The sequence below is a fragment of the Notamacropus eugenii genome, chromosome 1 (genome assembly GCF_028372415.1).
Source record: "Notamacropus eugenii isolate mMacEug1 chromosome 1, mMacEug1.pri_v2, whole genome shotgun sequence".
Lineage (NCBI taxonomy): Eukaryota > Metazoa > Chordata > Mammalia > Diprotodontia > Macropodidae > Notamacropus > Notamacropus eugenii.
In genome coordinates, this window is record NC_092872.1 from 719,330,460 (window position 1) to 719,474,638 (window position 144,179).

A 144,179-nucleotide genomic window follows, 5' to 3' on the forward strand; every position below is an offset into this window, starting at 1 on the left:
CATAGTTTCCTACAGCTTCAGAAAAAGAGATATTCCTTTTTTCTATGATAAATCTTCCACCTATACTTGTGTTCCTGTCCTTTTTTGCTCTTTCCCATAATCTTTTCTCGCATGCTGAGTCTCTTCTTCAAAGTTTCTTTTTTCTCACAAACAATATTTGTTAAAAGAACGAAACATTTGTTTTTCCTGTTGTCTTTTCTCTGTATCACAGTTCATTTTCTTTCATTGCCATTCATCTCTTCACATCACAAACAAGATTTTTTTTATCCTTTCTCTGTAATCTGGCCCCTTTTCTTTCTTCAAATGCTATATAATTGTCTTCTATTCCTGTTGTTCAATGGAAAATAATTAAGATTCTCCATCCCCTGCCATCATAAGATCTACAGCTTATTTACAGATGCTTTTCAAACAGGGAGGTGGGTGGTAAATATATTAATATTTCCACTTTACAGATGAGGAGACTGAGTGAGAATCTGTGATATTTTGACTTGCCAATGGTCACTTGATTATTGGTAACAGCCACCAAATCTTAATCTTTCATGTCTCAAATCCATTCCTTTTCCCCTTTAAATTATCTGTGAGACACCTCAGGATCTGTTGATCCTGTTAAAATTTTCCTATTTGCAAGAAAAACCACTGAGGCTGAGCTCTGAGCCAAGGGTCCATGACCCCCTCTAATGAAGTAGATCTCAGATCTTTCTCACAATCTGAGAAGCCCCTTCCTCTAAAGCCTTAGTTTTATAGCTCTTGATACCCAGACAATACAGGTGGAACAGACCAAAAATACAACCTTATTGGTGGATAGACTTTGCCCTTGTCCCTCTAGAAGGGTCTACACAAAATACAGAATTTCATTGGTTGACAAATGGACTAATGAGCAGACTTCAATAGACCTGTGTTGACCTTTCTGGAGGTCTGGAGGTCAACATAGGTTGATGGGCAGAAGGCAGGCCACAGGCCAGCAACCAGAGTGACTCATTGACCAAGTGCTCATGGTCATCTCTCCTTGTTGAACAATAGAGGGATAGCAGGGGATGGCAACAAAAATAGCTGGGGGGTTTTTCATGTAATTGAGTCACTTCTGTCACATTGGGCTTGGTCACCATTAACAAGGAAAAATAAGGGTGTAGGTCCTCTAGTTAGCTTCCTATGAAGTAAGCAAACTTACAGTCTTCAGTTCACAGCTCTGAGGTCTATTTTCAGAACTTATAATCACTCCTCCTATGGAATCATATCAAAAATGATTAATACTGATTAGAATAAAATAGGGGTCTAATTAATCATTTATCATAAATCAAATCTTGACTCCAGCGTACATTTGGGCTACAGTTTTTCTAATTATGCATTTATTAAAAATGTTAAAAGATACAAGAACAACAATGTAACAATAATGGTGATAATAGCATTTAGATAGTGTTTTCAGGTTTGCAAAGTGCTTTGCAAATATTATTTTTATCTTCACAAATACTCTAGGATGTAGGTACTATTTTTACCTATTTTATAGATGACTCAAAACTTTTTTAAATACTGTTTTTCCAGTGACTACAGACTCACTGGACTATTGTGCAATCCAATGTATATTTCTTCAGAAAGATATCTTGTAAGACTTTGTCAAATAGATTGCTAAATATAGTTGCCCATTTGTTATATCCATCACGTACCTCTTTATACATCTCAAAGGAAAGGAGTTTCATTGTGTATTATCTGCACTTTTTAAACTGATGTTACTTTTCTAAAAGTAATTTTTCCCCCAGAGATTCTCTTTACTCTAAGATATCTATTTGTTAGAACTAACCTCTTTCCAAATTCTTATAAGCCATTCACAAAGTCCTTTGTAATTAGATGTTCTTTTAGTACCTTCTTACCTACCTGGGCTTCATTTACTTTCTAGGAATATTCTTCTATCTTAACCAAGTAATCATCATTCTTCCTCAGGAATGTGACAGCATCTAGAACTTAGTATGAATTAATTGAATTTTATCTTTGAACATTGAATAATAACACCTTTTACTTTCTCTTTCCCCCTTCTTCCCACAGATTTTCTTCCTGAACATAATACATTTGGACTGAAATGCAGTCTGGGATCAATCCTCACATCTGTTGCGTACAACAGAAAATTCCTGAAAAAAAAAATGTGTCCATGAATATGATAACCTTGGAAAGAGCTTCAATCTGTTTTCAGACCTAAGTGACCATAATGGAATCTGCTTAGGAGAAAAACTTTCTCAGCATAAGAAATGCAAGAAGCCCTTCATTCAATATCCAAAACACATGTGTTCCCATAGGACATATCTTCAAGAAAAACTCTCTAAACATGATGAAGTTGGCAAAGACTTCAAGGTCAATTCACAGTTTCCTGAACCCCAAAGTGCTTATAGTGGAAAAGAGAAAAATTTTGAATATAATAAAAGTGGAAAAGCTGACCACAGTAAATAATATCTAACTGCATATCAAACAACCCATAAATTCAAAGAATGTGCAAAATCTTTAGCTCCTGGATAAACCTTTTTCTACATAAGAAAAGTCATAGTGGAGAGAAATTCTTCTTATGTATTGAATGTGGCAAAGCCTTTAAGCAGAAGCAACACCTTAAAATCCATAAGATAATTCATGCTTGACTGAAGCCTAATGAATGTAATATATGTTGAAAGTCCTCAGTAATAAATACTACTTAGACCAACATAAAAAAAATTCATACTAGTGATATACCCTCTAAATGTAATCATTGTGGGAAAAGCATTCTGCCAGGAATTACACTTTATTGAACATAAGCTAATTCATACTAAAGACCATTTGGATGTAATGAACTTGGGAGAGCTTTCAGAAGTAAATACTACCTAATTCAACATAAAAAAATTCATACTGGAGTGAAACCTTTCCAATGTAATGAATGTGGGCAAGGCTTTTTGAGTAATAGTTATCTAATTCAGCATCAGAGGATCCATACAGGTGAAAAACCCTATAAATGTAATGAATGTTACTTTTAATGTAATGTAAGTTAATGTAACTTTCATTAGTAATATTCAACTATTGCAACATAAAAGAATCCATACTGAAGAGAAGCCTCATAGATGTAATGAATGTGGAAAAGCTTTCAGGCAGATGGCACATCTTGAAACACATAGAAAAGATTCATACAGGTGAGAAACCTCATGAATGTAATGAATGTGGGAAAACCTTCATCAATAATCAACAGCTATCCCAACATCAAAGAATTCATAATGGAGGGAAGACCTATAAATGTAATAACTGTGGAGAAGCTTTTAGTAGTAATAACTATTTAACTCTACATCCAAGAATTCATCCTAGAGGGATACCTTATAAATAAGTAAGATATATATATATATATATATATATATATATATATATATATATATATATATATATATATAATTATATATTATATAAATAAATAAGTAATTGATTCGGGATCAAAAAAATCCATCCTGGAGAAAACCCTTATAAATGTAATGAGTGTGGGAAAGCATTCAGTAGTAATACCTACTTAACTGTACATCAAAGAATTCATACTGGAGAGAAATCATATAAATGTAAGAAATGTGGCAAAGTCTTCAGGCAAAGTTCACCAATTCTGCAACATCAGAAAAATTCATACTGGAGAGAAACCTTATAAATGTAATAAATGTGGGAAAGCCTTTAGCAGTAATCAATGGCTGTCAGGATATCAATGACTCCATACTGGAGAAGAAATATAAATGCAATGAATGTGGGAAAACCTTTTGCATCAATTCTAGATTTGAAACACATAAGGCAATTCATTCTGGAGAAAGACCTGTTTAAATATATCAAATGCAGAGAGCCCTTAGGTTTGAGTCAAGGCTCATACCGTATGTTTGTGAAGCCATACTGGGAAGAAATCATAAGAAATAAAATTAATGTGTGAAAGTCTTCTGCAGAAAGGGAAACTGAAATACACACAAGAAAATTCAAGTCTCAAGAGAAAACTTTTAAGTGTAATAAGTGTAGAAAACTATTAAAATTTTAAAGAATATGACTCATTGCTTCCAAGTGTGCTTTGAACTCATGAAATCATGTAAAGTATACATCAGATTTTCATACTGAAAATAAGTTTTTGGGTAATAAATGTGGGCAAACTTTTAAATGAAATGTCCATAAGACTCTTTCACTCTAAAAAGAGTTAAATATAATGAATGTTAGAAAGTATGTAAACTGAATCAGACTTGTGTACATAAAATTATCATAGAAAATTTAAAAATCTTTTCCCAGAAGGCTTCAGCTAGAGAAAATAATTTATGAACTCTGATAGTATTAATGAGATTCTTTATGGATAAAATTCATAGTTCCCAAGAGAATTCATACTAAAGATTAACTGTGCATTTTATTATATTGGAATAATGGTTTGAAAAAGTTACATAAAATCAGAAAGTTTCTGAGTTAGAGAGAAGCTTAGAGAACATCTAATCCAAATTTTGTCTGAACAAGATTGCCATATACACCATATAAATCATCATCCATCCTTTGTTCTTTAATTAGAAGGGACCTGCTGAGTTCCTGAGGGAGTCAGCTCCACTTTTGGATAGTGCCTGCTATTAGGAAGTATTTCCTTACATGAAGTCTAAATTTGCCTCTTTGAAATTCCATCCCTTTTTCTTACTTATACTCTCTGTGACTCAAGAGAAGAAGAGAAATTCTTCTTGCCTGTGAGAAACCATCATATACTTGAAGTCAGTTATGCTAGATAACCTGTTTTCAATTTTTCAGAGAAAATACCCTCAGTTTATCCTCATATAACATGACCTAACACACCATTCATAATTTAAGTTGCTTTTCCCCAGATTCCTTAAGTATATCACTATCTTTCCTAAAATATGGTATGCAGATATGACGACAAACATTCTAAATCTACTCTAGCTGAGATGCACATTCACAATATTGTCACTCCTGGTCTCACTCCTCTCCTAAGGTAGCCTAAGACTGAATTTGCTAATTTGGTTGTCCTTTTACTCTTGACTCCTTAATGAGCCAGTTATCCACTAAAATTCCAGTTCTTTGTCTTATGATCTACTTCTAGCCATCTCTCTGCCTTGTGTGAGAAACATGCTCACTTCTAGAAAGAATTATAATACTTGTTATGAAGTCAGGGAAGTTCTTGTTTTTCATTCTGAGTGAATGGGTCTCTCCCAAATGGAGAGTACACTTGCTCAGAAAAAATGCCAGCCTTTTTAATGCTGTCCCCAATGTGAAATTCCCCCTTGCTCTCCATTGGCTAGATGCAACCTCCTGAACCTTCATCTTCATGTTCTCCTCCCTGATAGATTCCCCCTCAACCAGCTCATATAAGCTTCTGACCTTTTACCTGATCAGAAGCCTTGTTCTGCTAGGTCACAGTTCTGATCAGTATTCAAAGTTAGGAGGTGTTTTAACCCTGTGGAAATAGAATTCCTTCTTTTGTTTCCCACAAATTCTTCCTCTTTTCATCCTCATATACTTTATTCTTTATAAAAGGAAATAACAAGCCAAAAAACAGTTTTAGTCTCCTCCCTGTTTGTCTGCATTACATAGCATGAGAAAAGTTTTCCCTCAATGGCTAAGAGATTTGACAAATTCAGTGTGTTTGAGTGAGTTTGAAGATTTAAACCCATAATAGAATGATAAAAGTTACATTATCTAAGACCCCATCTGAGTTAATGGACCTTATCCTTTGTGAATGAGACCTAGCCTGGCAGTTCTTTTGATATACAGGAAAAGGCCCTCTTAGAACAAAGACAAGTAGTAGATATACTGATTTTCAGACTGTCAACATTCCCTACTGCCCCCTACAAGCAGTTCTCTTATATTAGCCACCATTTTGGCTTCAAATCATGTTTCAAGTAATATGTTTTCATGTAATTTCTGTGGAAACAAAATTCAATCATCTCTTGCACTTGCACTTGTGCATTTGATATTTTGAACTCAACTGTAAAATTTTCCATGTTTTATTTCATCCTATTCAGCTTGGCCCAATGTTGTTGGAAGTCAAGATCTTTTGGAATCTTGGCTATGATTAGTTGTCCCTGTCATGTCTGTATCAGCTGCAGACTTGATAATCATAGCACATACACCTATAGCTAAGTCATTAATTAAAATATTAAACAGATAAGGGTCTAGTACAGATCCCAGGAACATTGCACCAAAAATCTCCTTCCAAGATGACATAATAATAATAATAGCTAGCATTTATATAGTGCCTACTATGTTCCAGGTGCTCTGCTAAGCACTTTATTACAAAGAGTATCTCATTTGATCCTCATAACTCCCCTGGGAGGTACATGCTATTGTTATCCTTATTTTACAATTGAGGAAACTGATGCCAAGGGGTTTACAGACTTGCCAAAAACCACACAATAAATGTCTGAGATTTAAGCATAGGTCTTCTTGACTTCATGACCAGTTTTATATCTGCTGGGTTACTTATACCACTGCCCTCAACTTATACCCCCTGGCATAAAGTAAAATAATAATTTATTCAACATGGGAGACAAGGTGTCAGATTTTGTCACCAGTTACAATAATGTTAGTTGCCTTGAGAGAGAAGAATGGCTAAGTTTTCCTTATATCATCTTTCTATTAGTACTCAGATTAGAGTATTCTAGGTCCTAGAGGAGATTAAATAAAACATGGCTTGTGGCTGTATGTAGCTCACAGGTTCCAGAGAAAAGACAGGAGAGGTGACGTGCAGCAACTATAATACAAAATATTGCATGAGATGTATGTTACCTGTGAAGGGAATTCAAAGGCGTTATTTCCTGAACTCCAAATTCCTGTAAAAAGGAGAGGAGAATTGACTTCCTTAGAGAGAATAATCTCCCAATCATTAAGGGAGATTTCTAAGATGGTGCCCACTTTGGGAGTTGCCATATCATCAACTCCCAAGGTTCAGATTTCCTGAGTTTGAGAGTTTCAGGCACTGGGCCTTCTAGAGAAGTTGTGTCAAATTCAAGTAGAAATGGGGCCACTCAGTAAACAAGGATCCATCCAGGCTGCATGTTAATTTAAAGAAACCATGTGAACATTATGTTCTTTTGTATTTTTATTTATTTTGTTAAATATTTCCCAATTACAGTTTAATCTTGCTTGAGCAACACTCTGTTGTGGTGTGTTTGACACCTCTGTTCTGAAGAGATCTGACACTGTTTTGTTGAAGGGAAAAAAATGTCCCTCATGGTTCCTGTGCAGCTTCCTTCCCTATTTGGAGTGCAAAGGTGCACTCCAGAAATCAGAGGAAGAGGTATCTACAACCTGGTCATGTGCAGCTACTGTGGACTTTTCTAATTTTGATCTTATATTGCAAAATACTTGCCCTTCTGACATCACGTGTAATTGTGGAAAAGTGTACCCAAAGAATGATGACCAGTTGGTCCTTTTCTTACCATGGTACTTTAGCAAATAGCTTTTGTTCCTTGACTGACAACTGAAAGGTAAACACATTGATTGGGGCATGTGAGCTATAGTTTAGGAGTTCAGGATTCCTATAGAGTACCTAGAACCTGGGGTTACTGACCCCCAGTGCAAGTTGGGAACACCTATAGGTACATTCACTCCCTACTCTAAACCTGTGTTGCTATGACACACGAGTGGGGGATGCACATCTACTGCAGTGATTTGTGTTTTGTTCTCAACCTGGCCCTACCCTACCTTCACTATTGCATTCTATGGTTGATCCATCCTGACCTGCTTACTGTTCCACCTCCTCTCTCTGCCTTTGCACTGACCACTCCCCATACCTGGAACCTTCTCCCTCCTGGCTTCTTGGACTCCTTTTAGGCCTGGGTTTAGATGTCCCCTTTTGAGGAATTCAGCTTCGGGTGCCTTTCTCCCCAAAATTACCTTCTGTCAACTCTCTGTTTATCATGTGACACCTCTATATGTATACATATTCTTTATTAAAATGTAAGTTCCTTGAAGGCAAAGTTTTTTTATATATTTTCTTTGTATTCCAAGGACTTAGCACAGCCCTTAGCACATAGCAAGAACTTAATAAATGCTTGCTGATTCATCCATTGATTATTGTTCAAATGGAGAAGGATCATTGCTTGGTGGGGAGATCAAGGAAGGAATGCATAGAAGGGTTTACATTTGTGCTGGGCCATGATGCCTATTTGTCCTTTGTTTTCAAAGAGGACCAATGACATCACAATTGATGACTTGTGCATAAATTGACTTTATGTGAGATGTTGTTTCACAAAGTCACCACCCTCCCTCTGTTCCAGAATCATCATGGCCCAGGGGCAAGACTAAAGTGAAGATGACTGGTGATAGCTTTGGATGCAGTGGATTATCTTGGCAACATTGATGTCTGAGCAGGCTGTAAGATATACACAATGCCAGCTTCAGCCTCCTTTATGGTCATTGCAACAAATTGTTCTCATCCACCTGTCCCACCAGGGAAAGTCTCTACATGCTTGGGGTAGAAATACCCCAATTCACTAACATGTTTGAGGCTTGTCCATTACCCTCAACCTGGTTTAGCCCATCTGCCGAGATGCTTTCCCAGGGTATGACCACCGTGCATGGTAAGTCTTCTTAGAGTCACCAGTGAGAGTTGGGTGAATCAGGTGGACACCAAAGGTAGAAGGGCAGCCTGGAAAAAGGGTGGGTAAGCCCTTACCCCACAGGTGCTAGTCCTCCTAAAGACCCCACATTCTCCATCATAAAGAATGGGGAAAGAGGGAAGGGAATAAATATTAAACACTTACTCTGTGCTTTACACATATTATCTCATTTGCTCCTCGCTGTAACACAGGGAGTTAAGTGATATTATTATCTTTATCTTACAGGTGAGGAAACTGAGGCAGGTAGAGGTTAAGTGACTAACCCAGGGTCACACAGCTAGCAATGGACAAAGGCAGGATTCTAAATCAGATCTTCCTCACTCCAGGACTAGCATTTTATCCATTGCATCCCCTACTTACCTCTAACAGGGTAAGTAGGATTTTTGAGTAGAGATGGAAATGGGAAGGGCATTACAGATTTATGGAGCAATTTGAACAAAGTCACAGGGCAGGGCAATATTAGTATTTTTTAGCAGTGACTATAATTAAATTGGACTGGAACATAACATATATAGGCATAGTACATGCACTATGTACTATTGGTGCTGTGAATTGGTTCAACCATTCTGACTTATGCCTAAAAGCTACTAAAATGTATGTGCCTTTTATCCCAGCTATACCATTCCTAGACCTACACCCCAAAAAGATCAAAGAGAAAGAAAAAGGTTCGACCTGTATAAAAATATTTCTAGCAGCTCTTTTCATGGTAGCCAAAAAGTAAAGACTAAGGGAATGGGAATGGCTAAACAAATTGGTGTGTGAATATAATGAAATAATTGTGCTATAAGAAATGAAGAAATGGACAATTTCAGAAGAACCTGGGAAGACTTCTATGAAGTGATTGATACAGAATAAAATGGGCAGAACCACAACAGTTTACGCAATGATAGTCTGATAGAGAGAAACAGCTCTAAAAGACTTTAGAACTCTGATAGATAGTGATAAACCAAGAGCTCAAAAGAATATAGCAAAAAACCTGATTTGCTTCTTGATAGAGAGGTCATAAATTTAAATGATAGGAAGAGAATTTTTGAGGTGGCCAATGTTGGATTTTTTTTTTTGGCTCCACTATGCAGTCATGTATTGAGGGCTTTTAAAAAATTTCCCATTTTTCTCTCCCCCTGTGTATTTTTTGGGTACATGTATGATTTATCATGTTGTATGATCATAACATGTGCTTAGTTGAAAAAAGGGAAATGGGAGGGATAGTTTAATTTTAAATGAAAAAATATTTATGCCATGATACACCACATTCATTTCAATGTAATTCATTACTTTTCACTGGTGCTGTTTTGAATTAAAACTCAGGCACTGAGACACACGGCCAAAAAGGAATGACAAAAATACATTGCATTATTTTGCTGCTAATTTTTTTCCAAAGCAGTGTTTTATTGAGGTAGAATTGCTTTTGGATTATCGCTTTGGGGAACAAATGGGGTAGATTTATTGAAAATAGTGTGTTAAGTGCACAGGACTTAAAGTGGATAGTATTTTTATTTTTAAACCACTGTATTGCTAAATCACATATGCTATGTAATAGGATAGAATTTAAGAAAACACAGGACTGCACCTGATAATTCTTGAGTTAGCCAGGCTGATTACCTATGATCAACACTCCTCCCCTCTCCCACCACATACTCTGCTTCATCCAAACTTGGCTATTGGCTGCTCTATGACATTTCATTTCCTTTTTTTATGACTTCACACAGATTGAGTGCCATACTTGGAATACTTGCCTCCTGATTTCTCCCTCCTGGAGCCCCTAATTTCCTTCAGAACTCAAAATGTGCTACCTTCTCTAGCAAACCTTTTACAATTTTTTCAGTTTTTCTTATCTCCTATCACTTGTGTATTTTGGGAGTGTATGTATTACTTATCTGTTAACATGTTGTATGACCACAGTAGATGCTTAATAAATGTTTACTGAATGATAAATTAATAGAATTTAAGTTACTTCAAGACAGGGAGCATCTTCCTTGTAACTGTATCCCCCAGCACTTAACTCAGTGCCTGTCACTTATCAGGTACATAATAAATGAACATAACAAATAAACTGTGCAGATCTTATATTTATATTTTGTGTCTCATCTCCCCAGGAAGCATTTTACTACACTAGTTAGCTAGAAGAGTCAGCCAAAAGTGCTCTTAAAATAAAGACCAATGACTGTAATTTTCTTTAAAGAAATATTTATATTAAAGAGAATTCTCCTCTAATTTGCATCATGATAGTTAAGCTTCTGTTGTGTGTTTTTTTTTCTAGTATCGTATAATACCAGGGCTTCTACCTAATGAAAGTTGATCTGCATCTTAGTAGAGAATGTGAAAGGTCTTTAGGTCTATCTTCAAGTTATTAGGGTTAGGGTTAGGGTTAGGATGAGTTAGAATTAGGGTTAGGGTTAAGGTTAAGTTGAATAAAATGTTCCTTGGAAGAATGGAGGATATAATTCTAGAAAGAAATAAAATGTAAAAAGGATGTAATGCAACCAAGCAGAATTATTCATTTGGAAGGTAGAAGAACATGACACAGAATTGAAATATGACAGAGTGGCAAAGAAAACTACATAATTAGCACTATATCGTAGGTATGAGGTACTTCATGAAAAGGGTCAAATCCAACCTTCTCTGAAATAAGCGATGTCTTGTGCTCCATTGATTTACAATATGGATCCATAGGTGCCATTGTGTTGAAGGCCATGTAGTAACACCAGAAAAAATAATTGTGTTTTGTGTTTCGCTGTTGAGGAGCACAGAGGAAGCTGTCTGAGGACCTCATATTCTATCACTAGCATTTATTTTTGACCTTCTATACATCAGGCACCATGCCACATTGGAGGGATATGAATACAAATGTAAAACAGTCAACTGCCTTCTTAAGGCACGCTTGCGTGACCATGGCAGTCAGGCTTTTAAGAGCTGTCAAACCAGACCACCACCTACTTCTGGTGAATTATGTGGGGACAAATTCATCCAAGGGAACATAGAGAGGATTGATTAGGATTATGAATGAAAAACAAAGAAGCTACACACTTCAGATCCTCGAGAGTATAAGTGGTGATTTCATCTTACTGCTGATTGAAGGCAGGGAATTAATAAGAAGGAAGCAACACAGGAAATGAGCATCTGGCTAAAAAGATGGTATCTAAGAATGTGGTTTAGATCTCTGTATCTCTGGATAAATGTAAGATTGATTAGCTCTTGGCTCTTTGCAAGACATGGAATGTGCCCAACAATGACCTATAAAAATAGATTTGTTTTGAGTCTTCCCAAATCTAATCAAGAGACCTTAAAATAGAAAAGGTTGAGGAAAACAGTTGTCCACATTGATCTGTAAAGATTGGTATAATATGATGAAGAACAGAAGCTAAATAGGAATAAATATGGAAGAAAAAAATAATAATTATATGACTTGTATTGTACTTTAAGATTTACACAGTATATATTATCTTACAGAAGAGAGGATGAGTAATTCATAAAGGATTGTATCTAAGAGAAGAGTTAGAAATAAGATCAGTAGTCTCGGATTCTATATGAAAATGGACAAAGAATGGATAATATGAGATATTTATAATAGTAGGAACTTTTAAAATATCTGTGGTAACATTGCATCATGTACAGGCACTATTGAGACTTGATAGCATAGGTTTCATGGTTAGGATTTGGCTCTGGAAGGGCATTCCTTAGTCAAATGGAACAATATATAAGAGGAAGGGATAGGGCACCATTGTACATTGAGAATATATGATCTTGTAATGAAATCCAGGAGCTGGAGGGGAGAAAAAAGGAGACATTGATTGCTAAAATGGAAATGACAGGACCCAGATATCTCTGATAAGGGTCTGATATTCAAGATATATAAGTAACTAACACAAATATATAACAACAAAAGCCATTTGACATCTTTTAGACTTTCTCCTCCCTATGTTGTTGGGTCATTATGTAAATTTTCTCCTGGTTCTGTTTTTCCTTTTTAGTTCATGGAAGTCTTTCTAAGTTTCTCTGAATTCATTATATTTATTATTTCTTGTAGTATAACAATTTTCCTTTACATTTATACAACACATTTTATTTAGACATTCTGTAACTGATAGACATCCCCTTTCCTTCCATTTGTTTACTATTTAAAATATTCCACAATGAATATTTTGTTGTCTGTTTCAGACATCACCCTCTCTCTTTGACATTCCTGAGAGTCAATGTCTTGTAGTGATATTGCTGGGTCAAAGGATTTATACTTTATTGACTTTTTAAAACATAATTCCCAATCATCTTCCAGAATAACAGGTTAAACTAACTCATAGGTACACCAACACTGAATTAGTGTGCCTGTATTCCCATCACTTCCAACATCTCTTTGCAAGATGAGGAGACTGATGAAAACAATCTGGGGAGGATCCTTTTCTAAGACATTTTTGAGGAAGTCTCCTTCTGGAAGGCTAGTGCCTGACTTTAAAATTCAAGAATTCTTAATTTCTGGAGGTTAACCCTTAAGTTTGGAAATGTCTATTCTCAGGATCACTGGTCTCTTACTTGTGCTTAGATAGGAAAGAGGCCAAAATGTAGTAGCCCTAATAGGAGTTCCAAGATCTCCTCTCAAGCTTTCCCAGACAATCATGAATCCCTTTCTAAGTTACAATTTTCTGCTTCTGGGGCGGTTGAAAGAGAGAAATGTTCCTTATTCATTGCCCTTACTGCACTGTAATTTGGAAATCACAGGGAAACAAAAGGGAATACCTTTCTCTGGGTCTCTATCTCTGTCACACACATACACTGTCTCTCTCTTTCTCTCTCTCACTCACAAAATCACTAGCCAGACTGGTACTTTTATAGATCAGGGAAGCAGTGGCTCCTTTTATAAGTCTATCCTGAGCCCCAGTCTCTAAAGCCCAATCACTAAGGTATAAGTTCCTAATTCCATGTTTATGGTGAGAGCTGCTCAAATTCATTGTGATCAAAAACCTGTAATCCCATCAAGTTGACCAAGAGGGGATTTGGGAAGCACTCATCAAATTAATCAGTACTTTTTTTTGTATTGTGTCATCTTTGCCAATGTGATGTTTTGATGTAGAACCTCAGAGGGGTTTTAATTGGCATTTCTCTTAATAGTGATTTGTCATATTTTTAATATTGTTGCTAATTTGCATTCCCAAGCTTGAAAATTACCTGTACTTTAGACTAGACACGGATGAATTAGAAATAATTGAATTCAACATCCCAGTGTTCCATACACACAAAAACAAATCATATGGAAAAGCACCCCTCTTGTGACCCAGCCACTCCCTGGTTGCAGTTTGTTTTCACCTCACACCTGGACTACTGCAAAAGCTCCAGCGCCTGGGGGCATCTGTCCACTTCAAGCCTCTCTCCACTCCAATCCATTCCGTCACCACTCTCAGTAAATTCCAGTGGCTCCCTGTCCCCCTCCGGGGCCAAATACAAAATTCAGTGATATTCAAAACCCTTCCTAACCTAGCCTCCTCCTTCTTTCCACTCTTCTTACACCTTCTTCCCCAACACAGTCCTGGCTGTTCCGTGAACAAGTAGAGTTTAAAACTGTCCAACCTACAATAAAAGAAGTTGAGGCAGAACTCAGAGCCAATGACACTTTATTAATTCTAATGAAATGGACCTGGGATCTTCCTCATGATCTGAGAGGCCCCTGGTCCCCAGGACCTTATTTTTATAGGTTTGATACCCAACTACGCAAAAGACACATGGGAAAATACAGAATCTCATTGGTTGGCAGACCTTGCTTTTGAGGGCCAAAAAGGACGTATCAGCAGGAGGGTGAGAAATGATTCCTTTGGACCCCTACTCTCTTCCAATCAGTATTAATCGGTTTGATACTTTACAAAAATCACGGGGATAATTCGATAAGAGCGGATCTAATAGCAGACCTTTATAATAGTCCTCCAACTTGAATGTAACATTCACTTCCTAAGAATGCTGACAAAGTATCTCCACCCTGTTGAACTCCAAGTCCAAACCCAGCATGGGTGGGATGCCTTGATTCTGTCTCTCAGTTCATTTTGGGACCTCCCTCTCTCCTCCAACATGAACCCCATCTTACAACCACTTACGACCCTGTGCTTCACCCCACTGGTGCCCCCCATGTCATTTTTGGCCCCCAAGAGCAGGGTCTCCCAACCAATGAGATTCTGTATTTCACCATGCCTCGTCTGCATATTTTAGAGGGAGTCAAACCCTCTACAAACGAGGTCCTGGGAGGTCCGCTTCGTGGCACAGGACCGCGGAGGAGGACCCTATAGTAAGGCGCCAGTGGCGCAGAGCTCTGCCTCAGTTTCCCTCATTGTGGCGGGGCGGTTTGAAGCTCCATACGGACCGGTTCCTGGACCACGCTCCCTTCTCGACTCCCAGGCTGCGTGTAGGTTCCAGTGGAAGTCTGCGCAGCCCCTCCCCCTCCCGCTACTGACTCTGCGTCTCGGGCGCAGCCTGTTTGTATCCATTTCTTTTCCGCCTCCCCATGACGTCATCGGCTCCGAGGCGCAGGGGCTCCCGCTAGTCTTTCTTTGTATCGCCGGTGCGTAGCAGGGGGCTGGGAACACCGGGCACTTAATAAGCGCTAATTGGCCGTCTTCCCCTCTATAACGTGAGCTTGTGGAGGGTAAGGACTGTTCCCTTTGCCCTCAGTGTTTAGCGCCACGCAGGGTAAACTACACCCTTATTCAATGGCAGGTAAACAACTGAGAAGCTAAGCAAGGAGCCATGCAGAAGCGGCTTCCGGACTACGCTTCCCAGAATCCTTCAGGCCGCTGTCTTCTCTTGGAACGAGACTCCATTTCCCTGAATCTAGCCGGGGGGCCACGTGACTTGCGCAGGAGCCTCCTGCCCGAGGCGGCGTCTGCCTGCCCCGCCCTTCTCCCAACGCATTCTGGGAGTCGTAGTTCTGGCCTGCTCGAGGGCAGGCGCCGATTCAGCTGCGTGAGCATTTTCCGCTCGTCTTTTATTTATTTTTTTGCGCCGCTCCGGGGCCGGTAGGTGGTGAGTGGGTGAGTGTGCGCTCGCGCGTGGGGGCGTAAGCGTGTCTCGGTGTGCGTGTGCCTGTGTTCCCGCGCCCCTTCCCCTCCCGCCGCTGCCCTCAGCCCCCGCAGCCGCAGGCCCCGCGAGGCCTCGAACCCCGCACCCGCCGCGCCACCACAAGCCGCCTGCCAGGAGTGGGCGGGAGGCTGGCCTGGGCTCCGAGCCCCGGCCGCCCGCGGCCCCTTGGCGTGGCCAGCGCTGCAGGCCCCTCGGTACTAGGGAGTCATGGCAGAGTCTGGAGGGGGGGAGTGACCCCGGGCCGCCGCGGGCCGGCCCCCGCTTCTCCGCCCCTTCCTGCGGGCAGTGTCCGGGGGATGACCTGCGACAAGCGCGCGGCCTTTCCGAGCCTCAGTTTCCTTATCTGTAAAGTGGGAACAATAGGGGCGCCCGTCCCCCGGGGTCGCGGGAGAATCCTCCGAGGCCCGGCCTCGTCGGCGGCCCCAGCCACTCGTTAAACCAGCCCTGGGAGCCTGTTGTCCCCTCCCCTCCCCCACCCGAGGCCCATTCGGGACCTGCGCAGCGTTTTGTGTTTGGTTCTAGAGTGCGGAGGGGAACGGGGGGGGGGCCGGACCCCAGGAAGTCCCTTTGGGGGACCCGAGGCAGGCAGGCCCCCCGTCCTGCTGCAGCCCAGGTGCAGCGCGGGGGGGGGCCCCCAGGAGCGCCCCGGGCGCCCCCCCCCATCCGAGCCTGCTTGGACCCGCAGCCCCTGTCTGCTTTGCTGGGCTGTTACCTGAGGGAGGCAGACAGGACCGGTGTGTGTGTGTGCGGTCGGTGTCCCCGCGCTGCGGTGTAGACACACGGTCTTCCAGCAAAATAGCAACTCTCAAGAATACCTACGTATCTCTATCTACATCTCTATATGTGTACGTACGTACACACCTATCTCTAAAGCCATGCAGCTGTACATAGATGATGGATGGGGAATACGCATGTGTACACGCAAGCCTGGGTCTGCATCTGTCCTCACATAAGCTCACGTTACCCCAAGTATTCGGAGTGGAATGTCTTCAGTGCTTCACTAGGACGCAGGTGTGACCTTGGGTTCTCAAGGCCCTGCCCCCCTTGGCTTTAGGGATGGATCTGGTGGCAGATTGGGATCAGGCTGACTTTGGGGAGGGCCACCAGCCACTTGTCACCCCCTTGTCCCCTGGTCTGGGCTCGAGCCAGATCTTTGAGTTCCCTGGCCCCCGATCTTTTTCCTCTATCAGACTGAATAGAAAATCAACTCTGGGTCATTTTCGTCTTTGTATGCGCAGCATGGTAGACCATTGCTGGGCCATAGACACCTTAGAACAGGAAGAATTGATTAAATTGAAGTGTAACTTATCCATACTAAATAACTAATTGGCACTTATGTAGATTTTTTTTCATAGAATTCATAGGATATGTTTCAGGTGACTTTTCAGTCCTCCTTGTCCATTGACTTTAGCCGTACTGTCCCATACATTTTATCATACGGTTTGTCTCCTCTGGACGTTTGGTGCTTTGGAAGGAGGGGGCATTCAGTGTAGCAGTATCTATGTGTCTGAGACACACATATATGATATATATGTGTATATATAGCATCATACATATTATATACATAATATATTTACGTATATTTGTACTTATCTATATATTCCTGTATGTGTGTACGTATATATTACGGGTATATCTAAATACTTAGGTATCTGTCTACCTATCTCTGTCTATCAATCCCTTACCTATCTGTGTGTCACTTTCTGTCAGTCCATCTATGTGGACTTTCCGTCTGTCTCATCCTGGGGTTTCAGATCTGGGAGAGACCTTAGAGACACTGTTCCATTCAGATATTTGCAAAGTATGTATTTATTGTCAAATGGTCAGGGTTCTTCTTTGTAACCCAACTGGGTTTTTAGGTTCTTGTTTCTAAGTCCCTGAAATCAGCCAGTGAACAACCATATTGTTGATAGGAGTCTTGCTATAAAATCCTTGATGGCTTAGGCCGCCTCTGGGCTCCCTTCCTTGGCTGAGGTCTTGTGCGCTTTTCAGTGACAGCTGTTCCAAGTTCACCTGAATTTTAAGGGGCTTGTGATCTGCAGACCTGCAGGAGGTGAGCCCACCATCCCAAAAGTCACAGGCTCCTAAAAGATCAAAGTAGTGTATTTATAATTTCCTAGAGACAGTCATGTGTTGTCTGTGTGGAGATGGAGCTCATGCTGACAGAGCCACTAGACCTAAAGCCAAGAAGACCTGATTTCCAGTCTTGCTTCTGACATGTGCTGGCTGGCTGCCTCTGGGTAACCCTCCAAGACTATATGATGCAGATACAGTTTTGATCCTCCTTAGAAGCAGGAATATCCACCTCAGAAACTTCTGTACCAGTGAAATCCCAGAGACAGTCCCTGTCTCTTTGTGAAATGTCCATATGGATAGAGCACACATTAAGTACTTACTTTGTCTGTGTGGTTCTGGATTAGTGGTGGGCTGACCTTTGTCCTGGTATGTAAGCTCTAGTGACTGCCTCAGCACCTGTAACATGCCAGGGAGGGAGGGAAGGTAGGGGGTGGGGCAGTTCTAGTGTGGATTGATCTGTTGGATGAATGGTGAGGCAGTGAAACTTACCGTGTCCCCATTTGTAGGCCTGGGGAGTTTGGCCACGTGAGTGAGACCCCTGGGTTGACTGGAGGTGCTGACTTCTTCCTTTTTTCTGGCCCCAGCAGCCTTTTGTTGAGCCTACAAGGGCCCATTGTGGGGCCCTGGAGCCCCAGCCCTGCCAGATGCTGACAACGTTGGGGCATTTCCCTGAAGGGCCGGACTCCATCTAGATCAGAACACACTTGTCCTGAGACCCTTCTTCAGAACATCAGTGTAGACACTGAGGAAAAGAAGCTGCTGGTGTGTGTAAAAAACTGCCGGTCCTGTGTGGGGAGAGGAGACTTAGAGGTTCACTGCATCCAGGAAATGGTTAAGAAGGGAGCAGCCATGAAAGGTTTGGACCCCATATTGGAAGAGAGAGGTGAGGAGTCTGCTTAGTGTGGGAGGGACGGGGAGGGAAGAGGCCCCCTGGACCAGGGCTAGAGTTTGCTGGGCTCCAAACTGGGGGGAGGGGGAGAAATCCTGCCAATCAGTCGGTTCAGACAAAGGAACTGTTGTTTTGGGGTATTTTCCCCAGAAGAAACTTTGAGGAAAACAAAAAAAAAAACCCCGAAACTCAGCTCACAGATGGATGTGGCTCCTCTTCTGTTTACTGTTCCATGGTGCTTTGCTCACATGTACTAAGGCATGAAATCTTTTCTACATGAACTGATGTTTCCCCCAGTTTATGCTATTGGGTTTTTCCCCCTAAATGAGGCAATTCCCTTTTGTCCCTTTAATTTCATCCACTTAACCTTGGCCTTCTGTTCTATGTGACCAGGGTTTTTGGATGCTGATTTTCTGATGCAGGGTCTTAAACATCATTGACCTCTTTGCACCTTCCAGCCAGCATTGGTGCTCTGTCCCTGGAATCAAGCAGAGCAAATTCATAGATCCAGCAATACTGAAACTCCCTTGCTGCTCTTGCCAGGTTAAATAGATGTCAGCCCAGGAACTTTTCTCCTTCTGATTTGATCCTTCTCTGTCTGCGCATGAAGGACAGTTCCCTCTGGGCACTCTCCATCTGCTCAGTAGCTTCCCTAAACTTTGCTCTCAAGAACTGAACACAGCATTGCAGATGTATCACAGAACCATCCCCTGAATATGGAGGGGTGGGAGCTGCTCTGCTCCTCCTCCTCCAACCCACAGTGAACTCAGCATTTTGGCTGCCACCACCCTCTATCAAATAAGACTATAGTTAGAGGACTGAGTCCTGGCTACACTTGGCCCTTGAGCCTTTGGACCCAAGGATAAAAGTTTGCATTCTTCCCCATTCAGTCTCATCATATTAGGTTCAGACCTGGGTTCGCATCTGTCAAGGCCTTTTCCCTTCCTAATCCTTTGGCCGGTGAGTTAGCCTGGCAGGGCAGAGATGTGCCATGATATCAGCCTCTGTCTCCTCCACTCCACTCCCCTCCATGGAGCTCTGGCCCTGGGGACCTACCGAGAGCCAAGGGAGAGGGTCAGGGCTTGTGCACCAACGTCCATGGCTGTTCTATCTGATTCGGGGAAGAAGCCAGTATGTCAAACTGGCGAACTTGAGCTTGTGGGCTCACCCCTGGATCTGCGTGAGAAAGCCTGTCCTGGTGACCTCAGCAGTCAGGACGGTCCTGATCCTCTGCTTCACTTTTTTGTCCTCTAGTTGTGACTTCTCAGGACTCTGGCCAAGAAGTAGGGATTGACGAGGAGGACAGAATGGCTTCTGAGTTCCTAAAAGCCAAGTCCCAGGTGAGTTTGGTTTGTGTCTCTCTCTTTTGAAATTCCATCTCCTTCCTGAAGCAGGAGTGCAGTGCTCTCCCTGGTCCTTCGTCTTCTTGCCTTCACCAAGCCCCATCCGGGGACCTGAACATTGCCAGCACCACCACTGGTACCACCACCGGCACCTCTGCCGCTGCTGCTTACATAGAGCTGTAAAGTTTGCAGAGTGTTTTATACATGTTATATTTCTCATTTGATCCTCACGACAACCCTGGGAGGTAGCTGCTGTCATTATCCCCATCTTACAGAGGAGGAGACGGAGGCAAACAGAAGTGAAGCGACTTGCCACATAGTTTGGTCACACAGCTAGTGGGTGTTTGTGGAAGGATTTGAACCTGTCACCAAGTTCAGTGCTGTTCACCGCTGCACCTTACTGCCTCTGGCCCTCCTTATATCTGAACTCTTTGAGTTCTACACCTTTGAATTTAAAAAATTAATTCTTTGTATTGTAGGTACAAGCTTTCCAGAAACAACTTTTCATTCCTAGTAGACTGATTTAGATCTAGATATTGTTCTGCTTAGAGGGAGTTATGTCCAGACTGACTGAGTCTCACCCCACCCTCAGACATCTCTCCAGCCACAGGTCTGTTAGGAACCGTACAGCCTGGCTCCCCCCAGTTGGGTATCTGAGGAATCTGAGGTGCAGGAGTGCTTAGTCAGCTCAGGAGTTGGAGACCCTAAATGTCTTGATCCTGATTCCTCTTTCCATCATATAGTGGGGCCCACTTGGAAATATCCCCCACTTACCTCATGCCTCCTCTCTCTCTCCCTCTTCCTCTCTCTCTGTCTCTCTCTCTCTCTCTTTCTCTTTCTCTTTTTCCCTCCCTCTCTCCCCTTCCTTCCTGTCAAAATTCCACTCATTCTCTTATTTTACTGGCACCACAAGTTGCTACAATGGGGGTCTGAGAAATGCCCAGTTGGATCAGACTTTGATTAAGCACTTACTGTGTGCTTCTGAGTGCCATGGATGCAAAGGATGACGAAGACCATGCCTACCCTCAAAGAGCTCCCAGCCTAATGGCATTGTGGGATTGTGAGTTCAGAGGGTCAGGTGTTCCTCCCCCCAGCCCTGAGAGAGATGAAGTCTTTGGGCCACGAGGAGAATAAAAAAGTGACCCAGCAGTCTGTGGGGGAGCTGGCCCCGCCTGGGCAGAGTGCCATCCTCAGTCACACCTGGGGCTGAGGGAGCTGTACCACAGGAGAAGTGGCAGTGAGGGGAGGGGTGAGTGGTTAAGGAGAGAGAGAGACGAGATAGGTGGAGATGTAGGCCCGCATCTGGTTGAGATCCCAGATGTGATCATCAAGGATGAGGAAAGCTTCCCCAAGATGTCCTCTCTGACAATAGGTGCTCTGTTCTATGCTGTGTTCTCCTTTCTTTTAAAACAAAAATTTGTGCTGTTTCCTTTTCTGACTTTGTTTCATTTAAAAATCCATGGGTCATCACAAAGGTTGATCACTATGTCTGTATGCTTAGTCCATGCTGAGCAAGGGGGTGTGGAGTAAGTAAGTGTGAGATTAACAGGAAATATATAGAATTTAAATAGGCTGTGTTCTGAACCTCTGCTCAATGCTTGAGATTTTCGTAAGTGGGACTGTGAGCTATTGAGATTTTATGAATACCTTTGTTCAGGCTAAATTCCATAAGATGCTGGAGAAAGGAAGCTCTATTGACTCAAGCTACTCTGTTGTTTCAAGGCTAAAATCAGGGTAATTGACTGATTAAATCTTTAGCTTTCCAGGAGATGAAAGAGGCAGGGAGAGGAGGGCAGTGACCAGCAAAGGTTGTTCCCTGAACTGGCCCCACAGGAGGTGATAGTTATGGGTTGGAAAGATTCCACTCCAGCTCTTTCCAGAAGGGAGGAGGGAATAGAAGAGGGGACCAGTAAGCCATCTTTGTCCTCCATAGCCACACCTAAGGTCACAGGCCGGGACATGAGGTTTGATTGGGGCTCACCCAGGCTTTTGTTTTCTTTTCCTTCTTGCTGCTTGCCACCCTCTTCTGTAGGGCTTTGCCTTTGGCAAAGTGAGCAGTTATTTTCTAGGGTCTTTGGGTGTCCTGGCTAAGGTGCAAGATTTACATTGGATTGTTTTCTTTTTTTTCTTTTTTTAGCTATTCCAAATATTTTAATAAGAGTTCTCTGCAAGGCATTTAAAACACCAGTTTTTGAGGATAAACTCCGTTGGAGAGACAAAATACAGAATACAGGTAGCCACGGAGCTAAGGAATTTCCTTGATTTGGAGAAGGATCTGAGAGTTTTCTGATCAGCCTTGCACTGCTCTGTAATCTTGTATTTCTATTTTTCTGTATCAAAAACCTCTCTTTCTTGGTGTCTAGGTTTATGGAGTCTCTCTTGAAGCAAGCATCAGTAAAATGATTTGAAATTTTTACACTTGAAAGATTAACCCTGGTAGACGTGGCAGTGACAAATTTTTACTGTGTTCTTCTAAGAGGAACACAGTTGATGGTCAGAGGTCCAGTCACCAGTAGCAAGCCACTAAGCAGCTGCTTCAGGAAACCCATTTGCTTGCCCCTGTGGTGGCCAGTGAGCATGATCAGAACAGTGCCTGGGGTGATGCCAGCTTGAAGCCTCCTCACATGCTAGCTGAAGGGCTTTTTGCCATGACTTAGCAGCTTTCTAGGCACATCCTCAATAGGGTCATACCTAGGCATTTTGCGAATCTTTATCACACAAGTTCCTTCATTCTTATTGCCACCAACTGGCTTTGAGATAGTAGCAGGCACCTTCCTTCTTTCTCCTTTCAATCTGGGTTTTTGGTGCACTGTATTTTCACTTGTTCATGGCTCTCCAGGAATACATTGCAGCCCTGGAGTACCTACCTATCCCTTGGGCTAGGACTGGGTTCCAGCTGTGATGCTTTCAAGGCTTTTTCACCACCTTTTCAGCTCCGTTTTCCTTTTTGTTCTTCTTTTTTTCCTTTTTGACCTTCTTTTCCTTTGCTTCCTTTTGGCACTTTTTGTCTGCCATCTTGAGAGAAGGGAAAGAGAATTCGGGTTATTTTCTTTAGGACTTGGTGACTGTGTGTCAGTGTCTGTCCTTTGATTAATTTTCTGGGTGTTTTGGTTTTGGTTTTGGTTTAAATAATTTATTACCTAAGTTTCAAGTTGTTTAAATGTTATATATTTCTATATTTAGTCTTTTAATTAGATACTGATTTCATCTTTGCTCTAAGTTGTTAATCTGACTGTAAACAGATGGCTGATTCTAAATAACTCCAAAATCAATAACTAATCTTTTTCTGCCTGTAATAATGAGCTTTATTTTTTGTGATTTTATATCCTAGACCTTAGTGCAGCGTGCCTGCCACATAATAGACACTTAATAAATTCTGATTAGTCAGCATTCTGTCTCATACCTCCAGGCTCCTTGAAGAAAGTATTCTCAGTATAGTTTAGATGGGAGAATGGAAGGAGGCAGGGGATGGACCTGCAGCCTTGAAGCCACATGTGGCCTTCTAGGTCTTCAAGTGTGGCCCTTTAACTGAATCCAACCTTCCCAAAACAAATCCCCATCGTAAAAAGATTTGTTCTGAAAAACTTGAACTTGGTCAAAAGACTGCATCCAAGGACCTAGAAGGCCACATATGGCCTTGAGGCCACCGGTTCCCCATCTCTGGTTTAGATGAATATGTGCAAAAAGCAGTTATCAGATCCATGTACCTGGAACTATGCTAAGAACGTGGGTCAGAAATATAAAAGGAAAGACAGTCCATTTGCTCAAGAAGATTACTTTTTGTTGAAGAAAAATATCAGTACTCTATATTATAGGGACAAACTTGCCAGAAACAACTTTTTATTACTAACGGATTGATCTAGATCTAAACATTGTTCTGCTTAGAGGGAGTTTTGTCCAAACTGACTGAGTCTCCCCCTACCCTCAGACATCTCTCCAACACAATCATTTTGGAGTTTCACTTAAAGCATTCCTTGACAACAGAAGAAATTCCCACGAGATAAGATGTCATCACAGACTGGACCAGCTGTCCCGGAACATGGCGCTTCATTAAACAGAGCCGTAGTTACTTCTGACACTTTCTTAGAGACTCATTTTCTTAAAACCAGTTAGTCCTGTTTTTACTCCTTCCCTCATATTTTTTATCATCCTTTCCATGTTCACCTTTATATTGAGATGATAGAGTATTATAGCATATGCTGATTTAATTAGGAGATTGTTTAATTATTCAGAGTCTTTCTCTGCCTCCTAATCAGAAGCTACCTAGACAAAGACTATTCCATACCTACACAGACACTTTATTAATCAATCTGGTGTTTCCTCACCTAACAGTCATCAACAAACACAAACATTTCAGCATACAAAGAACAAAAAAAGATTTTATATGAGATGAACTAATGGCATGGTGGGAAGTGTGTTTCTGAGTTTAATTTTCTCACTAGAGTTACCCAATTTTCCCAGCAATATTAACCAATGGTTCCTTCCCTCTTTAGTCACTTTCATCAAATTCATAACATAGTAGCATTTTATTTTATGTAATTGATTATGGACAAAACCCAAAACATTTACACAATCATGTAAATAATTTATGGTAATGTACATTTGAACATGTGAGTTTCACTCTTTAAAATGTTGATGATAAATCATTGTCATTGCTATATATTTGTGTACGTTCTTTGGCTTCCATGTCTGGTTGGCCCTTCTGGCTCTGCAGTCTTCATTTGACAGTCATCTCTCCAAATTCCTCATTATTCTTTTATCATTTTCAATTTTAACGCCATAACATTGTTATAAGACATTAATATATTAGAAATTATTCAACTATTCCCCAATTGTTGGACATTTCTCTTGTTGCCTTTTCTTTTTTTTCTCCACTAACAAATACTTGAACACAGAACTTCTTCATCCTCCAACCCCGTAATATTCCCTATATTGCTAAAATTCCTTAGTGCCCCTTAAAGAAATAAAGAACAAATTGGAAGGATCATCATTGCTCATGACTGGGCTGTATGCGATGATAAATATGATTGTTGGTATGACAATGTGATAAAATATGACAACAGTTTTCTCTAAATCCTGTCATAGACCCAGTGCTGGACCTAACCCCACCAGGTCCATTTGGAGGAGCAAAAGTTCCAGACCATCGAAGGAAATCATGAAAGATGTAGAAATACAGGGAATAACATGTCCCCAGCTTAAATTCTGTCTTAAAGCAATAGCTTCATGGATTTAGTTCAATTCTGAATTCCCTCCTCACATCTATTTTTCTGTATGACCAAGTAGTTTTGATAACTTTTGTAATATTTTAAAGTCTGCCTCAGCCTTTTTTATAAATTGTAAGTGAAAAAATTTTAAAACATCTTTTCTGGATCTTTGTTTTGCTTATATACAACTGCAAATGATTTTTGTGTATGTAGCAAAATTCTTGGCTGCGCTAATCTAATCTTAATTTTTTTATTGAGATGGTTGGATATCCTGGGTTTTCATGCCACGAATCTGTTGTCACCATACTGTCATGTTAAAATATAGTATGTAATTAGATTAACTACAATATCCAATTCAGAAAAGATGTAGGTGTTCAAAATGGGGAATGATACAAGAAAGGACAGCAACTTGACTGTCACCTTTTCCTACAGAAAATCAACACTTGTAAAACTGTCACCCTGGAGGAAGGGAAAGAGCCCAGAAATGACTTTAGTCATTACCATCTTAATTTGAATTTCCTTGTTATGCTGGGAAATGAGGCTCTCTTCAGATAGAAGTAGAGGGAGAAAAGGAGCTGGGCCAGTCATGAGCAGGAATGAGGGAAGACCATTGGGTGGACTGAATGTGTAATTAGCACTCATGACATGATGAAGACCTGGGAGATGGCTTCCAGTGTGCGCAGGATTTAGGGAGAGATGTGGGCAGGGATCACAGATGATTATTCGAGAAGCTGGGCTCTTTATAGTTACTCATTACATTTGTTGATTGGTTGATGAGAAAATGTGGGTGGGGTTCTGTGTTGTCCTGTTGCGTGGGATTGCCAAGGATGCTACTGTGCCATCTGTATGTGAGAGTTTGACTTCTTCGTTTCTTTCATTAATCCTGGTAATCTTACTTCCCTGTCATGTTGTGATTAGTAATGCTTCCAGCATTGCATCACAGGTCCAGTAACTGTTGGGAAGTAAGAAAGCTGATAAAGAGTTTATGTTTAGAAATTTGGGCCACCAAGTTTGAGACATCCAATTCAGTCCATGTTTATTAAGCACCCCTCATAGGTCTGGAGTCAGGAAGACTCATCCTCATGAGTTCAAATATGGCCTCAGACACTTCTGAGCTGTGTGACCCTGGGCAAGTGACTTAACTCTGTTTGCCTCAGTTTCCTCATCTGTAAAATGAGCTGCAGGCGGAAATGGCAAATCACTGCTGTACCTCTACCAAGAAAACCCCAAAAGGGGTCATGAAGAGTTGAACGTGACTAAAAAAAGCAACTGGATGAACATGGGCAAGGTGATGTGCTTGAAAGAGATGCAGCGAGATACCAGTGTGAGCTCCAGGCTGTTGCTGCTGATTTAGGGGTGAAAGCAAAGGGTAAGTCAGGAACTGTAATGTCAGGTAGAACGTCAGCATGCTGACTATCTCCAGTACTGTGCTGAGCAGGACAAGTTAGAGGGCCCCTGCTCTCTAGGAGTTCCTGTTCATTAGGGAAGGCCTTGTGAAAGCACTTCATCTGCCAAGGGCACAGCCCAGACCACAGAGGCCCTGTAGGGGGCGAGGCCTGGGGCTCCTCCATCTCAGAAGGAACATTCTTATTTCATCTCAGACAAGCCTTGGTCTCTGTGGGGAGGAGTGTTATCCTGTTATCTCTGGTGAGTTTTGGGATGGGGAAGGGTGCCCCTGGTGCTGGCAGCCAGTCACTTTCCCCTAACCCCAGCCCCAGGAAGGGTATGGATAGGAACCAGCTGGGCCCAAGTGTTAGGGGTATGCAGAGGCGGTGCTTCCATTGAAGGCAGTCCCTGAATAGGGGTGGCATGCTGTTAGTGAAGAGGAAGAGGCCGAGCAGCTGAACCGGGAGTGAGCAGGGGCAGGGCGGGGGATGGTGGAAGCTGATGTGAAGCACAGTGCACATGCACAGGAGAGCTTGGCTGTGAACCCTACTTTGGCTGCCCCTGTCTGCATGAGGCCCAGCAGACAGCATTCCGAAGGGCCTACCTTATTCAGAAAGCAGAAGAGCCCCAGGACTCCACTGGGATGAGGGGCACAGGAGCTGAGAGACAGAAATAAGTCACTGATGACCGACTAGCTGACAAGAAGGGAGGGAGGGAAAGGTCACCTGCTTGGAGCAAAGGTGTGATGGGGGAAGGGGGTGGCACTTCCTTTGTCCTTTCTGCTGGGCTTTCTCTGCCAGGAACAGAACACACAGTGATTTCTTGAGTTGCCTCAATTATTATTATTTCATTCTTTAAGTCAGAGGAATCAACACAGGGAAATTGTGGGGTTGAAATTATAGGATTGCCTGATCCCTTCCCTATTACTCCAGTCAGCCAAGCAAATTTCCCCACCAAACGTCAATGAATGTGGACAGATTTTGCTGTGTACACGCCTAAAAACAAAGGAAGAAACTTACTAGGAGGGTGCTGGGTTATGTTAGTGGGTAGACGGAGGGAGGAAGAAATTGGTGCCCTTTTCATCCACTTCTGGCCCGCCTTCTCGGGAAGCCTGCTCCCAGTGTTGTAGCCAGCAATGGTGAGTGATTGATGGGATGCACCTAATTAGAAAGTATTGATTTTGAAGAGTAACGAGCTTGCTTCCCTTGGGGCTCAGTACAGGGTATGATTTATGTGCCTGACCTTGAGAAATAAAATTAAATAATTGCAATATACAGAATCCAGAATGAAGTGAAGGACTAGTAACATGGAGCTCTCCAGCCCCTTCCAGTACTTTGAGAACCACTCCCTCTTTGTTCTGCCAGCCTCCTAGCTCCCCCACGCTCCTTGTGAGGGATGGGCTCTGGTTGAGGATGCCTTTTTTTGGATGTTTCAGAAATTGCTGACGTTCCAAGACGTGGCGGTAGACTTCACCCGGGAGGAGTGGGGGCTGCTGGAACCAGCTCAGAAGGACCTGTTCAGGGACGTGATGCTGGAGAGCTATGAGAATTTTGTGTCCCTGGGTAAGGATCGGTCATCTGGCCCTCAGTATGTCTTTACATCCTCGCTTTCTTAAGGTTGTGGGATGTCTGAAGTGTTCTGCTTTTGTTCGGTGTGCACATTCTTTGGGAAAATTCCTGAATCCTTTGATGCTAAGAGGCACTGCTTCCACCACCTCATCCCTAGGGCTTTGCTTGTACTGGACTGTGCTGCTTCAGGTGGCTGTAGCTTCTCTACCCTCTAATCATTCAGATCAGAGATTCTGCACTCAAGTCCCAGATACTTGAAGACAGGAAACATGCCTGTCCTCTTAGCAGAGAATGTGTTAAAATGAATGTGTTTTCTTTGAACCTGAATCAAGCCCTTTCACCCCGTTCCCCTCTCCCCAGCTTGATAGGAACCACAAAGCAGAGTAAGTAGCCTTCCAAGGTCCTTCCTGTTACCCCAGCTATTTATTCACTAAAGAAAAAGAGGCTAAGGTTAACTTTTGAGAGGGTTTTCTCTCCTCAGTACTATTCCAATTATTTCCCCATGAGCAGGGCTTCCAGATTCCAAAGAAGATGTGATCTCTCAGTTGGAGAAGACAGAACCACCAGGGCCACCTGAAGGAGAAGAAGTCCCAGGAAACACTTACACAGGTGAGAGAGTAAAACCCAGGCAGGTGGACAGGATGGTGAGCACCAGCCCACCTGCTTGGTGATGGCAGATTGCCCTGGAATATTGGGCTGCAGCCTCCGTTTAAAGGCCTCTGGAGAGGGTGGCCAGTGTCCCCTTGGAGCTGTTTCTTATGGGTCCTTCCAGTCTTAGAGAAAGAGGCATTCTTCCTTTTGTTGAAGGGCTCCTCCCCTTCCCTGTCTTGAGCTCCATCCTTTCTTGCCCCTTCTTAGGATTATTTTCTCTCTTCTTGTATCCTCTTTCCCTCCCTTTTCAAAGATTCCTTTCTTTCTACTCTCAAGTATACATAAGTTTCCTTAAAAAACAAAGCTTTGCTTGTCCCTAATGCTTATTTTGTCTGCCTTGCAGTTTGTCTCTGCCCACTGTCAAAACCTGCAAATGCAGGCAGTTTTCACCTTACGAATCAGTGCAGGGAAATTCTGTTCAGCATCTCAGTCCCAGCAATAGCAAAGAGTTTGTTGTGGGGGGTTGAAAATTATAGACCTGCCTAATTCCTGTTACCCCTGTAGTAATGCAGATTTCCCCACCAAAAATTGGTGGATGTTCCTGCATTTTGGTGCGTATGTACCTGAAAATAAAGGGGAAAAGTAAGGTCTTGATTTGCATGTAATAAATTAGCTAGTAGTCACAGGAGCTCAGCCTTGGACTTTCCGTCTTGAAGGCCAGCACTTTTTGTCTGTACAGTGCCAGAGTGGCCTCTTTTCCTATGACCCAGATTCACTGGTTTGTTCCTAAATCTTAAGTGTCTTCCACCTATTTGCAGCATCTCACAGTTTTTAGTGGCTAGTGCAGATATATTTTGGGAACATTGGGGAGAGGATTTTCATTTGGGTACAGATTTCACTTGATATCTCCTGGGGCCCCTTCCAATGCTAAGATTTGGTGATAGCCCCTCTGTCTAGTGTGCTATATAATTTAGAAGAGAATTAGACATGCTGGAATGTATTCAGAAGGGTGACTAGAATGGTGAGAGGAATGGAGACCATGTCATCCTAGAACTGATTGATATGGGTAGCTTTGTTTATCCTGAGGAGGAGAAGAGTTTGGAGATGATATGATGGTTCTTTCCAAGTATTTGAAAAGGCTGTCCTGTGGAAGCAGGGCTGCTTGGTCTCTGAAGGAAGAACAAGGCAGATCAGAGCCGCCTGCAGGTAGAATGCCTTCATCCTTGCAGGCCTTGATGTGGAAGCAGGATGGGCACTCAACAGCGGTGTCATGGACAAGTTGTAGGCCACATGCAAGGCACATCTCCCAACAAGCAGCTCCCTGAAAGTAAAACGGGCCAATTGCAGAGGTAGTGCATTTGCTCTTGTGTCTTCTTGTCAAGTCTGTCTTAGTGGGGATTCTTATTCAGCCTTGGGTTTGGCAAGAAGACCTTAGACCATCTCATCTGCCTCAGACCCTGTGACTGTCTGATTTCCCCCCTTGGCATTCTACTTTACTGGTTCTCTTGCTTTTAGAATTGTCTCACCTCTGTTTTTTATTGTCTTCTTTTCCTCCAAACCATTTCCCACCAAATTTGAGTGTCCCTTCAAGGCTCTGTCCTCATTCTTTCACTGTTCTCTCTTCTGGAAGATCACCTAGTATTGAGACTTCAGTTGTCCCTTCTTTTTTCACTCTATACTCTTTTCCTTGGTGATTTCATCACTGTTCTTTGAAGTCATGCTCATTTCTATGCACATAACTGCCATATCCACAGATCCTTTCCTAAGATCTCTCTTCAGCTTTGGTCTCGTCTGTGCCTGCCTGCTTTTCTTTTCAGGTGTCACGCATATGAAGCTTGAGTTAGATCTCCTCAGTAGCAAAACTCTTGGGAGTATAAATGTTCTTTCTTGTTTCTTGATCTGTTTTTGTGTTGTCTCCTCGTGGCAGAGTGAAAGGTCTGTGAGCTCAAAGATTGTGTCCTTTCTTATTGTCCCTTGAGTGCCTTAATTTTAAAGATGGATGCTTAATATATATTTCATTAAATCAGATCAGGAGTTCAAGAAATCATTTACCCACACACAGTTACAAAGTTTGGATTTGCACAGACAGACTAAACATCAAGAGAGAGACCTGCTGGATCAGGCAGAAGAGTTTCCTCACTGGAATGAGAGGTGATTTAGGGAGATCTTTAGATGCCTTCCAAGAGGAGAGAGGGAAATGTCAGGTTTTGAGCAGGGAAATCCTGTGATGAAATCAATATTTTGGGAAAATTAATCAGTTTTATGGAAAATTGATTGGAAAAAGAAATAACTAGGCTGGTTCATTAATTCATTGTGAAATGATAAAAGCCAGGTTTGGGGACCATTCCTGCTTTATCCTTCTTTATCTTGTGATATTCCTCTCTCCCTCATCTTAAGTCGACACCACAGTGGTCCTGTCTGTCTTACTTGCCACGCTTGGGGAAGAGTTCCGTTCATGCTCAATTCTTTCTGTCATTACATTTTTGATGGCTCTCAAAATTATCCCAATTTTATTCCTCAATTAGAAAAAGATGCCTTTGCCTCCCACTGGCAGCAGGGGAGTTTATTCTCTTCCCAACCTGTAAAAGTATAGAGTACTGGAACATTCTTGAAGAAACACAGTAACAGGCTGGGAATCCTTCATTTGCCTCATTGCCCTTGAGTTATTTAAATGCAGTTGACTGTATTGTAGTGTCTTCTGTAAAGCTCCTTTAACTGACCTTTATTTGGCATGATGCTGGGCTGCTTCATCATCTTGGCTGCCTTCTTGTCACAATTCTCCACCTTACTGATTTTCTTCCCAAGATGTCTCCAGAATTAAACATGGCATCCTAGGCCTGTTCTTGTTTAGGAGACATTCCTGCAAAGTCATAGTCTTCCCTGTTCTACAGACCCCCTCTCTGCATGTAGCCTACCGTTTGGATCATCATCATGTGCCTTTGCAGGGCTCTAAACCCCCATATCTTTTACTAGTAAACGCCATCTGTATTTGAAAATTAATCTTTTAAAAGCTCTATAGTTTCAGTCTTAGCAGGTTGAATCCAACATTCTAGCCTGACAAGGATTTTTCCTTTGTTCCTGACCTATCCTGTGATGTGTGGAGTCTCTCTTCTAGCTTTGTGTCACCTGCAGTGTGATAAGCATCTCATCTGTACCTTCATGTAATCCATTATTAAATAGCCCACAGCCACTGACAGATCCTGAGGGCATTCCACTAGAGCAGTAGTCTCCAGACTTTTAAAATTGAACATGAGCTATTCTATTAAGTAAAAGAAAAGATTTTTGAAAACATTCTTCCAAATATATGTAAATTATATGCATGTGCTACTATACTAGTATGTCATGTGCATTATGAAACAGACATGGAAAAAACAATATAAAAAGGATTAAAATAAAAAATAATATTTTAAAGCAATTTTATTAATAATGTTTTTAGCAGTAAAAGTGTTGTGGTTGAATATGGCTCATTTGTTTTGGAAATCTTATAATTTTTAAGCACTTTGTGATAAAGCTATTTGAAGGTTTGGTTCTAAGTTCAACTGTCATAGATGTAAAAGATGCTTTATCAGTGATAGAAAAGGAATTCCTATTCAGAGTAATTGCAAAATGCATAGAATATTTGGGAGTCATAGCTACATTACCAAATACTCCTTAAAGAAATAAAGAATAGCTTAAATAGCTAGCGGAATAATCCAGTGGTCATGGCTAGGCTGTGCCATTATAACAAAAATAAAATACTACCAAAACTAATTTGTAGATTTGGCTATGCCAGTGTATGATTGGCTGTGCCAATCAGACTACCAAAAAATAGTTCACATAGCTCAATAAAATACCAAATTTTATTTAGAGGAAAAAAATGTAGAATTTTAAGGGAAATAATTAAAGAAAGTAGGAATGAAGAGGGGAGTGATGGTTAGAACTTTCAGGCCTCAAATTATATTATGAAGCCGAAATCATCAAGACCATTTAGTACTAGTTGGATGAAGATCACTGGAAAAGACTAGTTTAAGGAAGACTCAAGAAATGATGAAAATAAACGCAGTGTTCAATAGACCTCTAAAGTAAATTACCTGGTTTGTAGTTGATAAGAACTACTACAAAAACTGGAAAACAGTTTGGTAGAAATTAGATTGAAATCAATAACTTACACTATATTCCACAGTCAATTCAAAATGGATCTATGACCTGAATATTAAAGATCATAACATAAAAAAATTTGAAAGAGAAGACATATTCACACCCATAAATGGGGGATGAATTCTTAATCAAACAAGGGTAGCTCATATAAAGGAATGCTGATAATTTTGTGTGTGTATTTTTGATCTTGCAACTTTGCTAAATTTATTGTTTAAATAAACGTTTTTTTAAGTAGGATTTTATTTTTTCTTTTTCTTTTTTTTTAAAACTTGGTCAGTTTTAATACTAATTGCTTTTACCTCACTTTGTAACATGTCCAGTTTTTCTCCCCATCGTTCCCTTCCCCCGCTTCCTAATTAACCTTGCATTCTGATTACTCCTTCCCTCAATGTACCCTCCCTTCTGTCACACCCAACCCTTCCCTTATCCCCATCTTCTCTGTTTTCTTGTAGGGCAAGATAAATTTCTGTACCCCATTCCCTGTATTTCTTATTTCCCGGTTATATGCAATAAAAATTCTCAGCATTCTTATTAATACATTGAATTCCAACTTCTGTCTCTCCCTCCCTCCCTCCTCATCCCCACTGAGAAGGCAAGCAATTCAATACAGACTAAATATGTGTTGTTTTGCAAAAGGTTTCCATAATAATCATGTTGTGTAATACTAATTATATTGCCCTCTATCCTACTCTGTCCCCCCTTATTTTTTTTTATTTTTTCTTCCCTCATTTGACCTTGTCCCTTCCCAGAAGTGTTTATTTCTAGTTACTCCCTTCTCCCATTTGCCCTCCCTTCTGTCATTCCCCTTACCCCACTTGTCGCTTCCTCCTCTATTTTCCTGTAGTGTAAGATAGATTTTCATATCAAATTTAGTGAGCATGTTATTCCCTCCTTCTGCCATATGTGGAGAGAGTAACTTCACCTTTCCCCTCTCCCCTTATCCCTTTTCTCCTTCATTGAACAAGATTTTTCTTATCTCTTTTATGAGTTATAGCCTGCCCCATTCCATTTCTCCCTTTCTCCTCCCAGTATTTTCATCCCTCACCCCTTAATTTTTATTTTATTTTATTTTATTGTATGGATATCATCTCTTTTGATTTAATACAACCTGTACTCTCTGTCTATATATGTGTAAGTGGGATTTTCTAAATTAATTATATCATCTGTGAAAAGTGATAATTTTGTTTCCTGAGGCAGCCAGATGGGCTCAATGGATAGAATGATGGATCTGGATTCAGGAAGATCTGAGTTCACATCTGACCTCAGACTCTTACTAACTTTGTGACCCTGAGCAAGTCACTTAGCTGCCATCTGCCGCAGTTTTCTCAACTGTAAAATTGGGATAATATTAGCATCTACCTCCCAGAGTTATTGTGAGGATCAAATGAGGTAAATATTCGTAAAGTGCTTAGCTCAATACCAGGCTTATTGTAGGTGCTTAATAAGTCTTTTTTCTTTCTTTCATTCCTTCCTTTTCTTCTTCCTTCTCTTCTCTGTCCCTCTTCTTTCCTTCCTTCCCCATTTCTCTCTTTACCTGCGCTTTTCCCTCCTTCTTCTCTGTTGTAGCTGAGGCCTCTGTTAAATAGTAGTGGTGATAACAGGCATCTTTGTATAACAAAACAGGGGATAAAAATAATTACAAATGATAAAATAGATGATTTTCGTTACATGAAATTAAAAAGCTGTTGAAGAAACAAAATTAATGCAACTAAAATAAGGGAAGTGGTTGACTGGGGAAAAAAATCTTTGTATTAAGCATAAAGGACTGATGTCCAGAAGCTATTTCCCAAAGGATAAGTGGTCAAAGGATATGCACAGATATTTCTCAAAAGAATTGCAGACTATTAGTAGTTATATAAAAAATAGCCTAAATCATTAATAATTTGGGAATTGTAAATAGTAGCACTGAGATTTCACCCCTCCTCAGGAAGTTGGGCAAGATGACAAAGGACAGGAATAGTCAGTGTTGAAAGGGTTGTGGAAAGTCAGGCACACTGATACATTGTTGGTGAAACTGGGAATTGGTTCAACCCTTTTGGAAAACAATTTTGAATTTTGCAGAAAAGTGACTAAAATGTCAGTACCTTTAGACCCAGAGATTCCAGTGCTAAATATTTACCCTCAGACATCAACAGAAAGGGCCTGCATCCGCCAGAATATTTATGGAAGTGCTATTTATGTTAGCAAAGAACTGGAAACAAAGTAGATGGCCATTGGTTGGGGAATGGATAAGCAAATCATGGTGCATGAGTATGATGAATGCTGTTCTTTCTGATGGGCATGATGAATACAGAGAAGCATGGAGTTAGTAATGTGAACTGATGCAAAAATGAAGCCAGCAGAGCCAGGAAAACAAGACACACAATGACCACAGCAGTAGATATGGAAAGAGCCAACACCTCAAAACAATTAAAATATTGAAATAGAATGTTGCAAAAATCATAACCAAGCTTGACCCCTCCCAAAGAAGATAAATGAGAAGAAACTTCCCCCAGCTCCTTGTAAAAGTGAGAATCCTTGGCTGTGGATCACTGTATATAAAATAAAATTATTTCAATTTGTTAATTTGTTTTGCCGAATTTTTTCTGTATTTCCTCTTTTAAAAAAAGATCTTTGTTGTGGCCTGGGAGGGGTGAAGGGAAATAAATATAGGAATGACAAAACAGAAAGATAAGGAGGTACAAATATAAAAGCGCATCATTGATCATACTTCATCATGATACTCATTTTTTAGTCCTATTCACCAATTATTCAAAGGTTTTTATCAGTTTAATTGAATTTATTAGCCAAATTTTGCTAATAAATGTTTACCTTCCTCTTGAAAATTATCCGGAAGTTGCATTATCATATTTTTTTAACAGTGGATTCACAACCCACTGAAACTCCTAATTTAGACAAGGTTTTTAATATATGTAGATAGGAAATTTTTATAGGCCTTATAGGAAAAAGTTCTACTAAATTAAAAGGTGCATCAGAAAAGTTCACCACTGTATACAGTATCCCACACTCAGAGTTCCCCACTTCTGCAAAAGAGCTGGGGGAAGTGTCTTCTTGAATCTCTAATTTGGGCCAAACTTGGTCATTATAATTTCATACCATTGAATTCTAAACATTTCATTATTACTATTTACATTGTTATCGTTCTGAATATTGTTTTTGTACTTCTGCTTACTTCAATTTGTATCAGTTCATGAGTCCATGCTTCCTTGTATTCTTTATTTCTTATAGCACAATAGTACTTTATTACATTCAGTCAGTAAATAAGCATTTAGTACATGCTGACTGTGCTCCAGATACTGGGCTTAGCACTGAGGTTAAAAAAGAAATGCAGAAATTGCCCCTGTCCTAGAGGAACTTATTTTCTAATGGTAGAGACAATATATAAATAATAAGATAACACGCAAGATCTCTACATAGTGGATAAAAGGTTAATTCTGAAGGGAAAGGCTCCTACAGAAGGTCGTACGTGAGCTGAGTCTTGAAGGAAGCCAGGGAAATTAAGGCAGAGGTGAAGGGGCATTCCAGTCTGGCATAGATGAGGAACTGCCCGTAGGCCAGTATAACTGGATTATCAAATGTATGGAGGAGAATCAGGTATTAGACCAGAAAGGTAGGGAGAGACCAGGCTGTGAAGAGCTGTAAATGCCTTACATGGCTTTATATTTTACCTTGGAGGAAATATGGACCCAATAGAGTCCATATTGGGCAGGAGGGTAATAGGATGAGACCTACACTTTAGAAATATCGCCTTCATAGGTGAGTAGAGGATATGTTGGAATAGGGTAGATGAGTTAGAAAACCACTGAAATAGTCCAGAAGAAAGGAGATGAGAGGGCTATGTGAGTAGAAAGAAGGCAACATGTATGAGAGGAGCACTGAGATTTGACCATGGAGTGAATACATGGGTCAGTGAGAGGAGATAGAGGTGACACAAAGGTTGAGAACCTGGGTGACTGGAAGAATGATGCTGATAGGGAAGTTCAGAAGAAAAAAAGGAATTTTTTTGTGTTTTCAAAAATTTTTAGAAGGGAGAGGAAAGTTCTGTTTTCCAAAGTTTTGAGTTTGAGATTTCTACAGAAATGAAGTCCAACTCAGAAATGGGGACCACGAATCCATAATAAGGATCCTTGTGGACTGTGTATTGACTTAGTTTTAACATGTAATGTTATCTTTGTTTTATTGTATTTTTATTTATTTTGTTAAATATTTCCCAGTGACATTTGAGTCTGGTCCAGGCTTGACCCTAATGCCCTCTAGGCTATCCAGTTTGAGATGCCTGAATGATAGTTGGTGATGTTGTAGTTATTAAATACTGCCCAGGAGAGAAATTAAGGCTGAATATATACATTTGGGTACCATTTGTGTAGAGATAGTAATTGGGAACCCCTATTAGCTGATGAGATTTCCAACTGAGGTAGTCTAGAGAAAAAAAAAGATGGTCCATGACAGAAGCTTGGGTGGTACATATGATTAATAGTATGTCATCCTGAAAAATTAGCATAGGAGACTGAGAAGGAGCAGTTGGATAGTGAGGGGCCCGACCAGGAGAGAGCAGTAATACACAGAAGAGAGTACAATCAGTTCTCTTCAAAGTTGACCTAGGAGTTCCCCCAAAATGCTATATTGTGCAAAGTCATGCAAGAATGACCGCAGGGCTTATGGGGAATATAGAGTTAGGGGTACAACACTCAAAAACATCATCAGTAATACATTTTTAAAAAAGAGGAACCTAGTAAAAAATGTTAGCAAAGTTTTCTACATGTTAAAGGATTAAGAAACATGTAAACAGCACAATAAATAGTGGCAGTCCTCAGCCTCAGACTGCTACTTGCACTGAGGCAGGAGAGTGAGCTATAGGGCAGAGCCTCTGTGGCTGTGGTAGAGGCTGTATAGGGGAGAGTTTGGGGGCTAGGGTAAATATTACACTTTGAAAAAGACCTGACATTTGCTTGTAGAGGTGGGTTGGAATTACTAGGAAGTGGTGTGGTTTTCTGCGTCCTTCATGTTTCATGCAGAAGAAATCATATTTAAACCAGCTTGAAATTTGTATTGTTCTCAATGTTCCTTAATATCTCAATTGTTAGGAAAAAAATTCTCTTTGAAACAAATGTTAAAGTAGAACTGACTGTGATCTGGTATGAAAAAATGATTAACAGTGTCACATACAGCAGAGAGTTCACATCTGGCAATGGAGTGATCCCTGGGGACTTTGGAGAAGGCAATTTCAGTGTAGCGATGAGGTATGGAGAGACAACTTTACTGAAGGAGTTTAGCCACAAAGAAAGAGATAAGTAGAGGACTCTAAATTAGTGAAGATGGTAGGATTAACTGAGGGATTTATGAGTGAGTTTGTTGAGTAGGGGAAAAGACAGTGCATAGATAGCCTGACATAAAGAGAAGAGAAAGAATGGATAGGATAGGGTATGTAAAACCTAATGATTTGACATAGTTACTGAATGGGGATACTAGTATCGTTAAGTATATTATTATGTAGTGAATTTGGGAGGGCTTAGAAGCAGCATTTGCATTAGCAAAAGAGCACCACTTAACGTCTTCATACAAAGCCAGAGTTAAGGAGCAGATTGTTAATGCACCATGATGTGTGAATTTTTTCTAGTTCATTAATACCTACTTGGTTTCCATTTCTTTCCTACCATAGAAAATGGTATAAAAGTGCTACTGTAAATATTCTGATGTATATAGGGCCTGAGTTTTATCAGTGATCTCATGGAGGAAATACTTAGGAGTAGAATATCTGGGTCAAAGTGTATGGACATTTTAGTTATTTCTTTGGAGTAATTGAACTGTGAATTGAGTTACTCAATTCACAGATTCACCAAACGTTGCATTAGGTACCTGTTTTTCCATAAATCCTTGTACCTCGACTTCCCATCTTTTGTCATTTTTGCCAGTTTTCTAAATGAAACCTTAGGATTAAAAAGAAATTTATCATATTAATGATTTGGAGTATTCCTTCATGTTGTTTACATTTTACAGTTATTTTTGAGAAAATTTTGTTTGTGTATTTAAATAATTTATCCATTGGGGACTGGCTTTTGGTCTTACGTATTTCTGTTAGTTGTCTATGTATCTTGGCTCTCAGTCCTTTCTTAAAGATATTTGGTACAGAGTTGTTTTCCCCAGTAGACAGACTACTTCCCTTCTTATCCTAGTTATGTTAATTTTGTTATTTCTGTAGCTTTTTGGTTTCATGTAATTTAAAATGACCTATTTCATCTTTTGCAGTTGTCTGTATTCCTTGACTGGTTAAGAGTTCTCCTATACCCTCAGCTGTGAAAAAGCTTTGTGATATGTTTCTCTTACTTTTTTTATGCTACGATCTTTAATCAGATCATGCATTTATTTTGAATTGATTATGGAATGTGGTGTAAACTGTTGTTCTAAACCTGTTTTCTGCCAAACTAGTTTCTAGTTTTCAAAGTGAGTCATAATTCCTAGGTAATTTGTGTTTTTAGGTTTATTGAACACTGAATTATTAAGCTCAGTTATTTGTCATCCTTGTCTAGTCTTTTACATTGATATCCTTTTCTATTTTTTAACCAGTGCTAGTTTTTTTATTGCTTCTTTACAGTACAGTTTTAGGTCAAGAAGTTACATTCCTTCTTCATTTCTACCTTCTTTCATTATTTCCTTTAAAATTCTAGATCTTTTTTTCCTACAAATGAATTTTATAATTTTGTTTTATAATTTTGTTTTGTTTGTAAAGTATCCTATTGGTATTTTGACATAGCACTAAATTTGTAAATTAACTTTGATAGTATTGCCAATTTTATTATATACATTGGCTTTCTAATTTTCAAAGGTATATTCAATTCATTAATCTTCCTTGTTAATCCATATTTAACCCAGTAATGACAGTTTCTAAGATTTTTGGATGACTGCTCATCACATTTAATTTTTAACATTTACTTCATAATGTGGCCCATGAAGAACTTATTCAGGGAGTGTAGATATCACCTTATTCATTTTCTTATTGATCACTTGTGTTCACATTGTTAATGTTATCTTTAACCAGTAGTATCTTTACAGGAATATTTTGAAAACATTTGTGTATTTTGTGGATTTAGTAAAACATTTATCATTTAATCTGTAAATTAATTTCATTTGAGCATGCATAAACTGCAGTACCCTGAATTATACTGATATCAAGCAAATGAATGAGAGTACTCTTCCCAGGATGCCTCATATCCTGTATGTAACACATACCATTTGACATAGGTACTGAGTGAGGATGCAAATATCAATATGTATAGTAAATATAAAACTAAATAATAAAGAGAAATTTTAATATTTTCCTCCTCAGAGGTGGTATGGTGTAAGAGATTAAAGAACTTGCTGTTGACCCAGGAAGACCTGAGTTCAAGTTATGCTCCTGACACATACTAGGTCTAGAACCATAGACAGGTTGCTTAATTTCTCAGTGGTCTTGGAAGCTTTCTAAGACTATAAGTTGCAGAGAAGGACTTGCATTGATTGGTAAAGGTAGGGGTTCCTTATTTAGAGTTCTTTATGCCAGTGAGACCACAGGTTCAGCCCCAACCTTATTACCACAGTAGATTATCTTGAGCAGCCCTTGGGGCGAGAACACCCCATTTTCGAGACCAGTGCACTAGAAAATTGCTTCTTAGGTTAGCAGGAAGACTTTAATGACTACAAGGTTATGGTCATTCAGTGGCTTCTACATCCACCTTACTGTCCTCTTGTCCATCTTGGCCATTGAGATAACATGAAAGATTTCGTCTTAGGCTTTGGAAAAAAATCCAGGCAAATTATCAACAGTGTTTCTCTGAACTACTTTTACATTGGTCCAAACATAATTTCATCCATGTAAATCACTCCCCAAGAGGAAATTTCTTCTACTAGTGTAGATTGGTAACTGCTGTAACTTAAAATTTTAGAAAATTGTTTAGACCGCTGAGGTTAAGTGACTTGAAATCATTCTGATTCTGAGGCACATATTCTATCCACTATGACTCTCACTGGTCTAATGCAGTCAGAAAGGAAATTAAGTTAATCTTCCTGGATTTTTTCTTGATTAATCCTTGCTGACTCTTTTTTCTCATAGTTTCCTTTTCCAGATTTTCAGTAACTCTATCTTTAATAAAACATCTTATAATTTCATCAGGAATTGAAGGAAAGCTTATTGGTTTGTAATTTGTAATTCTATTCTTCCATTTTCTGGGGTGGTAATGCGGAGAATTACATTTGACCTGAGAAGTCAAGTTTGTCTCTTTGCAGTAGGTTCTTTTTATTCCCTTGATTATAACTAATTCTATATGTATTTGTATATAAACATCTGAGATCAAGAGTTCTATTGCCAGATCTTTTGGGGTCCATTAAATCGATGGTCAGGATCCTGCCATTAAAATATTTGAATCTGTTCCTGAAATACAAAGTTCTCTTTTCACCCTCATTACCAGATTTTCTTTTCCAAAACCCATTTTTTCCTTTTACGCCCCTGCCTTTTATTAGAAATATTAAAACACTACCTTTATTCCTAGGGACTTTGGAGTTTTTCCCACGACTTCATAATTCCTAGTGATGCTGTCTAGTAAATACCATTAGTCCCTTCATCAATGACCAGAATGAGGTAGTAATCATCAAATTTTTACCAGTCTTATAAGTGTGTCACTTTTAAGATTAGTGCCTTGGAAGTCAATAGATATTACTATGTTTAATGTTACTGATAAATAACCAACTTTGTGCCCTTCAAGAGAAATTCTGTAACTAACATTTTATGTCTTTTCTTATTTGAACCCTTAGTGGATGGTCTCCTGTTAATCCTGTTAATCCTTATCATGATTTTTTGGGGTGTAAGGAACTATGCCATAGGTCATGACTCCCCATTATTTTGAAAGAGACTTATATCTTGCTTGTTCCCCCCAGTCGAAAGTCTTTCTTCCCTTTCTCTCCTGTGTTCTCATTCTTCTACATTCTAACAAGGATACCACTCAGTTTTTCCAGCATTCTTTTCTTTAGTTCCTCCTTGAAGCCTTTCCATTTTGCTTTCCTCATAGAGCATTGAATATTGACACCCTTTTTTCCCCTAGATTTTCTTCATGAATATAATGTATTTGGAAGACTTCAAACTGAAGAGAAACCACTTGAATTTAATGAATGTGGGAAAGTCTTCAGCAGTAAAAATGATCTAGGCCAAGATCAAAAAATACATACTGGAGGTACACCTTGTGGTTGTAACGACTGTGGGAAAGTCTTCGGTCAGAATCAACACCTTAAAATACATACAATATTTCTTACTGCCAAGAATCCCTTTGAATATAATGAATGCGGGGAAGCTTACCTAGCTGAACATCAAAGAATTCATACTGAAGATAAACCATATAAATGTAATTTATGTGTGAAAGTCTTCAGCAGTAAATACTACTTAGGGCAACATGAGAAAAATCATACTGGAGATGTACTCTATAGATGTAATGAATTTGGAAAAGCCTTTAGGAAAAAAGGAAATCTATATGAACAGAAGAGAGCTCACTCTAGTGAGAAACCGTACTTAATTAATAAATATGGGAAAGCTTTTACACAGCAGGGAAGCCTAAAAATCCATGAGGTAATTCATAATGGAAAGAAATCCTTTGAATGTAGTGAATGTGGGAAAGGTTTCAAGCATCGATCAGTTCTTTTGAGACATCAGACAAGTCATACTGGAGAGAAACCTTATATTTGTAATGAATGTGGGAAAGCCTTCAGCCAAAAGGGAAACCTTAAAATGCATAAGATAATTCATTCTAGAAATAAGCCTTTTGAATGTATGGAATGTGGGAAAGGCTTCAGGAATAGCTTTTCCCTTTTACAACATGAGAGAGTTCATACAGGAGAGAAACCTTTTGACTGTAATGAATGTGGGAAAGCTTTCAGCCAAAAGGCAAACCTTAATTCACATAAGAGAATCCATACTGGAGAAAAGCCCTATGTATGTAACGAATGTGGGAAAGCCTTCAGCCAAAAGGCCAGCCTTAATTCACATAAGAGAATTCATACTGGTGTGAAACCATATTCATGTAGTGAATGTGGAAAGACCTTTAGTCAAAAGGGAAATCTTAAAATGCACATGATAACTCATACTCAAAAGAAGCCCTTTGAATGTATTGAATGTGGTAACAGCTTTAGAAATACCTTCCATCTTTTACAACATGAGAGAATTCATATTGGACAGAAACCCTTTGAATGCAATGAATGTGGGAAAGGTTTTAGACACATCTCAGTGCTTTTAAGGCATTATAGAAGTCACACCGGAGAGAAGCCGTATGAGTGTAATGAATGTGGGAAAGCCTTCAGCCAAAAGGGAAATCTTAAAATGCATAAGATAATTCACACTAGAAAGAAGCCCTTTGAATGTATGGAATGTGGGAAAGGCTTCAGGAATAGTTTTTCCCTTTCACAGCATGAGAGAATTCATACTGGAGAGAAACCTTATGTGTGTAATGAATGTGGGAAGGCCTTCAGCCAAAAGACAAACCTTAATTCACATAAAAGGATTCATACTGGAGAAAAAGCATATTCATGTGATGAATGTGGGAAAGCTTTTGGAAATAGCTTTTATCTTTTACAACATGAGAGAATTCATACCGGAGAGAAACCCTTTGAATGTATTGAATGTGGGAAAGGTTTCAGGTACATCTCAATCCTTTTGAGACATCAGAGGACTCATACTGGGGAGAAACCTTATGAATGTAATGAATGTGGGAAAGCTTTCAGCCAAAAGGGAAACCTTAAAATGCATAAGATAATTCATTCTAAAAAGAAGCCCTTTGAATGTATGGAATGTGGGAAAGGCTTTAGGAATAGCTTTTCCCTTTTACAACATGAGAGAATTCATACTGGAGAAAAACCCTATGAATGTAATGAATGTGGAAAAACCTTCAGACAAAAGACAAACCTTAATTCACATAAGAGAATTCATACTGGAGAGAAACCCTATGTGTGTAATGAGTGTGGGAAAGCCTTCAGTCAAAAGGCCAGCCTTAATTCACATAAGAGAATTCATACTGGCGTGAAACCATATTCATGTAATGAATGTGGGAAGGCTTTCAGCCAAAAGGCAAGCCTTAATTCCCATAAGAGAATGCATGCTGGAGTGAAACCATATTCATGTAGTGTTTGTGGCAAAGGCTTCAGTAATAACTTTTATCTTTTACAACATGAGAGAATTCATAGTGGAGAGAAACCCTTTGAATGTAATGAATGTGGGAAAGGCTTCAGACACATCTCAGTCCTTTTGAGACATCAGAGAAGCCATACTGGAGAGAAACCCTATGAGTGTAATGAGTGTGGGAAAGCCTTCAGCCAAAAGGGAAACCTAAAAATGCATAAGATAATTCATTCTAGAAAGAAGCCCTTTGAATGTATGGAATGTGGGAAAGGCTTCAGGAATAGCTTTTCCCTTTTACAACATGAGAGAATTCATACTGGAGAAAAACCATTTGAATGCAATGAATGTGGGAAGGCTTTCAGTCAAAAGACAAACCTTAATTCACATAAGAGAGTTCATACTGGAGAAAAGCCCTATAAATGTAACCATTGTGGGAAAGCCTTCAGCCAAAAGGGAAGCCTTAATAAGCATCACAAAACTTGTAGGGGAGAGAAACACTTTGAATGAAACGAAGGGGCACTAGCCTATAGTCAAAGCTTAAGCAATTATAATTCAGTACATATAGACCCTTTGAATATAGTGAATTTGAGAAAACCTCACATAGTTCATTGGATGCATGGAAGTCATAATGGGTATAAACCCAGTGATTCAAATGAATCAGAAAACTTTCAGCTGGAAGGGAAAGTAATATACACTAAAAACTCATATTTGAGAAATCTTTTTCATTTAATGAGTGGGATTTTTAAAAATTATGTAAACTTTAAGAGACATGAGACTGTTAACGTTGGACAAAACGTGAATGTACAGATTGTGGAAAAGGTTTCATGAGAAAAAAACATTGCACATCAGAAAATTCATACTGAAGGCAAGGACATAGTGTAATTCATGTGAGCAAACTTTCAAAAAGTAGAGAAAGAGGATCATAATAATCCATACTGGAGAGAGAAACTCTTTGGATGTAATGAAAGCCTTCAGGCCAAGTCAGATCTTTTTTTATGCATCATAAAATCATTATGGTGGATAATTAAAAAAAAAAAACATTTGGGAAAGTCTTCCTTGAGAAAACAACTCACAGAACATCAGCTAATTCATACTGGTGAGAATCTCCATAAATGTAATGAATAGAGCATGCCTCATCTTAGATGTCATGCTGGAATTTAACTGTGCAACTACATAATGGAGGGCAGAAGCTTCAGAAAATTCTAGTCACAGAATCTCAGATTTGGAAGGGGTTTTAGAAGCCATGAAGTTCAACTTTCATTTGAAACAAAATTGTCCCTACAACATTTCAGATCACTCCCTAGAATTTCTTTTAAGGTTTTTAAAGAGGTTGAACCTGCCCCCTCCCAAGGAAGCTGGCTTCATTTTTTGATAGGGCTAATTATTATTAATTTTTTTTCTTTGAACAAAGTCTATATCCCCTTTCCACGCACTTTTTGTTGTTGTTGCAACTTCTCCCTACTCCTCCTAGTTTCACCTGCAACCAAGGAAAACAAGCTTAATCTTCACTGACAACACAACAGATATTTAAATGTAGTTCTTGTGTCGTTCATCCACCACCACCACCACCATTGATACTTTCTCTTCAGGTGAAGCATCTTTAGTTCATTCCACTCATCCTTATGAGTTGGTCATGAAGTAAAGGCCCTTTGCCTTCCTGGTTGCCTTTTGCTGCACATTTCTCAGATAATACTAAAACGTGGTGCCCAGAATGTGCAAATGAATAAATATTTCCTACTTGGCAAATATTATGCTAACTGCTGGAGATACCAATGTAAAAAATGAGGCAGCCCCTGCCTTTAAGGAACTTATATTCTAATTGGTTAAAACCATGCAGCTTAGGGGAATGTTTGCCCAGGAAAACCGTTTTAATTTGAGAAATCACAAAGAGGGTGAATGGAACCATAGAGGAGTTGATTGATATGCTTTTTTCTTAGCAGCAATAACAGCATTAATTTAATTTTCACCATGATTCCTCAGCTGGAAAACCAGGCATTGGGGAATATGGAGGCAAGGGTGTGCATATGGTGGCATTAAAAGTGGCAAGATTACTATTGTGGAATATGAAATGTGATTAAGACCAGCTCAATATAGGGAGCTGTGTGATGCATTCACAAGTCAGCTCAACTTAGGTCCCAGGGTGAGAAATCCAGAGAAGAAAGATGTATTTCAGATTAGATGACTATTTTAGATTAGGTTCTTAGCTTTTCTTGTTATATGGATCCCATTGGCAATCTAGTGAAACCTGTGAAACTCTTCTCAGAATAATGCTTTTAAATGCATAAAAGACTTAGGATTATGAAAAAAAACTGATGTTGAAATACAGTTATCAATTTTTTTCTACCTATATTTCCAGACCCCCTGAAATCTATTTGTGGTCCGTAAGTTAAGAATTCATGCCCTAGATTTGCTGTGGACAAAGTGAACAATGTGGCACTATCTTCTTCATTTTGATGATTATGCTTCTCCTCATGCAGCCTAAAATTGAATTAGCTTCTTGGGCTAATCTTTCATGATGCTTGACTCTTTCTGAGCCTGTATTCCACCGATATCTCTGAATATGTTTCAGATCAGCTTTTCTCTAGCTATAGTGTTTTTTCTTTGTACTCAGGTGTAAGATTTTATATGTTATTATGAAAGTTCATCTTACTTAATTTAAACTAATATTCTAGCACATTAAGGTTTTTGTCCAAAGTGTTAGTTATCCTTCCAGGCTTTTGTCATGGTTTTTCATAACTTTGTCTTGTAAGCCATTACACAACTCATATGGACCAGGATTCAGCACAGACCCCTGGGCCACTTTATTGGATATCTGTCAAATTGACTTTAAAAAGTTATCATCAGATGAAATCATAATTTATTCAGTTCTGAAGAGGTCATATGAAATTTTGTTTCCAGCTACCGTAATATCTGTTTTCTTAAGAGAGAAACTTCCTGTTACAATATGATGTGACCCACATTGGAGGTTCTGTGCTTAACTCACAAATTTAAGCTAGTGGTATTTAGGCAGTCTTTTGGTAGTTAGAGATCATCTAGGTAAACAAGCACCTCCCATTAGTTCATAACACCAATTTTTGCATGAGCTACTGAAAAGTAGCAGGGTGTTTTGGGTAGCCTTTATTCATTTGTTAGCCAGTGCCTTATTTTGACTTCTGTGACCCACCTCCCCATTTTGAGGCACCATTTGTTGTTTGACAGTTTACCTTTAGTAATGAGGCCAATGGATGGATGAGGCCAGCATCATTTTTGTTATGTTTATTATTTTGTTATTAGTCTCATTTATTTTCTTATTATTATCACTTTTGACTACATACTTAAATTGCAAATTACAACCCCTGTTTTGGGAGATTTCCTAAATAGAAGAATCTTTTGCATTAGATAAGATTTATTTTAATGCTTTTTATTTACGTTAAGAATTAATTGTCTTCATTTTGAAAGATGTAAGAACTCTGATCAATGGCATAGACAACCACAGTGCCAAAGGACTGATAAGGGAGTGTGCTACCCAGTTTTTGAAAGGAGGGATGGATGCAAGGTGCATAGTAAGACATACATATGTTTTTGGACATGACAAATGTGTGGATTTGCTTTGCTTAATGATGCTTATTTATTACAAGGATTGTGTTATTCCTTTTGTATTTCTTGCAAAGAAAAGAAAGAAGAGACTCATTGCAGTATTTTTTTTTTAATCCTCAGAAGAGAAATAAAGGATATGCAGAAGAAAACGGACAAAAGAATAGCTTTGAAAGTAACATGTTGAATTTACTATTTACTTTTTTAGAAAGCAAGTTGTGTATAATAGACATTCACATTTTTACATATCCTATTTTTCTGTTCTACTTTGCATATGGAAATAGTCTATTTCTTTTGGGAATCCATTAACTTTAGAATAAAAAAAAATTCAAAAATAATGTAAGCTACTTGAGGGCCAGCATATTTCTTTTTGCTTGTATCCCTAGCCCTGCACAGAGCAAGTGCTTATTAAATTCTTGGTTTTTTTTTAAAAAGATACTAGATTTCTTTGAAACATAGTCATTTGCAGTTTCATACAGTTGCATGATAAAAGTTCAGTAGGTCTTTTTCCCCTGTATAATTTCTGTAAAAGGCTTTGCACCTCTGCTCTAAAGAATAACGTTGTCACGGTCATTTTCAAACTTCATTTAGATCCAAAATGAGGAATTTGCCCATCCTGAGATAACTGCCACCTTCCAGTGTCACCTATTTATGTTATCTTTAAATTAATTATGAATACCAGCACATCAGAGGTATCCATTCCTTGCCCCCAATGAGCACCTCCATTGGAGCCTACTGGAGGGCTTTAATATGTACTAAGGATAAGCTGCTTCAGAAACTACTTGAGAAAAGAATGTCCTTCATCTCAATCATATGAACCCTGGTCAGTTTATCTTCTTAAATGGTTAAGAGCAGCAGAATTTGCTGATACAAAATGACATTTTGCAACCTCCCAGCCAAATAAGAAGGCTAGTGTTTGTATCAGCATGGGGAAAGCTGGTTGAGGAACATACTCTACTAAACCCAACCATGAACAGTTGCTATCCTTTCCATTGAGGTGTACCTTCAGCCATAGAAGTCCTGAATGAGACTTGCTGAGTAGAATCCCAGATATGATTGTTTTGACTGAAAATCTATTTCCTATTCTGCTGAATTTTTAATGTACAGAAAAGCTGACAGTTTTTATGATTTTAAGTCCTTTTTGTCTGAAGTTATTTCAATTTTGTATTGAATTTCTGATATTTAATATCATCTACAAATAGTTATGTTTTGTTTCCTCTTTGTATGTGCTTTTATTAATTTCTTTTTCTTGTCTTTTTGCTACAGCTAGCATTTCTGGAACTATATAAAAAGTAGTGCTAACAGTTTGCCTCTGATTGATCATAAAATCTGGTGTTTCTCTCTCATTGGTGTTGTTAGCTCTAAGTTTTATACTCAGTAAGTAAGAAAAGATCCACTTACTATTAGGTTTTTTCAATATTCTAATGTGACAGTGTTGTATTTTAATCAAAAGTTTTTTCTGTATTGATATATTCTTGATTTTTTTGTTATTAATATGGCAAATGCAGTGACCAATCATGACTTCAGAAGACAAATGATAAGTAAGCTGTCTTAGGAGGCTACTGGAAGCTGTCCTAAACGCAGGTAATAACAGAGTGGCATAAATGACCTCACACACGAAATGGCTGTAAAATGGATTTACTTTATAAGGACACAGTTGTCAAGCACAGGTCAAAGATGATGGCCTGATCTGATTCTGGTGAGTTCTGGTCTTCTTTTTTCTCCATAGAAATGAGCTGTGGTTGGTGCCATCAAGTATCCCATGCTGGGTGTGTCCAAAGGGCCACCAGATACTATGTTACCAGTACGATGCCTCCTGTCAGACTTAAGTGAAAGCGGTTTTGCTTCCTTTTCGGCTTTCCTACTCTCATATGATTTGAATCTTGAGCTGTAGCACAGCCTCATGATTTCCCCTCTTGAAATTCTGTCTGTGCTCCAGGTCCTTGTCAACCTGCCCCAGGTTATACAGCAGGACTGCCCTTGGATGAACCCACGTTACTCTGTCTTTACTACTCACCAGAAAATTACTGGATTAGAAATGCAGAATGAGAAAGACTTTCAGACATGACCAGTGATTTGATCTGTTTGGTTTGGTTGTACTTGTTTGTTATATGGAAAGGGTGATTAGGGTACTTTAGTGGGTAGTGAAGGAGATACAGAACTAAAATGAAAAAGAAAGAACATCAGTAAAACATTTAAAAATGCAAAAAAGGAGACGTTCAGAAAATAACACAGATGGCAATTTTATAACTACCTTGTTAAATTTAACACACTTTTTCCTAAACAAAACCACAGCTTCATGTACAATTCTCTTTTTTCATTTGCATATTGAATATTTGGTTTTATATATGTATACACACATATATATATTATATATGTGTGTATACATATATATATGTATATATATGTATATACATATATATATATAATCTCTTGTTTAAGCTCCATTCCCCAGTGGCATTTGCCTGTAGGGAATTTTTTCTTTTCTTCCTGGACAACACTCTTTAACACTCCTTTCTTCTAATTCCTTCCCCCTCCAATCCCTCTCTCCCCCCCAAATGAATAGAAAAAGAAACAAAAACCTTTTGTAAGAGATGCATAGTTAAGCAAGCTCCCTCACTGACCGTTTCTAAAAATGTGTGTCTGATTCTGTAACTTGAAGCCATTGCCTGTCTAACAGAGGTTGCTGTGATGCTTTGTCAGTGTTTCTCTGAAATTGTGGTTGGTCATTGCATTGATCGGAGCTTTAAGTCTTTCAAAATTGTCTTTATGATATTGTGGTTGTATAAATTGTTCTCCTGGTTCTGTTTACTCTTATCAATTTGTACTTCCCCGATTTCTCCAAAACCATCTCTTTAATAATTTCTTTTCCGTGCAATAATCCATAACATTCATATATTGTAACTTTTCCATCTGTTCTTCAGTTGATGGGCATGCCTTTAAATTTCCAGTTCTTTGCCACTACAAAAAGAGCTACTATAAACATTTTTGTACATATGGAACTTTTTTCTCTTTTGATCTCTTTAGGGTATTGGCTTAGTGGTAGGAATGAGTCAAAAAGGCATGCACAATTTTTTGAAAGGGTTTTGGGATTTTTTTCCTCATAGGATTGGGGGAACTAGGGATAGGGTTTGTCCCAACTGCCACCAAAAGAGAGTAATTGAAACATGTTTAAAATGCATAGAAGAAAACAGAAGGAAAGCTAGAAGAATCACAAGCATAACAATTCTGAAAGCAACATGCTGAATTTATTATGTATTTAAAATGAAAAGAAAGCTGTATGTAGTAAAGATTCTGTTTTATGTATAACTCATTCTATTCTATGTTCACTGAAGTGCCCATTTTAGTTGATTTAGAATAAAGTTCAGAATAAAAATAAATGCAGGAAAAAAAGATGTGCAGAGTTTAATAACTTCTTAGAAATAGTTACATATTGCTTTCCATGGCTGGACAAATTCAGAACACCACTAACAAAAAATTAGTATGTCTGTTTTCCTGTCATTATCCCAACAATTTCATTTTTTGTGGTCATCTTTGCCAGTCTGATGAATATTAAGATATAACCGGAGTTGTTTTAAATTGCATTTCTCTGTTAGTAATTTGAAGCATTTTTTTCATATGGCTATTGATAGGTTAGATTTCTTTCTTTGAAAACTGCCTGTTCATATCCTTTGACCATTTTTCTATTGGGAAATGGCTCTTGTTCTTATTAAATTTCAAGCAGTTCCTTATATATTTTGAATGTGATCTTTGTTAGAGAAACTTCAAATATTTTCTCTATTGTTTTCCTTTTAATTTCTACTTACATTAGTTTCATTTATGTAAAAACTAATTTTTTAGTGTCGGAACTGTACATTTTATCTTATATGATCCTCTCCATTGCTAGTTTAGTCATGAATTTTTCCCTTACCCATAGCTCTAAAAATATTTTTTCCACCAATCTTCTAATTTGTTTATGATGTGACTTTATATATGTAAGCCATATATCTATTTAGAGCTTAAAGATATTGGTGTATGCCTAATTTTTACTATATTGTTTCCCATTAGTTTTTGTCAGTGAGCCTTTCCTCCTGGAGTTGGGGTCTTTAGGGTTATCAAACATTGTATTTGTTTTTATATCTTATGTATTGAATCTTATCCATTGATCAGCTCTTTTTTTTTTTTTTTATCAAATTGAGGATTTGAAGGAGTAAGCTTAGAAAAAGGAAATGCAGTTACCATCTTTTGCAGATATGATGGTCTATCTAGGGAACTCAAAAGAGTCAACAAAAATTAATTGAAAAAATTAAGTGAAGTTTCAAGATTTGAAATCACATAGATCAGCATTTCTGTATATTGCCAACACAACCCCTCATGCCTGGATAAAGAAATTCCACTCAAAATAACTAGGATGTATAAAATTGGGAGTACATGTACCAAGACACATGGAAATATCATGAATACAACTACAGAACATTTTACAGAACGAGACCTAAATGATTGGAGAAATTTTAATTCCTCATGGATAGGATGTGCCAGTAATAAAGACAATACTGCCTAAATGACTGCTTCTTTAGTGCCATACCAATCCAACCTACCAGAGGATTCAGAACTAGAAAAATTGACAAAATTTATCTGGAAGAACAAAAGGTCAAGACTGAAGAGAAATAATGGAAAAAAAGAAAAAGATGGAAAGGAAGTGGACTAGTAATACTAGACATCAAACTGTATTAAAAAGCAGTAATCATCAAAATTACTTGGCACAGATCTGAAATTTCCAAATGGATGTCCTGGAGGTGTTGAAAACTCAACTTGCCCAAGAACAAACTCAACTTTATCCTCTTTCAAACTTTCCTGTATCTGTCTAGGTTACCCCCGTCATTCCAGTCTAACAGGTTCATAACTGTGGTGTTATCCTTGGCTCTTCAATCTCCCTTATACCACATATGCATTTTTCAGCCTTTCTAGCATCTCACTCACATCTAACCTTTTGTCTATTCACTCAACTCCTATCTTAGTTTAGACCCTCATCACCTTGCCTAGATTATTACAACAGCCTCCTAATTCATCTCCCTTCCTCAGGTTATTCTCCACTCTGGCCCATTTACACATTGCTACAAAAGTAATTTTCTCAAAGAGCAGATCTGACCGTATTACTCTTCTCAGTCAACTCCAGTGGCTTCCCTGTTGCCTCTAGGGTCAAATATAAATTCTTCTATTTAACTTTTAAAGCCCTGCACAATCTGTCCCCCATCTTTCAGACTTATTGGCATTACTCTCCCTCATACTGCAGTCCAGGCAAACTGGCTTCTGTTTCTCCTCCATGACACTCCATCACATCTCCCCAGTTTTTGCTCTGATTGGCCCACATGCCTGGAATGCATTCCCTCTTCTGTGCTGCATAGAGTCCTCTTGTAAGATACCGCTGAAGCACCATCTTCTGCATGAAGCCTTTCCTGCTCCCCAACTGCTAGTGCCCGCCCTCCACTACCTTATATTTAACTACTCTGTATATATTTATATTTATTCTGTTTTTATTTATGTTGTATACATTTATACATGTACTTGACTCCACTATTAACATGTAAGGTCCTAGTGAGTAGGGATTGTTTCATTCTTTGTATACCCAGTGCCTAGCACATAGTAGGTGTTTAATAAATACTTGTAGATTGAAATGTGTTTGTGTGAGTTTGTTTGAGTCTTTAATTCATGATTTAAAATTTTTTAAATTAAAATGAAGGGAACTCTGAAGACCTAGAGAAACGGGCCCCTTATCTTGAAAGCATCCTGTAAGAGGACTATGGCATGTTTTGTAATCTCTGCACCCACTTTTCTTCCAAGATCTAACCATCTGTAATTCAAATCCTTCAATAAAACCCCATTGGAATATAGATGGATTGAACATTGGGTTTTGTTCTCCTTTAAAGAGCACTTGCTGCCAATGGGCAGGAAAACTTTAATACCTAGCAAATCCTTGGAATTGTTTACTTGAATGTAGGACACTGGTGATTCTTTAGATTCCTTGGGGGCATGCAGTTAAATTGATAGAATCCTACTGGACAGATAAAAGTTTTCATTTTATTATCTTTTGCAGTGGGGATTTGGTAGTGGGGGCAGCTAAGTAGCACAGTGGATAAAGTGCTGGCCTGGAGTCAGGAAGACTCATCTTCCTGAGTTCACATCTGCCTTCAGATACTTACTAGCTGTGTGACCCTGGGCAAGTCACTTAACCCTGTTTGCTTCAGTTTCCTCATCTGTAAAATGAGCTGGAAAAGAAAATGGCAAAGCACTCCAGTATCTGTGGTAATTAATGTGCAGTTATTACACTCAGAAATATTTGTTTAGCAGATGGATCAGGGAATTGTTCTCTTCTAAGTCTAATAATTTAGATGTATTTTTACCTTGAGAAAAAGTTTCATTATATTTTATTCAAATTAAAGCAAATTAGCACTAGTTCGTTAAATGTTGCAGATAGTTAATGTTATTATTGTTGTGTTTGTCCTTCATTGTCGAAGAAGACCATGACATCAGAGAACTGATGACATGACTTGCACTTGACTTTGTTTTGAGTGACAGAGGGCTGTGCAGGGTCACCAGCCTAACTTTCTCCTGAGCCATGTGGATCCAGTGACCATCTGGATCCATCCTGATCAAATGAGGATGACTGGAGATGACCCAGGATGCAATGGGAGACCTTGGCCTTTTTAGGGTAAGATCTTTTCAGGTACTCACTTAGAGGGAGGTAATGCCCAGTCAGTGAACCACTCTTTAAGAAGTAGTCAGGGAATAGCCCCTTTAATGAGCAAAAGAAAAAAAATAAATAAACCAAGCTGGGAGGGAAAGGGAAACAGTTACTATTGATAATCACTCTAAGCCAGGAGGGTCCAGAGAACAGTAATTAAGTGGAGCTTCGGCAGGGATCTATTGTTATCCAATCTATGGGCTTCAGAGTGCATTAGATTTAAGGTTTTGGGAAAGACAAGAAAAGAAGGAAGGATAGAAAGACATCTAGCTTGTAAGCCCCAAGTTAACTGGGCAGCCTCTGGCCATCCAAATTTACCTTCATTTGGAGAGGAGAAAGAAGGGGAGAGGGAGACAGAAGGGAGAGGACTGAGTTACCCAGCTAGCTGGGACCTCCTAGAGGCAGCTCAGTCTACTTACCAGTTGTGTTTGTCCTTTGTTTTTGAAGAAGACTATGACATCAGAGAAATGAGGACATGACTTGCATTTGACTTTGTTTTAAGTGAGGGAGGACTGTGCAAGGTCACCAACCTCATTTTCTCCTCCTGAGCCATCTGGATCCAGTGACCAGATATTCATCAGGATGACTGGAGATGGCCCAGGATGCAGTGGGAGACCTTGGCCTTTTTAGGACAAGTAGGATTTCTGTGTTCATTGAATTTCCAATCTCCTCGAGCTACGGTGTGCAATTGCAACTGATCCCTGTGCATCACTTATAAAACCACAAAGTAACATCTTCTTTGTTGTGTTGTTTTTATTTTTTAGAACATTTTTCAATGATATTTTCATCTGGTTCAGGGTAGACTCAGGAGTTTTGGTGCTTGAGTGACATCTCTGTGGGGATACAACCTGTATACTTGTAAGCAAATGCAGTATCCTTTCAAAAAGAAGAAAATAGCAAAACATGGGAAAATCAAGAAAGGCTTCCTCTAGGAGTCAGTACTTGAGGTAAGGAAGTTAGGAGTTTTGAGAGGTGATGAGGACTTGCATCTCCAGGAATAGGAGAACACTCTTGCAAATAATATGTTGGGTCTAGGCAGTCAACAAGCATGTACAGTATTAGTCTTACTTATGTGCCAGACACTGCTAAGGCTAAAAGATACAAAGGGAAAAAAAAATCCTTGCCCTGAAGGAGCTCACATTCTAATGAGGGAGATAACATTCAGCTTAGTAGGTAGAATATATACAGCTGAAATGCAGGTTAATCTCTGAAGGAAGGCACTAGCACTGGTGGGAAATGGTGGGGTGGAATGAGGAGGGAGACAACATGAATGGCTTCTTGTGGAAGATTCTATCTTGAGATTCTATCTTGAGTCTTGAAGGACAACATTCCAGGTATGGGGGACAGCCAGTGAAGGGTGAAAAAACAGAAAATTAAGTGTAGTTTGAGCTAGGCTAGTGTAGTTGGTACATGGAATTCATGGAGGAAAGTAAACACTGAAAGGGTAAGAGGACTGAAAAGTTAGAAAGGGACCATGCCGTGAAAGGCTCTAAATGACCAAATAGCACTTTTTATTTGATCTTGGAAGTAATAGGGAACCACTGGAGTTTATTGAGAAGGGCCTTACTTATACTTTAAAAGAATTGCTTCGGCAGTTGGAAGGAGAATGTAATGGTATAGGGAGAGACTTGAGGCAAGGAGGCTAATTATAAAACTTATAGTGAGAAATGAGGGTCTGTACTAGGGTAGTGGCTATGGGAGTAGAAAGAAAACATGGGATATGAAGGTAGAAATGAAAAGATTTAACAGTGAATTGAGATGGGGGTAAGAAGTTGAGAATAGCAGAGGTTGCAGGCATGTGTGACTGAGGATGTTGGTGACATTGGTGGTCATAGGAAAATGGGGGAGAGGGAAGAGTTGGTAGGAACAGGGGCAGATAATGAGTTCTGGTTTTGACAAATTAAGAGATTTCTCTAGTACATTCAAATAAATATGTCCAAAAGGTGGTGATGCAGGACAAGCTAGAGAGAGACTAGGGTCAGAAAAATATATGCACCCCAAATATATACATATATATGTATATATGTACATATATATATATATATATATATCTGGAAATCATCCTCAAAGATATTTTTAATCTGTGAATTGATGAGATCTTGATAGGGAAATGTTAAACGATTGATTGATACGTATGATCATACTTACCATACTTATCAACATGCAGAGACTTTTTAAATTTATTTTTAGTTTTTAACATTTATTTCCAGAAGACAGATGATTTAATAGCTGGTTTTTATATTCTTGGAGTTTAAACTCATAGTACCTAAAAATCACCACTGAACACTAGTTTTCATAACACTTGTATAGTCTCTAGCTTTATCAGAAGAAAAAAAGATACACTGGAATTTCATAGCTGCCAATAAGTAAAGATTTACATTTCAGTGTTAAGCTTGTAAAATTTATTGCAGGCCAATGGAGAGGAAGGAGGTTTACATGTCAAAGAAGCAGAAGAGGTAAAATTCTATCACGTCAAGTTCTAAATTGATCAACAAACACTAGGAGGAGTTACCCTGCAATTTGCAACTAGCCAAGTAAGGCTTATCATAAAACTGAGCCAGAAATTCCTTTGCTCTTGATCAGTTAATCATGTAGATTAAATTATTGGAGATCTCAGCTAAATTCCACGTTATAAAGAAAGCCTCAGCTGGTCATGTGATTTTACTTACAAATAAAATGGCCACTCTGAAGTCAATAAAAAGGAAATTAAAAACTCTGTATCACAATCACCAAGTGAGATAGTCCATAGAGAGAAGAGGGCCCAGGATAGATCTCAGGGGGATATGCACAAGTCACCATTATCTGGAGGAAGATTTTGGAAAGGAGACTGACAATCATCAAATAGGAGGAGAACCTGGACAGAGAGTCATGTCTCAGAAGAAAGTATCCATTAAGTGAGGGCCCCTGAAAGTGTCAAAGGCTGCATGAAGGTTAAGAAGCATACCTGAGAAAAGGTTATTACATTTGGCAATTAAGAAAACACTGGTAACTTTTCAGAGAGCAATTTCAATCGAATGATGATCGATTGATTGGAAGCTTGATTACAGAGGGTTTAGAAAAGAGAGAAGAAATAGGGACACTGGAGAGCATCTTTTTAAGAAGTTTGACCACAAAAGAGCTATAGAATAGGAGATACAACGTGATAACTAGCAGAGATTGTAGAATCAATTAAAGGATGGGGAAAACATGGGCATATTTGTAGGCAACAGAAAACAACCAATAAATAAGAGGAAATGGAAGATTAGTGAGAGTGGGGATGTCTGGAGGGTTTGATGAAAGAAGGTTATGCACTCCAGGTTTGCTGATCTATCAGTATCATCGCACTAAGAATACAAAACACTACTTTTATCTTTTTTGCTCAAAATGTATATAAGAATTAACAAAGAAACTTATTAGATACCAGAGATATAGAAAAACAGGATGGAATAAAAGGTGGACTGCAACTGTATGTAAGTGAAATTGCTTCCATTCAGAGTTTAATGTTTATTATTAAAAAAACAAAAAGTAATATACATATTATCAGATTCTCTTGCTCTTTGTTTTTTGTCATTTGGCATGAAGTGCTTATTTTGGATTATTGTATATAATGTAATATTTGAAGCACAAATGTAATAGTTTTATTATGTTATTGAGAGAGAAGGCAGTCTGCTCCAGAAAATGATAGAATAAGATCAAGGGTTCATGAAGAGGGTTTTATCTTGATAAGAAGGACCACCTTTTTGTATTAGGGAAAAAGGAACAGATTATTGGGTGTAATGGATAGAATACTGGACCCTGGAGTCAGGAAAACTCATCTTCCTGAGTTCAAATGCAGCCTCAGACACTAAATAGGTGTGTGATCCTTGGCAAGTCACTCAACCCTTGTTTTCCTCAGTTCCTCATCTTTAAAATGAGAAGGAAATGACAAACCATTCGAGTATCTTTGCAAAGAAAACCTCAGATGTTGTCATGAAGAGTTGGATACAATTGAACAACAATAACATGGGCGAATCATTTGTGTGTGTGTGTGTGTGTGTGTGTGTTTGTGTGACTAAGTTATTGAATGGGAGGGTGCCCAAGAGGGAGGAGGGTAGGAAGAAAGTAGAAGGAATATATGATGTACCCTGATCAAGATAAAAGGTAAAAATGAAAGGAAAATAACTCCTCTAGTTTCACAGGAAAAAAGCCTACAGGAGAATGGGTGAGGAGGAAAAGGGGAGAGTGAAAAAGGGAGAAAAAAGGAAATTGTATTTCAATGGTGGGAAGGGGTACCACTAATGAATGCTCCTATGAGAGAAGAGAGATGTTCTATAAAGGGAGGCAGAGACTTAACAAAGGCCATGGTCTACTGAAATCTAGTGTTTAGACAATTCATCCTTCCTCAGCAGAAGGGAAATCAGAGCTCCTGATGGGGTGACTGAAATCCAAGAAAGTAGGACAGCTTGGATCCTGGGGAGGGAGGGTTATAAGACAAAGGGGGAAACAGCCAAGAGAAGGGAAAAGGTAAATAACTTGTCATGATGATGGAGCAGAGGAAGCATCCCAGCTGACCTCTCAACATTTCCCTTCAAACAACTTTAAAGTAACATGTCAAATGGAATTCTGGAGTGGAAGAGCCAAAATAAGATGGGAGTGAGACATATTTTCCAGCCCGAGACAACTTAGGAGATCAGAAGGAGAAATCTATGACACTGGAGTGAGGGCTTGGCAAACACCAGCTGTGGGCCTTGAAGGCAGCAGCAGTACTTTCAGGGGCTCTTATTACCCAGAAACAGTAAAGGGGTTGAGCAAATGGTCAGAAAGGGATTACAGGAGAACCCTGTATTAGCACTGGGTGCAGAACAGGGCACTGTTTGACAACCCTGGTGCCCATATTCAGTTCCAGTTGCAGTTCCAGTATAGAGAAGACTCTTCATTTGCATGGGATCAGGAACTCTGGTTCCAGGACAGAGAGGAGTGTTAGCACTTGCAGTTGCGAGGGAGCAAGACCAGAGCACAGACTAGGAGAGCAGTGACCACACCTCTCCTCATATCAGACCACCTTGGAGGTACCCAAAACTTAGATTCCTAGATCTAGTTGTGAAAACAGCACCCAAACACCTGAAGCTTGGGACAGTGACTGCCCCTTTCCCCCAACCCTTGCCCAGGTGAGCAGTGCCCAATTCTAAAAGGAAGTTCCAAGTCAAGAAATAGACTGGAAAATGAACAAATGACAAAACAAATAAACAAAAACCCTGACTATAAAAATCTGCTTTGGTGATAGGGATGCTCAAGACACAAACAAGAAGACAGCAATGTGAAAAGATTTACAAGCACAGCTTCAAAGAAAAAATGCAGATTTAATAGAAATCCAACAAGAATTTCTAGAAGAGCTAGAGAAAGAGATGTATTTTAAAAAAGAAAAAATATTTTAAAAATCAAATAAGAGTAGTAGATAAAAAAATTGGAAAAAGTAAAGAGAGCCGCACAAGAAAATGTTGAAAAAATTAATAACTTGGTTTAAAAAAGACATAAAAATACTGAGAAAATAACTTCTTAAAAATCAGAATTGGCCAAATGGAAAAAGAAGTTACAAAACCTCAATGAAGAAAATACTTCCCTAAAAATTAGAATTGGCCAAATGGAAGTTAATGACTCCATGAAACATTAAGAAACAAGTCAAGAAGAAATAAAATCAAAAGAATGAAGAAATAGAAGAATGTGAAATATTTCATAGGAAAAACAACTGACCTGGAAAATAGATCAAGGAGAAATAATATTAAAATTATTGGACTACCAAAACCACGCTAAAAAGAGCTTAAATGACATATCTCATGGAACTGTAAAGAAAAACTGCTGCAATGATGTAGAACCAGAAGGTATATCAAATGAAATGTGGCATAAATACAAAGATGAAAATGATGCCTCACTTTTATATGAATAGTTTTATAATTAAGAGGGGCAGAGAAAAAGGTTTTATTTATTAAAAATTGGAAAAGGATGAGTACAAAGACATGATTTCAAGAATACAAAAGTGAAATTGTGCATTGTGATGAAATTTTGGAGCTGTGGGTAATTACAGTTTTTCGGCTCCTATAACTCATAAGCTCATATATTCAAAAATTATAACTCTTTGGAGAGTGAGGTATGATTGAATATGGTCTGTGGATGTCATAGGGAAAATTTGGTGAGTTGTTAGCTTTTAAGTGAAAGGGTTCTCCTGAATTCCAGGAGATGTAAGCCTCCTGAAAGATACTGAGGCTGAGGTTGAAGGGTGAAGAACCTGATGGTTGAAGGCTGGAGAAACAGCAGAGTTGGAGAAATACCATTGTCTGAGCTGTAGGCAATGAATCCATAACTGAAACAATCAGCCTGGTTAGGCACATTTGCCTTACTTGTCATCCTGGTAAAGATGAATTTGATCTCTCTTACTCACAAGATAGTCAGGCTGAGGAGCTTTGAAATTCTGTGACTTGAAGGGAACTGCTATCAAAAGTAGGAGATAACTTTCTTAATTCCCTTTTAAGGGTGATTGGCAGTTGAAAGAGCTTGTAAATGCTATATTGGTTCAAGGGTAGAAGCAAAGACAGTTTGTCTGATTGAAGAAGGGTAAGGAGTAGCAAACAAGCGGTTAGAAGAGAATTGACTTTGTGTGTTATAGAATGGACCAATGACATCAAACCCTACAGTCGAGTTATTTTATGTATGTGTGTATATATAGAGATATATCTATAGATCTCTCTCTCTCTCTCTCTCTCTCTCTCTCTCTCTCTCTCTCTCTCTCTCTCTATTTATATATATATATATATGTGTGTGTGTGTGTGTGTGTGTGTGTGTATGTGTATGTATGTATATGTGCTACTCTGCCATGTTTTTGTGTGTGTATACCTCCCACAGATACTAAATGGTGAGTGAAAGTGATGTAGGTTGTGTGGATTATGGTGCATTTTGTTATTACATTTTCTTTAATAAGCAAATACCTGTGATTTTTTTTTGCCTCATTGCTAAATAAATGCTTATGTTTAAGATCTGAAAATGTTATTATTGTGAGTAGCTTGTTTGTGTAAGTAGAACTGCACCAATTGGGGCTCAAGAGTTAAAATAGTGAGTAGGGAGAGTGTATTTCCCTAATACAGGGTTACTCCTAGGACCCTGAGAGAATTTATGTGTAAATGTGGTAGTCCTTCTATGGAAAGTTAGACCTGTCAGTGTTAGATCAGGTTAGAATGAACAAGCCAGCTAAGACAGTGTGTTAGTCCCCATACACCTCATTTGAGAAATGTGAGGAACTATGATTATGAGTTCACCCCATCACAGATCAGTATCCAGCCAAATTGATCTTCAAGCTGTGTGACCATAAGATTGTCTGGGCCTCAGTTTTCTCACCTGTAAAATGATTCATCCCTAGGATGTAGGTACTATTAATTACCTCCATTTTACAAATCAGGGAACTGAGGCAGACAGGTTAAGTGATTTGCTAAGGGTCACTGAGCTAGTAGCACAGCAGGATTTGAACTCAGGTCTTCTGATGCTCGTTCTAGCACTCTGTCCACTATGTCACCTAGTTGCCTCTAATGCGGAAAAAGCAGAAATATCATATACATCTTTTACTGACCACAATGTAATTAAGAAGGGTCACTAAAAAGCATTAAAAATCAAATGGAGATTAAGTAATTTGATGAGGAATTGATGAGTCAAAAAACAAATTATAACAATGAGTGATAATTTCATTAAAGAGAATGACAACAGTGAGATAACATATAAAAATTTGGGGGAAGTGGCCAAAGCAGTCCTTAGGATGAAATTGTTATCACTAACACTTTCATTAAAAAATGGGAGAAAAAGCACAACAACAAAAATCAGGATACAAGTAAAAAATAACAAGCCAGAAAACCAACAAATTAAAAACAATAAACTTTGTGACAGAAATCCTGAAAATTAAGGAAAATATTAACAAAATTGAAAACAAAAAGTGTTTGAAATAAAAGTGATTAGAAGTTGATTTGGGGAAAAAACTCCAATAAATAAATGAGCTAATTTGATAAAAAAGAATAAAGAGGGAAACTAATTATCAGTATCAACAATGAAAAAGAATCCACAAGAAATGAAGAAAAATAAAGAATATTATTAGAAACTATATTAGAGGAGAAAGAATGCGAAAACAGAAAGGAAAGGGAATAAACATTTTTATACCACCTACAACCTACCAGTTGGGCAGTTAGGTAGCACAGTGGATAGAGTGCTGGGCCTGGAGTTAGGAAGACCTGAGTTCAAATGAGACACTCACCAGCTGTGTGACCCTGGGCAGGTCACTTACATCAGTGTGCCTCTTTCCTCATCTATAAAATGAGCTAGAAGAAGGACATGGCAAACCACTCCAGTGTCTTTGCCAAGAAAACCCCAGATGGTGTCATGGAGAATCGGGCGTGACTGAAATGACCGAACAACAACATGAACTGTATGCTAAGTGCTTTTACAAATATCTTATTTTGCCCAATTAATATGCCAATAAAACCAACAACTTAAATGAAATAAATGAAGATTTACAAAAATATGAAAAAACAAGTTAACCAAACAAGAAATAGTGAATTTATGTATTTAGAAGAATTTCTAATTTATAAGAATGTATTTAGAAGAATTTGTAGCAGTGAGATAAGAAAAAGTAATTGAAGGAATAAACTTGTAAAGAAGAAATGAAAGAAAAAAAATCCAAGAAGAAAAAAAATATTTGTAGACGATAGTGTATTTTGAGAATACTAGAGAGGGGACTAAAAATTAATTGAAAAAAACCCCAGCAAATTTGCAGAATATAAAATAACCGCACAAATTATTAGCCATTTCTATACAATACCAATAAAACTCAGAAGGAAAAGACAAAAAGAGAAATTTCACTTAAAATAACTCCAGAATGTATTAAATACATGAGAGTTTACTTACAAAATATACAAAAGAACTAGATAAATACAGCTACAAATTACTATTTAGAGAGATTAAGACAGACTAAATAATTGGAAAAGTATTCATTGCTAATGGGTATGATAAGACAATATGATAAAATGTCAATACCTAAATTATTTGTTTAATGTCATACCAATTGAACTATCAAAGGATTACTTTATAAAACTACAAATAATAAAATTCATATGGAGGTTAAAAAATCATCAAGACCTCCAAGAGAAAGAATGGGAAAAGAATATGAACGAAGGGGAATTAGCAGTACCATACCTCATACTACAAAGCAATAATTCTCAAAACAAGTTTTATGCTGGTAAAAAAAAAGAGAGAGAGAGAGATGGTTCATTGGAACAGATTAAGTACACAATGTTCAGAAGCAAACAAACCTAATAGTGTTTGATAAACACAATGAGCCCAGCTACTTAAGGATAAGGATAAGGACTTACTATGTGGAAAAAAGTGCTGAGAAAATTGGACAGCAGTATGGAAGAAATTAGATTTAAATTAACAGCTCATACATTATATCAAGATAAGCTCCAAATGTATATGTGACCTAGATATAAAAGATCACATCCTAAACAAATTAGAGAAACGTGGGGGGAAAATTACCTATCAGATATGTAGCAGAAGAAGAGTTTATATTGAAACAAGAGATAGAAGATCACAGAATTTAAAAAAAGAATAATTTTGATAACAAAATTAAAAATTTTTTTCTGCACAAACAAATGCAACAAAACTAAGATTAAAATGGAAACAAATACTTTAGGGAAAAAATCTTTACAGCAAGTTTCTCTAATAAAAGTCTTATTTCCAAAGAACTGAATCAAATTTATAAGACTACAGGCTGTTCCCTGATTGATAGTTTAAGGATATGAATAGACAGTGTGCAAGGAAAAACCCCCAGGATTTATAGTCATAATAAAAAATGTTATAATTGCTAATTGAGAAATGCAAATGAAAGCATTCTGAGGTTTGACCTCATACCAATCAGATTGGTAAAACTGATTTTAAAAATGGCTAATTTTGTTTTAGAGGTTGGGGTTAAAACAGGTACATTGCTGCACCTATTGGTAGAGCTGTGAATGGGTCCAACCATTTTGAAAAGAAATTTGGAATTCTACAGAAAAAGTTATTGAACAGTGCATGCCCTTTGACCCAGTGAGTCCATTACTAGACCAATAGCCAAAAGATATCAGAGAAAGAAGAAATCATCTTACATGAATAGATTTGTAACATCTTTTTTGTTGTAGCAAAGAATGGGAATGAGTTGCAGTATGTGAATCTGATGGAATATTATTGTACTGTAGGAAATAAGGAAACAGATGCCTTCAAAGAGAAGATTGTATCAGCTGATGTATCAGCAGAATGAAGTAAATAGAAGGAGAATGTGTACTGTAGCATCAATATTGTATGATACTGACCCCCCTGATCCCTACCCCCAAAAGGTCAGGTTACATTCCTTTGACCACCCCCACCCCCAATTCTGAGGAATTGGGAGGGTCTAGGTTCTCAGCAAGTGGTTCTAGCTCCCACTGATGATGTTCCCCCACAGATAGGGCATAGTGTCCTCCATCCTAGCTCCATTTAGCAACTAAGTCAGATTAGCGTTTACAAAGAAATATTTATGTCAGATTTATAATAATAATAAATAGGTAGGCATGCTCCCAACCTGTGAGGCATAATCCCTTTCCTTTGTACCACCTTAGTCTCTGCAGAGGGGAAGGGGATTATTAGGTTCACAGCCTAGTTCAGTTTCTATAGCACTCAAAGTCCCTGCTGGGCTGGATTCCCAGGCTCCTTGGCTTTTCCAGGCATCTCTGCCAGGCTGGTTTGACTGCACCATCCAGTCTGCAATCCTAACTCCAAGGATGATGTGGCTCCAATTTCTGGGTTCTGAGTAGTGGCAGGGGCAGGGTGGAGAGTGTTTGAGGGGAAAGGGAGGCACCCTCAAGCCCCTAGAAAATAAGGGCAAACACACAGAACAGAAACAAACACTCCCAGGCTCATTTCTCAGAGTCAAGTAAAAGAAGGAGAGCAGGGGAAGGATGTCCTTCCTCTTTCATTAGTTCAGATCATGGCTCCTGTAGGTGAACTGGACCCTTAACTCTCTGGACTCAGTGGGAAAGAAAATGAGCCAGAAAGAAACTAATCAAAGAAGGCTACACCTGCCTGAATGGTCACAAAACTCAGGGGCTGACAGGTTAGGTCACCTGGGTGTGCCCAGTCAAGCCCCCATGCCAGTCACGAAAAGAAACATTTCTGAAGGTTTGTACAGGATGTCCCCAAAGTCTTAGTACAGGTTTGAGTTATTCAAACTACATAGTATATACACACATATCAAACATGCATGCACACATGCATATATTCTGTATATGTGCTGTCAACCTGAAAATGTTTGGTTAAAAAAAGGCAAACAGGTTAAATGCATGTTGTTTATTCCCTTAAAGCTAACAGTTACATGATCATGGAGTCAGAAGGAAACCTCTGACTGCCTGATAGAAGGATGACCAGGCTTAAATATGTTTTAGGAAAATCCCAGGATCTCTCTGTCTCTCAGATTTATGGTTCCCATGTGTTTTAACTATACTATGAGAAAGGATTTTCCTTTGTTGAAGAGGTTGCAACAGTGAGACAAGATAATTGACAAGGTAGAGTCAGTTGGAGATTAAGATCCCAGGATGTCTGTTTTCCTCTGTCTCTGCATTTCAAGATAAGGAAAAAAATCCCTTCACTCTGGTTGTAGGCATCCTGTCATAAACAGGTCTTTGAACTTGCTGACACAGGAAAGGGCATTTTTAGAAGGAACCAAACAGTCCGATTGATTAGTTAATCTATAATATATCAATGGTATTAAATGTTATCGGTGCATAACTACACACATAGCCACACAGATGCACACATGTGCATATGTTTTATGTATGTGTGTGGGATGGCTCAGGTCCCTACATAAATCAATTACTCAGAGGCCTCTCAAAGTGATGACAGAAAAGAGATTTATTCGATTCTCGAGAATCTGGACAATCCTACAGCAGTTCACCTGGAGTAGGAAAGCCGAAGACAAAGAAAAGGCAGTGATTTATATAGACTCTAACGCAAGTCCCTCCCCCCCCCCCCCCCACTGACCATTATTCTCATTAGCTGAGAATATGATCTTACATTCTAGACATGAAATCTAACCAATCCCTTTTGAAATGAAGATATTGAAGAATTAGGTAAACTTTATCCAATCATTGAGACCCTAATGTACTACATAGTTTTAAATCCTTGTATGGAATTATTCTGTTCTAAAAATATAGTAACCTTGAGCCTCTCAGTCTTACCTCACCCCTGGGAGAAGAACTACAACCTGAGAAGTCTTCACTAAACCTATCCCACTCATATGCATACATAGATTTGCAGATATACATGTGCTGTTCATTCATTTCAGCCGTGTTTGACTCTCTATGACCCCGTTTGGGGCTTTCTCAGCAAAGATACTGGCATGTTTTGCCATCTCCTTCTCCAGCTCATTTGACAGATGAGGAAACAGAGGCAAACGGGGTTAAGTGACTTGCCCAGGGTCACGCAGTAGGGAAGTGTTCCAGGCTGGATGAGTTGTCCAGACTCCAGGTCCAGCGCTCTGTGCACCACGGCTCCACCTCACTGTCCAAACCTGCATGTATGTGTGTACACACGTGCTAATAGAATAGATTTGGATTTCTCATGAGCAACCATATCGCTAGTTTGAGTATTCCTAAAACAGGGGCAGCTGGGTGGTGCAGTGGATAGCGCACCAGTGCGGGAGTCAGGAGGACCTGAGTTCAAATCTCCCCTCAGACACTTGACACTCACTAGCTGTGTGACCTTGGGCAAGTCACTTAACCCCAGTTGCCTCATCCTGGGTCATCTCCAGTCATCCTGATGAATATCTGGTCACTGGATTCAGATGGCTCTGGAGGAGAAGTGAGGCTGGTGACCTGCACAGCCTCCCTCACTCTAAAAAAAAAACAAAGTCAAGTGCAAGTCGCATCATTATTTCTCTGATGGCGTGGTCTTCTTCGGCAGTGAAGAACAGACGGACACAGACAGACAATTTTTTTGGAGATGTATTTTTGCACAATGCCCACAAAGGGAATTTGTTATGCTTTAATGTAACCTACATATTTCTTACAAGAATTTTTTAAATTTCTTTTTTTTGTTTACTTCAATTGGGATAGGTGGTAGAAGAGCGAGAAAAGTGATTTCTGTTCATTAAAAATATAACGTTTAATTTAAACACACAAAATATTTAAAACGCCTCATCGGAAAAAAAAAAAGGAGCCCGTAGACTACGTTCCCCACAATCCCTCGGGCTGCGGTACAGTGTGAGGCTGAGACCCCCGATTCCTAGAGTCCATCCCCGGAGGGAGGGGAAGCCCCGGAAGTTCATTCCGACTGCATCCGGATTCCGGGTGCATTTCGGGAGTTGTGGTTCAGAGTTCAACGTGGACCAGCCCGTGGAGGTTTCCGTGCTTCCGGTGTGCGCTCTGCTTCGCCTGCGGAGCCGCAGGTGAGTGAGGGTCTCGAGTGTGCGCGGGTGGGTGGGGGCGTCTGGAGCGAGCCCCATCCGCTGCAGAGGCGGGGGCGGCCGCTGAGGGGGGCGGAGGCCTGTTCCTCAGTTTTCTGCTCGGTCAACGGCGAGGTTGGTGTGCAAAGAGCGGAGGCCGTGGGTTCGGATCCTGCCCCTGGCAGTCACCCCCCGGGAGAGGGGGAGTCGGGACCAGGAAGTTCAGCTTCCTCCCGAAGTCCGTGGCAGAGGAGCAGGGAGGGCGTTCCAGGCAGGGGACACGGCCGGAACAAAGGCACGGGAGTCTGGAGGCGAATGACCGCCCGGGGCTTGAGCCGGGCCTCGGTGGCTGGAGGTCGGCCCCTCTCCCAGGTCATCGCAGTCCAGTCCTGGCCAGGATCCAAGAGAGACCCCGGGGGGCCGAGTAAAAAACGGCGAAAGCAAACGAGCATTCATGCAGTGCCTGCTGTATACCAGGCCCCCCTCGGATATCACCTCGATTGATTCTCACAACGACTCCGGGAGGTAACTTACAGCGGAGTAAACTGAGGTAGGCAGAAGTCAGGTGACTCCCCGCAGGTGTTCAGTCGTGCCCCCATTGGGGGGTCTTCTCGGCAGAGACCCTGGAGCGCTTGGCTTCTCTGTCTCCAGCTCACTTTTACAGAGGTGGAAACTGAGGCAAACAGGGTCACCCAGCCGGGAAGGTGCCTGAGGCTGGACTTGAACTCAGGTCTTCCAGCCTCCAGGGCCCTCTACCCCTCCCCTGCCTCACACAGTTAGAACTGGTGAGGTCTAGGGGTGCAGGCAGGAGTCCACCTGGAAAGAATTCGACCCCCCAGGCCCTCCAGTCAAAGCAGCTATTTTGCCCAGGTTTGGGGAATCTGAGCTGGAGGGACACTTTATACAGGAAGACCATTGGAAGGATAAAAAGGATCATGGGATGGGGTTGGCGGGTGCCTCAGGGGAACAGGGCTCCGGCCTCTGGGGCTTGGGGTCCAGATCCCATCCCCATGGAGATGTCTGTGACCGTGTTAGAAGCACTCTTGACACTAATAAGGTATCAAGGAGAATTTATTACAGCAGAGTCCAGAGGAATTGAACCCTTTGGCTAAAGCAGCCCCACCCACGGAATACCGAAGGGAGGTGAGCTATGTTAGTTCAGGACAGATCCTCCCACCAGGAGACCATTAGGTCACTATCTTCTCTGCCTGCCCATTATGTAACCCCCTTAGTGTGATTCCCCCCTCCCAAACATGCTTTAACATAGGACCCATGATCAAAAAATGGAGGGATAATTTTATGGGGGAGAGGTGTCTGCTTATATGCATGAGGTTCATAAAACAAAGGCAGTGAAGAAAAACCTTCTCGGGGTAACTCTAGGTCATTGTCCTTGGCTCCTTCCAGCCAACTGTATCAAACACTTTGTAATTCTCAGAAGGTCACTGTCTGTCTTTTGGTTGGTTGAGTCCACCTGCAGTCTGCTGGCCTTCTTATTGTCTAACTTATTCTCAGTGAGTTCGTCAATTTCCAATAACTTACTGTGGAAACTTAACTTTTGCTCACAACTATATCCGAACTCCGGTCTTATTGGCCCCTAGGCCAGGGCCATAAGGGGAAGGGAGATTGCACCTCCATCTATAAGTACAGGATGCACATAGAATAAATACAGTGTAGTTTTGGAGAAAGGGGAAAGGCGCCCAAAGCTTAGCATCAGGTGGAAAGAAGGTGGTGTTGGGGCTGAGTTTTGTAGGAAGAGAGGTCAAAGGTCTCTTCCCCAGGTGGGGAATAGGTGGACCCTGTTTTGCAGCTTTGGATGTTGGGTCTGGAGATTTGTGGGGCCGAGGCACTGAGCTGGACTTACAAGGAGCTCACAGTGAAAGGGAAGGAGAGCAGGGCACTGGACAAGGCAGAAAGTGGGAGAGTAGTGTCTGGGCTCTAGGATGAGATGGGGGGCCCAGTCAGGCAGACAAGGGAAACTGGATGCCTGGTGCTGGTACTGCTGGGGATGGGGAAGGGATTTATTGGGAAATGAAAGGGAAAAGACATCTGTAAAAAGTCAAGGGAACATATTTCCTTCCTGAGCCATTGTTGGGAAAGGTATCTCCTTCAGTTCTTCATTAATTTGTTTTTCTTCTGTGTTGTGAAATGTTGCTTTAAATCCCATTTCTGCCAGACTTGATTTACAGTTTTTCCCAGCAGTTTTTTGTCTTTTTGAAAATTCTGAACTTAACCACACACACACACTCTCAGCATTTCCATATACAAAGAAAAAGGATTGTAATGAAATCATAAATCTGTTATATAGTTTGTTTCTTTATATAATATATTCAACATTATGTATTGTATATAATAAATAAGATATGCCTATGTAATATATTCAATATTATATATAATACATTCAACATTTTTATAATTTATTAAAAAAAATTTTTTTGAGATCCAAATTCTAATGTAACTTTTAAAAAATATCTTGTTTATCCGTATCTTGTGGTCTTTTTTTTTTGTGCATTAACAAAATACAAAAACTTAACTTTTTTTTTAACCTATTGCTAGTACCCTTTTCTTAAACTTTGTTCTCCAAGGTTAAAGAAAAAGAAAACAAAACCATTCCCACAAATACCATGTCATCAACCAAGACAAACCCACACGCTGGGTTTAAAAGCGTCGGTCTCATTCTTCACCTTGATCGCATCCACACCTCTTTCAGGTGCTTCATTGTCGGGTCTCAATAACAGTTGGTTATTGCAGTGATCAATTATTAAGCCTTTCGAAGTTCATTTTCTTGACAGGTTAGCAAACTGAGGCACAGAGATGGTAAGCCCAGGGCTGCAGAGGTGGTAAGTGCACGAGGCAAGATTCAAAGTCAGGTCTTCTTGTCTCCATGTCTGATGCTATCCACCTGGCCACCTAGCTGGCTGTCACAGCCTCAGTTTCCTCATCTGTAAAATGGGAATAATAATAGCTACCTCCCAAGATGGTTGTGAGTATCAAACGAAAAAATATGCAGTGTTTTGCAAGTCTCAAAGTATTATATAAACCTTAGCTATATTTTATTATTGTGCAGTAATGTTTTATTTTAATATGTAATAAGATAATTCCATTAATTCATTCAGTTTACAGTTTTTTTCAGCCATTTTCCCCATGCATGGGTACCCCTTTGTTTTCCAGTCCTTTGGAACTACAAAGAGTGCTACCACGAATATTTTTATAGACATCAGACCTTTTTTCTGCTTGGACTTCCTGGATATACCAGCCGTAGATGGATTTCTTGATCATAGGGTCATAGGGCAGGGGCAGTAGAGTTCTTCTTCTTGTATAATTACATATACAAATCCACAATGGCTAGACCACTTCTACTTACTGTATGTAGCAGTGGTCTCTTCCCACAGCTGCTCCTCTCTTGACTGTTCTGCATTTTGCCGTCTTTGTCAGTTGTCATGGTGTGGAATGGAATCCCAGAGTTGTTTTATATAATGTGCATTTCTCTTATGCTGAGTAGAGCATGTTTTCATGTGGTCAAATATGTTTGGAAATTCTTTTGAAAATTGTTGATATCCTTCAACTGCTTATCTATTGGCAAATGGTTGTTGGTGTGCATCCCAATAGTGTGTAGACCATTCTGTCCTGCAAAGTTTGGCAGCTGCAGGGCAGAAGTGGTCTCCTGCATAATTTCTTTTTCCTCTCCTAGTTCTTTCTTTTCAGGACTCTGGCTGAGAAGTAACATTCAAGGTGGAGGTGAGAATGACTTCTGAGATCCTCACATCCACATTTCAAGTGAGTTATTTTTTTCTTTTCTTCTCCAAAATGCCCTTTCATTCATAAAAGTGTGGATGCTTCTTTCTCTTTTCCTCTGCTTCTAAACCAAGTCACATCCAGGGATCTGAGCATCAGTTATAATTTCCCAGAAGACTCTCTGCCTGTCCTTATGCCTGTGGTACAACTCCGGGAGCTCCTGCATTGTTGGAGTTGAGAGTTATCTTTGGATCATGTGGTCCAGCCACCTGATGTGATACAGGAGTTATCTGAGGTGCATAGAACTGACACTTCTTTCTGAAGCTCACCAGCAGACTTTGAAGTAACTTGCCCAGGGTCTCATAGCTAGAAGGTGTCTGAAGCCAGATGTGATGAATCTTCCTGACTAGGCCCAGCATTTTATCCACTGTGTCACCTAGCTGCCCCACAATATATATAATATATTCTATATAATTTTATACATAATTATATATATGTGTGTGTGTGTATATATTATATATATATATCATATATAGTATGTATGTATGTATGTATATGTATATGGGCAAATCACTTAATCCTGTTTGCCTCTGTTTCCTCATCTGTAAAATGATCTGGAGAAGGCAACGACAAACCACTCCAATATCTTTACCAAGAAAACCCTTCTTTTCTTAATCCTGGTTTTTATTGATATGTTTTTTATATCACCTTCAATTTCCTCCCCTTCACACCCAGCCTTCACCCCTTGTATCATAACTAGAAAAAATAAAGAAAAAAAATTTAGCAAAATTAAGCACTATACCAGCTTTGTCTGACAGTATATATGGGATATTCCACACCTAGGGAGCTCCACTTTTTAAACTGTATTTGAAGGTCAGGCTTAGTTGTTCAAATGATACTATATGTTCAGTCTTGTTAAATTGTGTTGTTTCTTTTAATAGGACAACACGAACAGAGTAGACCTAATCAGTCTTGCCTCCAATTAGAAGGTAATGCTTTAAGGAAGTAGTTACGTGTCCAAAGCAGTGGTACAAATGAAGTTGTGATTTCAGAGAAGGGAGATGTAGGACTTGGCTTCCCGAAGGAAATAGAATTTGAGTTGAGGTTGAAGGATATATATAAGGATTGATATAAATAATTAGAGAGGGTAGTGAAGAACTTTCCCATTAAAAGGGACAGCAGTAGCCAGGGTTTGGAAGTCAGAAAGCATTTAGTTAACACTTGCTAAGGGCTAGAGATACAAGGAAAGGCACAAGCATCTGATGGGGGGACAAGATGTGCACAGAAATAATTGTGTCCGTGAGAATAGGTGGAAGACAATTGCTAAGGGAAGGTACTTGTAAAGGGGATCAAGAAAGGCCATTTGCAGAAGGTGGGCCAAAGCCTTTATATTTTCATTTTTCCCTAAGAGCCTATTAGCATAACTGGTTAAGGTTATAGGTTAAGGAGGACCTCTTGGATTGCGTGGAATCACAGAGTTTGAGAACTGGAATGGACTTTCTGTCCTAGCTGTGCCAGAAATGAATTCTTCCTCCGACATACCCAACCAGTGGCCATCCAGCCATTACCTGAAGATCTCTAAGAAGGGGGGAACTCTCTTTTCACTTTTAGATTGATCTGACTGTAGGGAATCTTTTCTTGGCCAAGCTGAAATTTACTTCTTTGAAACTTCTGCCCAGTATATGCTACTGACTGCTCTTTCCGGCCAAATGAAGCTTAGTCCCTTCTCCATCTTGACAGTCCTTTAAGTACTTGAAGACAGCTCTCTGGGCCTCCTGAATCTTCTCTTCTCCGGGCTAAACCCCCAGTTCCTTGAACTTAACTTCATGCAACATGGGCACAAGCCCCTTCTACATCTTTTTGCCTTTTTTTGGACACTCTCCGGCCTATCGATGTCCTTAAAAAAACATGCAACCCCGACGTGAAGGCATCATTCCTGATGAGATCTGACCAGGGGAGAGTAGAGTGGGACTATCCTGTCCCCTGTCCTAGATATTGCATCCTTGTCACTGCAGCTCAAGATTGCATTAGGGTTTTGGGCTGCCATGTCGCCTTTGATCCTCCAGGTATTTTTTCTTAACAACTGTTGTCTAATCAAGGGGGCATCTTATAATTGTGAAGTTGTTGTTTTGTACCCAAGTACAATAGTTTACATTTGTTCCTGTTGAATTCTCATCCTGCTGGATTCAGCCTAGTGTTCTAGTTCAGAGCTGTCAAACCAGTGGTAGCATTCCCCAGGATGGCTGGAACTAGGTTAAAATGTAATTGGAAAGCATTTAACAAGATAAATAAGAATATATTAGGACATAGATAATGTTTGTATGTGATTTTATGAGTCGGTATGTGACCACAAGAATCATCATGCAAGACTCAGTGGCCCCATTTCAGTTTGGGTTTGACACCAATGTTCTAGTCCAGGGGTGGGAAACCTGCAGCCTCTAGGACACTTGTGGCCCTCTAGATCCTCAAGTGTGCCACACATCTGGCCTCAAGGCCACAGGTTCCCCACCTCTGTTCTAGTCAGTCAAGATCCTTTGTATCTTGAATCTGTTATCTGTTGTGGTAGCCTTGTTCACCCCCCTCCCCCCCTCCACCATCCATATGTGATGAGCATAGATGCCTTTATCCAAGCCAATGATAGAAATGTTCAAACAGCCTGAGCAGCACAAGGCCAGGCACAGATCTCTTGGGGCTTCCACTGGAGACCTCCCTCTAACTTGACATTGAACCACTGGCATTTCATCTTTGAGTCTGGCTATCCAGCTGGTTCTCATTCCTTCTGATTGGATTATCATCTAATGATATCTCTGTATTTTTTCCATAGTATAGGATGAGATACTTTATGAAAAGCTTTTGAGAAAATACAGGTCAACTCTGCCTGTAGCCTCCCCTTCATCCAGTAATTTAGTAATCCTGTCGTAAAAGGAAATGAGATTAGCCTGGCATGACTTGATGCTCTTGAAGCCTAATAAAGTCAGGCTGGCTCTTTGTCTCTTTTTGTTTTTGATTTTGAGGGCAAATTTCCTTTTTTTTTAAAAAAAAAAATTATTCTGAAATTTATAAACTCTGTAAAAAGGGGATTTCCATCTACCTAGAACAACAGAAAAAGAGTATAATACTTAGAACTGTGAATCTTGATTATATATATCTTAATTTTCGTTTCAATCATATTAAATTCAAACTTAAATTTAAATACAATTTGTTCAACTTAGAGTTTTCTGAGCTTGTCTGTGATATATTTCTGGCCTTTCTGTTTTCCATTACGCTTTTTTTTTAAATGTCCTAATGTCCCACTTTTCTTTTTCTTTGCCTCTGTCTTTTGCTATCTATTTCTATTCTATTTCTCTTTCCTTTTCACTTCCACTGAGGGAAAAAAAAGAACAAACCCAAAGCTCTTGTAAAGATTATGCATAGTTGAAGAAAACAGATGTACACATTGATTGTATCGGAAAACCTGCCTTATTCTGTGTCTTGGGCCCACCCTTCTTTGACATGAGGTGTTTCACCATTGGGCCTTTGGAATCGTGGTTAGCCATTGAACTGAGCAAAATTTTTAAGTGTTTCCAAGTCTGTGCTAGCTTTTTGTAATCACAGTTTTGCTAATTATCTCTGTAATGATCTGTTTTAGATCATTCCCAGGAGTCACAGTCAAGTTCAGTGCCATATAGTTTACAGTTGTTGAAGTGCTGCTTTATGGAGTGGGCATGATAGCATGGCCACATTCTAGTCTTTAATACTAATTCCCTCCTCACAATTCTCTTGTACTAAGGGAATGCATTTTTATGTTATTGATACTTGGAAATTAAGAGAATAGCAGCTTGGGAGAGAGCAGGCTTATATTAATTGGAGGAGGGGGGTGGGGAGAGGCAGAGAGAGAAGAAGGAGGAAAAAAGAGAAGGAGGGAGAAAGAAAAAGACAGAAAGAGGGAGGGGCAGAGAGAGAAATAGGAAGAGGGAGAAAGATATTTATTCCCACACATATTCCCCTTGTCTCCTGCCTTCAGAGTAATAATACTCTGGTGATCAGCAGTGGAGAATGAGGGATGTGATGTATATAATATAGAAAGCTATGTGATTTTAAAGAGTGGAAATGCATGTTTTGCTTGGGTTCAGTGTAGGAAATGATTTGTAAAGTTGACCCTGGAACAGCAGTTGATTTACAACGCACGCAGAGACTAGTCTAGAGCAAGTAACGTGGTCAGTAGGTTTTCCAGACATCAGTCCTTGATGGGAGCAGTATAGGATCTCATTGCCATGAGAACGGCTCCCTCTGGGCTCTGCTGGCTTTATCTTTTCCTCCTTTGCTGTGTGAGGACTGGTCCCTGTATGAATAGGAACATGTTCTGATCTTTCAGAAACCGCTGACGTTTCAAGACGTGGCCGTGGACTTCACCTGGGAAGAATGGGGATTGTTGGAGCCAGATCAGAAAGACCTGTACAGGGATGTGATGCTGGAGAACTATGAGAACTTTGTGTTCCTGGGTAAGAACAGCTTCTTTCTCTTGAATCATTGGGCCATTGGAAGTATCTTTGCATTCTCAGTGCCTGAAAGTTGTGGGGTTTTTGCAAGTGCTTTGCTTTGACTTGATGTGCAGGGATACTCACCTGAGTGTGTCTAATGTGGAAATATTCCAAAATCTTTAGTGTAAAGACACATAGTATTTCTACTCACTCTCTCCAGATGAAGGGTGTTTGCTTTGTACATTTGGAAATCAGCAACTTTTCTGAGGCCATAACTTCTCTACCTGGTTTGTCCTGGTTGCAGATTCTGCACTCAAGTTCTAATGTAGCCCCTTGAAAAGTTCCTAGCCTCCTGGCAGGGAGTGTATTAAAATGAATGTATTTTCTTGGAACCTAAATCAGACCCCATTACTCATTCCCCTTCATGATTGATGGGAACACAACCCAAAGCATCCTTCCAAGGTCCTTCCTTGATATACCTGTTCTATAAAATGAAAGAGAAAGAATAAGATTGACTTCTGAGATGTCTCTCTGTTCTTCATCCTTTTCCAATTATTTTTCTGCGAGCAGCGCTCAGTGAATCCAGTGCACCTGTGATGTCCTATTCGGAGAGAAGAGAATCACTGGAGTTGCCAGAGGGAAAAGTCCCAGGAAGCATTTTTGTAGGTGAGTGGGAATAAGAAACCAGAGAGGTGGATGATTGGGAGCAGTGGCTTTTTTCTGATGCCCTCCCTTCTCCCTCTTCTTGAGATCTCATCTTTTCCTGCCTCTTCTTGTGATAATTTTCTCCCCCAAAATGCCTCCCTCTTCAAACAGTCCTTTCTGTCTCTCTCAGATGGTAGATGAGTCTCACCTATACTGAGAAGCTCAAGCGTCTTGGTTGTTCCTAGTGCTTGTTTATCTACCTTCCATTTCAGCTGTATTCTTTGCCCAAAGCCTGCAAACTAATGATTCTCATTCTTCATTTCCTCCAGCCTCTTTTCTTTCTTAAAATGCTGAAATCTACTCTTTCTTCCCTCTGCTTCATGGAAAATTATTATTAAGGTTACTGTTGGGATAGCAAGAAATATGTTGCATATTGTCTTGAAAGAATTCACAGACTCAGACCATCTCCAAATCAAGCAAAAGCATTTATTGAGGGTTATGCTCTCATCAGGCTAGACTCCTTAAAGGAACTAGCAGTCTAGCAAAGCATGACAAGGATTTTTATAGAGCAAATGATGCTATTAGTATAACACAATATATGAATTTTAAAATACAGGAAGAGTTTGCTAATATGTCTTGGTGGACCTGTGCGTGTGATTACTCAGAATATATACAGAAAAGCCCACTCAGGAATATTAATGTATGGTAACGATATTCTAGTTTTTGCTATTACTGTGCAGGCATCCGCTTAGAGAAAGCCCCTTCTGTGGTTTAGTGGCCAGCATCCTGCTCAGTATCTTGTTTGTGCCGCTTTCATGGCTGCTTCTTATGGTATATCTAAAACTAGATGGATGTGGTTGAGGTCGTGTCCTCACCTGCTGTCTTAGGCACATGAGGAAGTTAGGACTTTGGGGCTGGGGGCAGTGGCCAAGCTTCTGTCATTCACCACAGACTTCCTTAATTCTGCTGTTATAAACTAATAGCACCTTATGACTTACCAAGTGCTTTTTTAATATTTGAGGTGGGTAATAAAAATTGCTATCCTATTTTTAGATGTAGATGAAGAGACTGAGTAAGGCTCAATGAGGTTTCAATTTGCCAATGATTACTAGGCTAGTAGTGGAAGGATGGACTCAAACCTCAGCCTTCTGTTTCTGAGTCTAGAACCTGCCCCCTGTACCATGATACTTCTCTTACCTCTACCTAAAATTAAAAGATATTTTCTCTGGTCTTATCCTCTTTCTTAACTTTGACGCTCAATGACATTTGTTGGTTGAGGGGACTTTTGGTTGGCTACAGATTGGACCTTCTGGGGAACCTGTGTGGGACTGTGATAGTCCTTGTCTACATTCTTCTCTTGTCCTTTCGTGTCAGGTGACTTGAGTGTCATTTCCACAAATTAGTAACAAATTAGAAGAGTGGGAGCATAATTGGGTGAGGGACCTGAATGATGAGAGGATTGGCAGAATGAATTGGGTTTGTCTCTCTCAAAGGAGAGAAGACTTTGTAGGGCACATAATAATTGCTTCCAAATATTTGAAGGACCATCCTATGGAAGGGGGTTCAAACCCATTCTCCTTGGCCCCAGAGGGAAAAGAGCATGGAATAGAGAATGAACATTGCCGAGAAACACTTTTTGTTTTGTTGGAAGGACTAGCTCCATTAATGAGAGCCACCTGTAAGTGGTGCATTGAGTCAGGAGAGGGTAGTTTCTCCCTCAGTGGAGGCCTTCAAACAGATTCTAGTTGACCACTGGTCAGCAGTGTTGTGGAGCCTGTGTTCCTTGATTGGGTACAAGATCTGGCCTGATGTAAGGAAAAGTTTCCCAATTACCAAGTATCTGAGAGTGTACTAGTCTGCCGCCAGAGGTAGCAAGGCTGCCTCTCATTTGAGGTCTCCAGGTGATGCCTGGATGGCTGCCTTTCAGGCTTGTTTTAGGGGAGACTTCCTCAGGCATAGGCAGGGCTCATGTTGCGGTCCTGTTGGATCACGTCCATATCTGAGATGCTGTGTTTTCCTTTCTTGAGACTTTACTGTCTTGATTCCACTTCTATATGTAGAACTATCTCATGGCTGTCTTTTTAATCTCCTTTGGCTCCCAAATGCTTTCTCATCCATTTTGTGTGTCCCTTCAAGCTCTTCTTTCTCTCTGTTCTTCAGAGAACTCCTCCAGTGTTGAGGCTTTGCTTGTCCTTTCTCTTCTCTCTATACTCTCCACCTTCATGATTTCATTATATCTCATTGATTCACTTTCTATAAAATCATGCAGATTAGCACACACCGAGCTTGGCACAGAGTAGGCATTTAAATGTTTATTGACCAACTCATTTATGCAAATAGCTCCTAGATCCATGTTTCCAGTTTCAGTATCTCTTCTCAGCTCCAGTCCCCTAAGCATCTGCATCTGCCTGCTGGTTGTTGGTTAACCTCTCTGAGTTAATACGTCCACCTTTCCAAATAAACGAATCTATTATCTGAATTTCCCTGTTTCTGGCAAGGCCACTACCATCCTTTTCACCTGTGGCCCAGATTTGTAATCTCAGTATCACCCCTGACCCTGTTTCTCTGTTAGCCACCTGCTGTCAATGAGTTGCCAATTCTGTCTCCAAAACTTCTCTTGCCTCTGCTTATGAGACCCTTGATCACTTGCTGCCACTGGAAGAATATTCTGCCTCATTGGTCTCCCTCTTTCCACTCCTTCCCCTTTTAGTCCAGGCTCTACCTACCACAGCAATGACTTGATGGCAGAGTTAACCATGTCACTTCCTTGTTCAGAGGCCTTTAGTTGGTTCCTGGTCCCTTTTGGGGTAAAACATAGTTTCCTCACCTAGCTTTTAAAGACCTCCATAATCTGATTTCTCCTTTCCATTCTGATTTCACATTATATCCCATCTTGAATTCTCCATTCTAGCCAGATGGCCCTATTGCCCCTTGCTAGAACCTACTTTGCATTTAGCCCCTGCTTGGTAGACATTTCCTCTTCATCTCTGCCCCTTAGAATCCTTATGTTCTTTAATTTTTAGCTCAGGTATCATTTACACAAAGCCCCAAAGTGTCTTTGCTTCCAAAGTAGCAAAATTTCCTCCTTCATCTGTGAAGGCACTTGTTCTTCAATTATTTTTCAGTCATGTCTAACTCTACATGCCCCCACTTGGGGTTTTCTTGACAAGGGTACTGGAATGGTTTGCCATTTCCCTCTCCAATTCATATTACGATGAGGAAATTGAGGCAAACAGTGTGAAGTGGTTGGCCCAGGGTCACACAGTTAGTATCTGAGGCTGGATTTGAACTTAGATCTTCCTGACTCCAGGCCCAGCACTCCATCCACTGCTTCACCTATCTGTGCTTTAAGGTACCTTCCTCACTCAACCCATTTTAAAATTTATTTTTCTCTCACCACAGCAGAATGAAAGATTTTTGAGCATAGGGACTATTTCAGTTTTTCCTGTTGTTTTCTTTTTTTATTATTATTATTTATTTTTGACACAGTTTATAACAGATAAAGCAATTCCAACTTTTGGTCAGGTGATACTTCTTTTTAAAGCATTTACAATATGGACTACAAAAGAAAAAAATTTTTTTTTAAACATTAACCGAGACATAAATAATATTTATGTTGCTAACTTCACAAGCTCTTGACCTAATTGTCTGCACAGTATTACTAAGAATTAAAGGACCCTAACTTAATGTTGTTGGTCTAAAGTCCTATGCCTAATAGCTTAATTTTAGGCAACCTCGGATGTTCCCCTATCCTATAATTGAATAGATCTGGTATTAAGCTTACAAACCTTTTGACTGTAGGAAATTGCCACCAATAGTAAGGATATTGCAGGGATACAATATGTCCCCAACTTCATGTCAATTCCAGGTAGGATTAGATTATCCACTTGCATTCAGTCAGGCTTAAAGTCTGCCAGGTGTCAGTGGGGAAATTGAGTCAGGAGAATCCCACCTCACCCCATGCTGAACAGCTGCTCTCCCACCCTTCCCTTGAGATCACCTATGCAGTTCATACCAGCATCTCATTAGTTTACTGGCATCATGGATTGGAGGCTCAGATCACCTTTCTTGCTACCCATACCTAGAGTTAGACTCAGAAGAACAGTCACTTAATAGTTCCGTAGCATCTAAAAATGGCAAGTTCCAATAACCAGGTTTCAAATATGATTATAGTTTCACTTTGGCTAAGGAACATCTTTTGAGGCCAGTCTTAAGTGGCTTACATGCCTTTCTATACATGTTCTAGTTCCTGATTAAATGGCAATCATTAAATCAAATTTACCATTAAAACCTTGACTTTTCCATCAATGCCAAATTTTATCCAAGGATATCTTCCTCTAGGAAATTTAGTCTGAAATTCTTTTCTCCAAACTAGAGATGTCATTGATTTATTCTCAGCATATCCTGTTGTTTCTTAAGTGCCTAGCACTCTGCTTTACAGAATAGATGCTTAATGTACATTCATTGAAACAAATTGAGCGATTAGGGAATGATATATCCAAAAACAGGCACATGGTCTTGGAGTCCTCTTTGGATTTGAGTAAGTGGGCTGGGGGGAGTCTCTTGGCAGGGAAGACTGCAGGAGAAAGGCATGGAGGGTTAGTGTAGCCTCCCTGGGAATAAAGATGACTTCACTGGGGGGGAGCCTTTCCATATTATGTAGCCTGGGGGTTCAACAGGAGGGGGAAACATTGGGTTTGAGCAGGGAAATGCTTTGAAATTAATGTTTTGAGGAAGATAAAGATTAGTTTCATAGAGGGTTGATTGGAAGGGGAAGTAATCTGGCCCATCCATCAATTCATTGTGAGATGATAAGAACCTGGATTCAGGACCATGCCTGCTTCTCTTGGATACTTCTTTCTCCATTCTCTTACCTCTGTCACTTTGGTTACCTTGTCTGCCTGCCAACCTCCATCAGCAATGAGTTCTGCTCATGCTCAGTGATCTCTATCATCTTCTTAGATTTTAATTCCATATTGGATGACACTCAACCTTCTACTCACTGACTCTTAAAGTAGCAAAGTAGTGTCTTTCCCTCCCATTGGCAGCCCGGGAGCTTACTCTTCCCAGCCTGAGGATACATGATGACAAATGTTCTGTACTGGAACATTCTCAAAGAAAGAGGAGACCAGCTGGTGCAGATTCTCCACGGACGACTCACCCTTCCAGTATTTAAAGACAGTTGTCATGTCCTTCTGAGGCTTCTCGTCTGAGCTAAGCTTCCACAGCTTTTTCCTAATTTTCACTGGGCATGATCTTGGGATGCTTCCCCATCTTGAATGACCTTCTTTGAATGCTCTCCAGCTTAGCAGTGGACTTCCTAAACTGTCATCCTCAGAACTGAACATACTATTCCAGTTTTGTCTTTGTCAACAGGGAGTTCAATGGGGCCATAAACTTCCTTGTTCTGGACCCTAAGCCTTTTCATGTAGCTGAAATCTCCTTAGTGATTTGGGTTGCCATTTTGGACTCTTGATGCAGTTTTCTCTTGGAGGCCACTAAAATCCCTCGATTTTTATTTCAGTGAACTTTTTTGTGGGGCTATATCTCCTTCATCTCATATGTGTAACCCAAGTGTAGACTTTTAGATTTCTGTATAATAAATATAATGACATTAGGTTGAATTCACCATTCTTACCCAGCAAAGGTTTTTGGATCCTGACTCCCATCATTCAGTCTGTTGGGCATCTCTCCTAGCTTTGTGTCATTCACCATTGTGATAATCACACTCCCTATTCCTTCCTGCAAGTTAGTATTAACTTGTACTGGGCCAAAGAAGGTACTCCCATTTGAGCAGCGTTCCCTGAACTTTTTCAATCATGCATCCTTATCAGTTTAAAAAAGTGTTGAGCATTTTTCCCCAGGTAGGTATGTTTATTTTAAAATTTTGTCATGAAATTACACAGCAATATGTCTATTATAAAACATACACAAAAATAGAAATTAAAATAAAAGATAAAATAAAATATATCTTAACAGTTATTTATTTTTAATAAGTTTAAGAATGAAAACAGTATGATTATCTCTCATTTCATTTTGAAAATCCTGGTTTAACCCTTTGTGATGCAGCAATTTGAACAAAGATCTAGTTCTAAAGTCCACTTGATTTTGTACTCTGAATTGAATGATTGTCACTGGTGAAAAAAAGCTACCTCACAAAACCGAAAGAGAACTGTGGCTAGGTACGTACTAAATAGTGGTACCCATTTTTCTGTCTTATCCATCAATTTTTGAAAAGGTTTATCACTGAAAATTGGCTAGCCATTTTCCATCTTCCCTGATGTTATTCTGTCAGTCAGTAAACATTTATTAACAACTACTATGTTCTAGGCACTGGGCTAAGGCCTGGGAACACAGGAAGCCCTCGAGGGCTAACTATTTAATGGGACAGACAGATAAACTGTACACACACCCCCACACACCATGTGTGTCTGTATATGTATATACACATATACATGCACACACAACACATACATATATACACATGTATGCACACATTCACATATATACATATACACACACAAGCTATATACAGCATGCATAAGAAATAATGAACAAAGAAAAGGCTCTGAAATTAAGAGGAGTTGAGGAAGATGGGATTTTCGTCAAGACTTAAAAGAAGCCAGGGAAGTCAGTGGTCAGAGCAGAGGAGGGAGAACATTCCATGCATGGAGGATAGCCAAGGAGAATGCCCAGAGCTGAGAGATGGAAAAGCCAGGATGTCAGTTAGTTGCCATTGTACACTATTCAGACTTTGTATTTTCATATTTTTAAGAAATGGTCTGAAGACTGAAACTTTTTGTTTGGAAGATATTACACAGGTTATAAAATTCTTCTTTCAAGGCTTTTTATGTATGTAGATAGGAATTTTTGTAAATGATAAACTTACCTTATTTTTGGCAAAATAAAAGCTTAGCTTTTACATGTCTTGGTAATAATGATGGTCTCATTTTGTCATCTATTATTTCAAGGAAATTCGTAGTTAATGATAGTGGTTGTTAAAGGATATTTCAGATGAACTTGATCATTTGTATTTTCTTTTTTATTTTGCTAACTTTTTGGCAACTCTTCCATGACTTAGACTCCAAGCTTCTTGGAGCAGCGAGAGGCCAAGTGTCTTGCCCGGGATCCTCTTATAGCCAGTATATCAGAGGCAGATTTCAAATCTGTCTTCCTAATTTTGAGACTGTGCTACACATATGCTTTCCCATTTGCCAAACATCATTCTCTGCTGCTTGTCATTGGTCCTATAACTGTCAAAACAGGAAAATAGGTTAGTCATCCATGATATGTTGTTGACACATTATGCTGACTCTTGACTGTCACTGCTTCTTTTTCCAGATTTTTCCAGATTTTCAAAAGCATCTCTTTTAGAATTTCGGCAGAAGTTGTAGGCAAGTTTACTGGCTTGTAATTTGTATACTTGACTTTTTCAGTTTTTGAAAAAAAATTGATATTTGAATTGTATGGTCAAATTTATCTTTTTGTATCAGGTTCTCTTGTTCCTTTGCTTATTACTCATACTTCGTATATTCATTCAATTTTTAAATAACATTTTTTATTTATTTAATATTTTATTTTTTCCCAGTTGCATGTAAAAATAAAATTTTATCATTTGTTTTTAAATCTTTGAGTTCCAAATTCTCCCCCTTCCTCCCTCCTCAATCCCTCATTGAGAAGCCAAGCAATTTGATATTGGTTATACATGGGTAAGTCATATTTCCATATTAGTCATGTTGTAAAAGAAAACATAGGCCTAAAAAGAAAACCCCTCAAGAAAAATAAAGTTAAAAAAATGTGCTTCAATCTTTATTCAGACACCATCAGTTCTGTCTCTGGGGATGGATAGCATTTTTCATCATAAGCTCTTGAGAGTTGTCTTGGATCATTGTATTGCTGAGAATAGATAAGTCATTCATAGCTGACTATCTTATAATATTGCTGTTACTGTACATAGTATATTTTACTTTTTGTCAGCTCATTTAAGTCTTTCCAGGTTTTTCTGAGGGCATCTTGCTCATCATATCTTATCACACAGTAGTATTCCATCATAATCATATACCATAACTTTTCAGCCATTCCCCAATTCATGGATATTCCCTCAATTTCCAATTCTTTGCTGCCAGAAAAGAGCTGCTATAAATATTTTTGTATGTAGAGGTCCTTTTCCTTTTTGTTTTTTATCTCTTTTTGGAAACACTTAGTAGTAGTATTGCTAGGTCAGAGAGTATGCATGGTTTTATAGCTCTTTGGGTATAGTTCCAGATTACTCTATAGAATGGTTGAATCAGTTCACAACTCCACCAACAGTGCATTAATGTCTCATTTTCCCCATATTCCCTCTAATATTTGTCATTTTTCTTTTCTGTCCTGTTAGCCAATCTAATAGGTATGAGGTAGTACCTCAGAATTGTTTAATTTGCATTTCTCTTATCAGTAGTGATTTAGAGCATGTTTTCATATGGCTGTAGATAGTTTGAATTACTTCATCTGAAAACTTCTTAGTTTTTGATCATTTATCAATCAGAGAATGGCTCTTATTTTTATAAATTTGACTTAGTTATTGGCATATCCAAGAAATGAGCCCTTGATCAGAGAAATTTGCTTCAAAATTTTTTTTCGCAATTACGATAAACTGTATTTCCCTCCATCCTATTTCCTCCATTTATTCTTTTCTCTTTCTCCTTTCACTCTGTCCCTCTTCAAATGTGTTTTGCTTCTGACTACTGACTCCCCAAGTCTTTCCTTCCTTCTTTCTACCCTCCCCCTTTTCTTATCCCCTCTTCCTACTTTGCTGTAGGGTAAGATAGATTTCTATACCAAAATGAGTCTGTATACTATTCCCTCTTTCAGCCAGTTCTGATGGGAGTAAGGTTCACTCACTGATTCTCACCTCCCCCCTCTTCCACTGTAAAAGCTTTCTCATCTCGTTTATTTGAGATAGTTTACCCCATTCTCCCTTTCCTTTTCTCCCAGTGCATTCCTATTTCTCATCCCTTAATTTTATTGTTTTTAGATATCATCCCTTTGTATTCAACACACACTTGTTTCTTCAGTCTATATATACTCCTTCTAACCGCCTAATATTGAGAAAGCTTATGAGTTATAAGTATCATCTTTTCGTGTAAGGAAGTAAACAGTTTAACCTTATTAAGTCCCTATGATTGTCCTTTCCTGTTTATCTTTTTGTGCTTCTCTTTATGCCTTGTATTTGAAAGTCAAATTTTCTATTCAGGTGTTGTCTTTTCATTAAGAATGCTTGAAAGTCTTCTATCTCAGTGAATGTCCATTTTTTCCCCTGAAGGTTTATACTCAGTTTTGCTGCCTAGATGATTCTTGGTTGTAATTCTAGGTCCTTTGCTATTGGAATATCATATTCCAGGCCCTCTGATCCTTTAATGTAAAAGCGGCTAAAACTTGTGTCATCCTGACTGGCTCTACAATACTTGAATTGTTTCTTTCTGGCTGCTTGCGATATTTTCTCCTTGACCTGTGAGCTCTGGTGTTTGGCTATATTATTCCCAAGCGTTTTCATTTGGGGATCTCTTTTAGGAGGTGGTTGGTTGCTTGTTTTGATTTCCATTTTACTTGATTCCAGTATATCAAAGCAGTTTCCCTTGATAATTTTTTGAAAGATGTTGTCTAGGCTCTTTTGTTGATCATAGCTTTCAGGTAGTCCAGTAATTTTAAAATTATTTCTCCTAGATCTGTTTTCCAGGTCAGTGGTTTTTCCAAATGCAGTATTTCATACTGTCTTCTATTTTTTCATTCTTTTGGTTTTGTTTTATTTTTTCTTGATTTCTCATAAAGTCATTAGCTTCCATTTGCTCAATTTTAATTTTTAACAAATTTTCTTCAGTGAGCTTTTATACTTCCTTTTTTATTTGGCCACTTGTGCTTTTCAAGGCATTCTTCTTCTCATTGGCTTTTTGTATCTCATTTACCAACTGGCCTACTCTGTTTTTAAGGTGTTATTTTCTTAAGTAGTTTGTGTGCCTCCTTTATTAAGCTGTTGACTCATTTTTAATGATTTTCTTGCATCATTCTCATTTTTCTTCCCAGTTTTTCCTCTGCGTCTCTTACTTGATTTTCAAAATCCTTTCTGAGCTCTTTTGTGGCCTGAGACTGATTCATATTTTTTTTGGAGGCTTTGGCTGTAGAAACCTTTGACTCTGTTATCTTCTTCTGAGTGTGTATTTTGATCTTCCTTGTTACCATATGTAATGTTAATGGAATTTATGTTAATGGGAGTTAAAGCTCTTCCTCACCCATAAATAGGCCTCACTCTCCCATTGGGGGAGGATCAAGTTTAAAGGGAAAGTTTACTTATGGGGAGGTTTGCTTGCTTGAAGGCTCTCATACATTTTGTTAATTAGTGAGGCACTGGGTCAGAGGGTCCTGCCCTCTAGCTTGGAAAAATGTATATATACTCTGAGGTGAGGTTTTGCTTTGGGGGCTTCTTTGGAAGAAGGTTCATGTGCCAGATGAGACTCTGGGTAGTCAGTAAGGAGCCCCCTGGCTTTGAAAATGCAGGTGTTGGTGCTTCTCTCTCTGGTAACTATGTATGTATGTATAATGGTCAGACAGATGGATCTGTCTGTTGTTCTGTGATGTATGTATTGCTTATGGTCAGACAGAAGTCCTGTCTGTTGGTCTTTATTTCTCTGCTTATGTTTTCTTTGTATTTTTTCTGTTGATATATGTAATTAAAGAAGATTGTTGACCCCTCAAAAGTTGCTTTGCTTTTAGAAAAGCAGATCTGAGAACCTGTGCTAGCAGACTATCCTGGATGTGTCAAGGTGCTTACTGTTATACCATCATAACTTTCTTATGGACAGATTTTTTTAAAGGTAGAGTCTGCCTCTAGCATGGAGGGCACACTGTCCTAAGCTTTAGGAGTTTTTGTGCAGCTGTTTTTAGAGATACTTCTAGGGACCTGTAAGTTTTCAGTAACTCTGAAGTGGTATGATCTAAGGAGAGGTATGTTTACTACTCTGTTGGCCTGTGCTTTGGTCTGTAAGTGATCTGGAACTGTAACAAAGGTCCCCGTTCTACTATCACCACAAACTTTGGTGTGCTAGTGCTCCTACCTGTCCTGGGACTGCCACCCAGATCTGAGTATAGGCAAAGCAATAGAATTCTGCCTCAGTGCCAGCAAAAAGACTTCTGCCTGATCAGTTGTTCCACTCTCTTACTGTCTGTGGGCTGAGAGTTCCAGAAGCAGCCACTGCTGATTCAGTGGCTCCTAAGGCCTACTCCTGGTTTGCTGGGGTCAGGGCTGTGCTGGCACAGCCTGTGCTGAACTGTGAGCCACTCTCACTCAGGTGTGGCAGACCTTTCATGCCACCTTCTAAAGTTGTCTTGGGGTGGAAAATTATTTTACCCTGTCATTTTCTGGACTATGCTGCTCCAGGAATTTTTTTATGGCATTATTTAAAGGTCTTTGGAGGGGTTTTGGGGAAAGCTTAGGTGAGTCACTGCCTTTTCTCCACCATCTTGTCTTCACCTCTCCATTTATTTTTATAGAGACATCCAAAGCTATGCACTTTATTGATGGATTTTGTCTCAGTGAAGTGGCTATGTTTACTGCTTTTTTTTCTCCTGTGTTGTAGGTATCTCTGGGTTGTCTGGATTTTTAGATGTACAGAAATCATTTTCTTCCTTATCTTTTCTCTTTAGTTTAAAGCCTTTTTAAAGTTCCAGGTTTCTAGGCACATACATTCTTTCCCCTCTTTCTTGGGTAGTTTTTTCCCAGGACTTCATAATCCCTAGCTATCTTTTCAAGGTTCCTATTGGCAGCATCATTTGTTCCTATAAAGACCATTAGAACTGGGTAGTAATCATCTCATTTGACCAGTCTTGGGAGTTTGTTTGGTACATCTCAGATTATGTGTGCACATAAGAGTAATTCTCTCCCTAATTAATGTTATCAGCAGATTGCCAGGCTACCTTGATACTCATCAGCAGGAAGTTTCTAACCAACCCACTTTTCTTCCTCTGACATTTAGCAGATGACCCTCCCATCCCTTCCCCCCCTCCCCATCAGCACATGTGAAATTACATTACATCATGGTTCCTTGAAGTTTAAGGAATTCCTTCATTGATTACATTGCCCACTCTGTTGCAAGAGCCTTATGCCTTATACTTATTCCTAGTCATTCAGGGATCCTTCCACTCTGCAACATTAAAATATGGGGTAGGTTTCCCCTCTTTTTCTTTAGTTTTGTTTTCTTTGTTTTTATTTTGAAGTCTTGCTTTCCTTATACTTACATCAAGGCAATATTGAACATTTACACCTTTTCCCCCTAGATTTTCTTCATGAATATAATATAATTGGAAGACTTCATCCTGGAGAGAAACCATTTGAATGTAATCAGTGTGGAAAAGCTTATTGCAGCAAACAATATTTAATTGAACATCAAAGAATTCATACTGGCGAGAAACCTTATAAGTGTAAAGAATGTGGAACAGCCTTTAGTCAGAAGAGACATCTTAAAATACATAATATAATTCATACTGGAAAAAAGCCTTTTGAATGTAATCAATGTGGGAAAGCTTATTGCAGCAAACAATACTTAACTGAACATCTAAGAATTCATACTGGAGAGAAACCCTATAAATGTAATGAATGTGGGTACACCTTCAATCGTAAACACTCCCTAGGCCAGCATGAAAAAATGCATACTGGAGAAAAACCCTACAAATGTAATGAATGTGGGAAAGCATTTGGTCAAACAAGACACCTTAAAATACATAAGATAATGCATACTGGAAAGAATCCTTTTGAATGTAATGAATGTGGGAGAGCTTATTGCAGTAAACAATATCTAATAGAACATCAAAGAATTCATACTGGAGAGAAACCCTATAAATGTAATGAATGTGGGAAAGCCTTTAACCGGAAACATTCTCTAGGCCAACATGAAAAAATGCATACTGGAGAGAAACCCTTCAAATGTAATGAATGTGGGAAAGCCTTTGGTCAGAAGAGACATCTTAAAATACATAAGGTAACTCATACTGGAAAGAATCCCTATGAATGTAATGAATGTGGGAGAGCTTATTGTAGTAAACAATATTTAGTAGAACATCAAAGAATTCATACTGGAGAGAAACCCTATAAATGTAACGAATGTGGGAAAGCCTTCAACCGGAAACATTCTTTGGGCCAACATGAAAAAGTGCATACTGGAGAGAAACCCTATAAATGTAACGAATGTGGGAAAGCCTACAGTCAAAAGAGACACCTTAAAATACACAAGATAATTCATACTGGGAAAAAGCCCTTTAAATGTAATGAATGTGGGAAAGCTTACTGCAGGAAACAATATCTAATAGAACATCAAAGAATTCATACGGGAGAGAAACCTTATAACTGTAATGAATGTGGGAAAGCCTTCAGCTCTAAGGCAAATTTTTATGTACATAAGCGAATCCACAGTGGAGAGAAACCGTACATATGTAATGAATGTGGCAAAGACTTTACACAGCAAGGACAACTTAAAATGCATAAGGTATTTCATACTGGGAAGAAGCCCTTTGAATGTATTGAATGTGGAAAAGCCTTCTACACCAATTCTGGCCTTAAAGAACATAAACTAATTCATTCTGGAGAGAAACCTTTTGAGTGTATTGACTGTGGGAAAGGCTTCAGGTTCAGTTCAGGTCTTCTGAAACATCAGAGAAGTCATTCTGAAGAGAAACCTTACAAATGTAATGAATGTGGGAAAGGCTTCACCAGGAGCTCATACCTTATGCAACATGAAAGAATTCATACTGGAGAAAAACCCTACGAATGTAATGAATGTGGGAAAGTTTTCAGGTGGAAGGGAAACCTTGATTCACATAAGAGAGTTCATATTAAGGGAAAACCATATTCATGTAATGAATGTGGGAAAGCCTTTAGACTTAAGGACAGCCTTAATACACACGAGAGAATTTGTATTGGAAAGAAATGCTTTAAATGAAACGTGTGGATAGTAGCTTATAGTCAGAGGCTAAACTTTGCTGCACATAATAAAACAGTTCACATAGATTCTTTGAATGTAAGGAATCAGTGAAAACTTTGCCATTTAATATGTACTGTTTATTGGTTAAGAAATGTGGAATTCATACTGGGCAGAAATTCTATGACTAATGAATGTGAGAAAGCCTTCCACTAGAAGCAAATCCTTAGTATACCCACAAAAATACCTTGATATTTATAGGAAACCTTACTTTTAGTGTAATGAGTGTGGGAAACCCTCCAAATAGCGTGGGATACTTAAGATACTGAGACAGTGATGGAGAGAACCTTGTTGGTGTACTACAAAATGTGGAAAAGGCTTAATGAGAAAACAAAACTTGACATGAATCAGAGCTTTCTTGGATGTGGCTTAATTAAAACATAATAGAAATCTGGAGGACCATAAGAGACTTCATGCTAGAGAAAGAAATGCTTTGGTTATAATGAATTGGAAAGTCTTCAGGCTGAGTCAAAACTTTGCTACCTGTCATAAAATTGTTATGTAAAAAACGCATATATATTTGGAGAAAACTTCAACTAGGGGGAGCATATTGCATGATCTCAGATAATCTGTCTGGGTGAGAATCTCCATGGATGTAGTAAGAATAGTTGAAAGTCCATCATTGACCTCAAATTAATGATTAACCCTGTAGGCATGATGAGAAAGAGTCCTTCAGAAGAGTTCATGGTCTCAAAATTTCAGTTATAAGGGGCTTCAGAGGGCATTTGGTCAAGTTTAATCTGAAAAGGGATCTTCTATACAAGATGCAAGTTTTAATTATTTCTTTTTTTAAGACTTTATGAATGGAAATCCACTGCTTCCTTAAGGCAGTGGGCTCCACTTTTGGATTAATCCTCTAATTCACTTTTTCTTTATGATAAGACAAAATGTGCTTCTTTGCCCTTTCTCCCATTTTTCCTAGTTCTGTCCCCTGTGGCTAACTACAACATGATTAATCCCTCCTCCTAGTGACAGCCCATCATATCCTTGATATCAGCTAGAATACCCTCACTCTTCTGCCAAAACATCCTCAGTTCTTTCACTTCAACTTCATTTAAAATGAACTAAGGCCCTTCACTGTCCGGATTGCTCTCTTTTTAGCACTCAACCATGTCATTTGTCTTCATAAAATATAGCATGAATTAATGTAAAATCATTGTAATTACTGGTTTACTAAATGCCAAGTGTTGTGCAAGCACTGGGGATACAAATATAAAGGAGAAACAGTTTCTGCCTCCAGAGAACTTAAGACTCTAATATGAGAAGAAAACATATATAGGGGAATGGTAGTTTGGAATAGTTGTTTTGCCTTGGGAGATGGTGAATTGACTGACATGCCTTTTTGCCAATAGCACTGGCCATACTAATTTTATCATGGTTACAGAGCAGAAAACTGGTGATGGAAGATGGGAAAGAGTAGAAGGGTATATGATGTGACAGGTTAGATGTCAAAAGATTACCATGGGTAGAATGTCAATCTTGGCTACAAATGGCAGGATACCATGGGTCATTTGATATACTCATTAATTAGAATAGCATAGCCCTACAGTAAGAATTCTAGAGGTGAGAGGGACAAGTCCCTGAGAAGATGGCATCTAGCCTGTGAAGGTGCAGTAGTAGGGAAGATGGTAAGGTGTGGAGGGCCACAGGATACAGCAGCAGGCATGGCAGATGACTGCGGTATGGCTTGGAAACCTCTGTGTGATAAGTCATATCTAATTCTTTGGAGCTTTCTTTTCCATGTTTTATTGCCTAACAGTATTAAACGGTATTAAAAAGATGGGCCTTTGATTTCATGGGAAGCTTGGAGGCATTAAATAAGCTTTGCAGTTTCCTATTGGCAATCCAGCACCCTCTCCTCTTGCTCAGCTTTGGATCTGTCCATCTGTGTGGTCTTTCCCAAATATACATACTTTTGGACAAGTGCCATAGATTGGCCATCAACGTGTATGTTTTAATCTTAGCAGTAGATATTCTTCAGCAACTTGGTCTTTCCTGTTTCCTGTTTGGATGGTTGGGCTACACTCCTTTGACGGATAACAGATTTCCTGCAGAAGATTGCAGTATCCCTGGGCTTGATTCAGTTAACACAGTGTTATCCATGACTCATTATCATTCTATCAGAAGCAGAATGGGGGCAGCAAAGAACCAAGGGCCACTTTTCATTTTACTTCATTTCTTACATTGCCATTGCCAAAACAATTCATTACTAGATAGTCCTCTTCCTCATCACAGTCTGCAGATGTTTATCATCCTGCAAGGTCACATCTGTTCTATAACTCACACCTCCTCAGTACCTCCTGCTCCACCTGGCTGCACTATGGACTTCAGAGTGCCCCTATGCCAGGTATTCTTCCCTCCTTTTCAGTTTTTTAAAAAACGTGTGGTTTCCCTTGATAAACTCCTGGAGAGCAGGGACTGCCTTTTGCTTTTCTTTGTATTCCCAGCACTTAGCACAGTGCCTGGCACATGATAGGCACTTCATATATGTTTGTGGACCAACTGCCTTTTTCACCTGAATTGCTATTTATCTAGTTTTATATCCTTTACCCTTTACTCCTTTATCTTTTCTGAAATTGTTTGAACCCATGTGAAATTTTACATTTATTCCCATTAAATGGTATCAGATTCAGTCCTATACTGTTTCTTGTCACAAACAAAACAAGACAAATGGAAGTTGTAGCCAGAAGACAACCTTAAAGGGACTCATTCACTGGAGAAACAAAGAAAGGTGGTTGATGGGGATAATGCAGCCCAACCATTAACAAATACTGCCTTGTATTATGTGAGTGTTCCCTTTTTCTGTAAAGAGTGTTTTTTTGCAAGCCCTGAGTTTGACTTGGTAGGTGGACTCCCAGGTATATTAAAATATTTATAGATACTTTGAATGGAATTTCTTTTTATAAGTCCTGCTGAGTTTTATTAATATTGCAGAAAGGCTAAAGATTTGAGTTTATTTTATATCTTGCTATCTGACAGAAGTTATTGTTTCAATTAATTTTTTAGTTGATCTCTATCATGTGATAATTTTTCGTTTGTTTATATTTATTCTCAATTTCTTTTTCAGTCTTGTACATACACTTCTAGATCTGTATAAAATTAGTGATGACAGTGGATATTCTTGCTTTTCCTTTAGTCTTCCTGGAAAGACCTCTAGTAATTTCTTCATTTGAAACAATGCTAGCTTTTGGCTTTAGATAAAGTTTACCTTATTAAGGAAAAGTCCATTTTCCACATTTTTTTTAACATGGGTGTTTGTATTTTGTCAAAAGATTTTTCTTCATCTTTTGATATAATCATGTGATTTTTGGTTTTGTTACTCATATGGTCAAGTGACCATTAATGACTTTTGAAGGCCAGTGAAGAGTGCCTGTCACATCTTGGCAGATGATAGACTCAAAACGCAGAATGAGATGCAGTTTCAGATATGGCTAATGTGCTGATTTGCTTGGCAGCTTGACTATACTCGTTTGTTAGAAGGAAGGTCTTCCATGGGAAGGGTGATTCAGTGAGAATGAAAGATCACTTAAAAACATAGAGAAGGAAAAAAAATTCAGAAGGAAATCAGACAAAAAGGAACTTTACTACTTTATGAAAGCTAAAATGCATTTTTTGTATCTTTGTATATTAAAATATTTGTGTTTATGGTTTCTTAAGTTGTAGGAAAAATGTTAAAACACTTTTATAAAAAATTCTTTGGGATGTGGAGGAATCTACCCTCCTCAGGGTGCCTTGGCAGTTTTTGTACTCTGCAGTTGTTTTTCATTCAAGATTTGTAAATCAAATCCTTCAATAAATTCCACTGGAATATATACAATTTGCTTATTGGGTTTTGCTCTTTTAGCTTTCATGGGTGCGATATTTACCACATAATGCTGATATATAAATATAGAGAGAGAGTGTATCTCATACGTACATATATATACACATACACGTGTGTGTGTGTGTTCCCCCCTTAAGAACCTCTTTAGCTGAATCCCCTAAGTTTTGGTCGGTTGTTTTAGAATAGTCATCTCCTTTGATAGAATTTACTACTTGTTCTTTAACCCACCAGTTCTTTGAAATTGTCATATAGTTACGTAGATTAGTTTTTGGCTCTTTAAGAGGTAAAGAGAGCCTGCACTCCAGCCCAGACGAGGAAGCTGAGGCAGGCGGGGTCCAGGGACTTGCCCAGGAGGCTCCTTGTCGGGGGCGGAGGCCGACTCCGAGCTCCGGCGGTCCTGGCTCCGGGCCCTGGGCGCCCCGCCCCCCTCCCCCGCTCCAGCCCGCACGGTTCCGAAACCTAGAGCCCACCATTTGTTTTAGTTAATAACTTCTTTCGTCTCGTCGGGCCCCACCAGGCTTGCCAGGGGGCTTCTGGCACAAAGAAGGCTGAGAACGCCTGGAATGCAGGAGGGAGAAGGGGGCCCGGCACCGGACCTCCAGAGTCACCTGCAGTGAGTGCCTGGGGATCTCGTGGTATCTGGGCAGGAGCGTCTGGGCAGCCGAGGCGAGCCCCGAGCGCCGAGGCCAGGCCGTATACGCACGCGCGCACACCTGACCCGCCGCCCCGCAGCGCTCAGCTCCTCGGGGCTTCGTTTCCGGCTCCCTGGTACGGACCGGCCTGGGCGGGGCGCCGAGGTGGGGTCTGGGAGTGGAGGGATCTGCTATACTCCCTCCTGGCTCAGAGTGCAGCGGCTGCAGGGCGGCTTGGCGCAGGCGTACTAGGGCCACCTGATGCGCCTGCGCAGGAGCAGCACCGTACTACATTTCCCAGAAGCCTCTCTTTGGGACGAGCCTCTTGCTCAAATCCTTCATTGATAGACGGTCTTCTCGGTCTGTGCTCAGTGTGCGCAGGCGCAATTCTGGGCAGGTTGGGGTTTTTAAAGGCTCCTTTGCGTGCTCAGCCCCACCCCGCCTGCAGGTGAGTGTCAACTTGAACTGGGGCGTCAGGGGGGGCGGGGTCTCTGCCCCTTCCGTCCTCGCCCCACCCCAGGCCTGACTTCCCCTCCCCTCGCGCCGCTCTAGGCACTCGGTTCTTGGGACAGAACCTACTTCTTGGGTCCTCCGGGCCTCAGTTTCCTCCTCTGTCCAATGAGATCCGCGGCGAAAGAGGCCGGGGTGAGGGGGATCGATGAGTCCCTGCCCCACCAAACCCCAAAGGAGCACGGGTCTGGTGTGGGGAGGCCAAGGGGGCGGGGCTGACCACCTGAGGACCCCCCCAGGGGCTCTGTTTGGGGGAAGCTGGGGTGGGGCGGGGTCTGGAGTCTCCAGGGGGCGGGGCTGGGGGGAGAAGCCCCGGAGGGGAGCCCGGGCCTGTAAATCCGCAGGGGGACGCTGGCTGCATTTCTCCATTCCCCGCGGTGGTCTGGGCCCCAGGCCACGCCCTTCAGTCCCAGTTCCTGTCTGTCACTCACAGGATCCTTGATGGAGAACAGCGGGGATGTGGGAGTCAGGCCCTGGGGTCAAATTGACCGTGAGACCAGGGTTAAGTCTGGGAGCATTGTGAGGCCCAGAGGAGCCAATCCGTGTAAAGGACACGTAAATACCCGTTAGCGTCCTCCTACCTCCCTCCCCCCTTCCTCCTCCTCCTCCTCCTCGTCCTCCTCCTCCTCGTCCTCCTCCTCCTCGTCCTCCTCCTCCTCCTCCTCCTCCTCCTCGTCCTCCTCCTCCTCCTCCTCGTCCTCCTCCTCCTCGTCCTCCTCCTCCTCGTCTCCTCCTCCTCCTCCTCCTCCTCCTCGTCCTCCTCCTCCTCCTCCTCCTCGTCCTCCTCCTCCTCGTCCTCCTCCTCCTCCTCGTCCTCCTCCCCCTCGTCCCTCCTCCCCCTCCCCCTCCCCCCTCCTCCCCCTCCCCCTCCTCCCCCTCCTCCCCCTCCTCCCCCTCCCCCTCCTCCCCCTCCCCCTCCTCCCCCTCCTCCTCCTCCCCCTCCTCCTCCTCGTCCTCCTCCTCCTCGTCCTCCTCCTCCCCCTACCCCTCCTCCCCCTTCCCCTCCTCCCCCTCCCCCTCCTCCCCCTCCCCCTCCCCCTCCCCCTCCCCCTCCCCCTCCCCTCCCCTCCTCCCCCTCCCCCTCCCCCTCCCCCTCCCCTCCTCCTCCTCCTCCTCCTCCTCCTCCTCCCCCTCCCCCCCTCCTCTCTGCTCGTCACTCCTGCGCCCAAGAACTCAAGCGGTTTTATGGAGCCATGTAGGGTGTGCTAGTAAGTGTGGGGGTGGGGTGGAGTGTGTAAGTTGTACGTCCCTACACTTTTAAGTGTGATCTGCGTCATTAACTTTCCTTATTGCTTCCTCAAGTCCAAACAGTCCACACAACGGTAAATCCCGCCCTCGTTCGTAGTGGACTTCAGAGGTGTAAGTGCTGACGCTGAAGACTTAACAAGAGCTGGATCCAGCACACCCCTGGGCAACTCAAAGCTATGGTCTTTAAGCCTTATTTCCCACATCTGGAAAATGAGAATAATGTTAGTATCACTTATTTCCCTGAGATGTAGCGAGACTTAAGAAGGTCCTTGACGGGAAGTGCTTTGTAAACTTTAAATGAAGCACCCATCTGCTGTGACTTAAGAACTTTTTCCTTCATTTTTTTTTTTTTTAAATTTAGACCCTTTCCCATCCTTTTAGGTCAGCCTTGTCAGCTCGATCTACTGAAAAGGAAATTTTATTTGAAATTAAAATTAAAATTTTGTATACTTGTTCCCCTATTTGCTCTCAATTAAAAAAAATCATTTTAAACAAATACAAAAGGAGAAAAGAAAAAATATCTGTATGTAGAGAGCAGCATAAAACAAATTTGCATTTCAAGAAAACCTGTGTAATAAATAATACATATTATTTTCAAAGCTATCCCAACTTTTCTGTGTGCTTCCTTCTAACTTTTCTTTGTTCCCTACTATGCACTCTTCATTTATTTATTTATTTTCTTATTCCCTTGCTGCCCCTGCCCCCAAAGCTACAATTAAATTCTTATGTTATATTATATAGGTATATAGGTGTATATATGCAGACATGTACATATATGTAAGTCCATACTGTGCATATTTTTTATTTTTGAGTTCTTTCTGTTTAGGTGGATAGCATCTTCCTTCATAGGTCCAAGTCTTTCTATGTTTTTCTAAAATCAACCACCTCATCATTTCTTATATCACATTCCATAGCTTGTTTATCCATTCCTCAATTGAAAGCATCTATCATTCTAACCAATCTGATAGGTATAAGATGATGTCTCAAAGTTTTTAATTTGCATTTTTCTAATTAATAATGATTTAGAGCATTTTTTCATAAGATTATATATAGTTTTGATTTCTTCATAAAAAAACTCCCTTTTTTTATCCCTTGACCATTTACCATTTGAGGTGTGATTGTATTCTTATATATTTGACAAAGTTTTTTATTACATTTGAGAAATGAGACCATTATCTGAGAGATTGTTGAAAGCTTTCCCCCAATTTTCTGCTTTCCTTTCAGTCTTGGCTACATTGGTTTTATTTACACAAGAACTTTTTAAAATAATAGAAATTATCCATTTTATACCTCAACAATGCTCTTTATCTGTTGTTTCTTCATATATTATTCTGTCTGTGAGTCTGATAGGTAATATGGTCCATTTTCTTCAGTTTTCTTGTGATTTTTCCCTTTATATCTAGGTCATGTATCCATTTTGACCTTATCTTGGTACATGGTTTAATATATTGGTCTACGTCCAGTTCCTGCCAGACTGCTTTCCAGCTCTCTCCACAATTTTTGCAAAGAATGAATTCTTATCCCCCAAACATAAATCTTTACATTTGTCAAACACAGTCCTTTACCATTGTGTGTTATATGTTTATTCTGTTCCACTAATCTAGCCTATTTTTTAGCCAGTACCAGATAGTTTTGATATTTACAATCTTTTTTATGTAGTTTAATGTCTGGTACTACTGAATCACCTTCCTTTACATTTCCCGCTCCCCCCCCCCCCTTAGTTTCTTTCAAATTCTTGACCTTTTGTTCTTCCAAATTAATTTTGTTATTTTTTCTAACTCAGTAAAAATAATTTTTTAGTAATTTAATTGGAATGGCATTGATTAGATAGATTAGTTAGGTAAAATTGTCATTTTTTATTGTATTGGCTTTACCAACCAATGAACAATGAATATTTCTCTAATTATTTAAATCTGATTTTATTTGTATAAAGAGTGTTTTATATTTATGTTCATGTAGTTCCGATGTCTGTTTTGATAGGTGTACTCAGGTATTTTGTTTTGTCTAGTTATTTTAAATAGTCTAAAACAACATTGAATGATATTGGTGCTATATAGTATAGTTTCCCTATTTTTCTCTTTTAATTAAATCTATTTTAGCTTTAACTTTATCTGAGATCATGATTGCTATCCTGCTTTTTTTACATAATGAATTCTACCATAGCCCTTGATTTTAACTGTGTGTATCTCTTATTTTTATTGTGTTTCCTGAAAACAACATATTGTTGAATTCAGATTTTTGATCCATTCTGCTATTGTTTTCTGTTTTATAGGTAAATTCATCCCATTCACATCCAAAGTTATAACTACTTGTTGTATATTTCCCTCCTTTCTATTTTTCTCTTCCTAATGTTTGAATAACTGCAAACTTCAGGAGATTATAGCCTTTCTGGGTTACATTTTCTTCCTATCTGAAATAAAATGGTTGGACCAGATGATTTCTAAGGTCCTGTCTAGATACCTTCTATTTGGTTTCTTCCTCTTAAGGTCTTCTTCCTGACTCTTCTGTCCCGGCTGGAGGCAGCTTGGTGAATAGAGTGCTGAACTTAGATACCATAAGACTCATGTTCAACTCATGCCTGGTATATTACTTAGGCAAATCTCATCTCTTAGATCTAGAATCCTGGTTTCAATGCCTCCTTATTCTGGGTAGACTGCTTCTCCTCAGGTTGTCCAAGATTGAATTGGCTTTTTGACTGCTGTATCACACTGTTAATATTTATTTAGCTTGTGATCATCTGAATTCCTGTTCTTTATTACAGTCTCCAGAAGCTCATCATCCTGCAAGATTTCATCTGTTCTATAACTCCTCAGTATCTCCTGCCCAGGAGCCATCTTATCTTTTCCCACCTGGCTACACTATGGACTTCATCATGCCCTCATGCCAGGTACTCCCCCCACCTAAAGTTTTTTTTTTTAAGTGTTGTTTCCCCATTGTAAACTCCTTGAGGGCAGGGACTCATATTCCCAGCACTTAGCACAATGCCTGGCACATGGTAGGCACTTCATACATCTTTATGGACCGACTGACCTTTACCATCTGACTTGCTATTTATCTAGTTTTATATTCTTTACCCTTTACTCCTTTATCCCTTCTGAAACTGATTCTTTGAACCCATGTGAAACTTTACATTTACTCCCATTAAATGGTATCAGATTCAGTCCTGTATTCAAGTCTGTTGAAGTCATTTTTATATCTAGACTCCTTCTTCCAGCTTTATCTTTGACAAAATAATAATATGTGGATACTAATGAGATCATAGGCACACTCAAATGGAAACCTTCCAAATTGACTTGTCTTCATTGTTGTTGAGTCATTTTCAGTTGTATCCAACTCTTTGTGACCCCATTTGGGGTTTTCTTGGCAAAGATACAGGAGTGGTTTGCCATTTCCATCTCCCGCTCATTTTAGAGATTGAGGAGACTGAGACAAACAGGATTAAGTGACTTGCCCAGGATCACAGAGCTAGTAAATTCCTGAGGCTGGATTTGAATTCAGGTCTTCCTGACTCCAGACCTGGCACTCTATCTACTGCACCACCTAAGTTACCCTGCAAATTGATTTAATGTCTAGCTTTAGGTTTGACCAGTTTCACATCTACCCAACTGTCATGTTGATTCATCCATATTTCTTCATTTTGTGTACAAGGGTAGCATAAAACAAACTTATCTATGTCGTTTCCTTACCTTGATAGTCTAGTAACCTTGTCCAGAAAGGAAATGAAGCTTCTCTGGTATAACCAGTTTATTAGAGCATTGTTAATGCCTTTAGTTCTTTGTACCCTGCCTTCCTGACTCCACCAAAAATCCTCTCCTGTACAAAAGAACAACGCAGTGGCTCTGGCATATAGCCCAGGCAACATTCTGACTCCCTTTCTCTCCCTTTTGTTCTTAGACAGTGTCTGTTTCTTTCTCTCTCTCCGAGGACCCATGATTGGTCCTCCTATTGAGGCTGAGATCAGCTGCCTTTTAATGTGAGTTTCATTTACATTAATGATGTCATTGTGCACATTGTCTTTCTCTTTTCTTGTATATGTATCAGTTCATAAGTGTTCCCACTGTTGAATCAAATAGACTGAGTCACTTCATGCTGTGTTTCAGGAGATCAGATTTATTAATTTATCATCACTTGCTAGGAGGGTTGTTGACTGGCATGGATTCCCACTTGTCAGGCAAGAATTCCTACTAAGAAGTCTGAAGGCTTAAATACCTTTCCAAAGGGCCTATAAGAATTCTAAGCCATTACCTCTAACTAAAAATCGGGTCTTACAGTGACAACTTGAGTGGAGTGGTGATTAAATAGAAAGGGAAAAGAAGGTGAAGGTATTTGTGGTGTCAAATCATAGCAAATCAGTAATATATAGGTTGAAGGCCTCTTTTTGAGCTCAAAATTCAAAGATGCAAACAATGGCAAAGATTATTAAAACAAGAAGTTCCTGTATTCAATTCAATTCAACAAGCATTCCATAAGCACTGCTATGTACTGGGAACTGTACTAAGGACTGGGGATGCAAATAAGAAATAGAGAGATCATCCCTCAAGGAGCTTACAATTGAATGGGGGAAGAAAACACGCAGAAGGAAGCTGGAGAGGTCGAGGGGAGAAGGTATGATGTTTGGTGTGGCAGAAACAAAGCAGAGCAACTGATAGAAAAAACAGAATTGTCCGGAAAGTTCTGATCTGAGCCCTGTGTAAAGGAAGCCTTGGGGAGAAATTACTGCTGTACCCTGCAGCCCCCCAATCAGGAATCCTGATGTTGCAGTACGGTTACTGGAAGAATATGTTCTAGTCCATTGGCATGGAGCAGTCACACTTGATTTTTAGCTGGTAGTCTAAGGTAATGGTCCTTAGTACCATTATAGATGGTCTCTCTTGAATAGACCTTCCCCTAGGACAAAGGCCCAGCTTCTCCATCCCTGTGCTCGAAACTTGAATCTGTTTATTTACAACATTTCTCTGAGGTTTGTATGCTTGCCATTTCTTGTGACTCACTAGGATTCCCCGTATTTCTCTGCGTGATTGATTAGCCATTCCCAATAGATGAACATCAACTTTGTTTCCAATTTCTTATTGCCACAAGGTATGCTGCTCCGAAAATTTTGGTAGGCATTTGAAATTTCTTTCTGTCTTTAACTGCCTTGGAGTATCTGTCTAGTATTGGAATTTCTGGACTAAGGGATATGAATAACTAATTCCAAATTATTTTCTAGAAAGGTTAGACTAATTCATAATGTCACCAGTAGTATTACGGTGTGCCTACATTCTCACAGCTCTTCCAACATTCATTAATTCCTTTAATTCACTTAAGAAAAATATAGTGGGTGTTTTACTATGTGAGAGGCACTTGGGGTGCAAATGTAACACTATATGACAATAATTAACTCATTTTAAGCCTGGAGAGAAGCAATTAATAACTCCTAAGTTCTGCATGGTCCCCCCACCTCGACTTTCTGCTTTATAAGTTTTAGTCAGAAAAATTATGAATTCAGTCCTCAATTACTCTAAGCCCCCAGTTAGGAAAATTCCTGACATTTAGGCAGAAATTCTCTTCTCTGAATAACTGCATTTATATCTATCTCTAGTTAACCTTTGACTTCTTTGTGGTGTAGGAAAAATTCAGTTTATTGGAAACATTTGAGTAATGAAACAAAATAACAGATTATAATTGAAATGTATAGATAGCCTGGGAGGGGAAGTTGGGGAAAGAGCTACCCTTTTCTTGGGATATCCCTGGCCCAAGGCATCCCTGCTATGAGATGCTTGTAGAGTCTAGAGCTCATGACCTTCTCTCTTCTCTACCATAACTCAGTCTTTCTACCTTTGCTTCTCAGAGGTGTGCTGGAACAACCATGCATGCTTTGATCCCTTCTTTTGCAAACTCTCAGAATCTCTTCCTAGCTCTGATAGTTTCTCTCTGAAAAATACTTTTTGCCATATAGGATGGGTCTCTGGGAGGGGGAGTGGAAGGGGGATACTTCAGATAACTGTGGTGATATAAGAAACAAGATATCAATAAAAACTTATTTATAAATATCAATGAAAACTTGTGATGAAGTCATACTGGCTATTTGTGATTGCAGCTTTCTTTTCTAGATATTCACTGATCATCCCTGTAAGAGCAGATTCTAGAATTTGACATTTAGTTTACAGACTCCATGTTTTCCCTTCTTTGAAAATTGGGAAAACAATTGTGCTTTTCCAGTTCCATGGCACCTTTCCATTCTCTATAAATCTTTTAAAATATGTCCTACTGATTGCTCTCTTTATATTACAGATTTGTTTTCCAGATTGAAACTCCTTCATGAGAAAAAATATTAAGGAAAAATGTATTTTATATAGAACATGTCTAACAAAGTAGAATAGTCTCTCTTGGCATCTTCACCTTTTCTGTGAGGGATCAGATAGACTTTTATTATGTCTTATGAGGGACCTGCTTTACTTTTCCCATTATTTAGAGTTTCACTTTCTCTTTGTGATCATTTATGTTTGTAGTTGTGTATTTTATAGTTTCTCGCACAAATTTTTTTAGTCTCATTTTATTTCACTCTGCTTGTCTTTATGCAAATCTTCCTATGTTTCTCCAAGGTTCTCTCTTTGTCATTTCTTATTGCATAATAGCATTTTATTACATTTGTAGAGCATAGTTTTTTGGGGTTTTTTTATCCATTGTTTTACTAGTTCTTTGCTATTACATAAAGTTCTGCTATTAACATTTTTGATATATTGGAATTTCATTTCTGTTATTAGCTTCCGTCTCATATACTGGGGTATATGTCCCCTAATGGGATTGCTGGGCCAGAGGATGTGGAGATTTGAGTTACTTTTCTTGTAAAATTTGAAATTGAAATCCAGAATGATTAGGTCATATCACAGCGCCACCAGCTGGGCATTGGTGACATGTCTCTCCCAGCTCTTCCAACTTCAACTATTTCCATTGTTTGACGTCTTTGCTAATTTTTTTGGTATGAGGTGTTGAAACAAATTTTTCCATTTGTATTTTTACTATTAGTTATTTGGATCATGTATTCATGTGGTCATTTTTAGTTTACAATTATTTTGAAAACTGATGGTATCTTTTGGTTAGTTATCCATTGCACAATGACTTGGTTTTATGTAGTTATGTCAACTTTCTGTATATTTTGGAAATCATATTTTCTTCAGTGGTTTTTCAGTTTTTTAAAGACCACGTGCAGTAACTCAGTAATCGTAACTGCATATTCTTTCAGTACCTTGGGCACAATCCTCCTGCCCCTTATCAAAGGAAAGTAAGGTACTTTTTTGTACTTCTCTGAACTTTCTCTTCCTATTAGCCATTTCCAGTCACAATGCTTTCTGCAGATATTTCAGTAAATTGATTCCTCACATAGCCTGTCAAGGAGAAGAATGGAAATGTTTCTCTTAATTCAGCAAAGGAAAGATTGAGTTCAGCACATAGTAGGAAATTGTGTGAATTCAATCTATAGTTCCTAATTTCTTTTTCTTTTTTTTATTTTTAAAATGTGACCTTTAGAACTTCCTAGGGGCAGAGGGAAAGAATTTCAGTCTCTGGTACTAATATTCATAGTCCTTCCTTCTGATTTTACAGAAAGGTGGGTGTGTTCTTGGATTGATTTGACTTCTTCCTTTGTAAAGAACCAAGGAACTCATAGCCAGATTTGTTGCCCTGTCTTTGGGAGTATAGGAGTTGCTGGGCAGTGTTAGTCTCCTATTTCACTTCTTTCTCTTCCCCCCATTTTAGCTTCTCAAGACTCTGGCTTTCCCTAAGAATGTGACAGGTGAAGGAGGTGGAGGAGGTAATGACTTCTAGGGTCATCAGAGCTGGGTCCCAGGTAAGTTATTATTTTGTCACTCTCCTGAGATTCCATTTTGTTCCTAAAAGTGTGGATATATTTCTTCCTTCGTTCCTCCATCTTCTCTGCTCCACTAAATGTAATTCAGGAATCTGAATACCAGTTATTCTTTCTTGGAAGCTCCTGGTTTGTTTTGTGGGTGTTGTAATGTTCCTAGAATTCACAGATGTTTGGAGTCAGAAGGTATTTTAGAACTCCGTGGTTCAGCCCTCTAATGTGATGCGCTATGTATCTGTGATAGAGAGGGGACCTGTCTCACTCAAGCTCCAGTCTATTTCCAGATCTTTTCATTTCTCTCCTCCTAGCATCTCTCATTGCAAAGTCTCTTCTCCATTCATACAGCCACTACCTACTTCAGGAGTTCATCTTTCATCATTGTTAATCTTTGTTTAATTAAATTTTATTTTTTCAATTATCAAACATTTTTTTCTCCTCACTCACCCCAAATTGCCTTATTCCATGTCTCTCCCCAGCCACCTCAATAGACTCCTATGAACCTCTACGATCAAAAGTAAAGTCCCTTTGTGTGTAATTTAAAGCTCTTCTCAATATGGTTCCTTCTTTCCTCTCTAGTCTTTTACTACTTTTTCACCCCCTACACTCTCATGTACTCTATGATGCAACTTTACAGGTCTACTTACTATTCCTTGTATAGGAAATGCAATAAATCTCCTGTCTTACCTGGAATGCATTACATCTTCAAATCTCTGGTTTCTTTCAAGGTTCAGCTCAAACAGAGCCTTCCCTTGTAAGGTTCCCAATTTTCTGCTCTGAATATATCTTACGATGTATGTATTTATTTACATGGTGTCTCCTTCATTAGAATGTGGGATCGTTGAAAACAGGGACAGTTTTTGCCTTTCTTTGTACCCCTGGTGCTTAATAAAGTGCCAGCCAGTAAGCACTTTATGAATATAGATTGGCTTGCTGGCTGTGGTTCTTTGGGCAGAGCCATTTGAACCTGAGTGTGGAAGGCACTGGTGCATTTCATTAGAGCCTTAAAAGAATTCAAGACCACATCATTTTCAGTTTTAGGTCAGGGAATTGGCAGACCATTAACATTTTATATGGAATGTGTTCATTTCTCTTTCTCAAGGCAGATGCTGTACCCATGAAGCCCTTGGGTAAAACATTTGAGCATTTAACTTTGATCTCAGAACTAATTGTCTATTGTATTTAAATTATACTTTGTCCTTTGGCTACTCCCCTGAACTCAAGGTAATATGAACTCTCAAGATCTTGGAGTTACAGTGCCTCAGATGTTTCTTGTACAATTTGTCCTGTAAAGTGGGTACACTTGTCACACTGTTTGGACAAAAGGATACCAAATTAAAGAATGAATCCTTTCAAGTGTCCCTTAATGACTTTGATTGTATCTGCTTTTATAGGAATGGGCTTCTAAGCTCCCTAAATACATACAGACAAACAGCTATAAGTGAATTAATGCAGATATAAATTTATTATTTATAAATTGTTTATAAATAAATTTATAAAGCTTCCCACAGTGGGATGGAGTTATCCTTTTTACTCTTACAGGCATTCTCACACTATGGGTCTGACAAATAGTGATAGGGATGAGCTTTGCACTGGACCCCTAAAAGGAAAAGACCATATCTTTGGGACCTGGACCTCAGAGCCGCTGAGGCACCCGGCCCATCCCAGTCCAAAATCCTTTTAACTGTCCTTTTACTGGGGCTCTCCCTCCACTCAGCTCCTTTCATTGTCTGCATCTGGCCCTACCCCAGGCTACTGGCCATTCTTTAATCCTGTCCAGATCTTCCCACTGTCTTTCTGTATAAAAGTACCAATTTTATCCTTATCTAATGTGCAGATTCTTAAAGTCTGGCCCTTCTATTGGTGACACAATAAACCCTGTCTCTGACTAAAAGAAGGCTTGATTGGTTGAATTCTTTCAAGGCAGACCCCCATCCTTTACTCTTGCATCTTGGGGTTCCCAGCACCCCTTGGCTGTAAGTAGGACTGCTTTCAAAAGGCTGTTGGGACAAGTTAAATTTTTTTCTCTATGTTCCCTCTCCCAGCACCCCACCCTTTGACCCCCTTTGCTCATATGTGTTATACCTTATGCATGACAGCAAGGGATGGGAATAAGGCATTGGGTAGAGTCATTCGTTGTGGATGCTCAGGGTATAAAATATAGTCTGCTAGTCTCCAAAGATATTTCTCTGTTTCTGAAGCCTGACCTTAGAGAAAAGCAACAGCCTCATGAGGGGTTTAGAGGAACCTGACCCTTAGGAAGGGAAATAAAGGAAAGGGGCAGTCTGTGGCCCAGGAAGAGCCACCCCTAACTGGTGAGTTCATCTGGGGTGGAGGGGAGCTGACCAGGATGCCTGCCGATCTCTACATATCTCTATAAGAAAGTTTGTGTACTCTTTTTTTTTTTAATTAATTTTATATTTTCAGTGTTCTACAATCACTACCATATAACTTAGATGACTATTTTTCCCTCCCTCCCCCTCCCTCCTCCCTCACTCCCCGAGACAGCATACAATTGTGTATAGGTTCTACACATCATTCCTGTTCAATACATTTTCACTATAGTTATGCTGTGTTGAAGAATTAAAATGAGTGGAAGAAATCATCTAACAAACCAAGACACAATACACACACACACACACACACACACACACACACACAGATGATCTGCTACATTCTTTGATTTAATTTCATAGTTCTTTCTCTGGATGTGGGAGGCATTTTGCCTTCGAAGACCATTGGGGAATTTTTTTAAGTCCTTGAATTGCAATGAAAGTTTGTCTACTCTTAAATCTCATCATTGTGGATGCAGGAATATAGAGTGTATTGAACTTCCCATCCTTGTATGATCAGAGGCATTTCCTATAAAAGGTGGAGAAGGAACATTGCTGTGATAAAATTAAGGTTCTTTCGGATCTGGGTCTAAAACTTACAGACTAATCTTTGTATGTAGTGGCAAGATTCTCTTCACTAAGATCCAAGGTAAACATCAGAAATCTTTTTAGAATGTCTGATTTTTGCATATTTGTCTAAACACTTTTGACAGGTTCAGAGTCGGAAGATAACTAGTAAGTCAGGTTAGATTTATAGTCCCCAGAGATTCCTACTCACAGTGTAAGTTCCAGTGCTTTCAAATTATTTTTAGTTTACATCAAGATCAGCATGTTTTAGGATTTGTTTACAGGATGGGTTCAGATTTCCATTGGACAACCCTCCATTTATTACTTAAATACACTATAGACAATTTGTATCACATTTTGATGACATTTTATAAATGTCCAGTTCTTGCAAACTGGATTATTTTGAAGGCTAAATGCTTTGGGTTGTTAAAGTAACACTGCCTGCTCAAAAGAATGGACAGTTAAAAGAGTTAAAAGGCTTGAAGTATCAAACAAACTCTTTAATAAATGTCTGTAAAGACTTATTTTCCTATCTGATGGGAAGAGAAGAACAGGACACAGACACCTTTTGATGTTTAGTGGAGACAAACTGATACATATACGTACATACATAATATATGCATGTATATGTATGTATATATATATATATATATATATATATATTCATTTTAGAAAATCCATGTAGTGTTTTTACTTAGATAATCTAAAGTTTTAAAGTTTAAGCTCAGTTTTATAATTACCATATTCAGAGTGCTTCCAAATATCCATCAGATAAAAATGTGTATCTGTGTATACACACACAGAAGTTTCTCATTTTATTTTATTTCTTAATTTAAAATTAATGATTTAAATTGTGTTTTTCATCTTAAAGTTCATAAAAATGTTTCAGCTTCCTAATCACATTAGAGAAAATAAGTCATATTTGTTCTTTCTGCTTTTGAAAGCCACTAGTTTGGGATCAAAATCACTTAATTCCACTTACATTTTTTTTAGCTTCTGATTTATATATGTTATGATTTTCTTTCAGTGCTCTGGACATCACTGTATCATTCTTTTTCTTTTCACTTCTTACCAAAACCATTAAATTTTTTATATGCCAGAGCGTACACATTTAAATACTTGCACAGTCATTAGCAAGAGGCAGTTTTGTTCCCCAAGCAAATCTGCTGACCATGTAATAACTTTTATTATGCATCATTTTATAGGACTCAGGTCCAAGAGGATCCAGCCCCTTAATATTACATAGGCATCCTATTATGTATTATTTCCAGGTATAATCAACACAGTTTTGTAACCCTTTCCAAAGTTGTGCTTGAAATTTCTAAATATAGCACTAATATAACAATTTTAAACAATTAAGAGATCAAATTTAAAACAGAACCTCATTGATATCACTAAGTCTTGGTGGGATGAGTTCTATGACTAGAATATGGCTATGGAAAGGTTTTCCTTATTCAGAAATAACAGGAAGCTTTAGAATGGTAGGAGTGAGGTGGGGGAAGTCTAGCATCATATATTAAAAGAGATATAAAATCAAGAAATACAGGAACCATAAGCATGGCGGAGAACATTTGTGTAAACCTCAAAGTAGAAAGGAAGAAATGAGATATTGTCATTAGTAGGTGTCACATATCATTTCAAATAAAGATTCTTAACTGTTTCAAAAGGATTTCAAAAGAAACCAGCTATATTGAAATAGAATTGTCAAAATATTAATAGATCCAAGTTTACAGAACCCCTGAAATCTATCCATGGACCTTTTTTAGGGTCTGCGGAACCCAATTTAAGAACTGCTGATCTAGATAGAGAAAAGAACTTGATGAGGATTTGGAAAAAGAGATCAAAAGCCTGACACAGAAGCAAGGCAAGATGGGATGATAAAGGACTTGAACTATCTGTTCCTCTGCTCTTTGAGCCAAAAACAGAGTAGTCAATAATTTCCTGACAATTTAATCCTTCATAAGATGATGGAATCCAAAAATTCTGTTATGGACCTGTTTGTCACTGAAGGAGAATTAATGGTTGCTAGAGTGGGAATGATAAGAACTCTGGAGGAAATTGACTGCTCTATTATGGAATTTATTATAAAGATGGAGAGGAAAGTAGGAAACAGGCTGACATGTACCTAAGATTTTTGTAGAATAGTTTTCAAAAGTTCAAAGAAAATATAGTTAAAAGCCCATGAATTAAAATTTAGGGGAGAGTTTTTCCTGGAAGGATGGGAAGCTTTCAACAATGAAAATCTTGTAGTCACAAAAAAAAGAGGAAAACTGAAAATTGTTTGAAGATACCAATTGAAGTATACAGGGAAGAATACTGACCAGCTTCAGTCCTAAATAAAGACATAGAAAGGAGATGAGAACAAGGACAAGACTAGAGAGTGATGGGTGTGATATAGTTAATGAAGAAGTAGTTTGATTATTTTTGGGTTAGTTTTTTCCTTTCAAATTATTTTCCTTTCAATTATTATAAAATTGACAAAAAGCACAAAACATGAACATTTCCGCATTCAGAGAATAGAAAAAGACAATTGTATGAGAAAATAAGAATTTTTATTATGTAAAACTTCTTTACAACTATTTATTAAATTTAACACAGTAATTTCAATACATCCTTAATTGTCTATAATTCCTTCTGAGTCATCCCTTGTGTCTTGAATATTTTCAAAAAAAAGTCTCAGTGTCATTCTTGTGTTAACTAATACCAAATAGCTTTTATGATACTGCCAGATCCCCATCCTTCTCACCTTTTTTCATTATTTCTTTTAAGATTCTTGACCCTTTGGTTCCTTCAGATGTATTTTTTCTGGTTTTCTAGAGTAATTCTTTGCTAGTTGGGAAAGTAGTATAACTTTGAAGAGTAAATTACATTTTTTATTCAGGATTCAGTGTGGGAAATTATTTGTTAGCTTTACTTTGAGCAACTAAATACAATTATTTGTGATGCACCGAGTGCAATAGTATGAGGTCAGGGAGATAGCAAGTAGATCCTGAAGAACTACTTATGTGAAATACTAAACCTTTAATGTTATGAGAACTTCTCTCTTTCTCTTTTGCCAATTCATGTCTCCCTCATGTTTCATGTGACCAGTGGTACCTGGGTGAACAAGAACTTTTTTGATCTTTCAGAAATTGCTGACATTCCAAGATGTGGCTGTGGACTTCACCTGGGAGGAATGGAGACTGTTGGAGCCTGCTCAGAAGGACTTATTCAGGGATGTGACGCTGGAAAACTATGAGAACTTTGTCTCCCTAGGTAAAGAAGGCTTCTTTTTCCTGAATCATCTGGCCATTGGGATACTTTTGCATTCTCATTTCCTAAAGGAAAGCCTGAAATGCTTTGCTGAGTTTTGACTTGGTGTGCAGGGATGTTCTCATGAATGTGTGCATTATGAAAAGATTGAAAAATTTTAAGCCAGTTTTACTGTGTTGTTTCTGAGGCTTTGATTTATCTAGTGGCTGTTCATCCAGCTCAAAGACTCTCTGCTGGAGTCTCATTATAGCTTCATGAGGAAAGACCTGAAAAGCTTCCGTGTTTTTCATGGGGAGAGTCTCAAGAATGATGTATTTCCTTTGGATCTAAATAAAACTGTTTCATCCATTCCCCTTCCTTAATTGGAGTACTATGAAGAGTGTCCTTGAGAGGTTTTTCCTAGAGTGCCCTCTGTTCTTCAAAGAAAAAGAAGTTAAGGTTGAATTCTGAGTCATTTTTCTGTCCTCAACACTTTTCCAGCTCTTTCCTCATGTTTAGGTCTTCCAGATTCCAAATCAGATGTGATCTCTCAGTTGGAGAGAAGAGAAACACCAGGGCTTCCAGATGGAGAAGTCCCAAGAAACCCTTCCCTAGATGAGTGGGGAAAAAAAAAAACAACACCCTCCAAACCCAAGCAGGTGGATATGATTGCATGCAATATCTCAGCTGATCACTAAGGATGCAATGATCTTTTTTTTAAATAAAATGTAACTGTTTCAACTGGCAAAAATCTGCCCTCTCCCCACTCTCCAGTTGAGAGGTAACACACACATCTATGTCTTATTTTAGTCTTAGAGTCTTTTACTTCTCTCTCAAGAAGTGGTCAGCATGTTTCATCATTAGTCTTCTAGAATTGTGGTTAGTCATTGTGCTGATCAGAGTTCCTAAGTCTTTGTTGTTTGTCTTGACAATATTATTGTCATTGTATAAATTATTCTACTGGTTCTGTTCACTTCACTTTGCATCGCTTCAAATAAGTCTTCCCAGGTTTCTTTGGAACAATCCTTTTCATAATTTCTTATGATGTAATAATATTCCATCACTTCCGTAGATCATAACTTGTTCAACCATTCCACAATTTCTGAGCACACTCTCAAATTTCCATTCTTTGCCTCCTCAAAAAGAGCTATAAGTACTTTTGTATGTCCTTTTACTTAGGACTAATCCTTTTCTTAATTTGCCCTCCCTTTAATTCCCTCTTCTCCCCTTTCCCTTCTCTTCCCCTGTTGAGTAAAATGTATTTCTTTACTCAACTCTGTGTATATATTCTTCTCTCTTTTAAACAGTTTGGATGGGAATACCCCACATGCCCCTTCCTCTTTGTTGATATAGATGATTACTTGAATACCCTTATTAGAAGATCATTTTCCCTAATCTTTTTTTCCCTCTCTCAGCCCTCAGTGAGTATATTCCTCTTTCCCGCCTTTCTTGATCATCAAAATGTAACAGAGCTACTCGCAGACCTTCTATCTAATTAGACTTCTTGTATGACCCTGATGATGTTAGGGTTCAAAGGAGACATATGTATCATCTTCCTGTAGTAGAATGTAAGCAGTTTACCCTTGTTTAGTCCTTATTATTATTCATTCAAGTTTACCTTCTTATGTTTCTCTTCAGTCCTGTGTTTGAACTTCAAAGTTTCTCTGATGCTCTGATCTTTTTCTTAGAAATGCTTAGAAGTCCTCTTTTTCAGTAAAACTCCATTTTCCTCCCCATAAGATTATTTTTAGTTTTTCTGGGTGAGTTATTCTTGGTTCCAAGCCTAATTTTGGTTTGTCTTCTGGAATATTGTATTCATTTAGCCAGTTAATAAGCATTTATTCAGTGCTCACTATGTGCCGTGCACTGTTCTAAAAGCTAGGGATGTAAAGAGAGGCAAAAAACAGTCACTGCTCTAGAGAAGCTTGCAATATAATGAGGGAGACAACATTATATATATTATATATATGAATTATATATAAGCAAACTATTACAGAACAAATAGGAAATAATCAGTGAAAGAAAGGCAGTAGAATTAAGAAATATTTGGAAAGGCTTCCTACTGAAGATGGGATTTTAGTTGGAACTTGAAGGAAGCCAGGAGAGTTAAGAGGTAGAGATGAGGAGGGAGAGCATTTCAAGCTCTCTTCTTCTTTATCATGGATGATTCTGTCTATGGCTCTTCAGTACTTGAATTCTTTTTTTGGGGGGGGGTGGGGTGCTTTTTGCAGTGTTTATTCTTTGACCTGTACACTCAGGATTTTGACTCGAATGCTCTTGGGATATGTTGCTGAAATTGGAGCATTGTCAGGAGAGTGATCAGGATTTTCAAAATATTGGAGACTATATATATCTTCCTTAGATTGGTTGAATAACCTGGGTTGTTTAGACTGGTAACAGGAAGACTGGAAGGGACATGGTAACTGTCTCCAAATATTTGAAGGACCATAGTATGGAAGAGAGTCAAAATTGATTCTGCTTTATCCAAAGGGAAGAACTAGGAACAATGAGTAGAAGTTGTGGAAAGGTGACATTAGGCTTAGCGTAAGGGAAAACTTTCTGGCATTTCAAGCTATCTGCAAGAGGAATGGGCAGTGGTTCTCCCTCAGTGGAAACCTTTAAGCATCCACCTAGATGACCACTCATTAACCATAGACAGCAGATATTTTCTACTGACTTCTTTCCCCTCCCTCTTCAACCTAAACAGGAGAAAAATATCTGTGGTTACTAGTTAAAATGAAATGAACATATAGAATTTCAGTAGGTAATGAAGGCTTGTTGTACAGGGAATCCTAGTCACGTATAGATGTACAAAGTTTTGGTTTGATGCAAAGAAAAGTTTCCCAAGAATCAGAGTTGTCTAAAAGTGATGGGCTATCTCAGGAGGTAGTGGGTTCTCCAGGTTTCTAAGTGAAGGCTCTGTAACTACTTGTCAGCTGTGTTTTAGAGGAAATCCTTATTCATATGAGAATCAGGCTGCTAGAAGTTTTCTCAAACCCCTGAGGTTCTGTGAAACTTTGTGATTTTCTTCCTTAACACTTGACTGTCTTGATTTTCCTACCCCTTTATTTCACTTCTATCTCTTTAGTGTCCTCTATTTCCCAAACCATTTCTTTCCAACTTTAGGTATCCTTTCAAGACTCTGCCTTCATTTTTCTCCTTTTCTCTTTTCTTCAAATACTTCATCCAATCTTCTGGCTTTAATTATCCCTTCTCTTTTCACTTCTTATTGGCAATTTCTTCAACTTTCATTGGTTCAATTATCAGATCTATAAGGATGACTCCCATATCTATGAATCTATTCCTAATATCTCTCCCTATCTTCAGTCTCTACCTTCCTGCTTAGATATATGTTTTCACCTGGATATCCCAATGACACTTCAGACTCAGCACATCCAAAGCAGAAATCGTGACTTCCTGAAAAGTTGCCCTTTCTCCAAAGTTCTCAGTTTATGTTGTGTTCATTACAATCCCTTTATTCAAATTTGTAATCTGAGAGTTGTCCTTGACTCTTCTATCTCCTTTAAATCCTGTCAGTTCCCTATTCATTCAGTTGACAAGCATAGTTGAATGAATCCATCCGCCTTCTTTACTCATGCAGCCACCACCCTAGCTTAGAATATAAGTAAATCTTCCTTAAGTTATTACTCTTCTTCCCTTCCTCCAAACAGGTGTAACAGTAGTCTTTCTAAATTTCCCAAGGCAAGTCTGATGTTGTTATTTTCATGCTCAAAAGCCTTCAGTCATTTCCTGTTCCTTCCAGGATAAAACACAAGATCCTCATCTGGCATTTAGTCTTCCCTCAATCTGGCTGTGACCTATTTCCCAACTTTAGTTCACCCTCTGCCCTTTCACACACTGTTCATTCCAGCCAAATGGCACAAGCTCATCATTTGTTCTCTGAATGTACCACCTACTCATTCCTACCTCTGAGCGTCATCTTCCTTAAACATTCAGCTGATATCTTAGTTCTGTGATTTTTATTAATGTGTGACTTAATTAGTTAATTAATTTATTAATTAGTGGTTATTAATGGTTTTACTCTTCTCAAATTACCTTGTACTTGTAATTTTTTAAAATGCTGTGTCTCAGGTACATTGGTGGATCTTAATAAACCTTTGTCAATTGATTGATCCCTACTAAAGGCTTATAATCTCTTTCTTGATCTCCTTAGCTGTTTCTGGTATTGTTGGTACTAACTGCGGTACCCAACTTTTTAGATATAAATAAACAGTTTTATTCACCTTCCCCTTTGAATGTACAGTCATTTCAGTTAGATTTCCAAGTTTTCAGAATAATCATGCTTAGCATGCTTTCTTGAGTACACATAGTTCCTGGCCAAGATCTGATCATTACTTTATTTTAATCTGGTCCAGAGATACAAACCATTTCTCAGATACCATCTTCTTAACCACATATTCAATTTCCCAATTTTTGTTTGCCTTTTATTGGCTTCATTAATGAGAACACCACCTGTACATATAAAGTCTTTGGTTCTTTGCTCTGGACTTCATAATTTCTAATAATGCTTTCTAGTTTCCTGCTGTAAATGTCATTTGTCCCCATATGGCTTAGCCAGAACTGGGTGGTAGTGATCGGTTCTTTCTTAGGAGTTTCCCAAGTATAAGTAATGGGTGGTCCTTCTTCCTTTTCTCCTCTGTGCCCACGTTCTTCTACCCTACAATGCCATGACATGATTCTGCTGGACTTCTCCATAACTTTTTCTTTTTTGTTTTTATATTAAAAACTCCCCCCCCATTTTTTTTCAAAAAGTCACTTCAGTGTCCCTCAACCTGAGTAAGAGACAAATGTTTCTTGAGCTCCTTTACTTTCTTTTTTAGCTAACCTTCATTTTGAGCATACACATCAGTGACCAAGTCTAGTGTGGTGCAGCAATAGTAGGTGACTAATTAATGCTTGATGATTGATTGTGACAGAAAGATAAGCTTGGCTCTCTGTAAATCATATTACCTTCCACTCTTGCTGGAGTGACATGACCATTTTCTTTGATGATCCTTCTCTTTCATTCTTGATAATCTTGTGACCAGCTCCTAGCTACTTAGGCTGGTTTCCTCTTCACCTGTCCTTGACAGGATTGCCTGAAGTTATTTGTGTTGATTTATAATTTGCATGTATGTATGTATATATATATACACATATATATTCTATAATCTGTAGTTATTTATATTGATCTTCCTGTCTTTCCTCAAGAGGTGACTCTAGGTTACTTATTTACCTTTGAATGGTGATTAACAACTTCTTGCTCATGGCCATTATCATGCCTCTGAATACACAGTTTGTCTATATTGCCATTTAATTATTTCTAGAACTTGGGGCAGCTAAGTAGTGCAATGGATAGAACGCCAGTGCAAGAGTCAGAAGGACCTGAGTTCAAATCTCACCTCAGACACTTGACACTCACTAGCTGTGTGACCTTGGGCAAGTAACAACCCCAATTACCTCATCCTGGGTCATCTTCAGTCGTCCTGACGAATATCTGGTCACTGGATTCAGATGGCTCTGGAGAAGTGAAGTTGGTGACCTGCATAGCCCTCCCTCACTCAAAACAAAGTCAAGTGCAAGTCATGTCATTATTTCTCTGGTGGCATGGTCTTCTTTGGCAAGGAAAGACAAACGTACACACACATTTCTAGAACCAAACGGAAAATTCTAATTATGGTCTGGCTAGAGCAGAGTTCAATTAAAATTGCTATTTTCTGTGATCTCAACAGTATACATCTTTTATCATAGCCTAAAATTATTTTATCATATTATATTTATAATGTATAATTTTATTATCCATTACATAACTGTATTATTTTAGTGGCCCCAATATATTATTGATTCTTTTTAAAAAATAATTTTATTGCTATATTTTGTTTTTTTAACATTACCAAAAATTTCCTTAGTATCTCTCCTCCTTTCAGAGAGTCATGTAATAGAATGCATACTTTCAAAGACAAAGAAAAAAGAAAAAAAATTCCTAAAAACAAATTAATACTAAAGAAGTTTGAAAAAATGTACAATATACCACCACATTTCTAGACCTCCCATTTCTGCCAAAGTGTAGGGGTAAAGCTGTCTTCTCATATCTCTTCTTTGGAGACATGCTTGTTCTTTATAATTTTGCAATACTCACTTTTGATTTCTTTTTGTAGTTGTGTTTGCATTATTGTAGCCATTGTGAATATTGTTTTCTGTGCTCACTTCATTCTGCATCAGTTCATATTGAACTAAGCATTCTTTTCTATATTCATCATATTCAGTCATCTCTCATGACAATTAGATATAATATTCCATTGTATTCATATGCCATAATTTGTTTAGCAATTCCCCAATGGTTGAACTTTTACTTTGTTTTCTGTTCTTTGCTGTCACAAAAAGTACTGCTTTGTATCGCATGTATTCTTTAGATCATCATTAGAATTGATGAATACTTTTATGCTTTCATCTAAGTTGTTGATACAATTTTTGAACAGATTCCCACATCAGTTATTAAGGCTAGAATGTAATCCAGATGGACAAAATCCTTTATTCAGGACTTTGTCAGGAATGTTTTTCAGTTAGCTCCAAGTCAGGTAAGCTGTACTACTAAACCAACCACATTTCTTCATCTTATAGAGAAAGATTTCTTTAAATATTTTTTTAAATAGATTGCTGTACATATCTATATTTCTCACATGGCTTATTAATAAAGAAAAGGAGCTTTGTTTGTCTGATACATTCCTGTTGAATCAATGATAAATTTTAAGGATTGACACTTCTCTAAATGTTCTCAAACTTTATGCTTGAAAATAGGTAGCCTAATTTTGCTAGGGACTTCAGGTTTAGAACTCTATATTTCCCAGAATTCACTTGTTTTTCTATTGTTATAATTTGGACACTTAAGAAATTCTGGAGTGCTTGATGCCATGTTACTGTCTCCTTATTTATCTTGGGCTTCAGTTCCTTTTAAATAAGTGTTTGTTCTACTTGTCTCACAGTGATCGTAATTATCACTGATGAAATAGACTGATTCTAGAATCTTGTATAATGACATTTCCTTTCAGCACAAACAGAACTGAATTGATATTGACTACTGTATTTTTCTCCCCCTAGATTTTTTTTCTGAATGTAATACATTTGGAAGAAAATGTACCCTGGGATTGATCCTTATTCCACAACAGACAGTTTCTTTTGGAAAAAGTCTCCATAATTATGATACACTTGGAAAAAGCTTCAAGAAATTTTCACACCTAATTAAACATAATAATAAAAAAACCTCTTTAAAGGAGAAATTTTGTAAATATAATAAATTCAAGAAGACTTTCATTTATCACTCAAAGCAAACTCATTATCACAGAATATGCACTCAAGAAAAATACCCTAAACATGAGAATTATAGCATAGCATCGAGGAGTAATTCATGCCTTATAGTACATCAGAGAATTTATGTGAAAGAGAAACCATTTGAGTGTCATGAATGTGGAAAAGTATTTAGCAATAATCAAAACCTATCTCGACATCAAAGAATTCATACTGGAGAAAAACCGTTTGAATGTAGTGAATGTGGAAAAGCTTTCTGCAGTAACCAATGCCTAATTGAACATCAAACAATTCATACTGGAGAGAAACCCTATAAATGTAATGAATGTGAGAAAGCCTTTAGCTGTAAGGGAAACCTTTATGTACATAAGAGAATTCACGGTGGGGAGAAACCCTACATATGTAATGAATGTGGCAAAGCCTTCAACCAGCAGGGACACCTTAAAATACATAAGATAATTCATACTGGAAGGAAGCCCTTTGAATGTTATATATGTGGGAAGGCTTTCAGCAATAAACAATACCTGGGCCAACATCGAAAAATTCATACTGGAGAGACTCCCTATAAATGTAATGAATGTGGAAAATCCTTCTGCCACAATTGACACCTTAGTAGACATAAGATAATTCATACCAGAGAAAAACCATTTGAATGTAATGAATGTGGGAAAGGCTTCAGGCAGAGTTCATCCCTTATGCAACATCAAAGAATTCATACTGGAGCGAAACCTTACAAGTGTAATGAGTGTGGAAAAGCCTTCAGGCAGAAGGGACATCTTGAGACACATAACATGATTCATACAGGTGAGAAACCCTTGGAGTGTCATGAATGTGGAAAAGCCTTCAGCAGTAATAATTATCAGTTTCAGCATCAAAGAATCCATACTGGAGAGAAGCCCTATAAATGTAATGAATGTGGGAAAGCTTTCTGCACTAATTCACGACTTAAAGCACATAAGGTAATTCATCCAGGAGAGAGACCCTTTGAATGTAATGAATGTGGGAAAGGCTTCAGGTTCAGCTCAGGTCTTACACAGCATAAGAGAATTCATACTGGAGAGAAACCTTATAAATGTAATGAATGTGGGAAGGCATTTAGTAGGAAGGGAAATCTTAATACACATAAGAGAATTCATAGTGGGGTGAAACCATATTCATGTAATGAATGTGGGAAAGCCTTCAGGCATAAGGGAAACCTTAATACACATAAGAAAATTTATACTGAAGAGAAGATCTTTGAGTGCAATGAAGATGGAAGAAACTAATTGTATGTCAAACTTGACAACATATGAAAAAATTAAGAGTACATGGAAATCCATTAGATATAAAGAATTTGGGGAAAACATCTTTTGAAACTCAAATTTTAAGAAACATGAAATTCACACTAGCAGAATCCCTATGAGTAATAAATGTGGGAAAGCCTTCAGCTGGAAAGAAAACCTTAAGCCACACAAGAAAACATTCTTAAGAGAAAACTTTTGTTGTAATGAATGTGGGAAAGCTTTCAAATGGTGTGGAAACCTTGGGAAACACAATATCATCCAGTAAAGAAATACTTTAAGGGATATGTAAGAAGCTTCATGAAAAAACTGAATTCATTATGCATCAGAGATTTCATAATGATTATAATAATTTCATTTTGATAAATGTATACAAACTTTCAAACAGTAGAAACCTTAAGGATCATAAAACACTTTGTACTGGAAAGAAACCTTTGAATATAATGAATATAGGAAAACCTTTAGGATGAGGCAAATCTTTACTAACAGTAAAAACATCCTCAAATGTAGAGAAATTAAAAAAAATCCAGAAATGCCTTCAGCAAGAAGAGAAAGAAATTAAGAACATCATGTGGTAATTCATACTGATCAGAATATACATAAATGTAATGAAATGCATTTCAAACTCATCAGAGACTTTGTCCTGGAAGTTGACTGAACAAGATAAATTAATAGAAAAGTTTCAAAACATTTCCCAGAATTTTAGTTTCAGAGTTTGAAGGGGCTTCTGAAGCCATCTAATTCAACTTTATCTGAAAAAGAATCCCCTTCACTACATACAACAAATTATCCAGTTATTTTAAAGTATCTCTAATGGTCTGTGTGTGTGTGTGTGTGTGTGCGTGTATGTTGGAGGAGATATACTTATTGGTCCCCCCCAAAATTAATTTCTTCCACTTTTAGAGAAAACCAATAATTAGGAAGTTTTTTCTTACATTAAACTTAAACTTCCACTGGTCTTAGTTATTGAGATTAAACAGAGTCTAAGTAGAATCCTTCTTTACTGTTAACAGCCCTTCAGGTTCAATATGCTGTTTCTTGGACTCAACCTCATATGAAGTAAACTGTAGACCCTTGCCATCCATCATTTCCCTCCTCTAGTTACTGTTTGACTCATCAATGTCTTTTCCAAAATGTGCTAAAAAATGAACATAGTATTCTAGATGTGTTCTGACCTGGGCACAATACAGCAAGCGTGTTATCTGCCTTATGCAGCCAAAGTTTGAATTTGCTTTTTTTCCTTTGTGACTACTCTTTTAAGCTGACAGTCCCTTAAAATTTCCAGATCTTTCTTCAGGTGAACTATCATCTAACCATATTTCCCTTACCTTGTACAATTGATGTTTTGAATCCAAGTGTAAGACATTTATCACTATTAAATTTGAATTGAATCTAGTGATCTAGCCCAACGAGTCCTTTTTGAATCCTGTCTTTGTGATCCACTGTTTTAGCTATTTCTCCCAGGTTTGTGTCATTTGCAGATCTAGTCGCCATATCAATTATGCCTTTGTCAAAGTCATTAATAAAAATGTTAAGCAGGACAAGGCATAACATAAATCTCTAAGATGCTCAACTGGAGACACTGAAGTGATGATCAACTGATACTGAACCTATTAATATAAAATAATAAAATGCTAGACAGTCAAGGTGTCAAATTTTGTCAGCTGCTACAATGTTTTTTGTCTTGAGAGGGAAAAATAGCTGTGCTTGATACTTGCATTTAAAAATTTCACAATCTGGCCCCCTAGATCTCACAATCTATCTTTTCAGCCTTCTTACATGTGGCTTCCCACCATTCTGTGGTCTACTAGCCATCCTCACAAACAGCACTCTATCTTTCTTTTCTGTGCATTGTAGTAGAATGCTCTCCCTCCTCACCTCTTTTTCTTAGAATCTCTGAGTTTTTGTTTTTTTTTAGGTTAAGATCAAGTGCCAGTTTCTGCATGAAATTTTTCTTGGTTTCTCCATCTTTACTCCCCTCTTTATAGATATTAGTGCCTTTTCCTCCAAGGTTACTACATGTCTGCTTTATTTGTGTTTATATATACACGCACCTATATCATAGAAACACACCCACAGAAATACATATGGTATTTCAGGAACACTACACACACACATGCATGCACACACATACACTCACAATATGATATCTACATATGTCAGCCCCTTTGGAGGGCAAGGACTTGCTTTTTTCCCCTATTGTCTTTATATTCATAGCATCCAGGGCAGTTTCTGACACATAATAGGCACTTAAATTCTTGTTTGATTAAGGAGATTTAAACAGTTTTTCTGGTAACATGTAGCTCAAGGTCAGGGTTTGAGAATGGGGTTGAGGAATGTGCCACATGCACAAATAATTGTAATCAGAGGCATAGACATTATGCTATACCTAAAGGGTATAACTATTAAGCAAGACTACATTTGATAGTCCAATGTTAGTGGCCAGGTGATAACTGAATATCATTCAGGATTGGTCCTGTTGAGATTGTGATTGACAAAATTGACAGGTTCCTTGCAACTGGCACCAGTCATTTGAGAGCTTTAGTCCAATGGCTCTTGATAGTCCAACAAATTCACCAGAATTACTGTACCACCTACCGTGAGATAATTTAGATAAACCAACACCTCATCATCAACCACTTTTTCCACGTGTTGCTGAAAACTGACAGAGGCCCTAGAAATTCTTTGGTGGCATGTAATCAACTTGGTGGAATACTACTGAAGAGACAAAAGTCATTTTTTCCTTGTCTTCCTCTGCCAAGGAAGTGAATACATCTGCGTGGGCTATCTTGTGGGAAAAGACATTCATGGATTCAAGCATTGTTGAGGTCAAGGTGGTAAAGATTTATTATGCTTTTTACCAGGCAAGAGTTCTTAGGGAACTTGCAATCTTAGAGGGGTACAGGTAAAGTTTATATAGGATAGTCTATAGTAAAACATATGCTAAATACGCTAACTAGATGATTCAGGGTAGGATTAGGGAGTGGTTTAGGAGTGGTTAGTTTTTAAAGGAACATTCACTTTTAGCATCTACTGGACAGGTATTAATTGGGGAATAGCCCGGAGGTGGGGGTGGGGTGGGTACAGGGAGGTGTGGTTTTAGAAACATCATTAAGTCCCCTAAAGGTGACTAAGTGAATACCAGGCTGCTCTCATCAATGTCTTGTTAGACAAGATAAATATAAGGGGAGTATACGTATGTCTAAGTTGAGGATGCAAATGATTGGTCAGTGAGTAGTAAATGTTGTTATGACCCAGTATACAACCAGTTTATCCAGTAGACAGCTGGTTCAAACTAATAAATTCTGTAAGTGCAGCAGGAAGAAAGATAAAAGTTTTTCTAGGGTATGCTGTGTCCTTGGGCTGGGGAGAAACTGTCTGGGGTAGTGTTTTGAGGCTAAGGAGAAATGTGATTTTTAAAGAGAAAATTGATTTTAGAATTGGGGTCCAAGCACATGCACCCAAGCACCCCATAAGTTTTTCTGAATATATTCAATTTAGTCAATTCAAGGTCATAAGCAAGGAGAAATAAAATTAAAAAGAGAGATTTTAATCTGAGTCATCATTCCCCAAGATTTTATGTGTATATGTATATACCTGTACATAAATATATGCATTTTTTGGGCAAGTCCAAAGCTAAAGATGAAGAGAGATAGAGGAGATAGAATTCATCATTGTGATTCCTTGGTTTCTTCTACCCTGGGCATCTGAGCCTATGCATCACATGAGGACTTCATATTAGTGAAGAATTCAGAATATTACATTTATATTAATAGGGCACCAGAAATAGTCATGGGGTGTACCAGGGTTTTTGTGTATAGTGGTGATTGAAGTTTCAGTAGAAGTAGTTTTCCTAAAACAACAAGTTGCTATATGCAACTTCTCTATCTCAGAGGGACTACATTTAAATAAATATTTCCTGACTTTAAAGTATCAGGAAACATAATATATTCTTCTGAGACTATGGGATTATAGAAGCTTAAAATTTTTCCATTAATATTTTTCCATTAACAAAAATTTATTTTCTCTTCCTACTGTTCCCCTACTATTGAAAAAAGAAAAAAAAAGGAAAACAAAGCCCTTTTCACAAATATACATTGTGAAGCAAAACAAACTCCTGCATTGACTGTGTACAGAAATGTGTTTCATTCTGCAAACTGGGTCCATCACTTCTCTGTCCGGAGGTGGCAGCATGCTTCAACATTTGGAGGCTGCAGAAGTAGCTGTTTCTAACCCCTTTATGACTATGGGGAAGTACAAATACACTCCCTGGAGTTTGAATATGTGGTCTTCTCTTTTTGGCTTGATTCACACGGGGAAGAAATGATCTCTGCAACTGGAGGAGAGAATTCACCTACAGTGAGGCTGTTTTGCATGTTCTCTCACCCAGCTGGTTCCTGCTGATCAAAGCTGTTATCACTGGGGCTTGTTAGTTATCTGGATAGGATTAGCACTGGATAGAGCACAACAAGAAGATGAGGCATCCTCTCAACTTCTGCCCCTAAAGAATTAGGGAAACTTAATAGGCAAAAGTGGGACCTAAGAGGAAAATAAAAAAAAACACAAGCCTTAATTTTTGTTACAACAACCTTGTCCCACCTCAAAAGAGTTTACTTATTATTACCCCCATCCTCCCATTTGCCCTCCCTTGTATCATCCCCCCCTTTGCCCCACTTAGCCCTTTCTCTCCTACTTTTCTGTACTATAAGATAAATTTTCGTACAAATTGAATGTGCATGTTATTCCCTCCTTAAGCCAAATGAAATGAGAGTAAGTTCACTCTTCCCTCTTACCTCCTCCCCTTTTCCCCTCCATTGAAAAAGTTTTTTCTTGCCTCTTTTATGTGAGATAGTTTGCCTCATTCTGTTTCTCTTTTTCTCCTCCCAATATATTCCTCTCTCACCCCCTATATTTCATTAATTAATTAATTTAGATTTCATCCCTACCTATTCAACTCATCCTGTGCCCTCTGTCTATATGTATATAATTCCTCCAATACTGAGAAAAATCTTGAGTTACAAATATGATCTTTTGATGGAGGAATGTAAACAGTTCAACTTTAGTAAGTCCCTTATGATTTCTCTTTCCTGTTTACTGTCCGGCCTAACTGCTGTGGGCTGCTGGGTCCTTCTTAACCTAACTCAGGTATTTGGTGATCAGCCAGATAAACGTATGAGAGAAGAGACCTCCAGAGTCAAACAAGCATAGGCTTTATTCTGGATACCAGCTACATGTCAGCATGCAGGATGAGTTCTCCCCATGGAGCCCCCTTCTCCTTCCAGAAGAGAGAGTAACCCAAACCCTCTCAGTATGTAAGGCTAGTGCTCCCTGTGGGAGCCCCCCGCGAGAGCCCTCTTCTGCCTCCTGAGGAGCAAGGAAAAGGAGTCCTCAGGCTTTCCTGTCCCCATTTAAGCTCTCCCAGCTGCATAGTTCACTCGTGGACATTGTGCATGCTCTCAGCCCCTAGCCAATTAACAACAGGTGAGCTCAGACCACGGACCAATTTCAAGGATGGGATGCTCTCTCCAGCAAGTTTCCACTGAGAAGAGGTGGAAAAACAAGATAGCTAGTGTTTCACTCCTCAATTTCCAGCTGTTCCCTGGGGGGCCTCGTGAGAGCTCTGTGGTTTAGAAGCCCTCACCTTTACCTGACCTGAGACTGTTCATGTGAAAACCGAGCTTATACCCCAACAGTTTACCTTTCATGGTTCTCTTGATTCGTGTGTTTGAAAGTCATATTTTCTATTCAGCTCTGGTTGTTTCAACAACAATGCTTGAAAGTCCTCTATTTCATTGAATGATAATTTTTTTTCCCCTTGAAATATTATACTTAGTTTTGGTGGGTAGGTAATTCTTGGTTTTAATCCTAGCTCATGTGACCTCTGGAATATCTTGTTCCAAGCCCTGCAATCTCTTAATGTAGAAGCTGCTAGATCTTATATTATCCTGATTGTAGTTCCACAATACTCGAACTGTTTCTTTCTGGCTGCTTGTAATATTTTCTCCTTGACCTGAGAACTCTGGCATTTGACTGCAATGTTGCTAGGAGTTTTCCTTTTGGGGTCTCTTTCAGGGGGTGATTAGTGGATTCTTTTAATATCTGTTTTAACCACTGGCTCTACAATATCAGGGCAGTTTTCCTTGATAATTTCTTGGAAGATGATGTCTAGACTCTTTTTTTGATCATAGCTTTCAGGTAGTCCAATAATTTTTAAATTGTCTCTCCTGGATGTATTTTCCAGGTCACTTGTTTTTCCAATGAAATATTTCACATTGTCAGCTATTTTTTCATTCCTTTGGCTTTGTTTTATAATTTCTTGATTTTTCATAAAGTCATTAGCTTCCATCTTAAGGAATTCTTTTCTTCAGTGAGCTTTTGGATCTCCTTTTCCATCTGGCCAGTTCTGCTTTTTAGGGCATTCTTCTCCTCATTGGCTTTTTGGGTCTCTTTCACCATTTGGGTTAGTCTATTTTTTAAAGTGTTATTTTCTTCAGCATTTTTTGGGGTCTCCTTTAGCAAGCAGGACTCATTTTTCATGATTTTCTTGCATCACTCTCATTTCTCTTCCAAATTTTTGCTTGACTTCTCTTACTTAATTTTCAAAATCCTTTTTGAGCTCTTCCATGGCCTGAGACCAATTCATATTTTTCTTGGAGGTTTTGAATGGAGAAGCTTTGACGTTGTTGTCTTCTGTTTGTATACTTTGGTCTTCCTTGTCACCAAAGTAAGATTTGATTTTTCTGGTTTTTGCTTATTTTCCCAGCTATTTACTTGACTTTTGAGCTCTTTGTCAAGGTAGTTCTCTGCTTCCAGTGAGGGTAAAGGTATACTGTCAGATATGCTGGATCCCCCCACAATCTGTGGGCTGAGAGCTCCAGAAACAGTGGCTGTGGCTGTTCCTGCTCCTGCTGCTGCTGCCATCGGCTCCTCCTCAGCTTACTCCTCTACCCAGTCTGCTGCCCTGGGGCTGGGGCCTGACCACTCTACTACCAAAGGTTTTATCCACTGACCTTCCAATTTGTCCTTGGTGTTTTGGAGTTGTGAAGTCTGGAAACTACAGGTGCTTGAGATTCAGTCCCCTCAAGGCCTGCTCAAGTCCCATCTGTGCCAGTGCAGCCCACACTGCACTGCTCTCTACTCCCAGCATGGCACGATGGACACTTCCTGGTCACCTTCCAGGCTATCTTGGGCTGGAGATTTGCTTCAATCTGTCATTCAGTGGATTCTTCAGCACTAGAATTTGTTTAAAGTCATTTTTACAGATATTTGGCTGGGTTTGTGGGGAGAGCACTAGCAAGTCCTTGCTGTTACTCTCTCATCTTGGCTCCACCCACTCAAGTAGGGGATCTCTTTCCTGACTAGGTGGCCATAAGATGGATGCACTCTTTCTTGGTTTGGGCAAGAGGAAATGGCACAAGTCATACATATATTCCAACAGCAGATTGGGGGGCGGTCTTTCTGTACCATGCCACCCATATTGGTTTGGTCACGGAATTTGAGCAAAACAGGATGGAGATATGTGTCAGCATGCTTGTGGTTATGAAAGTAAGCTTTATAGTTGGTAAACAAGTAGTAAACATTACATTAAGGTTGGAGGCCTACTGTAGGGGCCATTCTATTAGAACTTATATTCTTATGTGATTTATATAAAATATGAATTTATACATTCTTTGTTCTTATACCTATTATTAGATGACTATCTAGATATGACATTAGATGAATATAGTAAAATGTTTGCTAAGATTCATTACCCCAATAGAATCATAATGAACTGACTCATACTGATTGGAATTTGAGTAAGGGTCCAAAAGAATCATCTTTCACTCTGTGTGACCCTGGGCAAGTCACTTAGCTTCTTTGTGCCTCAGTTTCCTCAGCTATAAAATGAAGATGGTAATAGAACCTAGCTCATCAAGCTTTGTTGGAATAAAATAAAATATTTGTGAAGTACTTTGTACACCTTAAAGCACTGTGTTAACTATTACAATTGATGATATTGATGATGGTGATGAGGATGAGAATGAGGATGAGAATGATGAAGCTAGGTCCTGACTAGGAACCAATCCAACTTGAACGGTTACAGTTGAATGAGACCTCACCAGGATCAAATGGAAGATGAGGTATACATCTTATCTGATAATTGAATCCATGGGAACTGATGAATGCATTGAGCAAAATAGCATAGAGGGAGAAAACAGTTCAGGCCCACCCTTATCCTACTTTCCAGCTTCCTTTTGAGTCTTATCTTCCCCTATTAGATTGTAATCTCCTTGAGAGTGAGGACTGTCTTTCTTTTTTAGTATTCATATCTCCAGTACTTAGCACAATGCTGGGTACATAGCAGACAATTAAAAAACTGACTGACAGTGGTGTGAAAACCTACAGAGAAGAGACTGTCAAGGAGAAGAGTGTGGAACATTGAGAAAAGGGATTAAATTTAGCTTTTAAGTGATCACTAGTAACTTTGGAGAGAACATTTTCAGTTCAATGACAAGATTGGAAGCAAATCTGTAGAGGATAAAGGAGTGAGAGGAAAGGAAATGGAATTAGTGATTGCAGATGGTCTTCTCAAGGAGTTTAGTCATGGAAGGGTTATAGGATGATAGTTAGCAGGGATAGATAGATCAAGTAAAGGTTTTTTGAAGTTTGAGGAGATGTGGACATATTTGTAGGCATCGGGGAAGCAGACAATAGACAGGGAGAGTGAAGATTAGTTAGAAAATGGGGTTGATAGAGGGGACAATTTACTGATGATGAAATGGGATCAGTTGTGCATGTAGAGAGGTTGGCCTCGGCAGGGCAAAGAGAAAAGCCTATCTCTACATATGAGGCAGGGGTGAAGGAGGAGATGAAAGGAATGCATCTGAGGTGAGGAAGTATGAAGGAGAGAAAGAACTTTCATTGAATGGCTTCAATGTTTCCATGAAATATGGCAAGCTTCTCAGTCGAGAGGATAGGAGATAAAGAAGCTACTGGGAGGTTTGAGGGATGAAAAATTTGGAAAAAATGGTTGGGCTGAGTGGGATAGAGAATTGATTAGGGGCATGGAAACGCTTACGCTTTACTCCCCTTCATGTACTCTACAACTCAGTGACACTGGCCTTCTTCCTGTTCCTCACATAAGAAACTTCATTTCCCAATTGCAGGTATTTTTATTGACTGTTTCCCAAGCCTTGAACTTCATTCTTCTTCATTTCCATCTCCTGGTTTCCATGACTTCCCTAAAGTCTCAGCTAAATCCTACAATTCTACAAGAAGACTTTTCTAATTCTCCTAAATGCTAGTGCTTTCCCTCTGTAATTATATCCAATTTATTATATATACATATGCATATATATAGGTAGATCTATCTTTTTTGGGTATACAGTTTACATGTTATCTCTCCTCATTAGACTGTGAGCTCTTTGATGCAGGGATTGTTTGTTTTTCTTTTGTATCTGCCTTGTTTAGAACAATGTCTGGCATATAGTGAGTACAATTAATAAATGATTATTGATTTGACTTGCAGTGTTTATTTTGCCTTCTGATTTGCCATTTATTTTGAAACAAACTGGTTTCTCTAAGACAGAATTTCTAGTGTATGTCTGTGAGGGGATTAATGACCCCATTTGACAGAGAAGTTATGATCATCCAGGTACATAGGGAGAAAGGACTTAGATCCCCTCATTTTCTTTCTGGCTCATCTTAACACACTTTACTACTTCCCTTCTTGTTGAATGTTAAATATTCAAGTATAAAATGATAGAGTGTGGCAATATAATGAGGAAAAGATAAATTGATCTTTTAGGGTATCCCACTGGATCATTAGTGTATGTAAAAGACTGAGGTTTGGAGTACTCTAGGCCAGAGGATAGAGTAACACTGTGAACATGGGAAGAAAGTGTCATACATCAAAGGCACTCAGGGTCTGTAACAGGTCTATGAGATTGTTTATGATATGCTCTTTTTAAATTTAATTTTATTTTTAGATAGCATTTTATTTTTTTCCCAATTATATGTCAAGGAAATTTTTAGCACTCATTTTTACAAAATTTTGAGTTCCAAATTTTTCTTACTTTCTCCTCCTCCTCCCTTCTTCCTAAAATGGTTGGCAATTTGATACAGGTTTAAATGTGCAATTATGTAAAACATATTTACATATTAGTCATCATTATGAAAGAAGAAACAGATCAAAATAAAAAAAGACAAAAAATAAAGTAAGTGAAAAAATTATGCTTCAGTCAGCATTCAGAGTCCATCAGTTCCTTATCTGGATGTGGAGAGCATCTTTCATTATTAGTCTTTTGGAATTGTCTTGGATCATTGAGAAGAGCAAGATCATTCACAGTTGAACATCACACAATGTTGCTGATACTGTGTACAATATTTTCCTTGTTCTGCTCATTTCATTTTGCATTAATTTGTACAAATCTTTCCAGTTTTTCTGATATCTGCCCACTCATCATTTCTTATTTCACAATAGTATTTCATTCCATTCATATACCCCAGCTTGTTCAGCAATACCCCAATTGATGGGCATCTCCTCAATTTCTAATTCTTTGCTACCATGGAAGGGCTACTATAAATATTTTTTGCACATATAGGTCCTTTTCCTTTTTTTAATGATCTCTTTTGGATACAGACCTAGTAGTGGTATTACTGGAACAAAGAATATGGCACAGTTTTACAGCCCTTTGAACATAGTTCCAAATTTCTCTCCAGGATGGTTGGATCAGTTCATAACTCCACCAGCAGTGCATTAATGCCCTAATTTTCCCACATTCTCTCCAACTTGTATACTGTTTCCTTTTTTTCATCACAGTAGCCAGTCTGATAGGTGTTAGGTGTTTTAATGTGCATTTCTCTAATCAAAACCATTTAGAGCATTTCTTTATAGGACTATAGATAGCTGTGATGTTTTCATCTGATCGCTGCCTGTTCATAACATTTGACCATTTATCAATTGGGGAATGACTTGTATTCTTATAACTTTGACTCAGTTCTTTATATATTTGAGAAGTGAGGCCTTTATTAGAGACACTTGCTAGAAAGATTGTTTCCTAGATTTCTTATTTCCTTTTAATCATGGTAGTATTGGTTTTGTTTGTACAAAACCTTTTAAATTTAATAAAATTAAAATTATCCATTTTACATTTCATAATACTCTCTATCTCATTTGGTCCTAAATTCTTCCGATCTCTACAGACCTAACAAGTAAACTATTCCTTGCTCTCCTAATTTGCTGTCACTCTTTATGACTAAATCATGTACCCATTTTGACCATATCTTGGTATACGTTGTAAGATGTTGGTCTATACTTAGTTTGTGCACTACTGTTTTCCAGTTTTCCCAGCAGTTTTTGTCAACTAGTGAGTTTTTATCCCAGAAGGTGGGGTCTTTGAGTTTATCAAATATGAGGTTACTATGATCATTTATCATTGTGTCTTGTGTACTGATTTGCCATTCTATTTCTTAGCCAGTACCAGATTTTTTTGATGGTTACCACTTTATAATACAACTTGAGATCTAGTATGGCTAGGCCACCTCCCTTTGTATTTTTTTCCAGTAATTCCCTCTATAATTTTTAATCTTTTTTTCTTTTCCTTTTTCCTTTTTTTATTATTTTTCTAGCTCTATAAAATATTTTTTTGTAGTTTGATTGATATGACGCTGGATAAGTATATTAATTTAGGCTAAATTTTCATTTTTGTTTCATTGGCTTGGCCTACCCATGAATAACTGATACTATTTGAAATTGTTAGATATGACTTTATTTGTGTGAAAAGTGTTTATTAATTGTGTTCATGTAGTTCCTGGGTTTGTCTTGGGAGGTAGACTCCCAAGTATTTTATATTGTTTATAGTTATTTTAAATGAAATTTCTCTTTCTCTCTTTTGCTGCTGGGCTTTTTTGGTAATGTAGAGAAATACTGATAATTTCTGTGAGTTTATTTTATATATTGCAACTTTTCTAAAATTGTTAATTATTTCAATTAGCGTTTTAGTTGATTTTCTAGAATTCTCTGTGTGTTCCATCATATCATCTAAAAAGAGTGATAATTTTGTTTCCTCCTTGTCTGTTCTAATTCCTTTAATTTATTTTGCTATAGCTAATGTTTCTAGTACAACACTGAATAATAGTGGTAACAAAGGATATCCGTGTTCCCTCCCTGATCTTATTGGGAATTCTAGCTTATTCCCATTACAGATAATAATTGCTGGTGCATTTAGGGAGATACTATTTTCATTGTAAGGAAAGCTGCATTTATTCATATGCTATCTAGTAGTTTTGTTTTTTTTAAAGGAATAGGTCCTGTATTGTGTTAAAAGCTTTTTCTGAATCTATTGAGATAGTCATATGATTTCTGTTGGTTTTGTTATTGATATTGTCAAATATGTTGAGAGTTTTCCTTATATTTGATCAGTCCTGAATTCCTGGCACAAATTTCACCTGGTCATAGTGTTCTTTTGGAGAGTTCTTTTTTGGTTTGTGACCAATTCACATTTTTCTTTGAGGCTTTACGTATAAGTGTTTTGACATTGTTGTCATCTTCTGAGTTTGTGTTTTGATCTTCCCTTTCACCATGATAACCTTCTATAGTCATGTTTTTTTGTTTTGTTTTTTGCTCATCTGTTTCCATCCTGTTTTAAAGTTGAGCTTTCTTCCTTGGTTTGAAGGGGGAACTGTCCCAAGCTTTTTGTGTCAAGGGCTACAGGTTTTGATTTTGTGTTGTGCTGTGGTGATGCTTCCCTGAGGCCCATGGCAAATACTTTTGCTGCACTGGGGTTTCAGGCATCTGATGGCTTACCTGGTTTTACTCTGAGGCATGAGGGACTGGGGCTGGTGCTGCTCTGGGGTCTGCCCATTTACCTGGTACTTCACTGAGGTGTGTGTGTGTGTGTGTGTGTGTGTGTGTGTGTGTGTGTGTCTGGTGCTGTGGGGCCTCTGTCACTGACCTTCCCTGGGGCTAAGGGTCTCCCACTACCTTGCTGAGGGATGCTGCCTGCCCTGGACTGTCCTCCCCTGAGTGAGATAGACCTTTCCTGTTGACCTCCCAAGTTGTCCTAGGCTAGAAAATTGTTTCAATTCATGTTTTTATTGATTCTGCCATTTCAGAATTCATTTTGACGTGCTATTTTATAGTTTTTTGGAGGTGAATATGAGAGAATTCATGCAATTTCCTGCTTTTTCAGCCATGTTGACTCCCAGAATTATTATTTTTCTATTATTGAAGTGCTACTTAGCTCACATCTCCTTATCTTTTCCATGAAAATAGTGTGAAGCACTTAAACCAATGTTTTTCTAAATTCTAGGTAAACTTTGTAATACAGCATTACACTTAATGGAACAATTTAGTAACTGTGTCAAAAAAGGAAAAAAAATTTAGATTTGCATGTCTTTTTTATGGCCATGTCACAAAATGTCCCTTTCTCATTACCTGATTTAGTCCTACCTTATGACCCTTTTGTTATTTGGAATCTCACTTGGATTTCTGTGCTCAAAGTGTCCCAATGTCTCCTTCAAGGATTCCATTGCCCTCCTTTAATGCCTCTTAGCCAAGGGGAAAGCTGACTAAGTAGGACATGATGCCAATGCCATCTCTCACAGAGGTAGCTCCATATGCTTCTCATCATTACTAGAGTTAGCCCTAAGGACAGCTTAGAGTCCAGGACAGACCATGGGATCATAGATTTAGAGCTTAAGAGGACCTTGAGGTCAAAGAATCCAACTCCCTTATTTTACCATTTTTGTGTTACTGTGTAAATTATTCTTCTGGTTCCGCTCACTTCACTCTGAATCATTTCACAAACTCTTCCCAGGTTTCTCTGAAACTGCCTCTGTCATTTCTGCCCTAGAAGGAGAGCACTATCCCTGAACAAACCATAGCTCACAATCACCTAGACATAACATTTATGCATAAAAATGTAAGAAGAGCATTGTAATAGGGGTCATCACACCATGTGCTCATGATCTGCAAGCTACATGAAATTAAAAGCACAGAGATTTTCTAGGTGAAATCAAAAGAATGTAGAAACATCCTGAGGTATGTATAATTCCCATCATTCTATACTCTATTAGTGTTGTAGGTGGGGAAATGGATAGAGTTTTGGAATTGGAGACAAGAATACCTAAGTTTAAATCTTGCTTCATTAAACTATTAGCTATGTGACCCATGGCAAATCATTTATCATTTTTCAGTTTCAGTTGCAGGAAAACATGACACCATCATCATCAGTACCTGTACTCCCACCACGATAAATTCTAATGAGGTCAAAGAAGAATTTTATGAAGACCTGGAGGCCCTCCTTATCAATCTGCCAAAAGAGGACAAGCTTATAATTCTGGAAATTTTTTAAATACTGTGGATAAGTTCACTTGACTTGAGAGTGTACTTACCAGGAATGTACACATTGTTTAATGAGGCTGATGCTTGTATTGCCAGAGCTACCTCAGTGTTTGGGAGGCTCCAAAGGAAAGCATGAGAGAGAGAAGAGGTGTTAAATTGGTAGTTGTGCTTGTCCTTCATTTTTGAAGAGAGCCATGACATCAGCAAAATGAAGACATGACTTGTACTGTAACTTGACTCTACCTTAGTGATGTCATTTTGGTCCTCTTCATGAGCAAAGGACAATAACCAATAGGTGACAAGGTTATCTTACCCTAAAATTATCTTCCATAAGTTGTACATTATTTTTCTCTCCATTTTACAGTTTAGGAAACTGAGTTTCAGTAAGATTAAGTGAATTTGCAGAATTACTAGTCAATGGCTTTGAAATGGGTCAGTGGTGAGATCCTATAATATATGTCTTGGGATCAAAGATGGAAGGAAGAGTTTTTGAGGAAAAGAATGGAAGGGGTTGGGCCTTGATCATATAGTGATTGTGTAATTTGACCACCTGAGGGAGACTTAGTGTTTGAAGGCTGCAAGTGTGACTGATTTCTGTCACCCAAGGGTGACACCCAGGGGATACCCAGGGAAGAGTTGCTTAACAGAATCAGAGATGTAGAGATGATAGGACGGCCCCCATCATCCAGGTGTTTTGCATTCATTCTTTCCCCCAAACTCCTCCCTAATGCTGAAAACCTTTATCAATAGGCCTGTCTTTCTGCTGGGGGAAGTGATCAGCACGGGATACAGCTCAGTGTGGAGATGGAGTCCCCAGTTCAGCTCCTTTGTCTTCTGCTCCTGTGGCTCCCAGGTAAGGAAGGAGAATATGGAGAGAGGATTATGGAGAAGGACAGGAAGCTGAGAGAGGCTCCTTGCTAGCTGAACTTTGCTCCATTCACTGTCTCAATGAGAGAAATCTTTAAGAGATGATATAGGAGTTAGAAGAAAGGAGATTTGGTCAGAAGAATTCATCAATTTTTGTGGTCAGAAATTGAAGGGAGAGTCTGGGAAAGGAGAGCAAACCATGTTGGTTCTATAATCTCAAATGTCTCTTGATTAATTTCAGGTTCACAAGGGGAAGTTGTTCTGACCCAGTCCCCAGCCTCCTTGTCTGTGGCTCTAGGAGAGAGAGTCACCATCAACTGCAAGGCCAGTCAGAGCCTCTTACACAGCAATGGGTACACTTATTTACAATGGTACCAACAGAAACCAGGACAACCTATTAAATCCTTGATTTACACAGTTTCCAATCTACACTCTGGGGTTCCTTCTTGATTCAGTGGCAGTGGGTCTGGGACAGATTTCACCCTCACAATCAGCAGGGTGGAGCCTGAAGATGTTGCAGAGTACTACTGTGAGCAGAGCACTCACTGGCCTCCCCACAGTGCTTCAGCCCTGAACAAAAACCTCCCCATATCATTCAGCCCTGAGCTCAGGGAACTCCCCAGAGGCCTAGACTCACAGCAGCTGCTGTTCCACTTTCAAGAGACTCTTAGATCCCCTTACTATTATTCTCCCCATTGCTCAAGAAGCAGCATGCCATGATGGAAATAGCCCTTGATCAACTCCTGTTCTACCAACTGAAATAACATTTTATCCCTAAACTTTATTATAGAGTGAAACTTTCCCAATTCAATATTCCCATAATGGTTTCCTCAAAATGTCTTGTGTTAAATGCATGCCTGGGGTGACTTTTCTGGCTTGTACATTTCTCTTCCTAAGTAAAAATGCTTAGATTTAAAATAATCTTAACTGAATAAAAACAATTTCTGGCAGACTTGTGCCTTAAGTACAGAGTATGGCATTAATTTTTTTTTTCTTTAGCCTTTCTTTAGCTCACACCTCCCTACTCCTTTCAGGTTACTCTGAATCTGTCCCTGTCATTCCTTATGATTCATTAGTATTCCACTGCGTTCACATATGACAATTTGTCTTGTCATTCTTTCTTTTATGGATACTTTCTAAATATTTAGGGTTTTTTTGCCACCTGGCTATTATTAAGAGAGGCTTCCTTGAACCTCATGCTTTGCCAGACCAGCCAACCTGACTGTCCATTTTCCCCCCTGAAATATTATACTCAGTTTTTCTGAGTAAATGATTCTTGGTTTTAATCCTAGCTCCTTTGACCTCTGGAATATCATATTCCAAGCCCTCTGATTCCTTAATGTAGAAGCTGCTAGATTTTGTGTTATCCTGATTGTGTTTCCACAGTACTCAAGTTGTTTCTTTCTAGCTGTTTGCAATATTTTCTCCTTGACCTGGGAACTCTGGAATTTGGCTACAGTATTCCTAGGAATTTTTCCTTTGGGATCTGTTTCAGGGGGTGATAGGTGGATTCTTTCAATATTTGCTTTACCTTCTGTTTCTAGAATATCAGGGGATTTTTACTTGATAATTTCTTGAAAGATGATGTCTAGGCCCTTTTTTTGATCATGGCTTTCCAGTAGCCCAATAATTTTAAAATTATCTCTCCTGGATCTATTTTCCAGGTCAGTGATTTTTCTAATGAGACATTTCACATTGTCTTGTATTTTTTCATTCTTTTGGTTTTGTTTCATAATTTCTGGATTTTTTCAAAAAAGTCATTAGGTTCCATCTGCTCCATTCTAATTCTGAAGGAATTATTTTCTTCAGTGAGCTTTTGGACTTCCTTCTCCATTTGGCCAATTCTGCTTTTTAAGGCATTCTTCTCCTCATTGGCTTTTTTGACCTCTTTTGCCATTTGGGTCAGTCTATTTTTAAGGTGTTATTTTCTTCACCATTTTATGGGTCCCTTTTAAAAAGTAGTTGACTTTTTTCATGCTGTTGTTGTCAAGTCAAGTAGTTGACTTTTTTTCACTCAATTCTCTTCCCAGTTTTTCTTCTACTTCTCTTACTTGATTTTCAAAATCCTTTTTTGAGCTCTTCCATGGCCTGAGACCAATTTGTATTTTTCTTGGAGGCTTTCGGTGTAGGAGTTTTGTGTTTGTTGTCTTTGTCTGGTTTTATGTTTTGATCATCACTGTCACCAAAGTATGATTATATAGTCTGATTTTTTTCCCCAGTGTTTGCTTGTTTCCCCAAGCCAATTACTTGACGTTTATAGGTCTTTTTCAAGGTAGTTCTCTGCTTCCAGTGAGGGTTTTATGCAGCTGTTTTCAGAAACAGGGACCTTCAAATTTTCATCTCTTCCATGGTTGTATGATCAAAGGAGAGACTCCTCTCCTGGTCTGGCTCTGATCTGTGAGCACTCTTTTCTGCCTTGGAACTGTGAGGAAGATTTCCTCTCCAACACTGCCACAAGTTCCACCATGGCAGCAGCCTTCCTCTCCCCAGGATTGCCACCCAGGACTGCAACCCAGATCCAAGCAGAGCAAAGCAAGAGAATCCTGCCTCAGCACTGGCAAAAAGATCCCTTGCAATGCTCCTCTGATGAGTTCCTTTATCTCCTGGCAATCTGTGGACCTAGAGCTCCAGAAACAGCCTCCACTGCTTCTGTGACTACTGTGAGCTCTACCATTTCCTCCACCACCCCAGGGCTGTGGCCAGACCACCCTCCTTTCTTACACAGGTCTGACAGGTTTTTTCCACTAACCTTACAAGTTGTCCTTGGAGTTTTGGGGTCTATAAATCTGGAAACTGCCACAGCTGCCAGTGATTCAGTCCCGTGAGGCTTTCTCAGGCCCTGTCTGTGCTGGTGCAGCCCATGCTGAACTGCACTCTGCTCCCAGCCTGGCATTATAGACTCTTCCTGTCAACATTCCAGGCTGTCTTAGGCTGGAGATTTGCTTCAATTCGTCATTCTGTGGGTTCTACAGGTCCAGAATTTGTTTAGAGTCAGTTTTTACAGTGTTTGGAGGTGATTGGAGGAGAGCTCAAGCCTGTCCCTGCTTTTATTCTGCCATTGTGGAGTGGAGTGGAGACTCCTGAGACCATCTTTTTCTAATTCATTCTTGAACAAGAGTTTTGTTTTTATAATTTGCCAGTAAATGCTCATCAAGACCCTGCTCAAAAATGTTCATTTAAGAACTCAGTTCTTTCAATTCCATGGCACTTTTGATCTAATTGTTAGGAATTTTTCCTGGAATCAAACCTAAATATTTTTCTTATTAATTTAAACCCTCTCTTCCTAGTTCTGCCTTCCAGAAGAACAAGTATAATTCCTATTCCATTTGAAAGCCCATTGTAAGTAACTATCATATAAATGGTCAAAGCAGATGAACAGGCAATTTTCAGAGGAAGAAATCAAAGCCATCTATAGTCATATGAAAACATGCTCTAAATCACTATTGCTTAGAGAGATGCAAATCAAAACAACCCTGAGATACCACATCACACCTATCAGATTGGCTAACATGACAAAACGGGAAGATGATAAATGTTGGAGAAGACGTGGGAGAGTTGGAACACTAATTCATTGTTGGTGGAGCTGTGAGCTGATCCAACCATTCTGGAGAGCAATCTGGAACTATGCCCAAAGGGCTACAAAAATGTACATACCCTTTGATACAGCAATATCATTTCTATGGCTGTATCCCAAAGAGATCATAAAAAGGGAAAGGGTCCCACATGTACAAAAATATTTATAGCAGCACTCTTGGTGCTGGCCAAAAACTGGAAATCAAGGGGATGCCCATCAATTGGGGAATGGCTGAACAATGTGGTATAGGTGGTATATGAATGTAATGGAATACTATTGTGCTATAAGAAATGGGGATCAAGAAGACCTCAGAAAGGGTTGGAAGGACAAAATTATGATGAGAGAAAGGAGCAGAACCAGGAGAATTTTGTACACAGCAACAACCATAGTGTGTGAGGAATTTTTCTGGTAGACTTAGTCCTTCACAGCAATGCAAGGACCTAAAAAATTCCCAATGGACTTTTGAGGCAAAACACCTTCCACATCCAGAGAAAGAACTATGGAATTGGATTGCAGAATGAAGCACACCATTTTCTCTTTTTTTTTTAATGGTTTCTCCCATTCATTTTAATTCTTCCATGTAACATGACTAAGGTGAAAATGTATTTAATAATAATGTATGTATAGAACCTATATAAGATTGCATGATCTTGGGGAGGGAGTGGGGAGGGAGGAGGGAAGGAGGAAGTTGGAGGGGAAAAATCTAAGATATATGGAAGTGATTGTACAAAACTGAAAACAAATAAAATAATTTAAAATTAAAAAAAAAGTAGTTATCATATCTGGCAATAGGTGGCATAGTGGAAAATGTACTGGACTCAGATTCAGGAAGATCTGAGCTCAAATCCAGCCTCAGATGATAGCCTTGTGACATCAGACAGGTCATCGAACCTCTGACTGTTCCTGGCAGAGATAGTGGAGTGGTTTGCCATTTCCTTCTCCAGCTCATTTTACAGGTGATGAAACTGAGGCCAACAAGGTTAAGTGACTTGCCCAGGGTCACAGTTAGTAAGTATCTGAAGTCAAATTTGAACTCAGCTCTTCTTTATTCCAGGCCCAGTGATTTATCCAATTACATCACCCAGCTGCCTTTATTAGGTGTTTCCTGTGTGCCAAACACTGTGCAAAGTGTTAGAAATAGAAATGCAGGTGGAAAGACAGACCATGCCCTCAATAAACTTCCACTCTGATGTGGGGAGGCAACACTCATGGGGGAGTGATGACCCCAGAGGAGCACTTTGGTTTGGAAACTTTGGGATTGTAAGGGGGTATTGGGCAGAGATTGACACACTAGGAATAGTGGCGAAGTGGATTTTATTATGAAAGGATGAACTAGCTTGCATTAAATGTGGTGACTCAGTCTCCAGCCTCCCTGTCTGTGGCACCAGGAGAGAGTCCCTGTTAGGGTGGGGTCAATTCCAACACTGGCAAGTGGATAACATGGTACCCACAGGAACTAGGACAGTCACCCAAACTTCTATTCTCTAACCTTCTAGGCTGTATTCTGGGGTTCCTGCCTGGTTCAGTGACAGAAGGTCTAGGACAGATTTCACTTTCACCATCAGTACAGTGGGTGTTGAAGATGCTGCTGATTACTCCTCCTGGAAAAGTAATGATGCTCTCCCACAGGGCTGTAGCCCTGAACAAAAGCCTCCCCAGCCAGCTCAGCCCCTCAGTTCTTGGGAGCAGGAGTTCCCCCGAAGGCCACAGACATGTATAGGAGGGTGAGCAGAGGCCTTCCAAATGGGATGGAACCTGAGCTGGGCTTCAAAGGAAGGTGGGGATTCCACTTGGTGGAGGTGAGGAAGGTCTGCATGGGCGTCTGAGCGAGCCACCTGTGCAAAGGCCTGGCACTGAATGATGGAAGGCTGTGTGCAGGAAGAGCTGTCATGCTGGCTTTACTAGAGTAGAAAGGACACAAAACTGGTTAATGTGACATAAGCCTGGGAATGGAGAAGGGAGCCATGCTGTGGAGAATGTTAAATGCCAGGGTGAGGATTTGGGGTTTTATCCTAAATTCAACAGGAAGCTGGTGGAGATTTTAAGAAAGAGAGTGACACAATCAGAGATAATGAATATCATGAATGAATATAATGAATATAATGGTTAGAGGGAATCTAGGCCTAGGGCACAGACAGAAGCCTTCCTTCATTTTATCCACAACCAGCTGCAGGCATTCTTATATCAGACGCTAAACATGAACTTCTCTATGACAGTGAAGTCCTTGATTTGGGGAAAAAATGAGAAAGCCTTGTCCCCCAGGACCAACCTCAGAGGGTGTGACCTAGTGTGGCTGACAGGGTCCTGAGATGAGGCTAATCACAGACGCTCTGCTCAGGAAATAAAGCTCCCTCTTCCTGCCTGTCAGGGCTCAGGGTGCTCTGTCTACAGATCTCTAAAGGTAGGGTGACTCACCCCTGTCAGCTCCTCTGGTTCTTGGTGCTTTGGGCTCAGGGTAAGACACAGCAGATCAGAGAACGAGCCTCAAGAGTAGAGGTTTTTCCTGGAAAACTAAATGAAACTTATGATTCCCTTGATCCAGTGGCTTAGGAAGTTAAAGTGCAGCCAGGGCAACTAGGCTGAATAAAAATGAAATAAAATAAAAATAAAAATAAAAGAAAGCTTTGAGGTCTGTGGGAAAACATGGTTCCTACCAAACATCTGTAACAAATACTGTTGATTGTCGGAGATTTGGGAATTCATTGTTCTCCACAAAATTGTCTTCTTACCTTTTAACATGATTATTCACTCATTTCTGTCTTCATCTAATTCTTTATTCTTCTTAAGATTCCGCTGGAGCCATTTTGCTGATCCAATCTCCAAGTTCCTCGTCCCGATCTCCAGGAGAGAGAGACACCATCAGCTGCAAGGCCAGTGAGAAATTTTTCTATAAGGAAATGTTTTTTAACATATGAACTCTTAAATTGGTACCAGCACAAACCTGGCCAAGCCCCTAGGCTTCTCATCTACCATACTACTGCATTGGCATCTGGAGTGCCTCCCTGGTTCAGTGGCAGTGGGTCTGAGATAGATTTCACTCTAACCACCAGCAGCCTGGAGCCTGAGGATGCTGCAGATTATTACTGTCTGTGGTTTAGGTTCTCCCCATTCCCATAGCACTTCAGCCCTGAACAAAAACCTCCCCAGGCTGTTCAGAGGATACAGCTCAGAGCAGCTTCCTTTCTGGTCCCCTGGGCAAAGACGCTCCTGCTCTCTGGGCAGGCTAACATCTCCCAGGGCTCACAGGTCCCCTCCTTCTAACAAAGCCTTGTCAATCACAAACACTGTCTGGAGAGCCAAGGCAGAGTGAAGGTAGCACAGCCCTCTGGGAAACAAAGGGAAAAACCTAGACAGAGGAAATGCTAATGCTTCAAGTCCACTCGATCTCTTTGCCTCTATATACTGTGTTTTTTCTTGTTTGGAGCCCAAGTTTATGGGGAGGAGGCTTTGTTCTTGTTCTCTGTAGTAAATGAGAGAAAGTTGTTGGTTGTCAACGTTCAGTTGTCACCCTGTGCGACCCCACTTGGGGTTTTCTTTGGAAATGTCCTGGAGTGGTTTGCCATTTCCGTCTCCAACTCATTTCACAGATGAAGAAACTGAGGCAAATAGGGTTAAATGATTTACCCAGGGTCACTAAGCTAGTAAGTGTCTAAGGTCAGATTTGAACTCAAGGATATGAGTGTTTTGGATTCCAGGCCCAACACTCCATCCACTGAGCCATCTGTCTGCCATGATGTAGACTAGATTCCTTTCTCTCCAGTCCTGGCTACACTGGGCTCACAGGGCAGGCTTCTTTATGACCTGGGCCTGACCAAAAGCCAAGATGAATGTTCTGACTCACCCAGACACTGCCCAATGAGAGACTCATCATTCTTCCATTTGGAGATCAGTGGCCTTATGTGCTAACTGAGGGTAATGTGTGTACCAGGAGAGTTGGAGCGTACGTCCCAGCAGGCATGTTGGAAGTTCCTTATAGAGCTGGTGGCAGGGTCACACCCATTCACTGGCTATCTCTGGGAAGTGTCTCTTATTCTGTTCTCTGACCCAAGGGATCTCTTGGTGGTATGATGGCCCAAGGCCCTGTCCTTTCCCTTTAGGACCAAGAACACACAAATGCTTTCACTACTACTCCTTCACCTTCTAGTCAGGCTTTGTCAGTGAAAAGAAGAGGGAATTGGCTCAACTCCTATATTCCTCTCAGTGGGGTCTGGGTCCCCATCCTCACAACGTTCCCAGACTCTTTCCTTCACTCTCATGGACCCAGTCCCAGGAATGGGCTTGCATGAAGTAGAAGCATTTGCTTACATTGAATTTCTTTACATGAATTTTCTTACATGTAAGAGTTTTCTTACATGAAATGAAGCCATGGGAAAGCCCAGAGAAAAGTAATCTCAGTCAATATGGAAAGTAAGATATGGGCATCAAGGAAAATCAGATTTCTTCTAAGAAGAGGCACTTGAGTTCAGCTCTAAAGAATACTAGGTGTTCTCAGAGTCAGGGGCGTGTAAAGTGTATTTCAGGATTAGGGCACAAAAATATCATTTGTGACTGAGAGCAAGGCAACACCTTAGTTTGGATTATAGAAGAAATAAAGGAGTATGTCATGTAATTAGTCTGGAAAGGGATGCTGAGCTTGATGGCAAAGGCTTTAAATGACAGAGTGCTTTATCTTATCCTAGAGACCTAAAGAAACCATTCTAATTTAATCAATCGGTCTGTCCACAAACATTTATTAAGCACCTTCCATGTTCCAGGCACATGGGTAGTTCTGTGGTTAGATGTCTGCTCCAGATGACTGACCAGAGAATCTCAGGGCTTGACCTTGTATTTTATTTGATATATAGATACTTGTAGGAGCCTGGGGTGGGGAGGAACTGCCCTTTTGTCCACTGGTCAACTAAAATGAAAACCTTTTCTAAATTACCAAATAAGGAGGAAGGAATGAGGAAGAGTGCAGGAAGCAGCAAGAATTAGGAAGGAGTCTTAACTCTGAAGGTACCATCACAGCAGGAGGCTGAAATGGGGGTAGAAGGCTGAGGGTCTAGGAGCCAAACTGTTTTTCATCAGTTGACCATCCTCCCTGGTCCCAGCACCCAGTCACCTGCATCTAGACTCCCCAAAACCTGATGCTAGTTTACAGAACAAAGAAGCTTCCTCCCCTAAAAAGGTCTTTGAAAGAGATTTTGTGTGTATGAGCGTCTGTATCCACTGGAATTGACATATGAGACACAGCCTGAACACGCACAGTCAATGGAAAGGAAATCCTTTCTTATATGCTCTCTGCCCGTATGTGATTCTTCACAGAAATTCTTTTTGTTTATTTTTCCTGCATGTTGCTCCTTCACACCCAGGCAAGCATCAGAAAGAAGAATAATATAGTTTTTTAATGCTTCAATCTGTATTCAGATACCATCAGTTCTTTCTCTGGGGATGGACAGCCTTTTCATCATAAGTCCTTCAAAGTTGCCTTGGATTGTTTTGCTGAGAATAGCTAAGTCATTCACAGTTGATCATCTTATAATATTGCTGTTACTTTGTACGCAGTGCATTTCACTTTGCATCAGCCCATGCAAATATTTCCATGTTTTTCTGAGAGTTTGCTCATCATTTTTTATAGCGCAATAGTATTCCATTACATTCATGTGCCACAACTTGTTGTGCCATTTTCTAATTGATGGACTTCCCCTCAGTTGCCAATTCCTTGCCACTACAATAAGACCTGCTATAAATGTTTTTGTATGTGAGGGTCCCTTTAATGTTTTTATGATCTCTTTGGGATACAGACTTAAAAGTGGTATTGACAGGACAAAGGGTATGCACAATTTGCTAGCCCGTTGGGCATAGTTGCAAATCACTTTCCAGAATGGTTGGATCAGTTCACCACTCCACCAACAATGCATTAGTGTTCCAATTTTCCCACATCTCCAGCATTTATAATTTTCTCGCTTTGTCATGTTAACCAATCTGATAATTTGATGTAGTACTAAGAGTTGTTTTGATTTGTATTACTCTAATCAATAGTGATTTAGAGAATTTTTTCTTATGACTATGGATAGCTTTAATTTCTTCCTTTGAAAACTGCGTGTTCATATCTTTTGACCATTTATCAAT

General features: G+C 39.3%; 2 protein-coding genes across 10 annotated transcripts; both read left to right on the plus strand.

Annotated features, from left to right (window-relative positions):
* Window positions 1-8,217: 8,217 nt before the first annotated feature.
* Window positions 8,218-53,181, plus strand: LOC140521604 (uncharacterized). 9 transcript variants are annotated; one of them, XM_072636828.1, is made up of 6 exons: window positions 8,218-8,534; window positions 18,290-18,588; window positions 19,849-19,934; window positions 27,963-28,089; window positions 28,606-28,704; window positions 41,895-53,181. In XM_072636828.1, exons 2-6 carry the CDS (start codon window positions 18,534-18,536, stop codon window positions 44,459-44,461), a joined length of 2,934 nt encoding a protein of 977 aa, XP_072492929.1. In that variant the 5' UTR covers window positions 8,218-8,534; window positions 18,290-18,533; the 3' UTR covers window positions 44,462-53,181. The 9 variants fall into 9 exon arrangements, with proteins under 9 accessions (XP_072492929.1, XP_072492932.1, XP_072492925.1 ...); XM_072636831.1 differs by lacking the exon at window positions 8,218-8,534 and adding an exon at window positions 15,032-15,111; XM_072636824.1 differs by lacking the exon at window positions 8,218-8,534 and adding an exon at window positions 15,091-15,512.
* A 16,970-nt stretch (window positions 53,182-70,151) lies between these two features.
* Window positions 70,152-120,696, plus strand: LOC140520098 (uncharacterized). Its single transcript, XM_072633760.1, is given in 9 exon segments — window positions 70,152-71,460; window positions 75,773-75,899; window positions 76,449-76,544; window positions 88,833-90,484; window positions 94,870-95,120; window positions 95,252-95,432; window positions 99,504-99,629; window positions 110,614-110,740; window positions 117,815-120,696. Coding segments are annotated over 9 exon segments (4,065 nt in total). The 5' UTR covers window positions 70,152-71,427; the 3' UTR covers window positions 119,287-120,696.
* The last annotated feature ends 23,483 nt before the right edge of the window (window positions 120,697-144,179 follow it).

Bases quoted from the DNA above. Each gene is read 5' to 3' on its own strand.
- LOC140521604 (XM_072636828.1), top strand. From the start codon at position 18,534: ATGGTTAAGAAGGGAGCAGCCATGAAAGGTTTGGACCCCATATTGGAA. The intron at 28,090-28,605 runs GTAAGGATCGGT...CCCCATGAGCAG, and splicing joins TGAGAATTTTGTGTCCCTGG to GGCTTCCAGATTCCAAAGAA. The intron at 28,705-41,894 runs GTGAGAGAGTAA...TTTTTCCCCTAG, and splicing joins CCCAGGAAACACTTACACAG to ATTTTCTTCATGAATATAAT.